A 128,037-nucleotide genomic window follows, 5' to 3' on the forward strand; every position below is an offset into this window, starting at 1 on the left:
GGAAACACAAGGAATTAATACAAATGGTCTGGGAGTGGGGGCAGATTGGAAGTAAGATTTTACACAGCATACGTTTGTTTTTTAAAAGCTTCTTCGCTATTCATTTGAAAAATAATTTCAAACAGAAAAAAATTGACAAGTATAAGGACCACATCAACAGCACCTCCAAACTCTTCTCACAAATTCACTTATTATTAACATTTACCACACAGGCAGTATCATGTGCACTCGGTCCAACTCTCCTGAGCTATTTGAAAGTAAACTGTAGAACTCATTACTCCTACATATTTCAGTGTGCGCTTCCAAAGAATGGGAACATTCTCTTATGTAAACTACGTAACTGCACTGTAGTTATCAACATCAGTAGGCTCAGTGTTGACCTAGCACTTGTATCTAATCTGCTTATGGGTGTCCCAGCTTAGTCGGTTGATGCGATCATGTTCTGCATCAACACTTTTGCCTCTAGCACAGGATCCAATCTAGGGCCATGCACTGCACTCCTGTCCCTTTACCTCCTTGAATCAGAAACTTTCCTCAGCCTTTTTCACCTTTCTTGACATTGACATTTTTGAGGAATAGAGCTCCCTGCTTTTTAACAGGACATTCCTCACTTGAGTCTGTCTGATGATGATTCACCATCTTCAGATTCAGGTCATGCATCCCTGTCTGGAATATTATGTGAGCCATATTGTATCCTCCTCAGGACATCACATCTTGAAGCACATGGCATCCACCTGCCCCTTGTTGGGCATGTTGAATTTGATCATTTGGTCAAGGAGTTGTCCAATACCTCTGCTATATAATTACAATTGTTACCTTTGTAACTAATAAGTAGTCTGTGTGGAGACACTTTAGAACCATGAGGATATCCTGCCCCTCCTTAAAAGTTTCCAACCCTAGAGTTAGCAAAGAGGCTCTTGCCCGAACCAACCTTCTCTGTGGACAGTTGCAGTGATCTTCCAACCCTAGCTCCACCTCCACATTTACCTACTAGCTTCTCCTGTAAGCAGAGCCCTCCTCGCTCACCTATTTACTTATCTACTTGTTATTAATTGGAGTTGTGAGTTCTTGTTTTTTTTCAATATGTATCTTTGATTTTGATCTATGATCCGCACTGACTCCTGTGATTCTTTTACCTATTCAATAATAATAATATAATTAATTGTAAAAAAATAACTTTGAAGCCCTATTGCACGGTGACATACTGTGACCTTCATGGAGTTATGTCTGTCTATAATTCTTGAAACTAAGACTGTTTAATTTCCTCCTGTAGATCTAACTCTGCCTTAGACTGGTATAACTAGAGGGACCCCCAAGCTCTTCAGCCTGTTTCAAATAAGATCATGCTAACCTCAAAGCCCAGATTACAGTGGCTCTAGCACACACTCCTCTCCACTGACAGGACCTCAGCACTTGTCCTCCCAACCCCACAATGCCGACTTCAATTAATGATGAGGTACATGAAGTGGTCTCCTGTGTTGTCATCCGCAAATTCCAGTGTTCTTTCCTTCTAACCCTTCCATGAGATCTTTAGCCTCTGTGGCTACTCAAAGTGGCCCTCATCATTTTTGTGACTGAAGATATTCCCTGTGAATGTACCACCCAGTGAGGCCCTTGGAATGTACTTCCAAGGGCTCCCAAAGTTGCAAGACCTCCGATGTACATATGCTTATGCCTGGTCTCCTGTGTGTGGACTCAAACAGAATCATCTATCTTGTATGTGATCCAGTTAGATTATGAGACCCAGGGGATCTAGAGTCAGCAGTTCCTGTTACAGCAATTAATACCTGTCAAGGGTCCCATTTTGATGCTGATGCAAAAGACCTCTGATGCTAGTCTCTGCCCTGAATCCCACTTCTCTACACTTGAGTCCAGACTCTAACTGTGGTGGCCAGGCCCCTATCTATGTTGTGCTGTCTCCAAGACTGGACTTCCCCCTTCTGCGTCTCAAGTTTATATAAGGCTAGAACTCAGTTCCACCTTCATCCAGCCTGAAACCAAATATGAGGAATTGTGAACATCTTAGTTTCAAGTTGTGTCTTCATATTTAGGGAATAAACATTTGTCGAACACTTCCTATATGAGTCCTCTCGATAATTATCTACTTTGGCAAAGAAAAATCACACACACACACACACACACACACACACACACACACACACAATTGGCCAATAAAGCTGTGGGAAAGTATGCCCAACTAAAAATAATATAAAGTTTGAATCAAAACAACATGATACTTCTATACTCCTTTCAGAATGACTAAAACTTTTAAAGTTAGTAACGTCCATTCATGAGAGAAACAGAGAGAGAGGCACAGAGACACAGGCAGAGGGAGAAGCAGGCTCCATGCAGGGAGCCCGACGTGGGACTCTATCCCGGGACTCCAGGATCACGCCCTGAGCCGAAGGCAGGCACTCAACCACTGAGACACCCAGGCGTCCCAGTAATGTCCAATTTTGATCAGGTGCATGGAAATGGGGACACCATCAAAAGATGAATGGATAAAGAAGATGTGGTATATGTATACAATGAAACATTACTCAGCCATTAGAAACGACAAATACCCACCATTTGCTTCAACATGGATAGAACTGGAGGGTATTATGCTGAGTGAAATAAGTCAATCGGAAAAGGACAAACATTTTATGGTCTCATTCATTTGGGTATAAAAATTAGTGAAAGGGAATAAAGGGAAAGGAGAGAAAATGAGTGAAAATATCAGTGAGGGTGACAAAACATGAGAGGCACCTAACTCTGGGAAATGAACAAGGGGTAGTGGAAAGGGAGGTGGGGGGGGTTGGAGTGACTGGGTGATGGGCACTGAGGGGGGCACTTGGCGGGATGAGCACTGGGTGTTATGCTAAATGTTGGCAAATTGAACTCCAATAAAAAAAAAATTTAAAAAGGAAATGGGGACACTTGCACACTATTGTGGAAATGTAAATAAATACAACCATAATAGAGGACAGTCTGGCAATATGCACCAAAGTGTAAAATTCACATATGACCCAGAAATCCATCACTTCTAAAAATCCATCCTATAGAAATATCAATACCAGTGCATTAAAGGTATATAGTCATTGATGTTCTCTATATCATTGTAATTTTAAAACTTGGAAGCAAACTGAGTGTGCATTGACAAGAAAATAAGTAAAATATGACACCTCAATGCAGTGAAATACTTTTCAGCTGCTAAAAAGAATAAAATAGGCTTGGAAAGATGTTCATGCCACTTTGTTTAAAGGAAGAAGGATAAATAAGTGTGCATAATATGATTCCATTTTTGTAGAGAAAATCAACAAAACCAAAGATGGTTCTTTGAAAAATTTAATAAACTTAATAAACTTATATACTCAGACTAAGAAAAAGAGGATTCAAATTTCCAATTCCAGAAATGAAAGAGGAGACATTACTACAAACTCCATCAACATGAAGAGAAAATAGGGGAATATTATGCCCACAAATCTGATAACCTATGGACCAATTCCTTCAAATACATAACCTGTCAAAACATACAAGAAGAAACAGACAATACAAACAGGCTTATAACTATTAAGAAACTGAATCAATAATTAATAACTTTCCAAAACAGAAATCACCCAGACCCAGTGAATTTAAAGAAGAAATTACATCGATTCCCTACATTTTCTTCCAGAAGGTAGAAGCAGAGGGAATACTTCCTAACTCATTCTGTGAGGCCAGCATCACCCTAATATAATTTATCACAGGAATGAAAAACGTATATATAAAATGTATGTATGAATTAAAAGCTTTTGTGTATGAAAGGACACTATCAACAAATTTTAAAATTACTCACAAAATGGGGAAAGCTATTTGCAAATCAGGTATCTGAGAAGACTCTAGTTTCCAGAATATATAAATAATGCTTACAACTTAATAATAAAAAGCCAAATAACCCAAACTTGAAAAAGGCAAAGTGTCTGCATAGATACTTCTCAAGGAAATACCAACTGACCAATAAGCCCATGAAAAGATACTTAACATTGTTATTCATTAAGGAAATGTAAATCAAAATCATGGTGAGCTACCATTTCATACCCTATGATAGAAAGAAAGAAAGAAAGAAAGAAAGAAAGAAAGAAAGAAAGAAAGAAAGAAAGAAAGACACTTAACATATGGAGAAACTGGAACCCTCATGTACTGCTAATGGAAAATTAAAATGGTACAGCTCTATGAAAAGCAGTCTGGCAGTTCCTCAAAAAATTTAAACATAGAGTTACCATATAACCCCGCAATTCCACTTCAGTACATACACAAGAGAAATAAAAATATATGTCCATACAGAAACTTGTACATAAATGTTCAGGGCAGCATTATTCATAATAGCCCCAAAGTGGAAACAACCCAAATGTCCCTCAGCTGATGAATGGGTAAATGAAATGTAGTATAACCATACAGAGGAATAGTATTCAACCATAAAATGGAATGAAGTAGTGATACATGCCGCAATATGGATGAGCTTTCAAAACATTATAGTAAGTGAAAAAGGCCCATCACTGAAGGTCACGTATTGTATGATTCCACTTGATGAAATGTCCAGATTAGGCAAAACCATAAAGACAGCAAGTGGATTAGCAGTTGCTGGAAGATGGAGGGAAACGGGAAAGGGATTGACAGCTAACAAGTATGGGATTTCTCTTAGGGGTGCTGGAAATGTTCTGGAATTGAATAGCAATAATGGTTGTAAATATTGTGAATATGCTAAACACTATAGAATTCCACAACTTAAAATGGACAATTTTTTGTTACATGAATTTTATCTCAATTTAAAATCATCATCATCATACATGACTGATATGCTAATAAAATATAATTTTTGCTAAAATACAAATACAACTTTTAAAAAATTTATCCTTTAAGATTCCTTCCAACTCCAAAATTATCTCACTCTATTCTCAGTGGGACGCAGGGGCTCAGATGACCCTTAAATTGTTGACCCCACCGGCCTTTGGAGACAGGCCAGGTGACCAGTGTTGGGGCCAGGTTCTGACCTGAGATCTTGGATGGGAGTAGGGTTGGGGCGGGTCAAGCCTGGAAGCCAGGAGGGAAGTAGAGGGATCAGTCAAGGTTCCCTGTCTCCCTCTGAAACTGTACACAACAATCTTCCCCTACCTTCCTCTAACTTTCTGGGCAGGGCAGGTGTTTCAGTTTCTTAGAGCACAAATATACAACAGAGAAGCACCATTTCTGCCTCAAGACGCACGTAAAGAGGTGTAGATGTAGGTGAGTTCCTTAACAAATATTTCTGTTTTCCTCTCATGTTAATAGCTTGTACCAGGGGTTCTTAAACTCTAGGTGGGCATTAGACAACTGGAGAGGTAGTAAATATATGGAGTCCTGAGCCCTACATCCAGAGGTTCTGAGTCCCCAAGTCTGGGGATTCCCTCAAATCTGCATTGCTAAAAACCTGGTCTGTGTACTTTGAACAGACCTATCATGTACATGTTTTTCTTTTCCTTCTACTGAAGAAAGTATAGGGGGTTATCTGGTTCCAAGCCTTTAGGTAAGACATTGTTATTATTGGTGGTTGGATAATTTAGACCTGGGTGTCTTGATCCAGAAACATACTGTGGACTGGAAAGCTAAATTTGCTGTCTTGGTGTTGAGGTGGGCGAGCAGAAACAGAGAGGGAGAGCAGTGACAGGTGAAAGGGACCCAGGCTTCTAGAATGTAACTCACAGTGGTTTGGGGTTTGGCACCATTCTCTCTTGTATCCCCAAGACCTCCCAAGCCTAGGCCAGAAGTGCCTGTGACATTTTGCGTAAAGGAACAGAAAAGTGGAATAGCTTTTATAGATGTCCAACACCCCTTTAATTTCTGATTTGCTGAGAGTTTACATCATGAATGGGTATCGGGTTCTGACAAATACTTTTCTGCACGGGTCAAAAAGTGTCAGATAGTTTTTGTCTTTATTCTGTCAGTGTGGTGACTGATTAAATTGCTTGATTTTGCAAATGTTAAGCCATACCCATATTTCTGGGATAAACACCACTTGGTCGTGATATATTATCCTTCTAAAATATATCGCTGGATTTGACGTGCTGATACTTGGTTGAGGAATTTTGTGCCTATGTTCACAAGGGATGTTGGTTTTGTAGTTTCCTTTATTGTGATGTTTTTGTCTGGTTTTGGTATCAAGGTTATGCTGGCCCCATGAAATGATTTGAAGTATTCCATCCCATATCTCAGATTGTTTGTATACGATTGATATTATTTCTTCCTTAAAAGTTTGACAGAATGCACAAGAAAAATCACCTAGTCCTGGGGTTTTTCTCTGTAAGAAGATTAAAAAAAATAGTTAATCAAATTTCTCTAATAAAGGCAGGACTTCACAGATTTGCTGTTTCACCTCATGTCAGCTTTGGTAGGTTGAATTTTTTTTTTTAATTTTTTTTTTAATTTTATTTATTTATGATAGTCACATAGAGAGAGAGAGAGAGAGAGGCAGAGACATAGGCAGAGGGAGAAGCAGGCTCCATGCACCGGGAGCCTGACGTGGGATTCGATCCGGGGTTTCCAGGATCGCGCCCTGGGCCAAAGGCAGGCGCCAAACCGCTGCGCCACCCAGGGATCCCAGTAGGTTGAATTTTTAAAGAAATTTGTCCATTATTTAAGTTGCTGAATCTAATGTAAAATTGATGATAATATTTCTTTGTTAGTCATTTAAAATCAGTAATGCACATTCTTTCATACCTGCTATTCAGAATTTGTGTCCTCTCTTTTTCTGCTCTCAATCTAACTAGAGTTTTAAAAAACTTTAAAAAAAAAACATTTTAAAATACTTTTTCAAACAACTGCTTTTAGTTTTGTACATTTGCTTTCTTTTTGATTCCCTGTTTCTCTATTTCTTCTTTTATATTTATTTCTTTCCTTCTACTTTCTTTGGGCTTAATTTGCTTTTATTTTTCTAGCTTCTGAATCGCTGATTTAGGTAATTAATTTTAGACCTTTCTTCTAATAAAAGCATTTGAAGGTATACATTTCTAAGTATGTTTGGGTTGTGTGCCATGGATTTCGATATGTGCTATTTTCATTATTATTCCATTCCAAATATTTTACAATTCATTTGTGGTTTCTTCTTTGACTCAGATTCTTTAGAAGTATGTTGTTTTACTTCCAAATTGTTTTGGCTTTTCTATATATCTTATTGTTATGGGTTTCTACTTCCTTTTGGGTCTTTCATACGGTTTGTCTTTCTCTGCTAAGATTTATCTTTCCACTTATTAGGGATATATTTTCCTTTAGTCCCTTGAGCACAGTGAAAAGAATTGCATTTCCATGCTTATTTCCAAATTCTAGCATCTAGGTCACCTCAGGATCAGTTTCTTGACCATTTTTTTCTTTTGAGGATGGGCCATGTTCTCCTATTTGTCCACATGCCGAGGGGTGTTGTATTGTAGCCTGATCATTGTGGATGCTATGTTGTGCAGACTGGATTATTTCTTTCTTTTGAAAAGTAATGATTATTTTATATACTGTTCACGTTATCACACAACTAAGATGCCCAGCTCAGACTCTAAACTCTGCCTCCCCTGAAGTGGGCAGCAGCTCAATTTCAATTGAGTGCCTCCAGCATTCACAGGGGCATTCATGATTCAGAGGTCAGCCAAGTATTTGGGCAGAGTAAAAATACAGATTCTGGAGCTCTCACTCTCTAGCCCTTTCCTCCCTGTGATCTCCCCTCTTCCCCTGTCCAGTGGCTGTAGTTACCCTAAACTCAGCCCTCTGGTTTTTCAAGACCAAAAATTTGTGACTTTGCTACTGGAATTTTAGTTGCCCCTCATGATTGGCTCCTGCCCCAAAGCCAAAGACATAAAAATGGGAATCCTACCCATTCCATTCAGCTGCCCTCCTCTTTCAAATGCCTGGTCTCTTCCAGGATTCACCATCTTCTCGTAGCTCAACAGTTCCCAAAAGAAGGTTCTGGGGTTCTGTTTTGGTTTCTGTTCCAGAGTTTATGGGTTTTTTGGGGGGGTGGGGTTTATGGTTTTTATCTGTAGAATGCTTGGTTACATCTGAGCTTACTCAACCGTTACTGAGAAGTGACACCCACTTACATTATCTTCTCCATAGTAAATAATTCAGTATTTGCCAGTCCCTGGCAGAGCAGGAATTAGAAAGTCCTCTTAGCAACTCAGTCAGGCTGCATTATTCAGGACCACAGATCAGAAAAAGACTAGGTAAGGTGGAAGAAATGGAAGTCGAGTAGATTGGTCACTGGCTCCCTGTCATCTCAGACCAGCACAAGGACTTCTTTTATTCTGCAGATATGGGGAGAAAATGTGAACTACACTAAATGTAGAGATGTGTGATTATTCTGTCTTGGCGATGCAACACAAAACATCGGCCAAGGAAGCCAAACCATCTCCCTGTTGTTTTGTTCTGTATTCTTCAGAGATGTTACAACACTGAGAGTATAAACCTACTTGTTTCTAGTAAATTCAAATAAAAGAGGGACAAGATACCTTCTCCGTCAGGAGAAGCCATTTAATTTTGAGAAATTTCCAACCACGCAGCTGAGGTGTTGATGTTAAGAAGATGGGTCAGCCCTACACTGGCTCTGGGTCAGGGGAAGACAAGAGCTACACAGCAGACTTTAGGGATCACCTGTATGATATGAGGGGTTCTTACAAGGCCCTGTCCCCAAATATCTGCATTTCCAACTAGGCACACTACAGGAAATCCCAGACATTTGTACAATTTCTAATTCATTCTAAACTATAAGGCTCTTGCAGATAGAGACTATTTATTAGTTATGTTTCCACCCTAGAATCCAGCATCTGTCACACGGCCTGGCATAGGTCAGAGGTCATCAAGCACAATTGGATTGAGTCAGATGAGCTCCCCTTTAAAATATAAACTCTCACTTTCTAAATGTCAATAAATAAATAAATAAATAAATAAATAAATAAATAAATAAATATGCATGGACAGAATTAAAAGCTAAAAAGCACAACAGGTTGACAAGACTAAAATTTTTCCAAGCAGAAAAATAAACAAAATCCATAAACACTTTCAAAATAAGAAACACAAGTAGACAGTAAACATACAAAAGTATATGTATTCTTTGTTGGGAATCAAAAGAATACAAAAGAGACCAACAATATGTAATAGTTGCAATCATCTCCACTTTGGTCTTTGGAGACATGATTGACTTACTACCCAAAACAGGACTCATCAGAGACCCCCTTATTATTCTTGCCACCCAAAACTAGGTAAGTGAGAAACTCGGGCTATTCTTCTGATTTTCCTCCTCCAAGCACAAGGCAGGAGAGCCTATGTTCGGCTCCTAGCTTGGCTCTCTCTCCTTCCTGCTTACTGTCTTTATTCAGTCAAGAGGGTCACTTCACCAGTCTGAGCCCTGGTTTCCTCTTCTGTAAAATGGGAGCGGCTGTGCCTTACAGACAGAGGACAGAAGGAGCAGGTGTGTAGCCTACGCTAGCACAGTGCCTGGCACGTAGTAGGTGATGAGAAGGCTCTTACGTGGTGAAGACAGCTCCTTCACCCAATCTCCTATCTTTTTTCCCAAGGGCCCTATATCTTCACTCACCTCTTTCGACCAGAGTTCCAGCTTTTCAACCACTTTCCGTCTCCTCCCCCTGGTTTTGTAATCTCACCATTTCCCAAACCTCACTAACTCAGGGGATTGAATCAATGTGACTCATTGTAATATAGTTTTCTTACCTACTCCCCTCCAACTGGATGCTTAGGTTATTGCCATTTGTTTGCCTCTATAGGATGTTCTGTGAACTAAACTCCCAAATAAGACAGCTTTCTGCTCAGAGAGTTAATCCTCTGTGTTAGCGAGTATATGTAGCAGCCTGATGCCATCTTGGACAAATCCATCATGACGACTGCTCTGTGACCTGGAGCCCTCTTGAGCATGGTCCTCCCACCCACCACACACCACCACCACCACCATCATCATCCTTTCTTTTGTCTAACCAGTTGTATAATAAATTACCCTTAAGGGTACACTTGGGGCATAACATCCTTGGTCTGCTCTGGAGATATGGCTATGACACACAACTATTCTCAAACATCTCCTCCCAGTTGTCTCCCATTACACATTCCTTAGCCTCTAGGGCTATAAAATCAGGTCTTATGGGAGGTGGGGTGCAGAGAGCTACTCATTTTGCAGTCACCCAAAACACACCTGTGTCCATAAGCCCCTTTATTAAACCATTCTTGGCAAGCTGGAATTGGTCAGCCTTTTTCTTTGGCCTCATGGTTTCTTTGGCCTTTGGAAGTCACTTGGCATATACTTCCTTTTCAGGGATCATCTGTGTTAGTGACGACTTGGTCTCCCAGAGTAGTCTTGAGATTATTTCATACCTGAGTTTACATGAGAAATGCTTGCTCCTTTCTTTTTCAGACCTGTTCCAAGAGACAGCAAGTTTCCTGCCATCAGGATTTGTAGACTTTATGGAAGGAAGAAAAGGAGGGAGCAGAGGAAGAAAGGAACAGAGGGACAGAGGGAGAGGCAAAGGAAGGGAGGCAGGCAGGCAGATGCTCACGAGATATTTGTTAAATAAATGAAGGAGCAGTTTGGGGATCATTAGTCCTATTCTATAGATGAGGACCTTAGGTTCAGGAAGGGTAGACAGCTTGCCCAGAAATATAGTAAATTTGACTTGAGTTCTCTGAATCCAGTTCCATTGCTCTTTCTTGTACACCTACTGGGAGAACGGTCTAGCTTAGTGCCACTCAAATGCCAGTCCCAAGGGGCATATGACCGAATGTAAATGAATGTGCCACTTCCTTCATCAAAAGAGCTTTGCTAAGAAGAAATGCTCCCCAAACTAAACAGTATGTTTTGTGACTTCGTGTTCTGGCAAATTTCCCAGTCTCATTACATATAATTCATCACTGGTAGCTAGACCACGGACCACACTTTTTTTTCTGATCCTCACCTAACCACATGGTTTGAAATTCTGCATCTCTGTCATTTCAGATGCTCTCCATGTCTATATGGAGCCCTCAGGCACCCCAGAGTCCATCACCATTTATTATGATTATCAGAGCCTTCTGTGTGAGACCAAGTCCTTCACCTTTGCCACCTTCAGCACCACCATCTTGTACTTCCTGGTGTTCCTTCTCAGCCTGGTGGGCAACAGCCTGGTGTTGTGGGTCCTGGTGAAGTATGAGAGCCTGGAATCCCTCACCAATGTCTTCATCCTCAATCTGTGCCTCTCAGACCTGGTGTTCTCCTGCTTGTTACCAGTGTGGGCCATGGGGTACCACTGGGGCTGGGTGCTGGGGGACTTCCTCTGCAAGCTCCTCAACATGATCTTCTCCATCAGCCTCTACAGCAGCATCTTCTTCCTGACCATCATGACTATCCACCGCTACATATCAGTAGTGAGACCCCTCTCATCCCTGCGCGTCCACACCCTCCAGTGCCGTGTGCTGATGACCACATCTGTGTGGGCAACCAGCATCCTGTCCTCCATCCCTGATGCCATCTTCCACAAGGTGTTTCCCGAAGGCTGTCACTACTCAGAAAACAAGTGGTTCCTCACCTCGGTCTACCAGCACAACATCTTCTTCCTGCTATCCATCGGCATTATCCTGTTCTGCTACGTGGAGATTCTCAGGACCCTATTCCGCTCAAGATCCAAACGGCGCCCCCGGACAGTCAGGCTCATCTTCACCATCGTGGTGGCCTACTTCCTCAGCTGGGCTCCCTACAACCTGGTCCTGTTTCTACAGACACTGCTGAAACTCGGGGTCATCCAGAGCTGTGAGCTCAGCCAGCAGATAGATTATGCCCTGCTCATCTGCCGCAATGTTGCCTTTTCCCACTGCTGCTTCAACCCAGTGCTCTACGTTTTTGTCGGGGTCAAGTTCCGCAGGCATCTCAAAAGTCTGCTCCAGCACTTCTGGCTCTGCCAGCAGCAGGCACCCAGCACTCCCCCTCACTCCGCAGGTGCCTTCAACTACGAGGGTGCCTCCTTCTATTGAAAAGGAGTTTGGTGGTGCCAATGGAGGTGGACAGAGCTGCTAGAGTGGGAGCAGGAAGAAGCATCATGGAGGGCACGCTGGGGAATGCCATGGCCATGGCGATGGGGTGAGAGAAATAGCTTCCACCTGCAGAGGTTTCATGTCCCCTCTCCTGCAGACAGTGGCTCCCACCTGGAAACTTTAGATCACCATCCAGAAAAACACTTCTTGGATTCTGAGTTCACCATCCATTCCTTCATGAATTCATTCATTCGGACATTGCTTAGTCCAGAAGACTTCCAAAACTTGGAAGGATTCCCAGAAAGGAGGGTCCTTCAAGACTTTATGAGGTCTGAGACTCAATGTGTGTGCTAATTGTACAAATGCAGGCTGCTGGCAGATGATCTGTCCCCTGCTCCACTGCAGGGTTGTGCCAGCTGACTTTGGAGGGATTGGCTCTGCACTCCTCAGTGACTGCTGGATGAGACTATTCTGCAAGGCCAAGATAAACACATCCTCAAATAACAAGTCAGGACGCAATCAGGATTCTGAAAATCCACAATTAGATGGGAGACATGTCCCATATCATAGCTCCAGTGTCTGCCACATGAACTGGCACCTGCATATTCAGTCTATAAATCTTTTGTGGAAAGAATGAATGCAATAAGTGCCACCTTCCACATGAAGCATTTATCTGCAAGACATAAAGATAATGAGATACTGTTGTAATCCTCCAGGTACCAACAGTCCACCTCTGAAGGTCCAGATAAAGAAGTACCCGCCTTGGCTAAGGCATCCAGGGTAAAGAGTCCTCTAACATCTTATCCTCTCTAGTTGGATATTGAGCTGATGCTTTAGCTTCATCACTGTCCACCTAAAATGTTCTCCACCTGCTTGGTTGATGGCACCAGCTTCCTCCAGCCACTAATGCTCCAAACCTGGGTCATCCCTGAGTCCTCCATTTCCCTTCCCTCTACTCCCACAGCCCAGTCCTGTGGACTCTGCCTTCTCCAAGGCCCTCAGAGATATCCTTGCCTGTGTTCATCACATGCCTGTGGTTCCATCCCCAATGGCCTTACTTCCTCAGCATCGTCCTACTGTTCATCTCTTTTACCACCTAAATGGCCAGTTCCTCAGGAAGCCCTCCTCTATCTGTAAATCAGAAGAGCACTCTCTGGGGTGCTGTGGCACTCTACTTGTCCCCTATAAAATAGCATTTGTCACTCTCCACCATGTGTCATAGTTACACTTGTACATGTCTTATCATCCTGCCCCATTGGACTGCAAACTGTCTGAGGGCAGGAACCTGGTCTTTCTTGCACTCTGCCAAGCACTGGCCCTGGTGTTCTATCACTATATATTGCATGGGAGCGAATAATGACAATTGTTATTATTCTTCTAATTTATGCATTTTGGAGACCCGTGCCTAGGGAATACAGTCTACCTTTCCTGCCCCAGGCTGCTAGTTTATAGATATTTATCTTTCTTCTTTAGTCTATACCCTCAGAGCACCTTGTTTATCCCTCTCAGTGGAAATAGCTATACTTGACCTTGCTTTTTAGTTAGTGGTACACATGCCTGCCTCTTACACTGTCCCATAGTGTCACATCCAAGGACATAGATAAAACTCACCTTCTAAACTTTCCCATATCACACAGACCTGGTCCCAATCTGACTTAGCTCTGGAGTGGAGCCTTTGGAAAATCTCCCCAGGTGATTCTGACCTGCATTCCACTTAGATATATTTGGCTATAGGTCCTTGAAAATGAGAATTCCAAAGTCTTCCATAGGTCCTTGAGCAGGGCTTTACACAGAGTAGGCACTCAATATATGCTTACCAAATAAAGTAGCTACTATTACAGCCCTCAGCTAGAGCCTAGAGAGCACAAAAGCATCCACTCCTTCAGCTCCAGCTTCAATTATGCATTTGCATTTGGGTGGCCAGCCTTGGAGGCATTTTACTTGGCTGGGAAAGACAGAGGTCTAGTTTTAAGAATTAGGCCAGTAGCACTTGCTGGAGAGAACTAGGTGGTAACCAACAAAGGGATAGAGCTCTTATGGACTTGCCAACTAATAGCTGGGGACATCACTTACCACAGATAGAAAACAGCAAAAGGAAGGAGATGTGAGGTAGTAATGGGCTCAGAGCTAAGCCCATAGGCTTCCGATTGGGGTAATCATTCAGTGCCCCTTTCAAACTAATATTATTAAAACTCCATTCAATGTTCATTCAGAAGGTGGGATGAGCCCAGGGATGAGAAGAGCAGAAGACTCTTGCTCACACCCTCCAAAACCAAAGCAGTGTAGCCTTAATCCCACTCTTCCTAGAAGGCAGGTTTGGAGGTCTTACATCACTACAGAGTATGCCTTTTGAGAGGTGTGCTTCATTAGCTCCTCATTCCAACCCATACCTTCACATCCAAAGATGCTTATCTAAGTATTTCTTTCAACACATTTACCCATACCCCCAAGAGCATATCACTAAACACAAGTGTATCCATCTTCTTAAATTTCTAGTGATGTTTTGTCATTCCCTAGAGTAGAGAGTAGAGCATCTTCTCCCAGTCTAGTTCCTTGGGAAGACAAGGGAAGAGGCACAGAGAAGGAAATGTATGAATGGGATGACAGAGGAGCATTTATCAGAGAGGGAACTGTGGGTAAGACTCCTGAAAAAAGCAGCCAGAAAGCTACAGGCTAGTGGCTACTCCCTATATACCTTGACCACACCCTCCATTGGCCACAACCTCTTGCCTTCCCCTCTCTCCACCCACAGAACCATGATTCAACCTCAGCTAGTCTCTTGTGGACCTGTCCCTCCCCTCTAGTCAATAAAAGGTGACCCGACCACAGGGCTACCGACCTCCTGCTGCTTCTGCCGCTCATCTCATTAAAAAACCACAGTGATTCCTAGGGAAGATGTCTTCACAGCATTGCTACCTCCCTTTACTCGGACAAAATCAGGAAAGGAGGAACTTTGCTCGTCTCTGAATAGGAACTCTAAGCTCAGGGCAGCCCCAGACCTCAAATGACCCCAGCCAGAGTAGAAGTTCCTCAAGGGCACAAGTCTCATATTGTAGCTCAAGAGTCTCCTTCTGTGCCCAGCAATGTTTGTGGTTGGTTGAGTCAGTAGATAGGAGACCATCTTTTTGGCTTTTATCTACTTCCATTTTTTCTTTCCACATTTGCTTACATTATATCTTCCACCAGGTAGAACAGTGGGGACTGTGGGCCCCAGTGTGGACGGGGCCTGGGCCCGGGCCCTTCGGAGTTCTCCAAAGCTCAAAGCACCCAACTGTATCCCCGCCCCATCCTGTGTCTTCACTGCGGCCTAATAGGGCTCATTCCCAAATTTTCTCCATCTCCTTCCTGTGTCATCACTAGGACAGCCCCACTGTCCCTCAGGGACTCCAGTGGGGACCCAGTCAACTTTTACCACCTAATGGCTTCCCATGAACTCTTCCCTAGGGCCCATCAGCCCAGACATTGCCCAATTGCTGAACTCCTGACAGCTTTCATTTGTGGAACCTACATGTGACAGGACAAAGAGGCCCACACGTCTAGAAAAGCACAGCAGAATAGATCCCAAAGTAGACTATCTGAGAAGGCTCTCAGGACCTGAGCCCTAGACCCAAACCCCAAAACTCCTTTACTGACTCACTATGATCTTGGGCCTCTCAGACCCTCAGTATCCTCATCTGTAAAGCTATATAAATGCCAATGATGCAAAGACAGACTCTACCCACACTATGGAGATGCACATGAGGTCACATGCATAAAAGTACTTGCTTTGCCAATGATTCAGCCCCAAATAGGAATTACTACTGTAATCATCTCATAAAGACAGAAAGCATCATCGTATCATATGCACAAATTAAAAATTAGCATGTATGGATGCACCTCTGGCTGTATTTTCTTCATTTCTGCCCAACGTCATTATATACAACTCCCAAAAGTTCTCTGCTTATGGGCGATCTGGGTTAGGATTTAGGGTGGAGGGAGGAACACAGGAGGAGGACTGGATATTGACCATGGAGATACAGAGTGGAACAAGGGGCACCTGGGTGGCTCAGTGATTGAGTGTCTGCCTTTGGCTCAGGTAGTGATCCTGGGGTCCTGCAATCAAGTCCCACATCAGTCTCCCTGCGAGGAGCCTGCTTCTCCCTCTGCCTATGTCTCTGCCTCTCTCTATGTCTCTCATGAATAAATAAATAAAATCTTTTTTTAAAAAGTGTGGAACTTATGTGGGTCAGGATGGTAGGAAATTGACTCCTTTTAGGCCTCAGGCAAAATCCAGGAGGCCAAGTGTGTCCTGAGTGCTCCAGGGTTCAGTTTTCTGTCCCCATCTCTCCCTTGGCCTGCCTGGCACCTAAGTTGACTGTCTTCAAGTCCAAGGTTTTTTCCTATTTTGTGATCAACATTGTGTCAGAACAAAGACTTTTCAGAGATCAGCCTTCCAATCAGAAGGAATGGCACACTTCCTGCTGTGAATTTCAGGTATCCTGAAAACTTGGTGGGAAACACTTTACAGGTCTTAGGGAAGTTTGGGAAGGGTTATCCTGAACTCCCCTCTCTACCCTGAGGCCAGCCCAGATTTTAGGTTACAGGGTGGTTGTAACCTCCTCTCCCATACCCGTAATCCCTCCACAAAAGAAAGCGTGGCCAAAGGGACACAAGGAGGACAATAGCAGCTTGGTTCCTTGACTTGGGCCATACCAGAAAATCAGACTTGAGCATCACTCATGGTCAGAGAGAAGATATAGGCAATGGATGGGCATGGAGAACTGGGTAGTTATAAGCATGATATCGGGCCAGAGGGTGAGAGGGGGGCACATAGACCTCAAGGATGTTCCTGGCCACATGTGTAGAGGCCCACTCTGGGAAGCAGTGGAAAGCCCATGCTGGGAGGTGGAAAATCACAAAGACAAATTAGCCCCATTCTCAAGTTGGCCAGCCTCTGGTCATTCCTATTTGGGGATAGATTTCCATAGGACTACTCTAGTCCCAGGGAAGTGCTGATCTTTTTCCCAGGTGATTGGATGAACCTTCTTGACTCAGAGAAAATGATATGGCTCCATTGTCCACACAACTGGAAATGCACACCTTGAATATGTCACCTTAAATGTGTCATGGAAACCATTTCAAAGCATTTTGCAGCAAACTATGGTAGTTTAGGGAAGGAAATACCCATCTGTATCTGTTCCCCCTACTTTGGTTACAATTGGTACAACAATCTGCCTCTAACTTTTTCCAGAAATAAGGATAATGTGACTTTTAAAAAACACTGAACACTACTAATTTTTCAAAGCATCTTCTGTTTAAAGATTAGAGGAAACCCACACATAGTGGTCTTCATAGGAAATCACATTCACCTTTCTGGTTGGGTCCTCAGCAAGCCACTTCCTCTCCTTATTTATTTAACTTAACTAGAGAGGTTTAAACTAGTTATCTCTAAGATCCTTTCCTGTGATTAAGAAAATGAGATGTGTGGGCCTATAATCTCATGAGTTGCATTTCCATGAAGTTCTTTAGGGAACACAAACCTATAGCTTCAGGCATGTTATGGGTTGAACTGGGTCCTCCTCCTCCTCCTTACCAAATTCTTAGGTTTGAGTCCTAATTCTCAGTACTTCTGAACGTGACCTTCTCTGTAAAGAGCATTACTTCGTGTGTAATTACGTAAAGAGAGATCATATGGGTGAGGGCAGGCCCATAACCCAATATGACAGGGGGGAAAGGGGGAATTTGGACACAGATCCGGACAAAGGGAGAAAGCCATGTGAAGATTGGAGTTATGCTATCATAAGTCAAGAACACCAAAGATTGCCAGCACCCACCAGAAGTTAGGAGAGAGGCATGGAACAGGTGTTCCCCCACAGCCTCAGAAGAAGACATCCCTGCAGACACCCTGACCATAGATTTCTGGCCTAGAGATCTATTTAGGCCACCTGGTCTGAGGGACTTTGTTATGGCAGCATGAACAGGTTAATACATGGCACCAATCTCAGTGGGTGTGCAAGGAATTCTAGTGCATCTCAGAGCTCCTCATGAGGCTTCAGTGTCTACCCTGCCCACATAGAAGATTGGAAGCTGACTTTTACTGAGATCTGCTCTGTGCTGGGCCCATACATTTTTACACCTCACGGCCACCCTGGGAAGTTTCTATTTCCACTTTGACCAAGGAGGGTATTGAGGCTTAGAGAAGTCACACTCCCCAAACATGTGGGGTCACTGCCTGAAGCAAGGGGTCATAGCCCCAGTCAAGTGGGGCCTTAGGCCCTAGCACAAGGCTCACGACTTGGAAGACATGGGGTCATGAACCTGAGCATGAAGTATCACAGCCCTGAGGATGTGAACTCATAGCTCCGATAAAGTGGGGACATGGCCTCAAACACATGGGGTCACGACCCCGGGGACATGAGTTCAAGTCCTCTGGCATGTGGGGTCATGACCTATTCACTGGGGCCACAGCTTTGAACATGTGGGGTCATAGCCCCAATCAGGTGGGGGTCACAGTCCTGAGGATGTGAGGTCATAGTCCTGAAAAAAGTGGCACTAAAATCTGACTTTAAGATCTTTCCCATCCTTCGGGCACCTGGGTGGTGCAGTGGTTGAGCGTCTGCCTTTGGCTCAGGTCATAATCCTGGGGTCCTGGGATCGAGCACCGCATCGGGCTCCTTGCAGGGAGCCTGCTTCTCCCTTTGCCTGTGTCTCTGCCTCTCTCTGTGTGTCTCTCATGATTAATAAATAAAATCTTAAAAAAAAAAAAAAACCTCTCCCATCCTTGATATGTCATAAAACCATTCAGACCGTGGTTGGAACAATGACTATTCCTCTGCCATTCTCTCCCTCTTTCCTCTTCCTTTCACAGTTTTTAAGAAGAAGAATAGAAATCACTTTTCATGACCCCCACAAACTGACTAGTCTAATCCATCTAATCACTGACTTATCGATACCTAATAATTTCTAAAAGAGCACTAATGACATGCCATACCCTGAACTTAATGAGGACATCTCTTTCCTTTCCTGCACTATTCCACCCAGGTAATGTTGGGGCCATGGTGCCTGACTGGACAAAACCAGCTAAGTCCTGTGAGATAGAAAGGTATTTCTAGGTTAAACGGTGGGAACAGGGGCAGACAGTAAAAGACGGTGCAGCCGGAGCTAAGGAATGACAAGAGCCCAGGCCTCAAGCCACAGGCCGAAGAGCCCCGTGTGCTTGCTGTCGCTTTTCTGTTAGATGTCACTTGTTTGCTTCTCTTGAGTCCAGCCTCAGAATGCCTTGCAACTCATTAATAGAAAATAGAACTTACAAACAGAAACCGGGCCGAGCGTGGAGCAGAAGGCAGGGGCGGTGCTTCATTCATCAACACATACTTTTTGAGCACTGCATTCAAATAGGTCCCTGCGTTACCGAGAGAGGGGATCAAAAGATGGGAAGCCCCAGCAACACGCAGCGCTTTTCATTTGGCCTGCCCAACGTATCAAAAATATTACCGTTTCAACACGTACTCAATAAAAAAAAAAAATAATAATAATAATAAAAAAGTAGTGATAAGCCGTCTCACATTATGTTTTCATACTCAGGCTTTGGAAGTCAGGTGTGTTTTGCACTCACGGCCCATGTACGATTCAGCTCGAACTAGCCGCATTTCAAGTTCCCCAAAGCCGCCCGGGTGCCACAGGAGCCCGCGGGGACTGCACGGCTGAAGCCGGGGCCGGGGTGACACCGCAGCGCCCCGGGGAGATGCAAACCTGGGCCCCCGCTGGGCGAGCCGGGAGTCGTAGTCCGCGCCCCCGGGCTGTGGGGTCCGACGGGACTTGTAGGCGCCGGCTGTGCGGAGCATGCCGGGAGTGGTAGTCCGCGCCCTCCTGCGGCGGCTCTGCGTGTCATGGCGGGCCGCGCCGCGCTACCGCACTCTTCCGCTGGGCCCCAGAAAGTTTCGCTTCTGCCCAGCGGTGGACCCTCGAGCGCGTAAGTGCGGCGGGGGGCCGGCCGGACCTCGGGGGAGCCTGGGCCGCCGTCCGCCCGGGAGCCGAGAACTTGGCTGCGGGCGCGGCTGGTCACCTGTTGCCCTCCGCGTCCCCGCCCCTATCCCCGGGTCTCCCCCGGACCCCGCCGGAGCCCGGCCGGCCTGGGAGGCACCTGGAGCCGGGGCTGAAACGGACCCTGGGCCCCGGCTGCCTCCGCCGTCAGTGAGGAAGGCAGACCCCCGAAGCACCAGCCCCAGGACCTCCGACGGCCGAGGGGCGCCCCCGGTGGGAGCCTCCCAAGGAGCCTTGGACCCTCCAGGCACCGGAGGTCCTGCTCGCCCTGCCCGGGAGGCCGCTGACCTCCAGGGGCCGGGGCTGCCCCGACCTCCGCATCCCGCGCTGCCGCCCAGCAGGGGACAGTTTGCCCACCCGGGCCGCCTTCAGGCCTTGGCCCATTCTCTTTACCTTGTGTCCCAGATCGCGGGACAGCCTCCCCCACCCCGCCCCGCCCCCGCCCCCGCCCCCGCCCCCGCAGTGATCCTGCCTTGAGACACCTGTGCATTTGGGGTGGAGGCGTGGCCGCCTGGGACGTGGGCCAGATAAGACCCCGGCTGTAGGGGGAGGGCTGGGTTCTGTTGTATTTTTGTGTAAGCATGGGCGGTTGACACATGAACCACGTGGCTCCCCGTGAATGCACCTGTGCCCTCTGATGTCCCTTGTCACTCTTGACAGCTCCCATTGGCTGCTCCCTCCAGAAACCAAGAGAGCGTGGATAGAAAGTGCCTGTGTTGGCCGCAGCCTCTGCCCCCTCTGCTTGTCTGTCTTAAACCGCGGCCCTTCCCTTTCCCACGGAGAAATGGGTCAGGGGCTCTTTGAGGGCAGAGGATCAGGCTGTAATCTGCTCACTGCCGTCCAGGCCCTGCAAGCCCTGTGGTCTCTGTAGCAAGCTTTACTCCCCTGCCATCTGCCTAATGCGGCTTCCCCTGTGTGCCCGTGCCAGGAAAGAGCTGTCTCACTGAGGTTAAATGCTTTCCGGGCGCCCCCCCCCCCCAACTTCTGAAGTGGGCCCGTGTTGATGGGGCTCCACTTGACCGTCCCTTCTGTGACAGTCACTGTTCATCAGTTACGGGATGCCCTGTGCAGTTGTGGGCCACCGTTGTTATCACCCTGGAAATTAGAGTTAATTGTCTCGGTGAAGGGACCTGACCTTCTTGAGATTAGGAGGATCCGCACCAGCTCTTGCTTTGGGAAACAGGTTTTCTGCTTCTGTTAAAAGTGTTCATCCTTGTGTGGTGCTGCATTTAGTTTCTAAGCTGTTTTCCTATTTTGGTAGGAAAATAGTTAAATATAATCATCGAAAGGATTGTCGTGAACTTGTGCCCACCTGTGAGAATCCACAAGTCGTATTCGACTCTGATTATTTTTGGTAGTTGCTTTAGAGTCGATCTTCTAGCGGCCCCTCAGATGGTTTTTGCTCCTTGCACCTGGTTTTGGGGCAATAGCATAGATGGAGGAGCCGTGCTTTTAGCGTGGTCCTTTTGGGCAGATGTTTGTGATGAGAGGAAGCACCCCACACAGACAAGATCAGAGCAGCTAGTGATGTCAGTGTTGACCTGTATCAGTCACCGAGGCTGGGGGCTGCTGCCTCCAGAGCACATAACAGGCACCTGAGAAATGGCAATCCCTCTCTTCCCTGTAGGGGAGAGGTTTGGCTGATGGGTAATCTTTATTTTCAGGTGATTTCGAGAATGACTTTGGTGGCTGAAGACTAGAATGTCTTTAAACACAAAGCGGAAAAAAAAAAAAAAAAAAAAAAAAAAAAAAAAAAAAAACACAAAGCGGAGGAAGCATATTGTCTAGCTGTGATCTCATAATGAAAATCACTGATAGGAACTCCCGAGTTTAGGGCCACATTCACTGTAGTAGCAGCCCCAGAATGCATAGCAGGTCAGGTGCACTAACTGGTCCCTTGTAACCAGCCAGATGCTGCCTGTGAGCAGAGATGAGTGGAGTTTGGCCTCGTCAGCATCTGCTCACCTAGTGCTGAATGTCACTGTGTTGCTCTAAAGATGAACAATATTTTCTATTTGTGATCTCAATGCCAGTTTTTTTTTTTGGGGGGGGGGGGTGTTTGTTCGTTTTTGTTTCTAAAGCTCTTGATTGGTATAAGAGCCTAGCGTGGATACTGAAATGTTTCCATGGGTCTCTATTTATCCTTTTGCTGCTTTTAGACATACTGTTTGTTCATCACTGTACTGCCCCATAATAAGAGCTTCAGCCTCAGAGCACATGGGTTCATGGCTTTTACAAGATGAGCATGGTGGAGCTGTGCTCAGTTGGGTAGGAGGTGTTTTTTCCCCTCTTCCACATGTTGGAGCCAGCCTGATGGTTTTTGTGACCACCAATGATCCTCCCTGTTCACAAAGGTCTTTGTGGCATTTGAAAGACACCGAGCACCTGCATCTAGTTTGGCCGGATCCTGTTTTCCAGGACGAGGACGTGTACATCAGTGTGGTTCTGAGGGGAATCTGTGGTCTGGTTATAGTACTGTCACCCTGCAGTTGATTCCGGGGCCCAAGGGCAGGTCTGGCTAACCACCTCAGGAGCTTGGGGGTACTGCATCTTTTGTCTAGGGTGGAAAACCGAGTTAGGGGACCTTATAGAATCCAGAAAAACCTGAGGTAAAAAAGCAATCCAAACAAACCATTAGTATGCAGGGGGGTATACTGCATAGAGGAGAATCCTGTAGGAGGTCCAGGGTGGACTGGACAGCCGAACCAGAGGTGGTGGTTTCACAAGGAACCAGAGGAATTTCCTCAAGCTGAACCTGTAGTCCCGTGGGCTTCGTCAAGAGTGGGGGGTGGGGGGGGCACTTAGAAGCCTCTGCCAAAGTTAGCCACTGGCAATGTCTGCTCTTCTCCTTCCCTACCTCTTCCTTGAGGAAGATAAAGGGTAACCTCTCCATGTTGTACATGGGGGTAAAGCCAAAACTAAAAAACAGGAAAAAAAAAAAAAAAAAAAGCCCTCACACACAGAAGATAGGAAAAGGTTAAATAACTTCCCCAAGATAAGACAGATTTGCTTAAATTCCCTGAAAAGAGTTTGGTGAGCTAAATATAGCAGTCTCACCCGATCATAGCACAATCTTTATCTCATTACCCACTGAATGCTAGGGAATGGAAATTTCACATGGCTAGTCTGATTCCAAAATCCAAACAGTGTCCTACGTGGCAAGCCTCAGCTACAATTGGTAAAAGAGAAGACAGTTTTCTTGCCCATTGCCAAACTCCAGCGTCAGAGCCGTCCTAGGTCTTGCTCACCCTTCCTGTCTACCAGCATAGCCCCACCCTCTGCCCTGTCTGCTCCCAGGATGCTGCTAATGTCACCCAAGGAGCACAGCAGAGCTCAGGCCCATCAATACCTCCCCCACCAGGAGTGTTCCTGGTTGATGGTGCCGGATCCAAAGTCCCAGGGATGCAGAGAGGGAAGGGCTTTGGGAGGGTTGGGAGCGCAGGAGAGGTGGCCGTGGTTTTCTTTGTCTGCATAGATGGAGGAGGCTTCTGGGTAAGGCTGCCTCAGGCCAGAGCCATGGGGCGCACTTTCTCCCATAGACACACTTAATCCATCCAGTCCCTAAATACATTATTCCATTCCTTCCTAGGATAATAATTCCGTAGCTTTTCTACAATAACGACAGTATAACGCCTGCAATTACAGTGTGATTTTTTTAGTGTGTTATTTTAGTCAACATAAAACTAATTTATGTCCAGTAAAGAGGAAAATTGAAAAATCGAGTTTTTGGAAAATTTACTCACGTTTTCCCCCATTGAAGGATAATGGCATTATTTACATGCTGGTACATTTCCATGCCTTAAAGTTCAGTTCAGTCTGTGGAGCAAGAGTCTATGTGTTTGGTTTTGTCTAACTCATTCATTCATTCAACAAATAGTTTATCTTGGGCTCGCCACAGGTCAGACCTGTCCTAGGTGCTGAGGAAATGGTGAGTAGCAGTGGAGCTTACAGACAGGCGGGAAGAACAGGTTAAATGAGAAACTACCGCACTGGCGAATGGCCACAAACGTGGAAGAAAGGCAGTAGGGGCTTAGCATCTTGTGCCTCCTGTGCTCACCTGCTTTCATCAGAGCCCATTTCAGGCCTCAAGTGATCTCTTACTCATCTATAAGCTTAGGAGGGTGTATGCTGTCTCTTCTCCCTTCTGGAGCATGGGTTCCTTGGAGACTAGGGCCCACCGTGGCCTGCCTGGCTCACAGCTGTAGTCCCAGCTCCTGGGTCAGGTCTGCGTCTCACTAGTGGTGCCCAGCAGCCCCCTCTTGCCGGCAGACAGTCTGTTAACACAGATGGGTTACACACGGGCTTCCTCAAGGCCCTGTTTAGTGCCTAGAGCATATTCTAGCAGAGACTCAGTTGGTAATTCATCATTGGCTGGACTGACATTCCTCCCCCCACCCCCCCAAAATACTCTGATCAGGAGAGTCCCCCTGAGCATTTGGTTTTGGAACTCTGCAATTTTCTCCATCTGGGTGGGGAGCAGGAATAAATAGGTGCCCCAGCTGGGTTCTCAAGTGTTTGCCCAGCTGTTCTGGAGACTGCCCAGAGTTTCATGCATGCACTCACCGCCTCCTGGTTCTTTTGTCTGGGCTTCAGTGGCAAGACCTCAGCCCCACAGCCCCAGGTATGGATATGTTGCTCCTTCTAGAGCAGCTGCCCCCCTTCCAAAAAAAGACAGTCAGCTTCCCACAGGCTCCCAGAGGCAACACCTCCTATCCACAGGTCTCTCAACCCTGCCTTCCTGGGGCAGCTGGAACTGGAGCCAGTTTTGTGTGTGTTCCAGAGGCAGTGACCGAGGAGCCTGGAATAGTTGGTGCGAGAAGGAGGCCCAAGGGAAGTTTCAAAAAGCGATGGCAAAAGCTCAAGTCTCCATTCCCTTTAAGAAAGAAGATCACAAGCAAGGAGTGTGGGAAAGATGACCCAGGCATGCAGTTGGTCAACACTTTAATTAGGTCTGAGGGGTTGGGTCGCCTCATGAGCCTCTGCTCACATGTGCTGAAATGTCTGCCTCTGACAAACTCCTGAGCACTCTCCTCGGCACCCTCTTGAGGCCCTGGTGAGGGCAGCCTGCCTACCCACCGCTGCAGTACTGAGCCAGCAGGACCGCCGGGCCTTCAGAGCTGCAGGTACAAGGCAAGTGCCCCCCTCTCCAGCGGTGGCAGCTAGATAGATACTGTTGATTGTGCTGAACCAGGCCAAGGCACTGGACTCTTCCAGAAGGGCTTTCTGCCTTTGGCTGATCCACAGTGTCCTTGTTAACATTCTTTCTTGGTCAGAGTAGAGTTGACAACTGGTCTGCTTCCCCTTGTTTGGGAGTGGAGGAGGAGTCCAACTATACGGTGGCCTCTCTGGGTCCCTTCTCAGCTATTGGGTCAAGAACAAGTACAAAACATTCTGAAGACAGGGCGAGCTTGTCTTCCACGCCCCAAACCTCCCCCACTTCTGATCTTTATTTCCTTAATGTGACTAGTCAGCTGCTGTACTGCTCCTGCCAGAGCCAGTTTCTGGGCAACATTATGAATATGAGTCATTAACACCAGAGTGTAAATAAGTTTACAGGAGTCAGTTGGTGTCTTTGTATCTTAATTCGGGACTAAACTGCTATCGCTATTGTTAGGGCATCTGGACAGGTATAGGAGGAATTTGGAGTTTGGGGAAGAGTCTTTACCTCTAATATACCTCCTAAGCTGTGATTAGGAAGTCAGACAATCATCCCGGGTAATAAATAAGAATTTTTTTAAGAACGCACTTAGCCCCTTTTGCACTTTATCAGAATATTGGATGCTTTTAGACATGCTGGATAAGCTTAAACACAGTGTTGAGTTGTTAGCAAGAGAATTCAATGTTCCCCCCAAATTTTAAATAAAGTGAATTTCTCTGGTATTTGAAAGAGCTTGCCAGAGACACGCGATGGAGGTTTTTACATGTCCTGCAGCAAGGACCCTGGGTTCAGGGAGGTTGATTGGCGCTTCCGGGGTTTTGTGAGGCGTGGGAATCCTGGCATCCTTCCCCCAGTGCTGAAGCAGCTGTGGCTGCTGATGTGAATAAAAGCTCTAAGTGTCCCCGGAGTTATGAGAGCAGTTTGCTAATCGGTTGTCAGGATCAGGCTGCTTCGGGCCTGAAGTCTGTGATCTCTGTGATCCAATAAGAAATACTTGTTTGCTGTTTGTCTCAGGATCCTGCCGCAGAGCTTCAGGAACCCTAGGAATTTCCTGAGTAATGGGAGCGTCCTTTGTTATTCATAACAAGCCTCTGAGTTTATGCTAATATGCTAATATGGTGACTCACTGGACAGCTTCGGGATGGGGCTGGTTGCCAGAGAAACTAGCCACGTGATTGGAGATTTGCCCTTTCAGCCCCACCCCAGACCTCTGGGACTGGAGAGAGGCTGAAGATGGAGTTCATCGCCAATGGCCCGTGTTGAATCAGCCGTGCCTCTACAATGAAACCTCCTTTCAAAACCCCTAAGTGACAGGGTTCTGAGAACTTCTGGGTCCGTGAACACCTGACGTGCTGGAGGGTGGGGGGAACTCTGAGGGCATGGAAGCCAGTCCCAAATTGTGTTCTTTAAAACAAACCGGTCACCGCAGTGTTTTTCCAAGTTTGTGACCTCTTCTAGCAAATTATCGAAGCTGAAGAGAAGGATCCTGGGGACCCTTGGTTTATAGCCAGTTGGTCAGGAGTACAGATAGCAGCAGCCTGGGCCTTGGGACCAGGTCTGAAGCCAGGGCAGTGTGTGGACAGAGCCCTGCACCTCTGGCGCACTAACTCCAGGTAATTAGTGTCAGAATTGAATTAGAGAACAGCCACTTGGTGTCAGAACAGGTTACTGGTGTGGAAAAAGTCCACAGTGTTGGTGTCAGGAGCGTTGTGAATAAAAAATAAGGCATCCCTCAACCACAGGGCAGGTTTATCTGGAGACACAGGGAAGTTAACCAAGGCGTGGAGAGGGACAGTGAGTGCCTCATCCCTCACCCTCTGGTGGTTAATAGTTGCCTCAGACCCGGGAAGAATGGGGACAAAATGCCAAGAGCCATCCTTCCCAAGTCCAGGAAGGTAGCTTCCCAGTGGTAACCCTGATCTTCCAAGGAATCTGATTAACTTCCAGAACCCCAGTGAGGTGGGACCCACCCCCACAGCGGGACCTGCAGCCCTGGCCTCCCATTTCCTCGGGCACATTACCTGGGTGGTGACTCAGGCTTTTTGGAAAACCAGCTTGTGTAATCAGCAGCTGGGCCCAGCTCACCCCGTGACCCAGGAGCTTGGCATCAGGCGAGCACGCCCTGAGGGCCAGGCAGAGGAGGCCTCCCGCGCATGCGGGCCCAGGCCAGCTTTCCCCAGAGCACCAGCGAGTCTTGAGGAGCACCTTTGTGTCTGTTGAGACCCGTCATGCCAGGGTGCCCGTTCGGCCCGCAGACCTTGTCCTCCTGCTGGGTCTCAGAGAGGACTGCCTTCCACTGTTCATGCATCGGCCGCTGCCAGAGCCTAGGGGAGGGCACTCAGGACCAATTGCTGCTGTTGCATCCTGCCTTCTTCCGTCTGCGAGGCTCTCACCCTAGTTTGAAGCATGCACTCAGACCCGGGGGACTGCTTTTGAGGACTTGGGGGGCCGTGGGCTGTTTATCTCTCCCAGAGACAACCAGGCCCTCTCCTGGCAGCAGATGAGAGAACTTGGGGAGGGAAGCAGCCTCTGTGCTTGCCACACACCCTCCCCCCGACTCCATCCTGGACCCGTCCCTCTTGGATCTCTTCAGAGACTTCATCCTCACTTTGCAGGCCTGGCACAGCTCGGTTGCCACCATCTCTCACCCTCTCCCGCCCCAGGCAGAATTAATCTTCCCTTCCTGAGGTCCCATGGCATCTTTCTGAATCCATCACACTACTGCCTTTTTTGTTGAGACACCATTGACGATCTGTGAGTTTTGACAAATACGTGCTTGTCAAACACATGCTATCACATAACCACCACCATAATAAGCAAGGTGCGGAACAGAACTGCCTCTCCAAACTTCTGAAGGCTCTTTGAGCCTAACCCTCCCTTCACCCTCAGGCCCTGGAAACCGCTGTGGGGAATCTCTCCCCGGAGCTCTGCCTTGGCAAGAATAGCACCCGAGGGGATCCCTGGGTGGCTCAGTCGTTTAGAACCTGCCTTCGGCCCAGGGTGTGATATAGCACCCGAGGGGATCCCTGGGTGGCTCAGTCGTTTAGAACCTGCCTTCGGCCCAGGGTGTGATCTTGGAGTCCCGGGATCGAGTCCCACGTCGGGCTCCCTGCATGAAGCCTGCTTTCTCCCTCTGCCTGTGTCTCTGCCCCTCTCTCAGTCTCTGTGTCTCTCATGAATAAATAAATAAAATCTTTTAAAAAAAGAATAGCACCTGGATGGAATCATCAAGTCTGTACAGAGCCTTTTAGGCTGGCTGTTTTCACTGCAGAAAAGCATTGGTTGTACATATCCAGGGCTCAGCCCTTTTCGTAGCTGTGCACCCATCACCTTTTATTCATATCTCTGCATGGACTGCTTCTGTCATGTCCACATATCTGGATATTTTTTCCGTCTTTCTGCTCAGTGCGCAGCCGAGCTCTCTTCCAGGGATGGACTGTGTCTTGCATGCCTTTGTGTCCCCAGCCTGCACATAGTAGGCACCTAACAGAGCGTGGTGCCGGGGCTGCTGTGTGTCAAGGGAGAACCCTCGACTCTCTACCTCCCCGGGAGGGGCAGAATGGCCCCTGCACCCCTACCCCCGACCCCGCCCCGGGTAGCAGAGCCCCTGCAGATGTGAGTGAGCAGGCCTGGATTGCGGCTCTAGGCCCTTGGCTGGTCCCTGCTCAGGCTCTGTGCTCAGCAGGTGACCTGGAGAGAGATGGGCAGGCTAGCTTCTCGAAAGCCCCTCCCAGCCTCAGTTTGGTGTCTGTGGTGGGCAGGGTGCTATCACTTGTAAGGGGGCTTCGGAGGGCTCTTTGTGGATCCCCAGCATCTCTTGGGCTCTGGGTCAGGAATTACTGGGAGCCTGGTGTGTCTGTATGTGCCTGTTTCATTCCTCCTAGGCCAGAGAAGCCCTCTTCGGGCCTTGTGTGCACTGGGTCACTGCTGCACTAGTTTTGTTAAAAATAGGCCTTGGCATATCCACCCCATGACCAGCCCTTCTTGCTTCAGGCCCACGCTGGAATGCTTATGTAAATATTTGGAGGAACTTGAAACCTGGGACCATTTCTATTCCAGAGTCTTCTCTCCTGGACTCTTGGAGCAGGGAGGGTAATATTGGTATGAGAAGGTGAGGGCCAGCACATGTTAAAAACACTCAGAGGGGCAGCACATTATTTGGGAGATGCTAGAGAGAGGGTGGTTTCTAAAAGCCAGTGGAAGCAGTTGGTTATTGGCAGTAACGATGGCTATAAATCCACAGGGTTTAAATCTGACTGACCAGGGTTCAAGCCACAATTATTCTCCTTACTGACCCATGGCCTTAGACAACTTACAAGACTTTTCAAACACCAGGTTCTCCTTTGCCTGTTATCTACCCCACTGGAGTGATTGTGAGATTAAAATGATCATGTGTCAAGCACCTAATAGGACCCAGCACACAGCACACAGTAGGCCCTCGTTTAGTGCTGGCTGCTCCTACGGCCACTTTAGTCTTGCTGTCAACTTTTGCCCACAAGCATTGCACAACCTTGCGTTCAATACCTACGGAGAGAATTGGAGGTCCTAAAGGAGGAACACAAGAGTGTCCCAGTGCTTCTCTTCAGTGCCCCTCCTGCCTCCTCACCTCCATTGGTCTTCAGCCACTCCTATGTCCTGAGATCACTTCAGCAGCTGCCTGAGCAGGGCTGGTAACTCAGGACTCATCAGCTGCAAGAGGACTGTAACCAAGCTTAAAATAGACACACGTCCCTTGACTGGACCGAGGGCTACGCAGGCTCCCAATGCAGGCCAGACGGTGTCTGCACTCCAGGTTGAGCTGGACTCTAGGCAGCTGGAGCTGCTGGGCCCCCAGGAGGGAGCTGCTTCCCCCACCAGGCAAGCTGGGCTCCCCTCTCAGCCTCTTGCCTCCACTGCCACCTGGCCAGAGGTTACTGACCGATCCCGATCTTCGGAGGACACGAGCCTGGAGAGGACACAGGGGGGCTGGGCATGGGGGAGACAGGGATCTGGTGGTGGCCAGCACTTGTCGGCTCAGCAGGCCATCTGAGTGTGGGTTGGGCTGGTTCTGGCCTTGGTGTAAGGGGGTGAGGGGAGCCACCGGGAGGCATTTCTTCTTCTTTTTTATTCATAGAGATGCAGAGAGAGAGAGAGGCAGAGACACAGGCAGGGAGAAGCAGGCTCCATGCAGAGAGCCTGACGTGGGACTCGATCCCAGGACTCCAGGATCATGCCCTGGGCTGCAGGCGGCACTAAGCCACTGCGCCACCTGGGCTGCCCCTGGGAGGCATTTCTAAAGGTGGAAGGAGACTAAGGCTGTCCTGCCTAAGGGTTGGAAGAGGAGAGAAGCTCAGGGTGAATGAGTCATGCTGTTTGGTTGAACTTGCTGCTTTTTAAGCCCCAACCCAGGTCATTGTGTCTGAATAGAAGTACGTCAGAAGCCAGCCAGATGATGCCCACTGAGCCAGGCCCACAAAGAAAGATCAAACCCTTCCTCTTGAGGAAAGATGCCCCAGTGGGGTAACTTGTGCCCAGAGCAGCGCCCCTCTCCTGCTGTCTTCACGTTGTGTCTGTGACTGCTTCCTCCAAGGTCTCCCTCTTCCCCTCCTGTAGGTGCCAACATGGAGTCTGACCTCTGCTGACCGGACCCAGGCAGGAGGCGTGCCACCAAGAAAGGCGGCCTGTAACCCGTCCCCATGGCTTCCCCCATGGCAGAGAGCCAGCTCCAGAGAATCATCCGTGATTTGCAAGGTACAGTTTGGGGGGTGGAGAGGCACATGGGGCTTGCTTGTGGGGGAGCTGGGGCTGTGTTCTCATCCTGTCACACAGGGAGTAATTGGAGCCCTTGGGACACATTGTGTAGAAGCACTTGGTGCTCAGTTGTCTGCCCTGTGTCAGGCAGGGAAAGCTGGCCTGGCTTCCTCTCAGGGCTCTGTGAAGCCAGTCTGTAAACAAAATCTAATCCCCTTTTCTGGGTCTGGGTCTGCCTTCTGTTGGTGAGTGTATGTGTGTTTTCCAGCCACCTGTTAAATCTGTGGCTGAATCATGAGCCTTTGGGCCATAATGGAGTTGGCTCATCTGAGGAGGCATGTTCGCCTTCCCTTTGAGCAGGATGACCAGGCACCCGTCTTTCTTATTTTGCTGTCCTACCTAAGCCTGTCTCCTGTGACACACTGTAATTCTGGGCCTGCTGCATCCCTGATTTACCTAAGCTCAGCAAACTACCATTTCCCCCCCTCCATCCAAGACTTGTAGCTCTTATCTCCCTGGAGAAGGGCAGGGCCGGGGAAGGTGCAAGTACAGTGAAGTAGACTCAGGAGGAATAGGCTTTCTCCACTGGCTGCAGAGTCCAGGGCCTGAGTTCACCCTTTCAGATGATGCCCCAAAAGTCAGAATTTTGGCAAGTTTCCCACCCCCTGCAGACCACCGGGGCTGGCCTGTAAGCCTCTTTGGAGCTCCAGCACTTTGGCTACAACACAATCTGAAGCCGCCACTTCCTGCATGTCGCAGGGATTACAGTGATACTTTCCTGACAGGCTGAAGATCCAGGTTCCTACCTGCTCAGGCACAGTGATGACCCAGGGCAAGTGGCAGCCACCATACACTTTTCATTCTGCAGGCAAAAGTTGATGTGGTGAAAATCACTCTCAGGCTTATCTCCCACTTATATAGCATTTTGGGCCTTGAATAGCTAGATAATCACATGGCATTTCGCACGTGCTGGGCACTGTCCTACACATGCCTTATAAATGATAACTCATCGAGTCCTCACATTTGGTCTGTGAGGCAGGAACCATTACTCTAATTCTGCAGATGCAGAAACAGGCACAGAGAGGTTAAGCAACTTGCCTAAGGTCACACATCCAGACGGGCGGAGCCTGGGTTTGCACACACACCCGGTGCCAGTCTCCACTCTTAACCACAGCAGCCTACCTCCAGCTAAAACACTAGATGTTTGCTTGTTTTTTAAATTTTATTTATTTATTCATGAAAGACACAGAGAGGCAGAGGCAGAGACATAGGCAGAGGGAGAAGGCTCCCTGCAGGAACCAGATGGGGTTCCATCCCAGGACCCTGGGATCATGACCTGAGCCAAAGGCAGAGGCTCAACCACTGAGCCACCCAGGTGTCCACTGGTTTGGTTTTTTTTCTTAAGTCTACACACACACACACACACACACACACGGAGGAAGTCAAATGACAATCTCTGCAAATCTGAGTTCACCACTGGTCTTGAGAAGCAGCCACAAAGGAGACCATTTTTTTTGTGCATGTCGGCCTTTGGTTCTCCAGAATGACTTTGGGACCCAGATGTCTTTATTGGGAGGGAAGAGAGAGGACCCCCTGCTAGCACTTCTGATCCAGGGAGGAGGACAGGCATTGGCATTTGTTCAGATGGACCTTCCACCCTTTGTCCTGGCTGGTCTGGTCATCCTCGACTTCCCAGGGCCATCTCAGTGTCCTATACTCAGCCTGCAGAGTGCTTTGAGACACCACTTTCTCAAGACCCTTCCCTTGCAGCTGTTGGTAATTGTCTTCAACGGCACATAATAATCTCCACCATGTAGCATGGGAGTGGTGTATCCCTAACTGAGGTACCTCGGGCAGTACATAGCCTTCATGCCTCTGCAGAATAGCCCACTCATCCTCCTGTGACAGCAGTGATGAAGGCTTTGGGGTCAGCTCCTGGCCCTGCCTTTTAACTCTGGAAGATGTTGGACAAGTTTCATCACCTTTCTAAGGTCCCGTTGCTTCCTTCATGTGCTAGATCAGCTTGATGATGACACCCACTTCCCAAGATTGTTGGCAGACATAAATATATAATTCACATAATGTATAATTCATATAAATATACATGCAAATGTAGAATTCACATAAAACTAAGATTATTCATAAGTAATGCATTTGGATTACCAGAGATTGAAACTTAGAACTTCATATTTCATACCCAAGGCTCCTCCTTTCAAAATTTCAGGAATTCTCAGATCAGGTTGTGAGCATTAACCCTGCCTGAGAGTGGGGGAGGAAGGCCGTGTGTCTTCCCTTGTGCCTGGCCCCCCAGCTCTCAATGCCAGCTGTAGCAGATGCTTCTAGAGTATCAGTGTCGATTAAATTTTAGCAGCTCAGGCTCAGCTTCAGTGCTGGACAGGTCTGCTTTCCAGGCATGGTTCTAAAGAGCAGGGGCTGTGGGCTTCTCTTCGTTATGAGCCATCAGAGAGGAAGATGATTTTTGTCCAGCCTGCCCCAACCATCTCAACGGGGGTACTTTTCCCAGTATCTACACCAAATACTGCCATTCCTCTGTGCCACAGCAGAGGCTGCGAGTGAAAGTAAAGGTGGTTTTCCCTCTTTTCTGCAATAGGAGGTCAATTGTCTTAGAAGTGGAGAGGTGGGCGCTGGAGTCAGAAAGCCCTGGAGAAACCAGGCTTCTCATTCCAGCTCTGCTGTATGTAGCCCATGGTCTTTGGCCAAATGCTCCAACCTCTCTGGGAATTCCTTATCTGCCAAAGGGGATGGTAATATCAGCCCCCATCATTCTCAAGTTGTACAACCCCACCCCTGCCCCATTTTAACAGTACTGAAATTGAGATCATCTTAAAACCTTTTGCGTGTTGAATTGTTGAAATAAAACAATTCAGGTCTCTCTTTGCTGTTGAATGAGAAAGACATGCAAAGGCCTGCCCCCTGGATGGGCACCCAGCTCACAGAAGCAGGTGTCACTGTTGTCATTCTTGGGATTGTTCTCATTACTCTTATTTGCATATTCTGGGTCTTCCTGAAGCTGAGACAACCTGTACTGAGTAGTCAGGTTATAATGAAAGAACGACAAGAAACAGCCAGCATGAAGGATAAAGCTCTCTGGATGTCACTATGAGGGGCCTGCTGAGTGATTCAGGCACGTAGCAAACCTTCGTTGACCAAATACTGCATGCATATTATAAGGCCTTCATGGTGGGCCTTCAGGGAGGACCAAGGAATGTGCCCGGTCAGGGAGCGCTTGTAGAGTACCTGTGGGCCCTGTGGACTGCCTTCAGAGTTAGCATTCCTCCTTCCAGGGTTACACACCATTTTCTGCTTCCCAGGGGCTCTGCCATCATTGACTGCTTACTCCTCGTGCTTCCCAGGATGATTCTGCTTCTCTCTCTGAGGCCAGTTACGTGTTCCTGTTTGTTGTCTTAAAGATGCTGTGACAGAGCTGAGCAAAGAATTCAAAGAAGCAGGGGAGCCCATTACGGACGACAGCACCAGCCTGCATAAATTTTCTTACAAACTTGAGTATCTCCTGCAAGTAAGTGACTCTTGTACTGCATTGATTACTGCTCTGTTCTCTTGTTTTCCTCTCGGTGATTCATCAGCATTCAGGATGTGGTTCAGACAGCTCCGAGGAGCCATTAGGCCCTCCTGCTTTAGACAGAAGGTCGGAGCAGTCCCCCATTGCTTGGAGCTTGAGCCTCCAAGTGTGAGCCTTTGGAGAATCAGAGCATTGCCCCTTAGGAAGGCTGTGCGCATCAAGAACATTCTTTAGAGATTTAGGTCATCCTAAGGCAGTTCACAGGTCACTGGATAGCGGGGATCTTAACTTTGGGGCAGCCACATATCCCTCTGAGAGTCTTGTAGCAACTGTGAGTGAGATCTCTCCCCAAACAGACACGCATATGCATGCACCCATTCTCCAGGAATGTGTGGACCCTCTGAAGATTATCCAGAAGCCCCAGTTTTAGAGCCTTGCTGCTCAAAGTGGAGTCTGCAGACCAGTAGCAAAAGCATCACCTGGGAGCAGGTGAAAAATGTATTCTCGGTGTCTATCGTGACCTGCTGAATCAGGATCTCTTGAGATCAGCCCAGGAAGTTTTTTTTTCAGCATGCGCACAGTGTAATGCTTATGTATGTTAGGTTCGAGAAGCACAGATCTACAGAATTCTACAGATGTGGAAGAATACAATCACAGGAGGCAGGGAGGAAACAGACTAAAATGTTAACAGAAGTTATCTTAGAGAGCAGGTATTAGGCATTAGCATTTTTTCCATCTTTCATTTTATCCACATTTTCTCACAGTGTATGTATCCGACTTCCATAACCAGAAAAAACACTATAAAATATTACATAGTAGAAAGACACACATTTATCCTTCTGAACACCTTCAGTTTGCAACGTCACATCCCAGCAAGGTCCAGCTAGAGAATGAGCACCTGCTGGAGACAATGCCCCAATGTGTTGAGAGACTCATCTTTCACACACCTTTCCGGTTACTTCTGTTTTACACTAGGAAATGATTTGTGGACTTTTTTTTGTTTTTAGTCAGCCCATTTTGGTTTTGGATTTGAAATGACTCATGGTTGGCATTAATTTGAATTTATTACATAGATATTAAACAAGTGTTGAAACTTGAGTTGAGTAGCCAGGGTAGGACGTCACAAACTCATTTTGCTAAGTTGAGACCAAGTTAACAGTCTTTGTGGTGCTCTCAAGACTTTTCTCTTGGTTGTCTCCATCCTGTGTGAACAGCCCCTTTGGTGATCTTCCACCCAGTTCAATGCACAGAGATCCTTTCAAGGGATAGTCTTTCCAGGGGCTGTTACTCCTGAATTCTACTAGCTGTGTGACCCCAAGCCAGCTATGTAATCCCTCCCAGCCTCAGTCCCCTCATCTGTAAATTAGGGGTTGAAACACCCACATTTGCCAGTCAGTAAAAATGGTGCCAATAAAGGGCCTTGTCCAGGACTGGGTAACTAGGAAGCTGTTGCTGTTATTGATCATTTAAATGGCAGGATGAACAGCTGCAAGTCTGGTCCTCTTCTCTCTGTCCCTTTCTCTCCGCAGTTCGATCAGAAGGAGAAGGCTACCCTTCTGGGCAATAGGAAGGACTACTGGGATTACTTCTGTGCCTGCCTGGCCAAGGTGAAAGGAGCCAATGATGGGATCCGATTTGTCAAGTCGATTCCTGAGGTAAGCAGAGCAGCCAAGGACCTCACACCTTCCTCTCACTGCCTTAAGCATCTCTTGCCCGGACCTCTGCTTCAGACAGCCCCATGAGGAGGTGGGGGTGGAAGGCTGATGAAGCCTCTCCCTTCCCCGCCTCCTTCCCTACTCCAGCCTAGTACCTCTGGCAGTGAAGAACCATGCACACTTAGGAGTGAGTAAACCCCTAGATTTGAGGTGGGAAGCCTAAAGGGGTTCTACATTTCATCTTTCTTCTCGGTATCTCATCAGTATATCTAGAGTCATTTTAAAGCCAGCAGCCATGCTCCTTGGCCGGCCTCCCACAGAGGCCACAGAGTCAGGTGCTCTGAGATCTCTTCCCAATCCCTACCAGCTGGAGCCAGATGGGTTTCTTCTTACAGAGAATGACAGCATTTGATGTACTGGCAGTAAGGGCCAAGCATTTTCCACCCTCTGACATCTGAGAAATTGAGGAAAGACCTTGGCTGTGAAGAGTTTGCTGCTTGGATTTCTTTAACGTCCAAGCAGCACCACAGTCTTACGAGATCTTGCCTGGTGGGATGGTTGGGTCCCTGGTATAAAGCATTTTGATGTGTCAGAAACCTGGAGAAGGAGCAGCCCGGGTGGCTCAGCAGTATAGCGCCGCCTTCAGCCCAGGGCATGGTCCTTGAGACCCGGGATCGAGTTCCACGTCGGGCTCCCTGCATGGAGCCTGCTTCTCCCTCTGCCTGTGTCTCTGCCTCTCTCTCTCTGTGTGTGTGTGTGTGTGTGTCTCATGAATAAATAAATAGAATCTTGAAAAAAAAAATAGAAGAAACCTGGAGAGGGATCTTATTGTCTCCTCTCCAAAAGCCTGGAAGAAGTTCTTGGTGTCACTGTGCTGTCTTCCACTCCTGAAAGCAACAAAGGCCTTTGACCTTATGGCTTCAGACAACTGAAGTCTGGAAATAAGTTTAACTTAGTCCTCATGGCCCAGGGTTACAAAATGCTTAAATCTACTTTTTGGGTAATGGGCAAACCTTTAGACAGTCCAAGGCCAGGGAAACTGACTTCTCAAAGCAGAAAGCATCCTCTGCTTGCACAGATATTGCTGGTTTCCCAGTGGATACATGGGCTCTGCTTTCCAAGGGCTCCAGTTGTCTCTTCCCTTTTGAAGGCTCTGCTCTCTGGGGCGCCCTTGGGTGGAATGGCTTAGAGTGGCATTGGGCCATAGAGCTGCTGGCTTAACTGTAATGATCAAGTGTTGTCCAGGCTGCCAAGCCAGAAAGCAAAAGTTAATGGATAAGAAACATTGCTGGGCCCCTCAGGCCCTCTTGGGGTGGGAGGCAACCTTTTGGGCTAAAATAGTCTAAAGCCATAATCAGCCACTTATAGAGGTTCAGAATAAGCTCAGCCAAAGCTGCGCGTCTTCCCCTCCAGATCCTCAACAGGGTCTGAACCAGGGTGCAGCTTGGCGTCGGGCTGTCGGCACAGTGGCCTGGCTGGAAGCAGAATCCACTCTCGTGCAGCCTGCAGACTTCCTGCCCTTTGCTGCCATTGGATAGCTTCCTGGAGTAGTGCAGATGAGTTTGGGCCAGATGCTAAACATTTAAGGAGTTAGGTCACGAACCTAGACCCATGATCTCAGAACATAAAAAATTAAAAAGCTGGGCAGTGTTTTCACTCACAGTACAAGAGAACTATTGTTTGTCTCCCTAAAGGATGTTTCAAGATACCTCTTAAAATAAATAGCTCCATTTATATATACATAAATAAAATCAAGTTGATTAATAGGGCTAATTAAAAATATAGCTTCAAATATTTGTCACTGAAAAAGTCTTAATGTTCAAAATGCTGTTACAGTGGCCATTTTGCTCATAAGGATATGCTCATCCCTTGGGAGCTCATGGACATGGGCTGTCTTGTGAGGTTCTTATTACATTCTGCAGGGCCTATTTGTGGATGTGTCCATCTGACCAACACACTTGGCTTCACAATGCCTTGCTCAGCTGTTCTGGGCTGCCCTGAGTTTTCTGGGTGTCATCACTGACTACCCCGTTTGCCCTCACTTATCAATGGAAAAACTTTTTGGATTTGGGGCTGTCATCACGATCCTCCCCTGGGCATCTGTCAGATGTCAGATCTCAGACATGCTACGGTGGTTTTTATAAAGCCAGTTTGTCAGGCTGCCACCCACCTTCACTTCTAGGTATCCTGACCATGCCCTGGACTCAGAAAGCACACACAGAGACGGCTTATAACCATTCTACGTCATGACATTTCACACCTTTTTATTTTTTAGAGCGACCTCCTGCTGTAGTATCATTTCCTTGAGTCAGCAGTAGGAAGACCTACAGCTCTGAGCTGAAAGGTGCTATATGCTGGGATGTTTACACCTTCACTAATAGGTCAATGCTTGAGGCTGTACCACACGTTTCCTGTCTCAGTCCAGTGCCATGATTGGTTTCTCGATAATACGGGGTGTTAGGACCATCTGTCCCCGGGGCCCCACTACCAACTTAAAACATTTCTAACCTTTGAAGGGCTGAGAAGAGTATGGGTCTTTAACTCATCTGACCCAGACTCTGAACCTGACAGAGCTGGTAGGTTGAGAGGTTTTGAATTCCTGCCCCCTGATCTTGACCCTCTGGGGCTGAAAAATTGAGAATGAATCCTGTTTGGCAAGCTGGTTGTGTGTGCCCCTAGCCAGCAGAGCCCTGCTTTGGCAGTCTCAGGGGGGTGTCTCTGGCCAGTACATCCCGCCTCCCTCCCAAGAAGCATCCAGAAATCTCTTTAGAAGCCATGTTTTGGCACAGTGGGGGTGAGGTTTCAATGGCAGGCCTGCACCTAGACCCTCCTGTGTTGTCCAGCTCAGACTTCCTGAAACAGAACCACCCCCATTTTTTCTCTACCCTGGTGTGACCAGGCCATCTAGCGACACCCTGCTCTCTCTCACCACCTAGGTACTATCTAACTAGGCACAGTGAGCTGGTATATCTTAAATCCAACCAGGAAAGGATGGACACATAACAGGTTTTATGAGAATACTGAGAAGGCCCTCATACATCATCCATCAGAACTTCTTAAAAGTCCCCCTGATTGCATCCCTGCCTTTTGGTTCCCTCACACCCCTCTCGCACAGGGGGTCCAGCCAAGCCCCTGGCCTCTTCCCCTGTGCCTCTTCTCCCAGCACCTCAGACACAAGCCCAGACATTAGCCAGACTGAGACCATCTCTTGCTCAAGCTCACTTCTGGTGTGAGGAGCCCTTCTTTTACCTGCCAAGTTTTACTCTAAATATTCCAAATTAAATCAGTTTCACATGTGACTCAAAATCCAGCGCTTCTGATGGAGCAGGGGAAGGAGGGTGACATTCCTGGAGCACCCACAGATGTGTCAGAGCCTCTTGTGAACAGATCTGCCCTGACCTGTTCACTAGAGTCTACAGACTATTCTCAAATGGCGGACTGCAAGAAGTCAGCCTGCTTTAGGCCTCACCCTGTGAGCCGACATGAGGCCAGGGCTATACTTGGAGTTAGGCCAACAGGTCTTTGCTCCAATATCATCTACTTTTTCTAGCTCCGAACATCTTTGGGAAAAGGAAGGGCATTCATTCGCTACTCCTTGATGCACCAGAGGTTGGCAGACACCTTACAGCAGTGCTTCATGAACACCAAGGTGACCAGGTAAATGCATGGCAATGCTGGAGTTTCCCCTGTGAACTCGGGTGCCCACATCAGTACCAGGGAGCACCCCACAGGGGAGCCCCATAGCAGTCCCTGGTGCACGTGGGGCGGTGGCACTGCATGTTCACAGGTAAAGAGATGAAGCTCAGAGGGGCCGAGTGCCTTTCTTGAGGCCCCACTGATGCTTGGTCACAAAGCAGGAGCTTGGATCCAGGTCTCTGAGATCTGCTGCCTACTGGTTTTCCCTAGCAGGTGGCATGCCCTTGATGCCAGCCCTCATGTGTGGATAGGCCCCCCCCGGCCACCTGGAGCCAATGGCTGCAGAGCCTTGGCCTCCTCAGCAGAATCAGCTGTGGGGTTTTTAACATCTCTAAGGCCAGGGCCTCACCTGAGACCCCGAGTCGATGCCTGTTGGGTGTGTCTGGGCTTGGTGGACATTGTGGCAGGCAGCCAGATTGGAGCCCAGGTCATCGGTGGGGTCAGCCTTTGTGGGGCTGGTGCTAATGTCTGGGCAGGGAAAGGGACCGAGCATGGAAACAGGGTGTCCCAAGAGGAGCTGCAGCTCAGGCCCCTATCAGCTGAACCTCTTTGGGTCCCCCAGCCCCCTTTTCCAGTGCTGCCTCCCCTCTCCCTAGAAGAGTCTTCCAGTTAAATAAAGAATCACTTGTGGAGTTAAAAAACAAAAAACAAACAAACAAAAAAAAAAACTGTTTGGGGGAGAAAATACCGTGTTTCATTTTGTCACCTGTAAAATTGATTTGCATAAAGACCTATTCCTCTTACGTGTGACAGACTCTGGATTCTTGTGAGTTGAGAACTTTCACACATTTGATCTGAAGGTTATTTTATTCTAGATGTATAGTGAGAACTGTCACAAGCAGCTTGACTTCCAGCATGCCGCATTTCACAGGCCAGCCAAGTAGCTCTTTATACTTAGCAGTGTTACCTCGCTTAATTCTTGCTGCTTCATGTGGAGTGCAACAACTGGCACCTCGTAGTGCAGCTGTTTTGCTTCTTGGCTTTAAAATTGGTGTCTGAAAAAAAAAAATAAAATAAAATAAAATAAAATTGGTGTCTGGACAGAACTTAGCCACGAGCTCAGCATCCTGTATTGAATCCTCTAGAAAGAACAGAAGGGGTGCTGGCCCCTATAACTGCCCCTTTCCTGGCAAATAATTGAGACTTAAGTTTTCTTGTCTCCTTTTTGGGGACTAGATATGATGTAAACAAGAGATGAATGAGCATTTAGTTCATTTCAGTGATTTCCTTGAAGAAGAGCAAATTTATTTGAGAGTTGAGTGCTCTTCCAGTGAAAATCAAATTGGGGTGGGTGGGTGTGTGCTCACCTGCCTGTCTGTCTGAATTTTAACTCATTGGTAACCGGAGTTAGAATTTGATAAAGCAGAGCCATATCAAATTTACTCTTTCCGTATCTTTATTATGTTTGTCATCAATCCCTTTCCTGCAGTGACTGGTACTATGCGAGAAGCCCCTTCCTGAAACCAAAGCTGAGCTCCGACATTGTGGGCCAGCTCTATGAGTTGACCGAGGTTCAGTTTGACCTAGCATCGAGAGGCTATGACTTGGACGCCGCCTGGCCCACCTTTGCCAGGTATTTTGAGGAATTGCTTGGGGGAAAAGACGGGAAAGAAATGTTTGAAGTTCTGAAGGTTGAAGTTCAGTCACTCAGTAAATTACATAAAGCCTTGCAGCTCTTCTGCCTGCTAATTTTCTAGACACTGGTGAGTCCTGACCAACGATAACATCTGAAGTCTCCAACCCGAAACTCTCTAACTCTCCTAATCAGCCAGCTGGTATGAGTCAGTGGAGATGCATATGCAAAACCTGAGGTTTTTGAGTGTGTTAAGGGACTTAACTGGGTGGCCAGCCAGGGAGCTGGTGGGCTTTTTCCTGGTTGTGTTCTTGCAGGGTTACCATAGAGGCCTTGCAGGCAATAGAGAGGGAACTACAGCTCACCCACGGAAGGGTTGCTGGGAAAGCACGCTCACCTGCCACCAAGAGGGAAGTGAGAGGGGACAGGCTCAGACAATGGGGGACTTCCCACAGCCACCCAGCACAGCCAAGGTGCCAGACTCAAGTTTAACTCCAGTCCAGCATTTTTTTTTTTTTTTTGAGAGAGAGAGGGAGAGACGGGGAGAGGGCTTGCATATGCGCACGTGGGTACTGTGTACTTCCTAAAGTCAAGGACACCCTCTTGTGTATAATCGCAGGGCAATTTTTAAGATCAGGAAATTAACATGGATACAATGCCACTGTCGTACAGCCCTATTCAGATTTTAAGAAGTATCCCAATAACGTCTTTTATAATCCAGGAGCCAGCCTAGGAACATATGCTGTAGTTAATGCCATGTCTTTCTGGTCTCCTTGAATTTGGAACAGTTTCTCATTCTTTGTCTTTCACAGTGTACATATTTTTTAAAAGCATTGGCCAGTTACTTTGTAAAATGTTCCTTCATGGGAGTTTGTCTAACATCTCCCCATTGTTATATTCAGGATAAACATTTCTGGGGGGAGTACCCAGATGTTGTGTCATCCTCAGCACATTATGTCCGGAGACACTTGATGTTGATTTGTTTCATTACCAGGGTTATTGACCATGACCATTAGGTTAAGGTGGCATTTGCCAGATTTCTATAAAGTTATTGTCTCTTGCTTTGTAATCAGTATGTTTCTTATGGGAAGACACGTTAAGATTAGGTTGTTACCTCATTTTTTCCTTATTATGTATGTATGTATTTTTGTGAGCTCTGTGCCCAATGTGAGGCTTGAATTCACAACCCCGAGATCAAGAGTTGCATGCTCTGCTAAATGAGCCAGCGAGGGCCCTTATGTATTTATTTCTTTACTTATTCATTATAGCAGAGTTGACTCATGGGTTCTTATTTTGGTCAGTGGGTTATAATCTGTCACTGTAATAATTTCTTTTGAGGCCTAAACTGTTCATATTTGGCCAGCAGAAGCCCCTTCAAGCTGGTTCTTTTGGGTTGGTGTTTTGTTTCGTTTTTGGCTGTTGTTATGTCTGATACCATTTGTTTAGGAAATAAAAGATTACAGATCCAAATAAGGCCCCACGCTACTCTCATGCTATTTAGTTCCCATCTAGAAGTAATCACAGCCTTATAGTTGACACCGCTCATTTCCAAATATTTTTGTGTTTTACTATGTGCGTATCCATAAATATGTCATAGATGTATAGTTTTGTTTTATGTATTTATAAGTTTGGCATATATTGAATCATAAGTAGCTATCCTTTTGTAACTTGCTTTTGTCGTTTCATGTTTTAGAGATTTTTACCCTTGTTTGTCCATGGATTTCTATAGCTGTAGAGTGTGGGTTGACCAGCCATAGCCCACAGGGCGAGGGAGGGAAGGGGTCACATGGCTTTGCCCATTCATTTACATTTGTCTCCAGCTGCTCTCATGCTGCCACTGTAGTATGAGTTGTTGTGACAGAGACCATAAGGCTGGCAAAAATAAGATGTGTCCTGTCTGGCCTTTCATCAAAAAAAGATTGCTGCCGCGTGGTGCGGGGCATTCCGTTGTACAACTAAACCCCATTTTATCTGCTTCCCTGTGGTGCACTACTTCCTTCGCTGCCACAGTGCTGTACTCAAGCACAGTGCCACCTTCACATATCAGACTGATGGCTACTTTTCCCTCACTAGCAGACAGACCGTGACAGGCACCAAAGGTTGAAGGAAAATTTAAACCCCAAATTGGGAAATAATATGTCCGCTCAGTTCTTCTTTGGCAGCAGGTGGAAAGGCCTTACATGTAAACTTGGCAGTGGAGCCCGTCAGCTGCAAACAGGTGTACAAGTACCCATTGGTTATGAGCCTTTTTATGCTCTCTCTGAGACGGCCATGCCCCCTGTCACCACCCAGGTGACCTGTGATAACCAAGCCCTTGGTGCGTGTGAATGTGGTTGTGTGTGTGTGTGTGTGTGTGTGTGTGTGTGTGTGTGTGTGTGTTTCCTGCTCTGAGACAGGTTTGTCTGTTCTGTGGCCCCGCAGGAGGACGCTGGCCACTGGCTCTTCTGCTTATCTGTGGAAAGCCCCCAGCCGAAGCTCCAGCATGAGCAGTTTGGTGAGCAGCTACCTGCAGGTAATGCCAGAAAGCCCCAGGACATCGCCACTACAGTGTCAACCAGGGTGTGCCCTTGCCTCTTGCAGCTCAGATGTTCTCAGACACCTTTTGTTCTAACTAGAGTCATATAAATCCTCTGTTATACCCATTTATTTCCTAGAGTCCAGGTGTTTATAATGCAATAGAATTTAAATCTTTTAAAAATTAAATTCCGTTTGAAGCTTTTCAAGTATTTTGAAGGAAGCAAGTTGTCACTTGGGTTAAAAGCAGTAGAGTCAAAAGCTGACTATCACCCACCAGTTGTGTGACCCTGGGCAGACCACTCACCCTCTCAGAACTTCGACTCTCTCATCCAGAAAATGGGGCTCATAAAAGTCATTCTAGCTCAGAAGGTGATGGTGCAGATTGAGTGAAGAAGCACTTGAGGGCTTGATATCAGCAAGTAAGTGCTCCATAAATGTTCATGGGTGGGGTTAATTTTCTTAATTGTGTTATAAACGTGAGTGTATCATAGCTGCATATAGTTTTATAGGAAAGAACAGTGCAGCTAATCAAGACAAAATAAAAATAAGACAACATAAAAACAAATAGAAGCATTAAGAGTGGAGGATAAATTGAGCTTGATCCCTTTTTTGTGGTCACACCGCAATAGGAATTGTAGGTGCGGTGCAGTGGTGAACAGTGGTTTAAATTTAACTTCATGAATCTAAGCACCAATGTCCATTATGCTCCCAAAGCTGTAGGAGGCTGGATGGGACATGCAGGTTCTGAGAGCCTGGGAGAGCTCATGTGTATGGCATCATGGTTCTGGGATGTGCTCTGACCTCCTTTGGCAGATGCTTCCAGCAAAGTGCTTCTAGCCTTTTAAGTAGCTCAGGAGACTAGTCTCAGGCCCTCTCCTTACTATATTCTGACTTCTCTCTGACTCTAAAGCTTCTCCCGGTGGCCATGCAGCTTCTATCCAAGAGCCACTTTGTGTTTTGTTTCTCCTCCCCAGACTCAGGAGATGGCCTCTGGGTTTGACGTGAGCAGCCCCTTAAACAACGAGGCACTGGAGGGCTTTGATGAGATGCGGCTGGAGCTGGATCAGCTGGAAGTACGGGAAAAGCAGCTGCAGGAGCAAATGCAACAGCTGGACAGAGAGAACCAGGAGCTGAGGGCGGCTGTTAGCCTGCAGGAAGAGAAGCTGCAGATGGAGAGGGAGCGGGGGCGCACCGCTGCTGAGGACAACGCCCGCCTCACTCACATGATGGCCGAGCTCCAGAAGCAGTGGGAGATCACCCAGGCGACCCAGAGCACCGTGAAGGAGCTCCAGAAGTGTCTGCAAGCCCTGGAGCTGGGGGCAGCAGAGAAGGAGGAGGATTACCACTCGGCCCTGCGGCGGCTGGAGTCCATGCTGCAGCCTCTAGCGCAGGAGCTTGAGGCCACACGGGACTCGCTGGGCGGGAGGAGCCAGCATTCAGCTAATGTCCCCAAGCAGCCAGGCATGGCTGAGCAGAAGGCAGATATGGCACTGGACACACAGGGGCAGCAAGAGCTCCTCCCCAAGGACTCGGCCCTGGCAGTCCAGGAGCTGCAGGAGAAGCTTGGAGCCCTGGAAAGAGAGAGCACTGAGGTCCAGGAGCTCAACAGGCAGCAGAGTGCCCAGCTGGAGCAGCTGGCCAAGCAGCTGCAGCTGAAGGAGGAGGCCCGAGCCAGCCTGGAGCACCTGCTGAAAGAAATGGCCCCGCTCCGGGAGGAGCTGTCTGGGAAGGGGCAGGAGGCAGCCCAGCTCCAGCGACAGCTGCAGGATTCTCTCGCCCACTTGAGTTCCCTGGAGAAGGAGCTGGCAGAGGTAAGGCAGGAGGAGCGGCAGTGGCGGGAGGAGAAGGAGCTGCTGGAGCAGGAGGCCAGGTCCCTGGCACGGCAGCTCCAGCTCCAAGAGACCCAGCTGGCACAGCTGAGCCAGCATGTGAGTGACCTAGAGGAGCAGAGGAAGCAGCTCATCCGTGACAAAGACCACCTCAGCCAGAAGGTGGGGATGCTGGAGCAGCTTGCCGGGCAGCCAGGCACAGGTCTGCCCCCGGCTGGTGAGAAGTTTGAGGCCCCGGGCCTCCCAGATCCCACCCCACAGCCAGAGGAGGAGCCGAGAAGCCCACAGGAGGGACAGACAGGTGATACCCAGATGCGAGGCAGTGGTCGGGAGAAGGAGCTCCAGCAGGCCAACAAGGAGCTGGAGAAGGAGCTGCAGAATGTGCGTGAGACCAACAGGCTGCTTGAGGGCAAGCTGCAGGCCCTGCAGGCTGATTACCAGGCCCTGCAGCAGCGGGAGACAGCCATCCGGGGCTCCCTGGCCTCCCTGGAGTCCGAGCAGGCCAACATCCGGCACATGGGTGACCAGATGGAGGCAAGCCTCCTGGCTGTGAGGAAGGCCAAGGAGACCATGAGGGCCCACGTGGCAGAGAAGCAGGCCGCCCTGCAAAGCAAGGAGGCTGAGTGCTTGCAGCTGCAGGAGGAGGTGGAGAGGTGCCGGCAGCTAGCAGAGGCCCGGGAGAGGGAGCTCAGAGCTCTTGAGAGCCAGTGCCACCAGCAGACTCAGCTGATTGAAAGCCTCACGACAGAGAAAGGCCCACAGGGGCTCGGCCCACCCAAAGACAGTGCACCCCAGGAGCCAGCAGCCCAGCTGGCCCTGTGTCAGGCCCCAGCAGAGACCCAGCAGGGGGAGGCTGGGTACCTGCAGGCTGGGGTGATGGACCTTCAGGCTAAGCTCCAGGCAGCCCTGAATGACCAGGAGAGGGTTCAGAGCCAGTTGAGCATGGCTGAGGCCGCTCTGAGGGAGCACAGGGCCCTCGTGCAGCAGCTGAAGGAGCAGAACGAAGTCCTCAGGAGAGCCCATGGTCCAGAGCCCCTGCAGTGCTTGGAGTGTGAAGGGGCACCGCGGGAGGAGAGGGATGAGGAGGAGCAGTCCCAGGCAGAACACGGCACCCTGGAGGCTCAGCTAGAACATGCCGAGCCGCAGGAACAGCTGTCCAGGGCCAGCACGGGTGTGGACGAGCCAGGCGTCCGTATCTGCTCTCAGCTTGTGGAAAAACAGACAGAGGTGGCCCTGGCCCGTGCCGTCCAGGAGCTCCATGACACCAAAGAGGTGGCTTCGAGGGAGCGAGAGGGCCTGGAACAGCAAGTGGCAGGACTGCAGCGAGAGAGGGACAGCTTGCAGGAGAGGCTGAAGGTGGCGGAGGAGGTGGCCCGCTCCCTGCCCAGCCTCCAGGCCCAGCTGGCTCAGGCCGAGCAGCAGGCCCAGAGCCTCCAGGAGACCGCGCACGAGGAGTTCAATGCTCTCAAGTTCCAGCTGAGCACCGAGATCATGGACCACCAGAGCAGACTGAAGGTAGTCCTTGCCTTGACCCCCTCGGGCTGCGGGGATCCCCTGTGGTAGGGCCCAATGGGTCCAGAGAGGATAGGATGTGCCCTCAGCCACGTGGCATGTGAGAACCTAAGAATGTACAGCACCCTTCCCCCTACAGGGACACATTAGGGGCTCATGTCAGGAGCAATGCCATACTCAGAAGTCTAAACTCAGGGTGGTTGCAGACAGGTTTCGCTCATACAGAGTGGCTTTTTTTTTGTTTTGTTTTAAAGATTTTTATCTATTCATTCATGAGAGACAGAGAGAGAGAGACAGACAGAGACAGAGGTAGAAGCAGGCTCCCTACAGGGAGCCTGATGTGGGACTCAATCACGGGTCCCCAGGATCACACCTTGGGCCAAAGGTCCCCAGGATCACACCTTGGGCCAAAGGCAGGCGTTAAACTGCTGAGCCACCCAGGATCCCCAAGAGTGGCTTTTTAAAATCAGTAGCCAGCACCTTAAAGAGCAAGATGTTTACAAATTCATTTTGGGGGCTTCCTTTGAAACCTCAGGAGATCGTAAAGACTATACCCTCATTCCCACCCTACAGAAGTCACCAGGAGCTGGGCAGTGGCTGCCCCCTTTAAAGGAGGCACGGGTCACCTGGTTCTTTCATGTACATGCCCAGCCCCTCTAGGCCTGTGGGTTTGAGGCTCTGGCCCTGGCTTGTAGAACCTACTGCAGATACCAACAGCTCCTGCCTACAAGTCCCATCTGTAGGTTTTCTATCCCTTCAGGTGCCATCCTGAGGGCAGGCACTGTTGCGGAAAGTGGCCTGGTGTGTTTTTGCAAAGCTCTTGAGGTAGACGGGCTTATGAGAACAGTGGGTACCATGTGCCTTTGGTACCTGCCGCACAAAGGAAAAGGGTTAAGGGTGGCTAAGGCGGAGAACACAAGCAGGATGGCCATGGGGCTTTGGTTTCTAGAGCTTATCACTTGCCCACTTGCACTGTAGTCTGTGTGCACTCACAGACACCATTACTGCATTTCTGCAGAGGAGGCTCCTGCACTGTGGCCCCCATCCTGTGCTACTCCACATGGCTTATAGGGCACTTGTCTCCTTGCAGAGATTAAATCCTAGGTTTGGGGACCAAACTAAGTTTCTTAGTAAACTTGAAAAGATGTCACCAGTGAAGCCCAAAGCTCATTGAATTTGGTGAAAAAGAGAGGGGTAGCTTGTTTTTACCCATATGGGGGGAATGGGGCTGGTGGGGGGGTCTCAACGCAACAACCCTACTTTCATGAGCCCTCTCTCATCATCTCCAGACTGCAAATGAAGAGTGCAGGAGCCTCCGGGACCAGCTGGAGGAGCGAGGCCGGCAGCTGCAGGCCTCTGAGGAGGCGGTGGAGGAGTTGAAGGTAGGCCCCAGGGAGTGTGCTGGTCTGCAGCCAGCCCCACCTGGCTAGAGGGGACTGGCATGTCCACCTCTGCCCAGTCATCCCCACCCCTGGTGCACAGGCCTATCAGGGAGAAGGGTCTGCTTTGGTTTTCACTGGACCCTTTAGGAGGGCTGCGTGCAAGACTCCTAATTCCCAAGCCAAAGCTCCTATCCAATCACCTCTGTGGGCATCCTGAGTGTACACATCTCAGCCCCTTCTGTTTCCTGGACACCCGGCTGGAGCCGCCAGATATGTTTCTCAGCCAGCTGTGTGGAAAGGAAACTGAGTTGTCCTTCTTAGCTGCTTCTGTAGGCATCCCTGAGTTGGTGGTCCAGAACCGAGGGGGTGCAAGGTGGGTGCTGCAATCACCATCTCCAGGGAACCCCACTCCCTGCCACCTGACCTCCACCCCTGCCCCAAGATTCTGATCCCCTCTGCCCCTTCAACCTCCACAGCCAGTTGCAATTAATACTTGAGCAATAGGATTACAGACAGGAGTGGCATCACATTCCACAAATACAGAACAAAGGTTCTCAGGCTCTTGAACTTAAAACAAAACCCCCTCCAGCGAGAAGTGACCTAGCCGGGTAGGGCAACCAGTCATTTTATGGCCTGCGGCACGGGCTCTCATCGCCTGAGTGTGTTCTCCCTGCTGTCCTGTGCCAGGCTGCCCAGGCCGATCTGGGAGAGCAGCTGAGCAGCACCAGCAAGCGCCTTTCCGAGTGCCAGGCTGCCATGCAGAAGAAGGATGAGGAGGGGGCCGCCCTGCGTGAGAGTTTGGACAGGTTAGTGATGTGATCTGCCCAAACGGTGGGCAGCCGAGGTTTCGGGGAAGGGGGTGTTTGGTGCAGTCATTTAAAAACTCAGCCACCATTGCAGATTACAGTCCTTTTGCAAGAAAAGCTACGGACTTGGAAGGCACTTTGCCAGAAGCATGCCACAGGCGGGGGAGGTGCATTGCCTTTCAGCCCCCTGCGGGCAGCTGCTCAGCCTTTCTTTTTTTTTTTTTTTTTTTTTTTTTAATAAATTTATTTTTTACTGGTGTTCAATTTACCAACATACAGAATAACACCCAGTACTCATCCTGTCAAGTGCCCCCCTCAGTGCCCGTCACCCATTCACCCCCACCCCCCGCCCTCCTCCCCTTCCACCACCCCTAGTTCATTTCAAATACCCACCATTTGCTTCAACGTGGATGGAACTGGAGGGTATTATGCTGAGTGAAGTAAGTCAATCGGAGAAGGACAAATATTATATGTGCTCAGCCTTTCTTGATGCTGGTTTCCTATGTCTGGCAGGGCATGTTTCTGCTTTAGAAGAGCTGACATGAAATAGAAGTTGGAATATAATACTGCTAATGATAACAGCAAACACTTAAATAATGCCCCAAATGAGCCAGGCACTGTTTTAAACACTTCACATCTATTTGTCCCTTTTATCCTCCTGACTGTCCTTTGAGGATGGAGTTATTACCTGTCCCCATTTTATAGACAAGGAAAGTGAACCTCAGAGGAGCTAAGCCGTGTTCCCAGTGTCAGCACACAGGTGATGGCGGGAGGAGTGTGACCCCAGCCACTTGGCTCCAGAGTCTGTTTCCTCAACAGTAACCCTCAGAAGTACACGGACAGATAGTTCTGTGTCTGGTCTCCTGTCAGGTCCTGGGGTTTGTGTGTGTTTCCCTGCTGTGAGTTGTGACTCGCGCTCTCCCTGGTTTCCTTTGTGAAATGAGAAGCCGCAGGCCTGGGAATGATGGGGTCTCCCAGGTGCATGCCAAGGGTGAGCAAGTGTGTCCAGCACCAGGCCAGCTTGTCTTCCTGCAGACTCTGCTGCTGTGTCTGTGAAAAAAGAGCACATCGTGCCATCACCCTTCATCATGATTGTCCCAACTTTGGAGTATGTGCAGCCCGAAGACTTCCTGAAACCCCTTGTCTTCAGGCTGGAGGGCCACCTGGAGTTATGAGCATGAGCTCACCATTTGGTGCTGAGGTCAAGACAGTCCTGCCAGGGATATTGGAACCCAGTTACCTGTGCCCCCTGGCAAAGATTGGCACACTAAATTGTCCCAGGCCTTTACCTTTTCTGCCCATCCCTTATTGCCTCCTACCACCTGGCTTCTAGGGTGGGCCTAGGCTCAGCGGGAGATCCAGAGCATGTTGGGTATTCGGCAACCCAGATGAACATTTCTTCTCATCTGACTTCCAGAGTTCAAACACCATAGGGCTCTGGCTGCCCAGGTCATATTCATGTGACAATGTAAATAGCAAGAACGTCCTAAGTTGGTGGCATTTTTTTAAAAAAAATACTACAGCAGAACTTATTTGTAAGATCTCAGAGCAATTGTTTGAGCTGCTCAGTGTTGCATAATCTGTTGCCCTGGATTGGATTTTACTTTATTTATTGTGTGTGTGTGTGCGTGCATGCACATGCCTGTGTACACCCATAAGATCATTTAGGTGGACAATGTCTAGTAAACTACCTTCCAACAGCTGTAGACTGGATGTGGGAAGGCTGGATTGGAGCAAATTAATTAGTCTCTGCAGAGCCCTCTGTTTGTAATGGAGTTTTTATGAATGCCTTGCTGGACCTTGGGGTTTGTAGAGCATCCTTGGAACACAACTGTCCTTGGGGACAGGCGAGCAGCAAGGGGAGCAGGCAAAGGCAGGACCGTGCTTTGGCCAGCCCCTCGGCCGTAAACTCAGATGAGGGAACAGAGCTCCTTACGCCTCTGGGCTGTCAGGTCAGTGGCTGGCAGTGCACGTTGAGTGCCTGCTGCATTCCAAGGACCTAGACCTATGCTTTCTGTCCCGACTCTGTTTTCCTCTGGCAAACCCCTGTCGCCAGGCCATGCATTGCACCCTTGGGCTCCTCCCCTAACCTCAGCCCCTGTCCCAAAACCAGTGGTGCAGAGTTCAACTCACCTGGGGTGCTCCTAGCAGCCTGAGGTCACCTGTTCTCCCAGAACACCTATTGTATTTGGTGTAGGGGGCAGTGTGTGAAGAGTTTGGGTGCATGAGGGGTGTTTTGAAGGCCAGGGGAATGAGCAACCTGTAAGTTGGTAGTGCTGAGGGGCGCTACCACTGGGAGTGGGGGGTAGGGAAAGGCTCAGATGGCAGCAGACCCTTCGTTAGCCCAGAGGCATGGGAGAAGCTGGAAGTAAACTTCTCACCTCTCCACCAGGACCCAGAAGGAACTTGAAAAAGCCACAACAAAAATCCAGGAGTATTACAACAAACTCTGCCAGGAGGTGACAAACCGGGAGAAGAATGACCAGAAGATGCTCGCGGACCTGGATGATCTGAACAGAACCAAGCAGTACCTGGAAGAACGTCTGATTGAACTGCTCAGGTGAGAGTTGGGACCCTCCCAACCCTCCCCACCTCCCGGGCTGGGGTTTCTCTTTAAAGAAAGCAGCTGGTCTTGAAAGGCCTCTCAAGAGCAAGTGTCTGCTTGTGTTCTGTTGTTGTGCACACTCCCCTATCCCCTCCCAGGCCCTGGGCAGCCTGGCACCAGTGGCTTTCATAGCTCCTACCAGTGCTCAACTGGGCTTGTGTTTTTGTACTGCTGTGTCACTGTTGTCAAAACCTGTGTGCTTAGCCACAGGTATGACAGTAAGTGATGTCTCGTATCTTCAGGAATCTCTCTGTTCCCTTATCCCTCTTTCATGAGTTCTTTTCCCTTCCTCCATCCCGCTTTCCCCATTAACAGGCCTCCCAAACTCCAGTGCCTGCAGGTAGCAAACCACCAATGCAAGTGTGTGAGTGGGGCCAGGAGGGCGCTCAGGAACTCGCAGGCATGCGCGCTCCGCTCCTGCCACTGGCTGCCACACAGGCAAAGGGCCCAACTTGCCAGGTTACCTCACCTCTGAAGAGAAGGTGGAAATCTACATTTTTATGTGAAATCGGCTTGCCTTTTCAGTGTTAGCAAGTTTTTTTAACTTTTTCTTATGGAAATTTTGAAATACACAAAAATAGGCTAGCATGGGGCACCCTGTGTACCTGCCACCCTCGTCAGTGACATTCACTTTGAAGCCAGTCTTGTCTCTTCCAGAGTCCCATCTCCCTCACCTCCCCAGATTATTTTCAAGCAAATTCCAGTGATTATCATTTCATCGACCAGTATTTCAGTATGTACCTCCCTAGGACAAGGACTCTCCATTTTGCACCACCACGGGATCATCATCATGCTTAAAAATTTACTTATTAAAAAAAAATTACTTATAGTTCATGATATCATCAAGCATCTGGTCGTTTCGGATTTTTCCATTTGCCTTATAATTTTTCTAATGAGGATCTAGATTAGATCCATACATTGTACAATGATATGTTAGATCTCTATTACTTAGTCTGCAATTTGACCATGATCTCTCTAATGTGTTTTTTTTCTTTGCAATTTACTTTTAAGGATGCTAGGTCATGCAGCTGGTGGAGTTTCCCACAGCCTGGGTTTTGTTGATTGCATCCCCAACGTGCCATTTAATGTGTTCTTCCAAACTTTGTATTTCCTATAAATTGTTAGTTAAAACCAGACCAGTGGTTCTACACTGTAACCGTACATGAGAATCATGATACCTGTGTCCAGACCCTACCTGGACCAACCCATTTAGAATTTCTGGGACTGGGGTCCAGGCATCAGTGAGCCAGAGTTGAAAACCACTGCTCTACTAAAGGCTTACTCAGACCCAGTTTCAAAATTTTCTCAAGAATGCTTCATAGAATTGGTTTATAGTTTGGGTCTTTTCTTTCCTTCAAGAGCCACATAGGATCTGATTTGCCCATTCTTTGTAATATTAGCGGCCATGGATGAGCAGTGCCTAAAGCTACTAATTCATTTGGGGTTGCAAAATGATAGTACTTGGAAGAGTAAAACCTCTGCCCATGTTTCATCAATTTGCAGACTTGGAATTCAGGACTTTTATGACCTCTGAACTCAGACCTCTTCCTGAGGTGTGTGATGGAAAAGTCCTGGTCCTCACAGCTCCCACATTCCAGGGTGTGAGTGCCTGGCCTTCTGGGGACAGAAGAGATGGACTGTGGACCAGCTGGTAGGACAGTGCTGGTCCAGGGCATGAGACATCCTGCTTCCTGACAACTTTGAGCATCCTTGAAGGGCCATCAATTCCTGGCTTTTGAAAATTTATTTACTTGAGAAAAAGAAATAACAGGGAGGAGGGGCAGAGGGGGAGGGAGAAGAGAGAAAGAATTCTAAGCAGACACAGCACTGAACACAGAGCCCAACATGGGGCTCGATCTCACGACCCTGGGATCATGACCTGAGCCGAAGCCAAGAGTTGGATGCTCAACCCACTGAGCACCCCAGGCACCCCTGTCCTGGCTTTTGTCTTTAAATGAAGAGTTTTATGGATTTGGAGTCCCTGATTCCTACTGGTGTCAATTTCTCTCAGGATCTTAGTGGCTCTGGTGTTGGTCTTCGGGACTGAGGTGTGGCCAGGGCTCCATCTAGGAAGGAATGAAACCTTCCCAAGTCAAAAGACATAAGCCTCGAAAATGACCATGGGCAGCAATACAGAAGCCTCTGTGCCCGTCCGCGCTGGTGCATCAGGTGTGTTCTGACACTGCCTGGCCTTTCTGAGAAGCCTTCGTCCTCCTTCAGTCTTGCTTCCTGGAGTGCATCCTGTCTCTCTGAGGAGAAAGGGAAACTGATGTCCCACCAGACTTTCAGGCAGGATGTCTTTGGTCTTCTCCAATGATCACTTGTTACTTAAATCGTTAAACGTAAAGGTTCCTGAACACTTGTAAGATTTGTGTGGGCAATACATTTGTGGTCATTGGGCTCTCAGCACGCAGGCTGTCATGTCATTGTGACAGCCTGTTACAGCTTAAATTCCAGGTGACCATGTGCACTGTCATTTGGACATCGGAGTGGTGTTGTGACCCTTGTGGGTGTATGTACCTCATGGGCCTCCTCTGCCTTCACCCGCATGCCATCAGCTGAGTCTGGGACTGACTTGGGGGGCAGATGAGTAAAGCAAATTTTCTGCCCATGTCTTCGGAAATTTGGAATCCGGCTTTGGAAATGAATCAGGGATGATCCTATTGTTTTCCTGGAATCTTCTCTTTTTCTAATTGGTTTTGTCTCAGGGACAAGGATGCTCTCTGGCAGAAGTCAGATGCCCTGGAATTCCAACAGAAGCTCAGTGCTGAGGAGAAGTGGCTCGGGGACACAGAGGCGAGCCACTGTCACGACTGCAAGCGAGAGTTCAGCTGGATGGTGCGGCGGCACCACTGCAGGTTAGCGGGTGGGACCCAGCACCAGAGCAGAGGCTCTGAAGCAGGCATTGCTGGCAGGCACGGGCCCCGCACTGTCTGTCTGAGAAGAGCACATTGCCATGTCTTAAGGAAACCAGGCGAGACGGTTTTATTAGGCAGGGTCCCGGCAGGACTTGGGGATCCCTGAAGAGGAAGAGAGTTTGATACAGGGTTTGATACAGGGGTATGCGCAGAGTCAAGGGGACCCACTGGGCTGTGAAGTACCCAGAGACCAGCAACCTTTGGCTTCCTTTAGCCCACAGGGACCGGAGGGCAAGTGGCATTACTGGAGCCCAGGGAGAGCAGCAGCTGAGGCTTGGCTGGGGGTGAACACAGACAGCAGAGACCCTACTAGGGCCCAAAGAAGGATGGGCAAAAATAAATCTCAGCTGGGGCCAAGGCATATGGAATATCATCAGCACAGGCCCATGTAGGTCTGTGGTCCATTAGAGCCTTAGCCCCTGAGGCATGGAATGTACCCCTGTGTTGCTGTGGCAGAGAAAGTGGGCTCAGCCACATACTTTATTCCCCTGCCTCCCAGAACCTTAGGAAATAAAACATTTTCTTCCACTGGCCTTATCAAGATGGCTCTATTGTAATCTTATCAGATTGGCAATAAGGCCTCACTCCTAAGTGGGGGTAGAGCCAGGTCTAGTAAGAGCTGTGTGGCATCTAGAGTCCGGTGCAGGTGTGGAGCAGATCACAGGACCTGAGGTGCATTGTCCTCATGACCCATGCTCATTTCACCCCAGGATCTGTGGCCGCGTCTTCTGTTACTACTGTTGCAACAACTACATACTGACCAAGCACAGTGGCAAGAAGGAGCGCTGCTGCCGAGCCTGCTTCCAGAAGTTCAGTGACGGCCCTGGCTCCCCTGATAGCGCCAGCTCGGGCACCAGCCAGGGGGAGCCCAGCCCTGCACTGTCACCAGCCCATGCTGGATCCCAGGCTGCCAGAGGCCAAGGTCAGGCTCCTGCCCTCTGTGTTCTTAGGTGCCACCCCCACCCCCACCACTACCCCAGTGTGGATAGTTAGTTGTAATGGGCTTAATTCAGGGTTTTCCAAACTTAGGCATTAAAGAGGTCTTAAAAATGTTTGTACTTATTTGAGACTTTCTTTTTTACGTAATTAAGTTTGAAAGAGAATTGAAAAAGGAATAACTTTCTCTTGATATGATTCAATATTATGTATTTAATGCAAGGTCTGTGTACCTCTTAACTCACAGGCTACCAGTGAAATGTACCCCACACCTTGTCTCCAGAGCCTCAGCCCTGATATACCCAACCCTACTACCAGAGTAACCAAAGACCAAGAGTTGTGTGTGTAAATGATCACATCCTTCACCTTCTACCACTAGCTCATGCTGTCTCTCAGTGACCATGGAGGATGTATTCTCCTTCATGTCCTTTCACTCTGCTCAGTAAGAGGAAGTGGGATCTGGTTCCTGCTGCACCTGCTCTGAGCAAAGTCCTGCAAAGCAGGCCAGACTGTCCTCTCATGGACTAGACTTGAATGTAGAATACCAAGGAGGCAAAGCCAAGATGGCAGGAGCAGGAGCAAGTCTTGTCTTTGCTCAGCCACCTCCTGTAGCTGGTCCCTATGGACTCCTGCTTGGCCTCTGCTTGGATGCAGATCAGCCATCCTTCAGAAATACTCTTAGTTTGTCTTTTGTTTAACTGGATCATCAAGGAGGTTGACTGGCCCCATTATTAATATTTGGTATGAAGAACTGCTCAGGGATGGTGGAATGTACAGCATTCCTGTATCTTCTTCAAACCTATTTTTAATTCTTTTTTTTTTTTTTTTTAGGTTTTGAGAGTTCTTTATACATTCTGGATAGAAGTTATTTTTCACATATGTGTTTTATAAATACCTTTTTCCCAACCAAAAAGCTCTTTTTACTTTCTTTCAAAGAGCAGAACTGTTCTTCAGAATGCAAAAGGTTGTCATTTTGATGAAGTACATTCCATTTTTTTCATCCATAAGGGTATGGATCAACTTTTTTCTTTTGGTATCCTATCTAGCTTTACTTAGCCCAAAGACCCAAAAATCTTCTCCTGTTTTCTTCTAGAAATTTCATAGTTTTAGGTCCGTGATCCATTTTCAGTTAAATTTTTATATATGCTACAAGCTTTGCATAGAGATTCACTTTTTTGCATATGGTTGTCCCAGTTCTAATACCATTGGTTGAAAAATCTGTTCTTGTCTCATAGAACTGCCTTTGCACCTTTGTCAAAAATCAATTGCCTTTACGTATGTGGGTCTGTATCTGAACTTTCTGTCTTATTCCATTAAATCAATGTGCCTTTTCTCTCATAAATACCACACCATTGAGATGATCACCATGGTTTTCTAATGAGTCTTTAAATCAGGTAGAGCAGGTCATCTAATTTTGTTCTTTATCAAAGTGTTGGCTATTCTAGGTTTTTTGCTTATCCATATAAATTTTTAGAATTGTCAATTTCTGTAAGAAATCCTGGTGAAATTTTGATTGGGATCACACTGAGTCTCTAGATCAAGTTGGGGAGAATTGACATGGTAACAAAATTGCATCTTCTGATCCATGAGCATGGTATAGCTCTCCATTTAAGTCTTCTTTGATTTCTCTCCTAATGTTCATTGTCCCTTCCTTTCTTGTCCTCCTTCCTCCCCTCTGCCAGCCTCAGAAGGCAGATTCAGAATTGTGACTGGATCTATAGAAAGAAAGCAGTCCCTGGTCCCCTTTGTCAGCCTGTGTCCCAAACCCTCCATTATGTAGAGCTCAGACAAGAGGAAGGATGCTTCTCCTAAAGCATGGCCTGTCCAAGTAGCCCTGCGGTGGGGCCAGCTGGGAATTGTAGCTTGTATGAACTGTTCTTGCTAACTCGTCCAGGAACCTAACCACCTGCCCTGACTCACTGGCAGCAAAGACAGAGCGTGGCACTGTGCCAGAGTACTGAAGTCACTTGTTTTGATTTCTGACATTTCCTGTCTCCTTGTCTGTCTATATTTCTTTCTGTCTTTCCTTCTCTCTGCCTTTCTTTCGCCTCACGCCTACCATCACATTTTCCAGGATATAGGCAGGAGAGTATTTGCAGGTTGGTAACTGACGCAGTAGTGTCCATACAACCTCCTTTCTACTGAGTGGCCTGCAAAGTCAGGCACAAGGCCCCTGGCTGGAAGCCCAGTGGTTGCTACCACCTTGAACAGAGGGAGGTTCTTGTCTACCCCCAGTGGATGGAGGTAAAAATGTAGGTCCTATAGAATCTTGCATTCAAAGAAGTGTGAATGAGTCGTGTCTGTGCCTTAGGGAGCAAGGAGACAGTGGCATAGAAGTGTGTTTACTTTTTTGTTAGGTTCTTACCTTATAAGGTTTTAACAGGGGTTTTTTTTTTTTTTTTTTTTTTTCTTTTCTTCTAAATAAGAGGTCTTGGAGAATATGTAAGAGGTTAGAATTTCTTTAGGGCCCAACTGGGAAGCTTAAGATAAATTATGTAGGTTGTGTGTGCAGTTCCACCTATCGTCCCTGCTGCTTTCTGGAATGCCCCAGCAGCCAGTTCTCTCACACCCAGACAGCATAGCTGTGGGTCGAGTGGGCCCTGAGGGCATGTCCTGGTGGCTCCTCCCACACAGCTACAGCCCCTCACTTCCCAGCATGCTTCCCCACTGTGCATCACTATATGTGTCTCTTCTCTCCCCTTCTGCCTCTACGGCCCAGGTGTAGACACAGACTACAGGCCGCCCGACGATGCTGTGTTTGACATCATCACAGATGAGGAGTTGTGCCAGATCCAGGAGTCTGGCTCCTCCTTGCCTGAGACACCCACTGAAACCGACTCCATCGACCCAAACCTGCCCGAACAGTGAGTAGACCTCGCCTTTATTTCCTGCATGCTCACTGAGTGCTGGGCCCGTATGCCTGCTGATTTAAAGGACCAGGAAAGTGAGACCTTGGAAGCAGGATCGGCCGTTTGTGCTTAAGGGAAAGTGCCTCAGAACAGTGCTCAGGGTGATTCTGGAGACCAGAAGGCCAAGATCAGGGTGTCGGCAGGGCGCCTCTCTCCTTGGCTCTTGGACAGCCACCTGCTAGCTGCCTCTTTACACCACTGCCCTGCTGTGCGTGTGCCACAGCCACTCACTCGCCATCTCATCTGCTTTCCAACAAGGTTTGTGAGGAGAGGTTTGCAAAGGCCAATTTTTAAGTACATGAAATAACCACACAAAGTGCCACTACATTGGAACATCGAGAGTTTGTGCCCGGAAACCCGTAGGGAAAGGCCAAGCCTGCCCCTCTGCCCCCCACAGCAGCCTTGTGGCTGGTATCTTTCAGACCCTGGTATCAGGCTTAAATGCAGTTTCTACAGCAAAGAAAAGCCAAGAAGCACTTACCCACTTTCCCTCTAGTTATGGAGTTTCATGATGCTCTTGCCAACACCCACATTGAGATCCCTGTCCCTCTCTTCTTGCCCAGAATTCAGGAGAGCTAAGATTAATCATCGGGATTTCTGCTATGTGGAAGGAGATGTATTTAATCCTCATGAAGCTCTCAAGGCAGGGAGTTTAGGCTTAAGTATATCCCTCCACACTCCCTGTTCCCTGGCTAGAGGGGTGACTGAACTCCCATGTCATGGCCTCTGGGGAGCATCGACACAATCACCCAGCCCGTCAGCCCCTTCGCACTGGCTACCATGACTTTGGACCTTGCCTTCTCCTTCCTGGAACCCCCTGCCTCCCCTTCTGAAGCCCCCTGCCCACACAGCCTTTGGTATTCTCCCGAGGACATGTTCCATTCCAGCAGCACTGAGCCAGTCTGCCACCATAACCTGGCCACCGTGCTCCTCGCCAGGTGGTTAGGTGGTGAAGGGAGCAGGACTGTAGCCTCAGTGACTCCTGCAGCTCCCTCTTTCCCTCACTTCTCACCTTCCCCTTTCCCAGTAAGAACAAAAACAGAAGGCACTGTGATCGCTGACAGTTAGGTATGTTTTGGTGCTGGGAAATCAGGAAGTGTTCCAGGGAAAGGGAACTACCAGCATGCTGGCTGTGGCCCCCAGGGTGGATCGGGGCCTGGGGGACAGGAGCTGCAGCCCCTGCACTCCGTCTCTTGGGGGAAGAGCCTGCCCTCACCATCAGCTAAGGTCAGCTAAGCTAACTGTTTCCATGCATCAAAGAAGACTCCGGTGTCCCTGTTCCTTCCTAGGCTTAAGACCAATCAGAAACACCAGGACTCTGAGAAAATGTGAGCAATCTAGAGCCCTGGATACGTGTCACCCTCCCTGACAGGAACCTTAGAGAAAGAAATCAGCAAGTCCAAAGTAACAAGTGGTCCAGGAGATATTAAACACCGAGTGTGTCCAAATCCTGGAAGGAAGGGAGGCTGCTTGGGAGCAGTGTTGTTGAAAGTGACTCTGCCAGACACCTGCCCGGTGCCAGCCACGTCTACGTGTGGCCTCACTCAGCCCTTGCCCAACCCTCCAGTGTGTAGGGATTAGGATCCCCATGTCACAGATAAAGCTGCTGAAGCCTCAGGAAGCCAGAGAAGCCGCTCCAGGTCACGTGGCTGTAGGTGTCAGCACTAGGCCTTGAGCCCAGGGGTTCCCTCCCTCCATCCACAGGCTGAAGGTTCATTCTGCAGAATTCCTCCAGGTTCCACTTCCCCGTTTGCACATCAGAAAAACCTGCCCACCCTCCACTGACCCATGACCACCCCTCCCCACGTGTACCCATGCTCAGGCAAATGAGGCTGTCTGCCTTGCCCCTCCTGGCAGTGATGGGACAGGGAGAGGTCCCCACACCTCAGAGCAACTGCCCGCTGGCCCCCGCACTGGTTCAGAGCCAGGATGGTGGCAAGAAGCAGAAACACAGCCCTTCACCTTGGAAGAAAAGATGGCATACTTTAAAGCCCTCCAGACATACCTATTCACACTTGCTCCCCACACCCCTCCAGGCCCACCCTCCACCTCCTCCGTGGCCCAGTGTACATCCATGCTCTGGACAGAGGTGGTGAGCAGAGACAGAAGGAGAGCTCCTATCAGCCAGTAGCAGGGCTAGCTAGGCCTTGGGTCCCTTGGCCTCTGCTCAGCTTCCACCCAGGCCTGGCCTCCCCCCTTGCTACCAGACAAGCATACTGCCCATGAGGAGCTTGAGCCCTGGAATCAGACACCAGATCAGAGTCTGAGCAACCACCACCAGGTTCCATGGCTTTGGGTGCTGCAGCCTCCTGAACGCAGGTCCTGCCCTGGACAAAGAGATGGGGACCACCCACCTCATAGGAATAGTAGGAGGATTTGATGAGAAGGATGTGTGTCAAGCACCGAGCCCAGTGCCTGGTGCCTGGGAAGCCATCCACGGAGGCACATTGTTTCTGTGATGCTCCACATGCAGTGTGTCAGAGGCTGAGTTGTGCCTGTCTCTCCTGTTGTGCACTGTACCTAGTTCCCCATCCCTTCTCCAAGGCAAACTATTCAGGTGCCCAGTGATACTGAGCCAAACTCAGTCACTGACCCTGAGCCTCAGAGCACCTTTGCCAGTAATTGCTTTATGACTGGGGCTTCCTGGGGGGGGTGCTATGGTGAGTTTGTCACCAGCCAGGAGATGTGATGCCTGCATCTCAGAAACAACATGAAAACAGGATATGGTAGTGATGGTTGAGGTTAGAAAGCTATCTTGTGTGTGGGTTAACCCACCATCTCCACCCTTGATAATGAATATAGAGCTGGTGGGTACCTAAGTCCATCAGCTGGAGGACACCTCTGTTGGCCAGCAGAGAAGAAGGCTACTCATTGGAGTCCTAGCCTTCTCTCTGCTGTGATGAGCTTCAGCAGGTATTTGTCTCTCAGAACTATTTTCCTCACCTAAAAAATGTGGGTGATGGTGCCAGGCCTCCCCCTTAAAGGCATTAGGAATTACCCCAGACTGTGGAGGACCAGGCCCCCCAGAACAGGCACTGCCTGGAGGGGTACTTGGTAGAGATGGTCAGAGCAAGCACTCCCTCCACTCCTGGACCCTGTGCTCCCTGCCCTGCCTCCACCCCTCCTACAGGGGCAGCTCTAGCTCTTCCTGCATCACTAATGCCTCAGTCCAAAATGCCTACTGCAATCAGCAGGGCTTCTGGCTCCCAGGCAGCCCCTGGAATCGGGGTCACCCCCTGCTCACCACGTCTCAATTCAGTGCAGCCGTCCAGGACCTCTAATCCTTCCCACCCCCTGAAGTGTTGGGAACATGGGTGGGAGGGGCAGCGGGGGAGAGACTTAACCCTCAGACCCTGAAGCAACACTCAAGGCAGCCCAGCCCCCTTCCGCAGTCCCCCCACCTTTACCCCATCATGTCTGGTACTTGGGAGCAGCAGAGTCAGGGGTAGGAGCAGAGCAGGGTTGAGGCTGAGAACTTGCACCTCCTGGGGCTGTTATGTGGACAGAACAAAGTCAAGACGTAGAAGTCCTCTGTAACTTATGTGGGCTGTGGCAGCCTCTGTTGCTGGTGATGCTGTATGTCCAGGGGAGGGCTTGGGGAAAGATCTGCTCTCAGGTGTAGCAGATAAGGGCCCAGAGATACAGGGACGATGAGTGACAGAAGACACAGGAAGGTAAAGAAGGTTCCATGGCTGTGCTGTCCTGGGTTTTCCTAAGGTGCACAAGGAAGGGCACAGCCTTTGTGTAGGGAGCCTGGAGAGAGGGCATATAACATAGGCCTGGGGTGGGGCATGGCCTGATGGGTGCCTGGTCCTGTTTGGCTCAGCCTGGCAGGCACCTGGTTAGAGAGAAGCCAGCAGCCCCAGCAGCTGCCCCTCTAAGGTCTTGGTCAGGCAGGCCCCAACCTGGCCCACATAGTGTACTATCCAGGCCTCATGAGTGCTCCTGGAGGGAGGGTGTGATGTGGTGTGGATGGAGAACCGGGCTTGAGGAGGTGGAGTGGCTTGCCCAAGGATGCACAGAGCTGGAGCAATCACCGAGCTAGTGTCCAAGTGCCCCCAGAGCCCTGCTTTGCCCATCACACCACACTGCTTCCCTTGTGGGCATGTGTAGAGGTGCCGCAGGGCCCCTGGCTCCCCACCTCTTCACATCCTCCTTTCCAGGTAGGGACTCTGTCTCATTCCATGGAAGCCAGGGGCTGGCGGCTCCTCTATCAGAAGTGCTAAACTTTTAAGATGAACGCGCAAAGGAGGGTGATGGAAACTCCTAGTTAGAGACCAATTTCTTTTTTTTCTCCCGTTGCTCTTATTTATTTTTTATTTTTTTTGATATTTGAAGCCAATTTAAAGATGATAAAAGTCAGTCTTGTCACCATAGAAAGGGTAGATTTTGTTGAGCAAGGAAGGTCTCGGTCCACGTGGCCTGTATACAGTGGAAGTAGCTGTCCTCATGAGTGCATTTAAGCATGAGTGCAAGACCGTAGGGAGGGTCACATAGACACTGCCAGGCCTGACCTGTGCTCATTTGGACTGGGGTGCGTGTGCCACGCTCCCGCACCTTGCCAACTCACAAAGGACAACTTGCAGTCTCCGTGTGTCACTGGTTCTTGTCCCACTACTGCCATCTTTGGAGCCCCACCCCCAAATGTACCCTGTGCTAAGTGTAGGCATTATCTGAAGTTCTCCCCACGCCTTCCCCAGAGGCAGGTGCCAGTTATGATCCATGTTTCACCAAAACAAAATCAGTTAAAGACATTACCAACTGGTCTCGCCAACTAGTGAGAGCCAGAGCTAGGATGCCACTCTTGTCAATCCAGGCCCCAGAGCCAAACTGTTAAGCCAGGTCTGGCCCACCACCCTGTGCAGTCTCTTTCACTGTTGGTGATTGGTTCTCTCCATTTTGATGAGTGGTTCTGGTGAAACATGAGCCAAAAAGACGACTTGACTTGTCAAGCAGATTGCTAGGATCTAATAAACATACGCAGGTGTCTGACATTTAGAATCACCTCATCCTGTGACCATATTACTGAGGTTACACAAATGTACTTCACATTTTGGTTAGAAGGTTGAAAGCCACAGTGAAGGGGTGATCACTGGTATATTTCATTTCCTTCATAGAGCAGCACCTAGAAGATTACAACTTTAACTTGTTTCCTATGCTCTGAGCCTATAAGTAATCACTTTCAGTATATTCCAAACATACCACATTAAAGTAGAATGTGCCTAAGGATAAACTAGGTTAGAGACTTTAAAAAGCTTTTATTTCTTAGTCACAAAAATCATATGCTCTTTGGTACGTGCGTGTTGGTATTCTATATACAAGGATACATGATTTATATGTGCTTGAGTGTGTCAGGCATTGGACAACTTAGTTCTTAAATGAGCAAACCCACCAAAGAATCCATTTCAGAAATGCCGCTTCGATTCATGATAGTCTTTAACTCTGCACGTTTTCCTAATATTCCGTAGACCCCTGGACTCCTCAGCTGACTAATTTGTTTGGGCCCTCTCATGTTCTTTGGTGTTCCTTCTTCCAGGATTAATCAAAGAGAACAGAAACATCTCTCTCTATAAAGGCCCAACCCCAAGGCAAGACAGAGCCTCATCTCATTTCTATCAGGTGCCTGGTGATTGAGGTCTGAGCCATGCAGCCCAGCACTTACTTTCATGGCTGCTCTAATTTCTCTGCTTCCCAGTGGCCAGAGGAGTCTTCTGAACTGGGGAGCCTGGAGTATCACCTGCCCTCAGGAACTGTGTGGACACGCCCTCCCCCCCACCCCTTTGGCATCCGGTTCCAACCCTGTGAAGGAGAACCTGAGGTCTTAAGGGCCACACATCATTCCCTTGGAGCCAGCATTCTTGGGGATAGAGGAAGGAAAGCCCTTCTAGTTTTTAGAGCTTCCCTGCTGCCACGCCCCCCTCCACCCCCACTGAGCTTTAGGCCTAGGGGTTCAAGAGCAGAGCAGAATGTGTTCATGCCCGAGAAGCAGCGTCCCACACCAGCTACAGCATTCGGTGACTTCTCCATGAGAATGTGCAAGCCATAAACAAAGCCCTCCTCCTCCTTTCCAGAGCACACAGCCGTGCTCCCATAAGTTCCTGAGCAGTTCTCCAAGCCCAGGTAAGGCCTACAGCTGGAACATGTTGGTGGCCTCCACGTTGTGAGAGGCAGAATAGGTCTTAGAAGCATCCTCAGAAGACTTCCATTGACCCAAGACCCCCAGGTAAGGGAGGCAGCCAATATCCTTCATAAGTTTCCAGAAATTCCTCCGAAACTTCAAGCCAACGAAGGCATAGAGCACAGGATTGAGGCAGGCCCGCAGGTAGGCGATGGCCTCTGTGATTATGATGGCATAGTGGAAGCTGGTCATGGTGTAGTGCTCCCATCTTGTGCTACGGATGAGCTTCACAAGGTTGAAGGGTGTCTGTGTCAGCAGGAACACAGCCACCACCAGGAAGATGATCTTTAGAGACTTGTGCTTCTGGAAGCCTCGGGCATGTAGCAGGGTCTTGATTATGACTGAGTAGCATACAATCATGGCCAGCAGTGGCAGAAAGAACCCCAGTGTCATCTGGGTGGCAAGAACTACAGTGGATATGTCCTCGTCGTGATAACCACAGATGAGCTTGTCGAGATAACAGACTTTGCCATAGATGATCTGTGGCAGGGAAACCAGCAGGGAGATCACCCAGATGAGCAAGCAGATGGCCTTGCCCCAGGCCATGCGCTTGGCCTGCTGGTTGTAGGCCTTGGTGGCCTGAACCACGGCAATGAAGCGGTCCATGGTGATGCAGGTGAGAATGAGCATGGACGTGTAGAAGTTCAAAGTGTAGATGCCCAGTAGGGTTTTACACATGACCTTGCCAAAGACCCACTCGTGAATGCTGGCATAGGCCCAAAAGGGCAAAGTACAGACAAACACCAGGTCAGCTAGGGGCAGGTTCATCAGGAACACATCTGTCAGGCTCTTCAGCTTCTGGTAGAAGAGATATATGACAAGCACCAGGGAGTTCCCCAGCAGGCCACAGATGAACACCACCACGTACACGCAGGGCAGAAAGAACTTGTGGAACTCCAGGAAGTGTTTGTGCCCCTCGCTGCTGTCACTGGACGTGTTGAAGAACTCGGAATCGATGTAGTCATCGTCAGCCATGGCATGCGTTCACGTGAACACCTGGGAGGCAAACACAGGGATTATGGTCAGGGCTGAGGGTGATGCCTTCTGCCCTCCTGCAAACCTGTTGCCCCCCTTTAGGGGGCAAACAGGCATCTCTTGAACCTACTTATGTTGTGCCCAGCAACAGCGTGGTCCAGTAGCCTGGAGACAGCCAGTGCCGAGGGGTAACTGCTCAGGCAGGATGAAGAACCCATAATTAGCCCCCTGAATCCTAAGGATCTCACCCACCTGGGAGATAACACATAACTGACCCTGCACATGATCTAGAAAACCAACTGGTCTTGAAACAAAGGTGACCATGTACTAGAGTGGGGGCAGTGCCCTTCTGGAAGTGCAGAACTGCTCCATGGTGGGCAGGCCTGCCTTCCCTACCCATCCTGTGCTTCATTTACTGTGAAATTCGACCCCTGAACTGCTCTTTGTGGAAGCTAAGGCATTATCCCCTTCCAGGGGGCTCCACTGAGGAGACTTATGGAGACCAGAAGGGGCTTGGGGGATGACCAGGACTTTTCCACCTGGGGAGATAGTCCCACCTCTCTTTTCTTGCCCTCCACTGCCTAGATTTAGATGCAAGAGAAGCCAGGCACAGGAAGTGCATGGCTGCCCAGCACTGTGACTGAGCCAGTGGTGGCCAGGGGGTCAGGCAGCTCTGCTCACAGCCCAGCCCAGCTTGCTCTCCATCACCTGGCATGCCACGTTCCACCACCAGGGTCTGGTTTCCTGAAGATTTCCTCATCTTCAGGAATCTTTTAAGATCCCCGGAAGAGACCATTACTTTAGCTTTTGTGACTAGCAGCTTAGATCCAAAGGGTCTCCCTTAACAAATGAAAGATCTGGTTGAAATGGGATGCCAGATGGGTGGGCCACTTGCAGGGGGGCCAGGGCCAGCCTTGCAGAGAGGCTTGTAGCAAAAACCAAACAGCTGCCTTTCTTGCCTGGGGCTCCCAGCCTTTCAAGACCGTCACTTCCCTCTGGCATGGGAGCAGGGTTGGCTGTGGCAGCATGGGCCTTGGGGCTCCAAGCCAGTGACGTGCAGATACCAAGAACCCAGAGGCTCATTTCTGGTGACCCAGTGCCATATCCCACTGGCACCTCAAGGCTTCTCAAGAAAAACAGGCATTTGGTTTAGCAAAGTCAGAATACCAACTGGCCAGATAAGAGCGTATATAAGGAGACATCATGTCTCCTTTTTAATCTAATGGAAGACTTGTCCTGACTGGAGATGTTATCAGCCCTGACGCTACCACCTTGGTCCTCCTGGGGACAGAGCGCCCTTTCTCTCCAAGGAAGGACCTTGCCTTTGGGATTAGATTACTCAGCGAAAGGTCCCTACTCAGACCGCAGAATGTAAGATGTGTAAGGGTGATAGGCTAGCTGTAGTCCTCATGCCCCACCAGCTCTGTGGGCTGCTAGGTTAGGTAGGTCAGATGATGATGTTTATGTTCCTGCTTCACGCAGGGACAAAAACATTTGTTTCACCATTTAGAATATGAAACAGGTGGCTTCACTTTGCTTGAAAGTCATATCAAATCTCCATTATTGCCTGACTTACTCTTGCCACAATTAGCATTGGCTGTTACTATCACAATGAATAGATGACCAAAAGAATGTGAAGTTGATCATGATTCTTAACTTTCTTTGATCATAAACCCTTTGAGAGTCTCATAAAAGCTGCACAAATTTTCCTCGGAGTTAACATGTACCCGCCTGTAGTTCTGAGAGCTTGTGAGCCCTTTGAGTCCCTCCGCCACATAGTCTGTGGAACCTTGAATCCACGATGATGGTGCGCATGGGTGGCTCAGTTAGTTAAGCATCAAACTCTTGGTTTAGGCTCAGGTCATGATCTCAGGGTCGTGAGGGTGTGGAGCCTGTTTGGGATTCTCTCTCTCCTTCTCTCTCTGCCCCTCCCCACCAAAGGAAAAAAAAAGAATCCATAATGAGCTGTGTGATTTTGATTATATATATTTTATAGTATATATTTTAAATACATATATTTCTAAAATATATTTATAATTTGTGTATATACACACGTGTGTGTGTGTGTGTGTGTGTGTGTGTGTGTATCTTAAAGTAGGCTCCATACCCAACATGGGGATTGAACCCATGATCAAGAGTCGAATGCTATACTGGCTGAGCTAGTCAGGCACCCCAATTTTGACTGTATTTTTTAAAACATTGAAAAAAATGCACAGTTGAGCAGCAGTTTGCCTTTAGCTGTGAAATTCATAATGACTTATTTCCCTTCTCCCTTTACATTTTTCTGTCTGAAGTTTTTGCTGTGACATATTGGCTTAACATTGAGAAAAGAAAGTAAACAGCTATCTGAGAACCTTTTATAATGCAAAAGAAACAAAAAACAAGAATCAGATTATTCACTGAGCAGATATGGCCAGTGGCTAGACTCTCCCCATCTCCTTGGAAGGCACTACCAGCACCATTAGCTTACAAGCACTTGCAGTGCTAGAACCTCGTTCAGTCGCTTTTACAATTCTCTAATTGTGGTGCGGTTGTGGAATTCGAACCGAGAGCATCGGCCAAGCTCTAAAGCATGGGCATTTTACCCCGTACTTCACTGCAGGCAGGGATCAGAGGACCCCAGCAACCTGAGGTTAGTACCTGCCTTTTAACTCTAAAAATCAGAAGACTCACCAGCAGAGAGGCTCTGTCACTTTGTCCCAGAAATGAGCTTGTTTGAAGTAGTAAAGTCTGCCTCTCTCTCTCTGTGATGTGGTCCGTGTTTCCGTTGACTATCTTCTGAGAGCCCTTGGTTGGTGATCGTAAGATACCCAGCCATCCCCACCCCTACCTTGTACATCAGAATCCACATGACCAGCCTGTACCCATGTAACTTGGGGGAAGATAGGAAGCAGTGGCTCTGATGTTCTGCACTCCCTGCTACCTGGCTGTGGATGTAATCATCTGTCAGGACCTAAGAGGGTTTTTATTTGTAAACTGAAGAGGAGCAACAAGTTGGTCTGGTTCAGGCAGCCCACTGAGGACGGTGGCATTTGTACCCTAACATTATTTCATTCACTAGTCTTGTCTCTTTGGAGCCATTTGGGTCTGGACTGACACAAAGTTCATGCTGTGGCCTGAGTTCTGGGTATGCATGCAGCCCTAACAGGATAGCCACTGCAGCCCCATAAAGTAGGTAATATCCCCATTTTATAGACAGCAACACTGAGGACCCTGGCCAAAATAACAGCCCCATGGGCACACAGCTAAAAACTGGCACATCCAGGAAACAAACCCAGGTCTCTGTCGTTGCCAGAGCACCAGAGGGCTTCTAGGAGATGGGTCAGCCATCTCCTAGAAGCCAGACAGTTTGACGCAGCTTTGCCACCTAAACCCACGTGACTCAGAGTCCTCTGGTTCCCTGACCCAGAAACACTGATGCTTCTGGGGAAGAACACCTGGAAGATAGGAGTCAGAGGAATGCCTGCTGGGGTCTATTCCTCAGCACCTCCCCCAAGCAGAAAAGGCTGCTAAGTAGAGGAGCAGACTCCACTTCTTTCCCAGAAGCAGCTGCCCTTGTGCTGAGTCACTGGGCCTCTGTCCCCTGACTCTGCACCCCATTCAGCCACTTCCTGTCATGGCTGGTGCAAGTCTGCTGGGCATACTGGCTCCTACGGCTCTTCCTAAGGGCAAGGTGTCAGGCACTGGGTGGGCAGCACCCAGCTGTCCAGCCCTCATCCTTTATAGATGAGTAAGCAGAGGGGTCAAGAGATGAGCACACTTGCCCAAGAACATTCATGCCCCTGGAGTCACCCAGCAGCTGTCTGGCTGCAGAGCCAGTGTTCCCTGCACTGCGTGCTGAGTATGGACCTATCCCAGGGGCTCTAGTAGAAACTTTAAAGGCTGCTAGTGGATCTTCAAGGCTTTTTTGAACGAACTAGTTCAAATCCTTCCACCACACTGATACAAACAAATGAGATGTTCCCTGAGGGCAGGAGCCGTGAGGCTATGTAGCGTGTGTGCCTCTGGACATAAGGCAGGTACACACAGGGGCTAACGGATGATGAACAAGTGGATGGGCCAATCCAAATACTGAGGGAGGTAAGCCAAAGCACCCATCCTCTGAAAGAGACTTTTTAAGGCAAGACATCCCTTCGGGGTGAGCCAGCCTTTCATTTGGGAATCTTTTGGGCTTTGAGAGATGAGCTTTTCCCAGGGACAAGCCACCTGTGTCATTTGGGACCCATTCACAGAACAGAGTTAGAACATCCTGAGCCTTATCAAACGCTCATGCGGCCATGCCCTCTGATCTGGGAAGTACAAGCACTCATCCTCCGTGGGAAGAAACAGGCCTCGCCCTGGCCCCTCCACAACTGTGTGCAGCCTTGCAGGGAGGGCGGGGACGCGCATCTGAGAAAGCACAGCTGCGTGGTCATCGTGGTCATCGTGGTCATCGCCACTCTCCAGCAGGAAGCTCTCCAGTCAAAGACTTGCAGCTCAGTTGGAGGAGGGAGCCACCGCCCATTCTGGAGGCCAGAATCTTATTTCAGTCACTTTACAAAATGCCAGCTTGTCTTTTTTTTTTTTTTTTTTTTTAATCTGCCCATTTGTAGCACTCAGCATTTTCAAGGGCATTACGACATTACTTTTCTTTGAAACAAAACTCAAAACTTAACGACAACCACCCAATCATATGTTTTAGATTGCCTCTGGAATACTTAACACATTTTCTAAATAGAACTAGGGGAAGAATAGACAGGAAGCAGCGGCCCTGCCCACTACAGGTTTATCTTGCAAGTCAGAGTGCATCAACCTGCTTGCTTTTCCAGAACACCCAACGTTCCAGAACCAGAGCCCTAGATGGACCTTCAGCCCCAGGACCCAGGAATGAGGCAGTCCCTGCCGCTGGCAGAAGCCTAACTGCAAAGCACTGGTGGATGATGGGGGGCCGTGGAGGTTGAATTAGGACCCGAAAGCCTCAGAGAAACAGCCCGACCAGCAGGCGGCTCCGACTAGAGCTGGAGAGGCCTGCACAGTGCCGCCTGGCTGTCGGCTCTGAGGTTGGGCATGCAGGTTTGGGTGTTGTGGTCGGACCATGGTTACTAAGAAATCAGAAATCAAAATACCAGAGGTGCTCTTCATCTCTCGGTTTTTAGGCAAAAAAGGAAGCCCGTGACTGAAAGAACTACCAGGAATTAACTTTTAATAGTAAAATGGGAAAATGCCCCCCAGATGCCACGGGGAGTGTGGTCCGTGGCATGGCTCAGCGCTGCGTTCCAAGCCCGAGCGGCTCACTAGCACCATCTACGGGACGGACCTGTCCCACGTCTACGCTGTCCCATACAGTGGCTGTTGAGCACCTGAGGTGTGGCTGGTGCAACCAAGGAGCCAAATTGTTGGCTTTTTAAAAATTGTGGTGAAGTTAGAGTCCAGGTGACCCCATGAGGCTGGTGGCGGCTGTACTGAGCAGTGACTTGTAAACAGAGCCATCCTCTGACCACGGGTAGAAGCTGGCCTGGGGACTCTGGACCCTGGGTAACTGGGCGAAGCAGCGCTTCTCACCGTGCTCTTAGTGAGGCCAAGAAACAGCCTGAGGAAGGCAGTCTGTCAGCAAGACATTTGGACCTGAGGGGCTTTTTAGGCATCCTTTCTTCTTCAGCCAAACCCAAAAGCCAGAGGATCTGTCCCCCCGGCATTCTGCAGGACTGAAGTTGTACAGTAATTCCATGAAAAAGCAGCTGAGGCATTTTGATTTGAGAGAGGAAGCTATTAAAGAGACCAGGCCAGAGGGGACACCCCACCCCATGACCCCTCATCCAGGCAGGCATGGGCCCCTGGACTGTATGGCTGGGGACTTCCCCACCGTCTGCCTTGTCCCTGGCCACCACTTTATTCTCACTTGGTTCTAAAGTGGACCCTTGGTCATGTGCTCTGTTGGGGGCACGTGGGAAGAAAGCCAGCTCAGCCAGAGCACGTAATCTGGACATTGATTGAGCGTAGACAGCGTGCAGGGTGGGATCCCCAGGGATGCCAAGGTGACCAACCCCAGAGGGACGGGAAGGAGTTGGCCAAACAGACGTGTGCCTTGAGACAAGTTCAGCTCTCCTGACCACAGACAGGCTCAGGGACGGAAACTCAGCAGGAAAGGGTGACATGCCATCAGCGGTCACCATCGCCAGCAGGAGGCTCCAAGGCCCGAGCAAGGGGAGGAGGAAGGGCCCGCCTTGTGCAGTGCATTCGTCTCCACTGCTCAAAAAACGCCCCAATGGCAACAAAAGGAAACGGTTCTGGCAGGAGAGAGGGTGCCCCCTCGTGGCCGTAATTTTGTTCCGTGTCATCCTCAAGCTTGTTTTTTTTTTTAAATAAATTTATTTTTTATTGGTGTTCAATTTACCAACATACAGAATAACACCCAGTGCTCATCCCGTCAAGTGTCCCCCTCAGTGCCCGTCACCCATTCACCCCCACCCCCCGCCCTCCTCCCCTTCCACCACCCCTAGTTCGTTTCCCAGAGTTAGGAGTCTTTATGTTCTGTCTCCCTTTCTGATATTCCCTACCCATTTCTTCTCCCTTCCCTTCTATTCCCTTTCACTATTATTTATATTCCCCAGATGAATGAGAACATATAATGTTTGTCCTTCTCCGATTGACTCATTTCACTCAGCATAATACCCTCCAGGTCCATCCACGTTGAAGCAAATGGTGGGTATTTGTCATTTCTAATAGCTGAGTAATATTCCATTGTATACATAAACCATATCTTCTTTATCCATTCATCTTTCGTTGGACACCGAGGCTCCTTCCACAGTTTGGCTATTGTGGCCATTGCTGCTATAAACATCGGGGTGCAGGTGTCCCGGCGTTTCATTGCATCTGTATCTTTGGGGTAAATCCCCAACAGTGCAATTGCTGGGTCGTAGGGCAGGTCTATTTTTAACTCTTTGAGGAGCCTCCACACAGTTTTCCAGAGTGGCTGCACCAGTTCACATTCCCACCCACAGTGCAGGAGGGTTCCCCTTTCTCCACATCCTCTCCAACATTTGTGGTTTCCTGCCTTGTTAATTTTCCCCATTCTCACTGGTGTGAGGTGGTATCTCATTGTGGTTTTGATGTGTATTTCCCTGATGGCAAGTGATGCAGAACATTTTCTCATGTGCTTGTTGGCCATGTCTATGTCTTCCTCTGTGAGATTTCTTTTCATGTCTTTTGCCCATTTCATGATTGGATTGTTTGTTTCCTTGGTGTTGAGTTTAAGAAGTTCTTTATAGATCTTGGAAACTAGCCCTTTATCTGATACGTCATTTGCAAATATCTTCTCCCATCTGTAGGTTGTCTTTTAGTTTTGTTGCCTTTTTTTTTTTTTTTTTTTTGGCTGTGCAGAAGTTTCTTATCTTGATGAAGTCCCAATAGTTCATTTTTGCCCTTGTTTCTCTTGCCTTTATGGATGTATCTTGCAAGAAGTTGCTGTGGCCTGTGTTCTCCTCTAGGATTTTGATGGAATCTTGTCTCACATTTAGATCTTTCATCCATTTTGAGTTTATTTTTGTGTATGGTGCAAGAGAGTGGTCTAGTTTCATTCTTCTGCATATGGATGTCCAATTTTCCCAGCACTATTTATTGAAGAGACTGTCTTTCTTCCAATGGATGGTCTTTCCTCCTTTATACTTTCAGGGATCATTTCTATAGTTTGTTACTCAAGCTTGTTTCTCATCCTTTGACGGCTGGAAGCAGTTGCTCTTACGCTGCATCCCATGGTAAGGTACCCGTTTTACCCAACTACACAGGGTGCGCACGTCCATGTAGCACGAAGGCAGAGCAAGAGCCCCGCGAAGCGGTACTGCCCTGACCACATGCAGTATGCTACTGCTTCGGCATTTTCCATTCGATTTCTTCTAATGTGAGTCACAACTTATGAAGCTGATTCACAAACCCCACAATGGGCCACAACCCACAGTTTGAAAAGCCATCAAGAAGAAACCTCTGTGCCCTTCATCCTTAAACTAGGGACAGCATCACCGACCCCTGCCCACCCTGCTTCCCACCCCACCCTCCTTCCTGTGCAGGACCTCAGCCTAGGCCTGCAAGGGCTGAGGACCTATCCTTGGAAGCACGTACTGGCTGGTCATCAGGGCTTGTCTGTCATCGTCGTCGTGGCCAGAGAGGGGGAGCTGTAGGAGGACAAGGAGTGACAGGTTAGGACATCGCTGGAAAAGCAAGAGGCTTCAGAGTTTGTTTTGTTCTATCGGATGTCATTTCTCTTTCTCTCAGTCGGTATTTGCACTTGGCACAAGGATGAAGACAAATGGCCTGAGGCAGGCCCAAGTGGCCTGGGGCCTGCCCCGGCTCCTCAGGACCCCACATCCATGGCCACCAAATGGGGGGTTGTGTGGTTGATCCCCTGAACAGCCTCTCACATTGACGTTCTGTGATTCTCTTTCTCCCAGGAGAAGGATGGGGGATGTAGAAGCCAGTGGTCTCAAGAGCCATGGAAGGAGGTGGGCAAGGAAGACGTCAGGGGGTGAAGGGGCTGGGCCAGGGAGGAAGAGGGGCAGTGAGGGACTAGGCTTCCCCTCCATGGCAGCAGGCGAGTCAGGCATGTTCTTGCTGTACCTTCCCTGGGAAGAGCGGAAAAGGCCGAGGGAGGAACCTTTTCCAGCCGAGCCTGTAGTTCGGAGTGGAGCCTGGAATCCACCTGGTTCCGTCTCCTCCTCCCATGTGGAAGAGAGAGAACAGGCCTCAGAGGAGGGAAGGGCATGCAGAGTCACAATTAGTCATAAAGCCAAGACTGGAACCACCTTGGGGTGGCAACCCCACCAAGAGCCACACCGCCTCTCCTGCCCTCTGGAGCCCCGAGGAGCTCCAGCTAGACACGTGGAGCCCCCACCGCTCAGCCCCTGGAGGGCTGGATGTTCATGAAGACGACAGGCTCTCCTGTTTATCTTGGACTGAGGGGGACTGTGCACAGAATGTGCACACCCAGTGCCGGCTGGGCAGCTGGGTGCCAGTGAGCAACTGGTTATCTAGGCAGCCTTGCTGGCTCCCCGTGCCGGCCTCCACCCCCACCCCCTCACAGCGGCGCCCTGAGAACAGTCTCACCCCCAGTGGCCTCAGCCCTGCAGCAGACAGGGACGAGGCCAGGACAGGGAGCTAAATGGCAGGAGGGCTGCGGGCCTGCTGGTCAGTGGGCGTGATGTGACGTCTGTGCCACTCCAGTGAAGCCCCGTCTTGCACTCAGAGGTTTCCCCAGAGGACAGAGGCCTCTCCCTGGGCGGTACCTGTCCTCCTCTGGGCAGAGAGGCCTTAGAAGTTAGCGGTGGCTGTGCTGCTAAGCCAGCATCTGCTGCTCCACGCTCCATGCGTGACTCCAAGTCTTCATCCTCCAGGGATCCAGCCTCGGTTCTATCCTCGACTTTGTCAACATGCCTCTGCCCCTTCCTGAATTTCCACACTAACGTTTTACACCCCCACGTATACCACTTAGCAAGTAGCACATACGTTGTTTGGCTCCTGCAAATGACACCGGCCAGCCCGCAGCATGCCGGTCCTGTGAGGTAGGGACACCTCAGCTACAGCCCCTGCTTCCAAAGGGCACTCAGTCTAGGAGAGAGAGGACTCAAAAAGAGATAAGTAAGGCCCTGCGTGACCAAGGCTGTGACAGGAGTGGGAGGAGCATGCAGGGTGGGAGCAGGCCGCAGATGCCTGTGCATGAGCGAGCCTCTGGTGAAGCTGCCTGTCCCAGACTCAGGGTGCAGGACCATTCATGCAGGTGCACTCCCGAGTCCTTGCAGATGTTCCCATCCCCACAGTTGAGTGACGGCCAGGACAGGCTTGGGGGAGACTCGCTGAATTTTGCCACCTCTGAACTACCCGTGGGTGCTCAGCCGGTGGACCTTCAGGTCCTGTGAGGTCCTACCAACGGAGTGTGGAGCCTTGGCCTGAGACACAGGACGTAGACTGGTAGACTATCTGCAGCCCCTCCCGTGGGCAGGTTGTACATCCCTACCCCTTGGTGTCCGTACCTCTCCCTATGGAAGGAGGAGCCCCCATGGCAGCGGGCTTGGCCATGGGACGCTCTGGCAGTGAAATGAGCAGCAGTGTGCTGGGAATCACTTCCAGGCAGAGGTGGTAGTTGCCGCCTCCAGCAGAAGTTCTGTGAGCCTTAGGGTGCAGCTGCTGAGCAGTCTTGAATTTCTGATGTCCCAGAGATGGTACGAGGGTAGGTCCTGAGCTCACCTGAGTGCAGGAATTGGCTGGGAATCCTGCAGAGCCCATCCCAGGCGCGGCTCTGGGTGGCACGCCATGCAGTCCAGACATGCTGTCATTTGCGGGCACAAGTCAAGGCCGCACTCCGGGTGGAGCTGTGAGCTTGGTGCCCGAGTGGGTGCGAAGGCGGTGGAGGGGGAGCCGTGCGAGCACGAGATCCGGATGCCTGCTGCCGGCCTCTGACCTTGCCTGGGCCGCTCTGTGTGCCAAGAGCACCTTCTTCCAGCTGTGTGTGCGTGTGCTGCTGACTCAGACGGAGGGCGTTTGCGGGGTGGGGCTCGTGCCCGCATCGGTGTCCTGCCCAGCCCCCACTCCAGTGTGGACCTGGGCCGACATCGCCGGGCACTTCACCGGTGGGTGGGGTGGAGCAGGACTGAGTACGCTCCGTTCCCTCAGGGCCTCAGGCGTCGAATGAGTGTCCCCAGGGCCAAGCTGGTGAGAGCCCAGGGGTACCTGTCGCAGGTGGGAGGGGGACAGTTTGGGGCACGTTGATCTCACCCCAGAGACGTCTGGGAAGGGGGTTATTGTGACATTTTAGGAAGAAGCTGTGCTAGGTGGGAGATGTTCTTTATTCACACTTAGACCCTGGGGCAGATAATTCTTCCTTTCTGGACTAAGCTTCCTCTGAGCAGAGCACCTCGAGCTGGTTCAGCTTGACGCCCCAGAGATGACAGACGCTGAGCCAGACATGTGGGGCTCTGGCAGGATGCGCAGTGAGCTGGAGTCGGGGTGTGGGGCTCTGGCCTCCATCTCAGGAGCCGCCTGGGCCCCCGTGTCCCTGTCCTTGAAGGGGACCTGCCGTCTCTGTTCCCAGAGTAAGCAGTTCAGTAGGAGTTTAAAATGTTCCGTGATCAAATAAATACAGGAGCGCTAGGGTTCAAGTCCAGTAGATGTCCTTGCTGCCTTCCTAGAGCCTCGACCTTCCTGTCTAGTGTGCAGGGGCTCCGTGAGGGGGAGCGTGTGGGGCCCTCCGCCCCGGCCCTGGTGTTCCATGGAGCGCCGTGGGAAGCACGCTGTGTCCGCGCTGACTGGGTCATGAGTGAAAGACGACGTGTGGCGTAGGCCCACTCTCTGTCCATGGCTTTGTCCCACTGCTCCCCCTTGGCCCATGCTGTTTCCTGGGGGTCTGTCCTTGTCCCCCAGAGATGAGCCAGAGCAGGCTTGGCTGGCCAGGCAGGACCCCAGGGTGCTGCTGACCGTACTCCACTGGCGTGGGGTAGGAGGGTGGCCTGAGTTGTGTGCAGCCCCTCCCCACACCCACGGGAAAGACGCTGGGGAAGTCACGGCAGCCCCATTGACTTTTCCCTGTCCTGCCTGCTTGGGCCGGGCCCCTGTGCCAGTCCCTGGAGAGCCTGCCAGATGCCCTCTTGTGGCCTCTGTGACCAAAGGATCCCATGCATTCTGCGGTTGGCTACTTGACCCGGAGGCTGCGGACCCCAGGGTGTGGGACCCTGCATGCTGATGACCAAATGGCTGTGCCTTCTTGTGTATGACATTTCAGGGATACCATGTCAACCTCGCTCACCCCTGAGGACACTGAAGACATGCCGCTGGGACAGGATGCCGAGATCTGCTTGCTGAAGTCCGGAGAACTGATGTAAGTGACAGGTGTCGTCCCCACCCCCCCCCCCCCCCCCCCGCCTCCTGCCCCTGAGCTGGACGCCCTAGGGCATCACTTCTGGGGAAGAGCTGGAAGCCCTCAGAGGCTCTGACGTGGCACTGATAGTGGCTTTCAGTCTGTGCTTAAAAAAAAAAAAAAGTACAATTTATATACAGTAAATTCCCCCTCTATGTGTACGATGCTTAGATTCTGACAAATAATACAGTATAATCACCAGTCATCCTGCTGAGCCCCACGCCAGATTCAGCCAGGGGCTTCTATGATCTCAGGGGCCTCAGAGCCCAGCTGGCTCCACGCCCCAGTGTGACCCAGAGTGGGGACACAGGTCTAGGATAGGTCAGTGTCACCCCCGTGTGACCACAGTGATGCCAGAGAACAGTTCCCTCACCTTCAGAAGCTCCCCGTGCCCCCTAAGCCATCCCTTTCTCAGGCCTGTGCCCTGTGTTCTTCTTTTTTTTAAATAACTTTGTTTTGTTTTCTTACTGTAAGAGCAGTCCATTTTCATTGTATAAAATAGGAAAAGACAAGCAAACCACTTCAGTGTATATAGCCTTCCAGTTTTTAAAAATACATATCTACATAATTTTCAACACAAAATATTCTACATCTCATTTCATAGTTTATTTATTTATTTGAGAGAGAGAAAGAGAGCATGAGTAGGGGAGAGGGGTAGAGGGAGAGGCAGACTCCCCGATGTGCAGAGCACCCGACGCAGGACTTGTTCCCAGGACCCTGAGATCGTGACCTGAGCCAAAGGCAGACACTTAACTGAGTGAGCCACCCAGGCACCCCCACCCCCATAGTTTTTAAAACTTACCACTGCATGAGTATTTTCATGTATCCTATTCTTTTTCTCCTGTGGTGTGTCTAATACCTGCATAATGGCTTAATAGTCACTGACTAGATTCACTCAATCACTCACAGATACTCAGCACCTAGCAGGCGCCAGGTATGTTCTGGGTCCTTGGAGTATGTCAGTTAGCAAAACAAAGATCCCTGCCTTCATGTTTAGTTTATATCCCAGCAGGGGTGGACAGACAATAAACATAAGTAAACAAGTGAATCACATAATGTGCAACAAGGTGTGCTTGCTGTGGGAAAGAAACAAAGGAGGATGGAGAGGGTGGAATTTGTAATTTTAAATAAAGTGGCACTAAGAAAGTAAAGACTGGAGGGAGTTGCTGTGCAGCTCTGTGAGGGAACAGCACTGAGGCAGAGGGAACAGGCAGTACAAAGGCCCTGGGGCAGAATGGCAGCTGGCATGTTCAAAGAACAGGGAAAGGGCCAGTGTGACTGAAGCAGAGAGATTGAGAGAAACTGAGTCAGAGAGGGAAGGGGGCCCTTGTCACATCAGGGCCCCGTTGTTTGCTATTGACAGGACTTTGGCTTTTAATCTGAGGGAAATGGGAGCCCCAAAATGAGGTTTGGAACAGAATGACTTAATCTGATTTACATTTGAAAAAAGATCGTTCTAGTTGCCATGTGGAGAATGACTAGGGAGTGACAAGGACAGAATTGGGGAAACCAGGAGAATTTACATTAATGATGTGGGTCCTGTAGATAGTGGGCTCCTTTTATTTAAAGTTATATTTGAGGGGTGCCTGGGTGGTTCAGTCATTAAGTGTCCAACTCTTGACTTCAGCTCAGGTCACAATCTCAAGGTCATGGGATCGAGCCCGACATTGGGCTCCATACTGGGCATGGATCCTGCTTAAGATTGTCTCCCTCTGCCCCTCCCTCAATTTGTGTTTTCTCTCTCTGTCTCTGTCTCTCTCTCTCTCTTAAAAAGAAAAAAAGATTTGAGCAGAGATGGCAAGGTGTTGATTTGTTTTTATTAACCTCTCCTTTGGGAAGACTGAGTATCATCCTTTCAGTGAACAGATGAGGTCTAGAAAGGTAAAAAAAAAAAAAAAAGAAAGAAAAGAAAAGACTAAAAGTACAATCTAAATGACTGGATGTGAGGGAATGTAAAATTATAAAATGGCACGGCATTGGTAGGGTGTTCTATCAGGGTGACTGCGCATAGGGTCGTGCAGTAAGATTCACTCCTTACAAGAAAATAGACCCTTTGACTAACTCTCAGATTCTTGAAAATTGTGAATGTTGGACAAGGCTTTTTGTACATACTTAGAAATAAAACCTAAATCAACACATGGGAAAATGTTAGGTTGAATTAAGGCTTCACAAAAGTGGAATGACTTTGCCAGGGCTGCTCTGTAGGGCATTTTGGATTTTTTCGTCCTTGATTACTCTTCTTACTAGCACAGCTTTGGGGGATATTTCCATCCATCTCCACAGCTTTGAAGGCCGACGGAACTCGGCCCCGTAACCTACTTGCTGTGCAGTCATGGGCTAGTTACCTAACCTCTCTGAGCTTTAGCTTCCGCTGCTGCCTTTAGGGGAGCAGTAATAGATTTTGACCACAAGAGGCAGTTTGGTGTAGCAGACAGGTGATGGCTTCTTATCAGCGCCCCGGGGACCTGGACCAGGTTTCTTTTCTTTCTTTTCTTTTCTTTTTTAAGATTTTATTTATTTATTCATGAGAGACACAGAGACAGAGAGGCAGAGACACAGGCAGAGGGAGAAGCAGGCTCCTTGCAGGGAGCCCGACGTGGGACTCGATCCTGAGTCCCCAGGATCAGGCCCCGGCTGAAGGCGGCGCTAAACCGCTGAGCCACCCAGGGCTGCCCTGCACCAGGTTTCTTAACCTGTTTGAATCTTGGCTTCCTTGTGTGTAAAATGGGAGTGTCATGCTCCCTCCCGTAGCCGTGGTGCTAGCACAGGAAGCCTGCGAGCAGAGGGCCCTGGCGTAGTGGCTGCCACCTTCCCGGTTCACAGTTGAGGGGAAGAGACTCGCCCAAGGCCTCTCCCTGCTGAGGTGGCACCCTCCCCTGAGGCTGTCCTGGTGACCCGCGCCAGCGTGCTCTGTACAGGAGGGGGCGCTGCTCGGTCAGGAACCAGCCGCAGCAGCTCTGCTCCCATCCAGCTCATCCTCGGGCCCTCCCCACACCTGTCAGCGGATGGGCAGGGTTGGCCCTGTTTGCAGGGGAGGAACCTCAGGCTTCCCGGGGGTGAGACTCCGCAGCAGACAGGTTCCAGGGCAGGTCCTGGAACCCGTTTAAGAAAAATCAGGGTGCCCCTTTGGAATCTACCAGCAGGCCCTAGATATCCACTGAAAAGAGGGACAGCCGGGAGGGCTGGAAGTTTCTAATGATGGCTGTGCTTCCCACCCCTGGGCGCGTGGAGCACCTCGGGCCGGCCTTCACCTCCAACAGCCCTATGGGTACGTGCCAGCCCCACACAGGCAGGGATTGTCATCCCTGTGGTTTACTTCTGTGTCCCCGGGGCCAAGAACCATGCTAGGCACACAGTCAGGGCTCATACTGTGTGAGCTGCACATCCAGGTTTCCACCACAATTAAGCCTGTCTGTCAAGGTAACCCAGGGGTTGGCCTCCCAGGAGCCTCCAGGGCTTCTGGCCACCTCTGAGGCACAGATGACCTGGCCAGCGGACTCAGGGCCCTCTCTGCATTTGGATCTTAGGATAAAATTACCCCTCACGGTAGAAGAGATCGCCAACTTTGGGGAGAGCAACAGGGAGCTGTTTGTGCGGTCCAGTACCTACAGCCTCATCCCTATCACCGTGGCTGAGGCAGGCCTCACCATCAGCTGGGTCTTCTCCTCCGACCCTAAGAGTATCTCCTTCAGTGTGGTCTTCCAGGAGGCAGAGGACACACCGTTGGATCAGTGTAAGGTAAGGACGGCTCCTATGCTTGCTCATACAGCAGGGTGCTCGGGCGGACCTCTCCTACTGCGGGGCTGTAGCCACCCCACCTTCTGCTGGGCAGGACTCACCTGGAATGTTTGGGCTGCAGCTGTGACAGGGACACAGAGGAAGGCAGGTGGGAAAGCCCTCTGGGCTGCATCCCATGCAGCAGCCGAAGCACCTGGTCTTGGCCAGCTTGGGGAGGGAGGGACCTGCAGGCTAGAGAGGTCTGAAGGTGCCTGAAGGTTGCTCCTGGGTCAGACAGCTTCCCTCTGACCTTGGGACAGATCACTAGAGAATACAGATTTGGGATCCCTTTTTTAACAGCCTTGGAGAACCCGAACAGGAGAGCCCGAACAGGTCACCATTAGAAGGGTTATGAGCTTGGGGTGTTTGGCGTCTCACCTCAGAGACCTCAGTAGACATACCTAGACATTGTGTCACTTGGGTGGTGGGGCTTGAAGTCTTGGTGGCATATCTCAGTTCATAAGCGTGGGATGCTGATGATGGCCTGGACCATGGGTCCCAATCTTGGCTACACATTAGAAATGCCCACCTCCGAGGCCATGCCACACTGCTCAATCAGAAGCCCTGGGGCTGGGACACAGGCATCCCAGGTAAGTCCAGTGAGTGACTAAGGTTGAGAGCCATGGGCCTGGCTCATGGGGTTGGAAACCAGAGAAGATAAGATGGGGTGGGATCCAGAGCCCGGGAGAGAAAGTCGAGCAGGATTCAGTGGGAGGCTGACTCAGCATGAGGGAAGGGGGAGCTGGTTTGGGTAGAAACTCAAGCCCCATTTGAATCATTGTGGGTGGGGGGACTGGAAAGGATAGACAGGAGCTTAGAGTGGACCTCAGGCTGCTGCCCCATGCAGAAACCTTCATGCTCCAGAGATGGCAGGAAGCAAGGTGGGGGAGAGCAATTTGAAGTCACGTAGAAGGAGAGTCTTGTGTGGTCTGTGTGCAAATATCCCTGAGTCCCTCCTGCATGTGGGCTGCTGGCTGCAGGGGGCTCTCAGTGAGGGCCGGGATGGATGGCGGGGAGCTGGCTAGCTCTCCTGCCATCTCTGCCCCATTGGTACTGCTCACTGCTATAGAGACTGCTTTGTCATTTTTGTCCTCTTCAAATTCACTCCTAAAATTGAATTCTAACCTCCTTGAGGTGGCCTTGTTTTGTGGAGTTTCGTGTTTATTCTTATTTAGAAATCACTCCACCCCCCCTTCCCTTTGGGGGCGGAGCTCATGGCCACACCACATACCCAGCTTGGAGCCCTTCCTTCCTGAGGTTCCAACTCTGCCCCCAGGAGGTCCTGGGCTTGCGGTGTGGGAGCAGGTGCAGACACAGCCCCCGCCAGCTGCATGCAGGGAGGGTGACGTGGGCCAGGCCTCAGTCCTCCTTTGCAGATGAGGTAACCGTAACCTGTGTGCTTGTCAGCCCCACACTGACCAGGACCTTGCCGCCAGCCCCCTGGCTGTTCATCCTCATAGGCCCAAGGCCTTCCAAGTAACAGCACCACTTCCTCCCACATTAGACACCAGTGGGTGTCGGTGGCAGGGAGGGGGAACTAAATCCCGTGTCCAGGCCTTTGCCGTGCCTGCTGCCCACATGTGGCCAAGCCGTGGGCCTCGCCTTTCTCGGTCACTCACCCACCAAATCCTCACAGCCCTGGGTTCTCCTCCATGTGGTTCCTCCCAGGATTCAGGGCTCTAGCTTGGAGACCTGGAGGAGGAGCCTTCCTCATCTGCAGCTTCCAGGTGGTCTCTGGGGCTCAGAACTACCAGTGTGTTTCTCAGAGGGGACGCCAGGGGGCAGAAAGAGCCCATTTGCGGGGGGCAAGCAAGAAGGGGGATCAGGTGCCCTCAGCCTTCATAAGCCCAGCATCACCAGCCACCATGGAGTGGGTGTTATTTCTGCCAGAATGTCTCCTGGACAGACATCAGCCTAGGAACCTATTCCCAGATGCGCATCCTCCGCATCTGTCTGGGGGCCTTCCCTGTGGGATCCCCTGACCTGCCTGAGCCTTACAGGAAACCATGTACAGAACTGATTGAAGCACTCGGGTGTGATTATGGAGGTGTAGATACAAGGGACTTAGAGTCTGCTCACAGCCATCTGCTGAGCCTCTGCTAAACCCTGGGCTCTGTTGTTTGCATCAGAGCTAGAGAGAGAAGGGACAACGTGGGATCCACCCTTGAGGAGATCCACCCTCTAGTGAACAGATAACCACGATTCCAGATAGAGAGTGTCGTGCTGGGGGAGGGGAGGCACCTGGGGGACAGCCATCAGGGGAGGAGCCTTGGGCCAAACCAGGAGACACCCCGGGTAGAGGAGCCACACTGAAAAGGCCAGCCCCATTTCTGGAGGCACCCAGCAGATATTTCCCCGCCCCCGGTGCTGCCTCCTCTCCAGAGGGCTTCCTTCCAGAGGTCAAGGTTGTGTCTCAACACTGAGATTAGAGATTGTGACTTTGGGAAGATGCTTGACTGAAGAAACTGTCCATCAGAGTCTTGAGGCTGCCCATGGGCGTCTGCTGTCCTGAAGCCTGGGGATGGAGCAGGGAACAGGACCCAGGCCCTGCCCTCTCTCTGGGCAACGGACCCCTGTTTGGCCAGAGAAACTGGACAGCCTGCCTGGGGCCATTGGGAATCAGAGGAAGAACCAGGACTGGGAGCAAGAACCCTTGACTCGGTGTTTGTTAGACAGCGTTATTGAGATATAATTCATATGCCAGATAATCGACCCACTTAAGATACACAGTGCATTCACAGCGTTGTGTAACTGTTGCCACTCTAATTTGAGATCATTTTCATCATCCCCAAAAGAAACTGTACCCACTAGCAGTCACTTTCCAACCTTCACCCCCAGCAACCACCAACCTGTTTGTCTATGTAGCCTTTTATGACTCACTTCTTCCACTGAGCCTAGAACCCTTGCTTTGTACAGAGCCCAGGGCCATGGGAGCCCATCTGAATATCAATAAAACCATTTTGGACTGTCTTGCTGACACATGACATGAATCAGGGCACCGCCATACGGGCACTGGAGGCTGGGGGGAGGAGCTCCCAGAGCCCACCCAGCAGAGACCTGCCTCAGGTTTATTCCAGAGACCCCCATCATCTTCCCACCACCTCATCTGTGTGAGCTTTGGCACCTGAGAAAAATCTCATAGATTTTGACCCTGGTGGGAAAAGCAGAGCTGAGATGAATGAAAGGTCTGTGGTGCAGAATGTTTTAAGGAAATGAAGCATATTGTTTTAAACGTACTTTCCTCAGAAGACACCCTAACAAGCTCTCTGTTGTTGCTCTGCAATCAAGGTAGTAAATGCTGAGGTTGAGGTGTGGGGTGCCCAGACACCCTTGTATAAACAGCCAGCCTTCCTATCTAGTGGCTCCTTAGAGTGCTAGCTGGAGTGTCCAGGGTCAGAATTCTTAGGTTACAGATCATGGAAGCAAACCCAAACTCTCAACCTCCCAGAATTCCCAGTCCCCGGTGGAATTTGAACACACTAGAACATTAGTGGAATTTAATGAGACCACCTGCAGAAGTGGCTACCCCAAGTCCTACCCACAGTAAGCTCCCCATGCATTTTTTCCCCTCCAAGCTTGTTTTGGGCTCTACTCCCTCACCACCACCAGCTCCCAACAAGAGCACATGTACGGTGGTGTCAGGAACGTGCTGTGCATGCTCTCTCCCATGCCTGTGGGGTCTCGGTCTGATTTTTTATTTCTCTTTGATCCATGTGCTATTTAAAACTGTTACTTAGTTTACAAATATCTTTATTTTCCAGAGACCAATTATTTCTAATTTCATTCCCTTGTAGTCAGAAAACAGACTGTGTAACTTGAATCCTTTTAAATATGAGGTGGGCTTTTTTTTTTTTCTTTTCCAATGGCCTAGAAGGTGGCCTACCCAGGTGTCCCCAGTACACTCAAAAAGAAGGTGTGTCCTGCTGTAGTCAGGTGGAGTATTCCATAAATGTCAGTTGGATTGAGTCCATTGATACTATTCTTCAAGTCTTCCATCTCCTTATTGAGCTCCTGTCTGTTATTCCATCAGTCATTGAGGGGTATTGAAATATCCAACTGTTAATTATGAATTTACCGATTTCTCCTTGTAGTTCTACTATTTCTTGCTTTGTGTGTTTGAAGCTCTCATTAGGGACATAAATGTGAAGGACTGGTCCATCCATCTTGATCCATTAACATCCCTGTCATTATGAAGTTATCCCTGGCCACATCCTTTGGTACCAAATCTATTTTGTCTGATATTAATATAGTCAATCCAGCTCTCTTTTGATTAGTGCTACCCCAACATATCTTTTTATGTGCTTTGACTTTTAACCTATTTGTATCTTTATATTTAAATTGTTGTTTCTTATGGGGTTGGGTTGGGTCAACCTGATAATCTTTGCCTTTTACTTGGGATGTTTAGACTATTTATATTTAATGTACTTAGTAATCAGCTTCGGCTTGAGTCTGTCATCGTACTGTTTGTTTTCTGTTGATCCCATCTATCTGTTGCTCCTTTCTCCTTTCAAAGTGGTGAGCTGGGGCAGCTGCAGGCCTCACCTTGTTCTCTCAAAGATCACTGTCCTCCATTGCCTGATGTCCAGTGTCTTGTGTATTTTGTCTATTCTTGGTTATCTCTTGAGAGATCAAATCTTAGCTCTTCTCCCATGTCTTTGAATATGTTTTCCCTTCTCCCTGGGACAGCCAGAGCTCCCTCCAACTACCTAACTTGTCCAGGCTCAGCGTAGCCTCCTCCAGGATGCCCCCCCACCCCCACTACCGCACAGCTGCAATGGGCAGCCCTCCTGGTTCTCCCCTCATGACATGCTCACTGTTATAACTGAATGTTTCCTTATCTGCTGTCTCTGTTAAACCACAAGATCTTTGAGGGCAGAACGTTGTGGAAACTTACTTTACTTTGGGAACTCTGGCCAACACGTAGGGTTTCAAGAAATGTGCCTTGGTATTCAAGTGTAAGTTGAAAAACCCATCACATTTTTATGAGCATTTTGGATTCAGTCCTTTTGTACAGGGCAAAAAATGTTTCAAGGGAATGAACAACTGAATTTCACAAAGCTATATTTCTGAGAGTGGAGCTAGCACTTAATTTTGCAAAGAATAAAAATGCTCACTTGTGGGGAAGCTTGCCACATTAGGAGCTTGAATCAACGAGGTGTTAACTGTGGTCTCTAAAGTCTCTGGTCTGTGTGACCACTTATGTGTAGTCAGTCCTGCGTGAATGGCCTAAGGGTGCTTTCTGAGACAAAACCCACTGGGGTGTTTATCACCTCTAAAATCTTTTAAAATCTTGGTTGGCTCTGTCTTATTTTCCTATGTCCTCATTTCCTATCATATGCTCTACTGACTGAGTCAGCCAGGTACCCCTCCATATCTTTGGTTTTAAACTTTCCCTCATGGGAAAGGTTGGCCATCCAAAGACCCTTCCCCCAAACACCTCCTGGCACTGTTCAGCACTCACCTGTCCTCAGATTTACCCCCAACACTGAGGCCCTTAGAACCTGCCCTGGAGAAAGCAAATATTTCCTGGGGCTCATTTCTCATTCCTGGGGAAAGCAGAAGGTAAATAGGAGGCTGAGGATTAGGCCCAGAAAGTTGAGAGGGTCCTGGGGCCATGGAGACATATGGGGTGCAGTAGGACAGGCAGCCTGCTAGGGCCAAGTGAGAAGCGATTGGAGGAGCTGGGCCTGTTCAAGCCAGAGGGCAAAGCTCAGCAGCTCCACAAAGTGCTTGAGGGATGGGAGTGAGCAGGGGCTTGGGGCTTGGCCTATCCCGTGAAACACCCCTCACCCAGGACAGCACTAGGTCCCACAGGAGCCCGCCAAACACAAAGATTTCACCTAGAATAAGCCCCCGCTTCCAGACCAGAAAAAGGCCTGCTCCTCCAGATGGTGGAACATTTCAGCTATGGTCAGAGGAAGCTGGGGACCACTCCTTTGGGGCCTGACTGGCTCATGATTCTGGATAAAATGCATGTCCACAGCCTCCTCCCGAACCACAGGTTATCAACAAATGCAGGGCATGTGGAAGACTCCCCCCAACTCCTGGGGCTGATCCCAGACACACACATCTCACAGCCTTGCTCAACTGTCACCTCAGACAGGGCACCTAGCCTCCCTGGGCCTAGTTCCCTCCCCAGAATAAAAGGTCTGCTTGGAGGCACCATAGGGCATCTCGGCTTCTGTGACACTTTTTCTGATCTTCTCTTCCTCCTAGGTCCTTATCCCCACAACCCGATGCAGCTCCCACAAGGAGAACATTCAGGGCCAGCTCAAGGTCCGCACACCAGGCATCTACATGCTCATCTTCGACAACACCTTTTCCAGGTAGGTGTTTCCACCTCACTCATCAGCATCTTGGAGAATTCACCTGCCACCTGGCTGTAAGAACAGAAGTGAACATTTAAAAGAGACTATTTAATCATCAGTAATTGATTATTAATAGTTTTTTTTAATCTTAGACTCCTGTACTGTGGTGGTCTAGTGTCTATTATAGATTTTATAAAATACAGGCTAGTACTTAACAGAGACTTAGCATATGTCAGGTGAGTTCTCTGCCCTCCACTCTTACTGATTCATTTAAGCCCCATGGCACACCCATGTCATAGGAACTGCCTTTCTCCTCGTGGCACTGCTAAAGGACTGAGGACTGGGGTGGGGTAGGAGAGGAGGTGGGTAACACACTCCCAGGTCACACAGCTGGTGGTGGTAGAGCTAGGTTGGAACCCAGGGGGCCTGCCTCCAGGCTCCAGGCAGAGCCCTCCTGCCTCTCAGATGTCCAGGCTCCCACTGTCTGGCCCAAAGGAGGGCCTCAGTAGAAACAGAGGAAGGAAGGGAAGAAGGGAGGAAGGGAGGGAAGGAGGGAAGAAGGGGGGGAGGGAGGGGGAAATGAAGGCAAGGACCAGCTGTTGAGGGGGAGCCCTGGGGCCTTCTTGTCATGGCAGTGGGAACAGTGTGGTCTTGGGAAGCACTGCATCACAGCACCAGATGTAGATCCAGGAGTGAAGGGCTAGGGAAGCAGGAAGTTCGAAGTGTAGGGAGACAAGCTGGAAGGCAGCCGGTGAAGGAGCTGGGGAGAGGAACACATCGGTTGAGATCTGCCATGAACCAGGGCCCTCATTTCTTGAAGGCACAGAACAGGGGTGGTTAAGGTTGCTGGGACCCATCCCTTTTGTGTCTTCTGGCTTCAGCATAAGCCCTTTGTTGGGGCCACCTTTTTTAGGAGACCTGCCTGACCAGCACCCAACTACATCCTCTGTGAGTGGGGCCCTGAGCTAGGGGCCACATACATCCCCCCACACAGGGACCCTTCCCAGCCCACTTGGCTTTTAGCAGAATAACTAGAAAGCTGTGCCATCCCCGCCCCTCACCATATCCAGGCCTTCAACCCCCAGGGACTGTGACCAAAGACATCCACCAAAGGAGGAGCTAAGAGAAGGAACTTCCCACCTCTCCTCGTCTCCTGCCCCTCCCCTACACGCCCTCATGAGCACAAATATACCTTGAATTAGCAGGACTCATGGGCACAGGCCCAGCATGTCCAAAGATCTGCCTTCAGAGCTCCAAGTGGCTGTGAGCCCCGTATCCTCTGCAGAAGCAGTGAGCCTTATCACCACCTCATTGAGATTCCCTACAAGTTTTCGGAGGGGCCAAGGAGACGCCATTGAGGACAGAAGGCAGTCCCCATGCCCCGACCAGACTCCTAGTTCTCACTGAAGGCAGCCAGAGTCCTGTGACCAACCCCAGCCTTATTCTGTGCCAGAGATTTCTAAACTGTGGGTGGCAGAATGGATTTCAGTGCTCCAGTGGGAGCCTCCCCAGAAACCTCTCCTCACAGTCTACTCCCTGCACTGCCCCCCTGAAGCCCCCACATCCCCCAGCAGCTTCAGAGCAGCAGGGGCCGGGGTGTTGGTGTATCAAGCCCCAGGGAAGTCGGTGCTGACATCCCAGGACCCCTGTACCCTTGCCTGGGTAGAGCTCTGCTGGACAGGCAGGAAACAAGGTGAGGGACCTAGGCCTCTGCCCTCCCAGAGGCCCCCCCCTCCGCCAGCCCACATGCATGCAGCCCCCACGGAAGCCCCAGCAGGCACCGCTGCCCTGCCTTTGGGCTTTGGGCGCTCTGAGTGATACCCTCCTTTCCCACTTCTGTTTCCTCAGGTTTGTCTCCAAGAAAGTGTTTTATCACTTGACAGTTGACAGGCCTGTGATCTACGATGGAAGTGATTTCCCGTAGCCTCAAGCACCTGGATTCTAGATTCTAATAGTTTCACTTTATGCACAGGAAACACTACTCTTGCTCACCTGTCACATAAAGCACTAAAAAAAAAAAAAAAAAAGGCGGGGGCCAACCGCTCCAAATCTAACCAGTGTGTGACTCTGGGAGACAGGCCTCCGGCCGCCCCTCAGAGCTGCATTGTCTGGAGCGCTGTGTACTTAGCACTACGCACGGTCACTCTTAGCCTCCATGGCTTTTAAGGGCTCAAGCAATGTTTCCAGTGATTAGGGATCCACCTGTCCTCACATCCAAAGGGACATTCTGCCAAAGGTTTAAACACTCAGGAGACCTTCAGCCTCTCCTGGAGCCACAGCTGGCTCCCTGCCTCCCGAGGAGAGTTGCCCAGGCCAGATCAGGGATCCCAACTTCTGCTCCCGGAGAGAAGCGCCCCACTCTGCCCAGCGGGGGACAGGCATCCTACGTGACCATGAGCCGGGATGTCCCGGCCAGACCCTGTGAGTCCTCAGGCTGCGAGGCCTCTCACAGGGCCATCGTGACAGTCAGGGCACCCTGGGGTGGACTGGGGAGCCTCCTGAAGCCCCAGTCAGCCTCTTGCCATTAGGCCTCTGTCCCTTCCTGCCCCCATTAATTTGGGGCTGCTCCAAAACTCGGCAGTTTTGGAGGGGCCACTAGCTGCACTTTCTTCCTGGCCCTTCTGGGAAGGTCTGCCCTCATGCAAAGCCCTTCACTCAGGCAGGCCCCTCAGTAGTTCAAAACATGGCCCTAGAAATCAGAACTAAAGACTGCCGGGGAAACCAACGCCACACACAGAGGACGTGTCCTGCAGTGGCTGTCTCCACACTGAGGCTGAAGCCCCCGCTGGCTCGCGGCGCCGCCCTCAGCACAGGCAGTGCTGTGCGCTGGCCCTTAGGACTCACTCCTCAGCTGATGGGCTGTCTCTGTATAAGAGCCTCTGCCTCATCCGCAGATGTGTTTACTAATGATCATAATCAGGGTAAGAACCACTTTCAGAAACTTCAGCCTTCTTATCAAAAGTCTTTGGTAACTCAGGTGCAACAGGCATAATTCATGAATCTGTTTTGAGTTCCCTCCTCGGCCCTACTGCCCATTGGTCTGTTCCCCAGCACCCCATGTGCCCACTTCCTGTGGCTCAGCCCACCCCTAAGAACCAGGAGCCATCTCCCCTTGAGGGCCGATGAATCCCGCTTCCCTTTGCTGGCCTCTTTGGGCCTTGTTCACGGAGGCCGGAGCCTGAAGTCAGGGCTTAGACACTTTCACAGGCAAGCAGGCCATCTGACAACGCAGACCGCTTTGGCCAGGTGAGACGCACCAGGCAGAGTGTCTGGGGATCTGAGTGCTGGGCCCAGCCTGTCCCCCAGCTGGTCTGGTGACCAGTCAAGTCACACCACACGGACACTTCATCCTGTCACCCGCAGGCTTGGTCAGGCTGGTACTGAGAGCCTGAGCACAGGTCAGGGCACCCAGGCCAGGTCCAGTGCAGACCCCTCCGGCCACCACCCAGCAGAGGGGACTCGTGCAGCAGGGGGAGGGGGAAATAACCTCCCTGATGGACTCAGAACTTTCACTCAGATAGGGGACTTGGCCACTTGCAGTTCATTTTAGGCAGGGCAGCGGGCAGAGTGGTGAATTTTCCCAAGAGATTAACCCAGAGAGAAGCCGAACCTGTCCTGCTCTTTCCTTGGAGCAGCCGCTGCCTCTAGCAGAAAGCCACCAGGCGCCCTAGCATCTCCCAGTGGCCAAGGCCTTGACCGTGCTCAGCAGCCAGACTCCCAGAGACTCTCCCTAGCCTCACACTTGTCCTCACAGGTGTGCTACAGGGCAGCGGATTGTTCCAGAGCAAGTTGTCCTGCCTTTGAACCCACCCTCTCCCCTGGAAAGGGTCATCGGAATTAGTGGTCTGCCACAAGAAAGAAACTAACAAAAGAACCCAAAGCAGTCTGGAGTCTTGTTTCGAGTACTTTCCCAGGATGCTATGGAGACTGGCCAGCTGATGGTGTCGCCACCATCCTGTGCAGCTAACAGCTCCTGTGTTTCCTGTGAAAGGCCTGGAACATTCCATCCAAGCCCCCCCCCCCCCCTTGTGAACCTCTGTCACTCAGCCGGCAGGGGACCAACTACACCTTAAAGACGACATGGTTCTCACGAAGCCAGCCCTGCTGTAGGAGAGCAGGGGCCCCTTGTGGTGTGCACCCTCTGGGGCATTGACCATAGTAGTTCAGAGGACCTGCTCTCCCCCAGCGGCCATGTCCTGATGCCGTCGCCTATTTATTTTCATGCTGGACAAACTTTTCCTTCATTATTTTGCCGTGTGAGCTCGAGTTTGCTGTGCATTATGCAACTAGAGAACATGGTGGCGTATTTCAGTGTGGCTTGTATGAATAGCTTTATTCCTATTTTAAAGAGGTTCCCGACTTTACTGAGGTTTTGGGGGTTGAGATACTTTTAAAAAATGCAGATGACAATGAAGAGCAACTATTGAAAGTGGTAGCCCCAGCCAGTAGACTGACACTAGAAATCATCAATGGGACCCCAGATCACTATTCAGCACAAAACAAAACAAGACGAAAACCCGGCAGCCCCTGGATGGCCCAGCTCTCTGAATAACAGCCACTTGCTCTGTAGTACCGATCCCGCTACCTTGTTCGTCTCTGCCTCAGAAGCCACTAAGCAACCTTGCCGAGAATTCAGCCTCTCAGACATGCTCACTTGCAGCAAGGAAGGGCGTCAGGATAAATCGTGGCATCCACGGTGCACTTGTGGCCGGAGTCCGCTGGACTCCAGGTCAACCAGACCAAGAAGGAATCTGGAACTGAAAAACCCCACCGGGTCTGTAAAGTAGAAAAAAACCACATAATATAACTGAAAAATCAAGGGAATGGTTTTTCTGAAATTTTTCAGTTATCCACTCCCTGTTCCTCCCCCCAAGGTGGTTAAGCCATTCTAGACTCAAATGAAAGGAAATCCCCATTTGGAGGTGAAATCCCAGAATTTGTGCTTTACAGGCCACTGGTTAGATGTCTGCCCATTTTTAAAGTTTTTTCGGAGTTTCATTTTTTAAAGTTCGCCTTTATAACTACATGTAAGACCCCCATTCCTGGCTCCAAGGGACTGAGAGTGAAAGCAGAGAGAAGCTGTCTGTGATTCCGAGAACCAGCGGTCACCCTTACAGAGACCAGTGAGCCAGCCAGCCGTGTTTACAAAACACAGAGCGAAAGGCATTGCTTAGAGGAAACCTGGAGTTTTTCTCATTGCGTTGTGATTCTTCCAAGGAGATAGGGAATGCTTAATTAATAATGCCTTTTCCCCCATAATTGCTTTTTAAAGATAATAAAGTCTATCTTTAGATTTCAGTAGACATCGCCAATGAACAGGCTTCCTTAGAACCTCATAATGAGTGTTATCCAGAGATGCTTCTGCCTCTGGGGGCTGCAGAGCAACATCCATGCCTCCGTTGAGCAGCTCCAAATCAGAATTGCATTTTGATTGACAAATCCTCAATTCTCGAGGCCTTATGGGGTAGTGGGTCTGGGAACCCATTGCATTCTTACCTGCCAAAGAATTACCCAGAAGCACATCCAATGCCAACACCCCACCTGCGCAGTAGGGGTGAGAAACTTTTATATCTCAAATGTATCCCTTTATAGCATCTGCTGCACCATTGGGAATGGTTTTATTTTTAACCTCAGGATTTAAATAAAGCAAACACTATGACATGGGGGGAGTAGCCTTGTCTTTCATTCTCCTGGGACATAAGGCCCATTGATGAAGTTACCCAGATCAGACTCATAGTTGAGTTGCCCTACCAGGAGACGGCCTCAACTGGTACACTCCGGATTTTCAAAAGGGTTCACACCAGCAGATACCCTGAGAGGTTGCCATGTGGCCTGGTATCCAGACACTTTCCCATCTACCCTGAGGTCAGTACTCAGACCTGCTGGAGCCAAGGTATCATTCCAAGCTACCCCCTCTACCACATGAGCTGCCTGGCTCTCTTGGGCTACTCGGAGACACTGCAAGGAAAGAGAACACCTGCTGACCTACCAGAACAGCAGGGTCAGGGGGGACGGTCATGGATGCCCTGAAACCGTGATCAGTGGAGCTGTGGTACAAAGCTGGGCAAGACCATCAGGCCAAGGCAGCTGGCAGAGGAAGAAGTCGCATTCCACTGCTATTTAGCTGCTGGCACTGGGTCAGCAATGACCGGACATGGACCTGGAGGGGATGTGACCCAGACACTCCTGGACCGCTCAGATCGAGCTCGGGCTGGACGGTCCATCCACACTCGCCCCACACCCCACATGACAAGGGCTCCTACCTTCGGGTGCCTCGAACCTCACAGAACACCCCGAGCCCCCCTTCCCTCCATCTCCCTTCCTTCCTCCTCCAACTGTCCCCCTGTTCCCAAATTCTCATGCGGCCTCTTCTTGAATATGTTATAGGGGAATAAGTTGTACTTTCTGTAACCATAGCCATGCTCTCCCTCAAGGTCAAGGACTGTATTTCCTTCTTCATCTCCCTCTTTTCCCTCAACCGCACTGTGTCAAGCACCATGGCAGATGCAAAAGTGCTCAACACATATGAGATCAAAGAGGATACTGGTCAGTCCCCATGCCTGGTCAGCTAGAAGGCCATCAACAATCCCATTGGCCAGCTTGGCCAGGGGCAGAAGCTCCTGAGATTCCTTTTTTTTTTTTTAAGTTTTTTTTTTAATTTATTTATTTATGATAGTCATAGAGAGAGAGAGAGGCAGAGACACAGGCAGAGGGAGAAGCAGGCTCCATGCACTGGGAGCCCGACATGGGATTCGATCCCAGGTCTCCAGGATCGCGCCCGGGGCCAAAGGCAGGCGCCAAACTGCTGCGCCACCCAGGGATCCCCAGCTCCTGAGATTCCTATGGCAGAGAAGAGCAAAGAGCAACCCTGCAGGAGGAGGTGTGGGGAGCATGGAAGTGAGCTGGTCTCGATCCTGCTCCCCTTGCATCCCCATCTTGTACTAATGATGCCCTCAAGTCAAGCCTCTTACTGTCCAGTTGAAGTTATGGAAGATCGGTTTCTCCAAGTGCCCAAAGCAATGCAGCAGGAGCTCTTTGGTAAGAGAACAGTCCTTCCAGAGACTTGGTGGCCACATGGGCTGGGAGCTGGAATAAGAACCAACTGAGACACAGAGCTGTGTATGTGACACTGGAGGCTGGGATCTAGGGGCCTTCATGTCAAAATCCCCATTGCACCCCCACCCTACTCGCTAAAGCACGGAGTAACTCAAGGTGACCAAAGTCTGGTCCAGGTTCTCCAAGCCCTACATTCAATTCCAAGAACCCGAGCCCAGCTTGGTGTCTGCAGGTTCTGTGGCACTTGGAGGTGCCCTGCCTCTCCTGGCCATGTTCCCCGGAGGTGCTGGAGGATGTAGAGGTTCCCCCAGGGGACTCAGAAGGAAACTCTCGGCAGGTCAGCCCTTTCGGTTTGAAGATGCGTGGGAAAAATCTGGTGAGAGGATCTTGCCACCCACACCCCTCTGAAAAGCAAATAGATTGGTGAAACCTGTCACCCAAGATGAGCAAATGGACTTTTTTTGAGAGAGCAGTTGACGCTTAAGCCATCAGAAACCAGGGGGAGAGCATAGCTATTATGAAAGCCATTCAAAGTGGGTTAGGGTTGACAGAAAGGTCAGCCTTCTACATTTCCCACACCTGTGGTTTCTAGAGGATGGTGAAGGCGAGCACAAGTGTGATCGCCAACCTCTGGTCTTTGATGTCTGTCCCCCGTCCCTCCCCCATCCTCCGCCCTCTGGGGGAGGAGGGGACCTGGTGTGGCTTCCTCACACTTTCTGGCACGGATGGACTATGGTTGTCTCCAACGAGGCTCCCCCACCTGAAACCTGGAATGAACAGTCTTCTTAGCTAAAAAAATGAACAAAGTGAGACAGGTATCGCCAAACCTGACACACGTGAGTGTCCCTGCCAAAAGGAAGGCCTCAGTGCCAGGCCAGGGTTGGCTTTGGGCCTGGGACTCCCTAGAATTGTCAAAGAGAAGGCAATGTTTGGTCATGGGGTAGGGAGCCTCCCCAGCTTTCCACTCCCAAGGAGCCCTCCGAGCCTCAAGGAGAGAAGGAACCTTCCCAGAGAGGCCGGAACACCTGTGAGCCAGGTCAGTGGGGCAGGCACTATCTTTTCCCAGGAAGGCAGGAAGGAAGGGGGTGAGGGGGCTGGGCAGAGCATAGGAGAGCAAACAGACACAGAAGGTGGTGGCTGCAAACATGGAAGAAGGTAATTGGGTTTGTAGCTCTGGCTCTGAGTTGGCTTCAGGGCTTCCCGTGCTCTCAGAGAAAGGCCCTGGGGCGGGGCAGCAGCCACCGTCCCACCACCACCGCCACCACAACTGAGGCCTCTGCACAAGAGGTCCATGTGTGGGGCCAAGATCTTTGCCGAGACGTCCCTTCTGCAGCAGCTAGGACCGCCACAGAACTGTGGGGTGTTCTCAGAGAGAGCATCACCCATCCACAGCCATGACAAGTCTGGTTTGTCAGGCTGCTTCCCTCACAAATCCACCAGTTGTGGTGCTGGTGACGGTGAGCCACGCCGAGCAGGCCCTTGAGGGTCACTGCTGCGTCACCACCTTGCTTAGAACTTGAAGGGTTAAACGAGTTCGTGGATCCGTCCCCCAATTTAACTCCACCAGCGACCCTTAAATCTTGGAAGCAGGACCTCTCCCTCAGCCCGCTGGCCCGAGCACAGGGGAATCACCTGGAAGGAAACTGTTCTGCAGGTAAAATCTTTTCATGCCCATGGTTTCGTTTATGGCTTGCATTTGTCTTCGAGGACATGTTGCTCACTGGCAGATCATTTCTAGATGGAAAAACATTCCCTTCCTCCAACCCAAAGTGGCTCCACTCATGTCCAAAACTTAAGGATTACAGGAAGAAATGGGAGTTTGGTAGTGATGGATACTGTTGGGGGAGGTTGGGTTGAACGTGGACTCCTCACCTGGTCCACCTCCAGAAGTCAGAAGGCCCGTGAATATGGGGGGGGGGATGCAGAATGGCATCTTTCCCCTGACTGTGAACTAAACCTTCGGTCTTCGCTCCATCATGAATATAAAGAACATGTCACACTAGTGTTTGTCAGCAAGACCTGTGGCTTTGTCACCAATGGAAAGGACAGATATTTTCACATGACACGACAGCTATCACAGACTCTCAAAATGTCATCGCCGCTCTGAAGTGAAGGCTGTCATTAGACCTGCTGGTAGAAAAAAAAAAAAAAAAAAAAGACCTGCTGGTAGATTCTATTTAATGCATTAATAATGAAAAGGCACATATATTAGTAGTTCATACATTTGTTCTGATTTTTAGAGAATTGTATCACAACAGAGGTTTTCTTTCTAATCCTATGTATTTTATCTTATTCATTTTACAACATTCTGAGAAGGGGCCAGTAGGCTTTACCGGATGCCAAAGTACATAAGGCCAAAAAAAAAAAAAAAAAAAAAAAGAGGAATCTAAGGAACTTTGGGTTCTGGTAGGTCTTTATGAAAAAAAGGAGGCAGATCAGCTCATCACAGCACCGGTTTATTAATAACAGTAGGTGGTAAATATCGATCTCACAAGCTCTCACCATACGTCAGCCCAAGACCCAGGGGAGCTGGTAAGTCTGAACCATTTATAGAGCTTGTTACTACGCCTGCACCAAGCTGAGACAGCTGTGGGAGTGGTTTTCTCTAAACTGTTTTCATTTCAAAACAAGAAAACAAAAAAACACCTCTCTCATAAAGCCGGATTTGCTATGGCAGCCCTTGACCTTGGTGTGTGCATCATCCACACAAAGGGCTGCGTGGGTTATTTATTGTCACTATAATACTGCATAACAAGCAACTCAAAACCAGCGGCCTCAACCCGAAGCATTTATTTAGCTCCCAGGTCTGCAGGTTGACGCAGGCATCGCCGGGAACTGACGCACGTCCTGGTCAGCAGCACATCACCCGAGCTCTCCCGTGTCCAGCAGGTGGCTGGCGGGCGGCGGGTCGCGGCCGGCTCCCTCTTGCGTCTGTGGCCAGCTGCTTGGTCAAGGGGGGCAGGGGGCGGCTGGCCTACGACGACCTCGGCCAGGTGACCGTGCCCTGCCCCTCATGGTCTCACACCCCCAGCAGGATGGCCGGGCCTGTTCGGGGAAGTGCTGGGCAGGTTTCCAGAACCGCAAGTGTGCATGCCCAGCCTCGAGCCCTCTCCAAACAGGCACAACATCACCTCGACCGTGTTCTGTGGGCCCGAGCAAGCACCGAGGCCCGCCCAGACTTGGGGGGTGGGAAGAGAGACCTCTTGCTGGGAGAACTGCCAGGTGGCTCTGCAAACAGGGACACGGGGCAGAGGCCACCTCAGAGTCTGACCATCGGACCTTCCCTTTCGCCCTGGTCCCAGCTCCCTGGGGAAAACGCTTCTCCTCCAGACACGCCCACCCGTGTAACACCACGGCACGCACGCGACTCTCCATGGACACCTCGTCTATGAGAGCAGCAGCGAGGAAGACGGTGTCGTGTGGGGTGGGGGCGGCTGGAAGGAGCACACCCCGCACACCACACTAGGCAGCGGGGCTCCGTCCCGCGTGTCTCTGCATGAGGACGTTAGAAACTTAGCAGTGGCCGTCCCTGGAAACACGGCCTGGGGGTCTGTCCAGGATTTGGAGGTGGTGCCAGGGGATACCCTTCTGTGCCATAGAATTACATTTATTACACGCCAGATTAACTTTTAAAATCTGAAAACGGGAGCCTGGGTGGCTCAGTTGGTTAAGCGTCTGCCTTTGGCTCAGGTCACGATCCCAGGGTCCCTGCTCAACAAGGAGCCTGCTTCTCCCTCTCCCTCTCCCTCTGCTAGTTCCCTCTCTCTCTCTCTCTCTCTCTCTCAAATAAATATAATCTTTAAAAATAAAATAAAATTTGAAAACAAATTCACATCAGCTCATGGCTGTCTCCGTTTCACAATAAACAACCAAACGCTCAGTTCCGACGAGCTCAAGTCACAACAAAGTTGTTACTATCTCTCGACATTCACCCAAAGGATCAACTACTCAACAGTAAGCATGACCGCATGAAGCCAGGAGGCGAGGAAGCCGGAGCCTGGGCAGGGCTCCTGCTCCCCTCCCCAGGGGCCGGCCCGGCCCACAGCCACCCCACCTCCTGACTTGGCCTATGTGGGACGAGAGCCACACACCTGGATTCCAAGGTGTGAACGGACCAGTGGGACCAGAGTGCCTGCACTCCAGTGGGGGAGAAAGTATAACAGAGCATCTAGGACATCAGATTCTAGGGATTCTAGGGTCAGAAAAACCTGTATGGATTCCTCCTAGCTATGGCTGGAGGCAAGGGACTGACCTGCTCTGTGCCTCAGTTTCTCCACCTGTTAAGTGGGAGACATAACAGTAGGTACTTTATAAGGATGCTGTAAAGACCATAAGATCAAAGAAAGGCCTTGCTGGGGCACCTGGCTGGCTCAGGCGGTGGAACAGGTGACTCTCAATCTTGAGGTTGTGAGTTCGAGCCCCATGTCGGATGTAGACATTACTTACCAAAAAAGAGCCTCACATAGTGGCTCCCATAAAGAATCACTCAAAAACATGAGCATTTCTTACTAAGAAAGTCATCTACATGCACTTTTTCCTCTCTTCGGCTCTCCTCTCTCTGGGTGCTAGTCAGCAAGACGGTTGGGGCATTGAGTGATCCGGGTCATTGAAAGACAAGTTAACTTACAGAGCAGCAGCTTGTGGTGGCTTTAACACCTGACCCCAAGGTTAGATGACACCGTTAACAGAAGAGGTGGGGCCTGCGGCTGCTCCCCAGGATTCTAAGCCAGACTGGCACTGTTCCAACCAGGGGAAAACAGCCCCAGGGATGCTCTGTGACCTCAGAAAAAGACCTGCCACTTCCTCCTGGTTCTCTCAGACCCTTGCTCAGGGGAGCCAAGTGCCATAAGTAAGCCCCCTGCAAGCTGAAGAGGCCATGTGTTGGTGCCCTGCATGGCAGCCAGCATCAAGTGTCAGCCACGTGGCCTGACCTCCCGTCAAGCTTTCAGGGGACTGCAATCCCAGCCAGTGTCTGACAACAACCACGTGGCAGACCTTGAACCAGCCATTTCCAAATCCATGACCCTCAGAACAGTAAGCACAATAAAGCAGCTACTGCTATATGCCGCCGGGTTCTGTGGCAACAGTAACAAGAACACAACTGGATGGAATACAAGCAAGCTTGTAAAATCACTTCTTTCATCAAAAAAAAAAAGCAAAGGTCCAAGGAAATTGTGAATGAGCCAAAAAGAATGCTATGTCAAAAATAACAAAATTACAAAGTCAATCACCCCAAACCCCAGTGGCTTAAGACAATAACGATTTTAGTACATCTCATGATTTTCAGGGTGAGGAGTTTGAGCAGGGCTTGGCTGGGTGAGTCTTCTGTTCCACATGGTCTCCATGGAGGCCACTTAGTGGTATTCAGGGGGCGGATTGGCAGGTCTGTGGGGAAGTGACCAGGAAAGATGGACAAGGGCCAGGGGTGAGGAAGTGGCCACCACCAGGTGTGCTGTGGCCCAGGAGTCTGCCCGGGCAGGGTGCACTGCTCTCGCACCTGCATACACACCTGCAGCTGACTTTGAAGCCTCACAGCTGTGTGTGTTTGGGGAGGAGCCCCAGGAGAGGGAGCAAGTAGGAACCTTCTCCATTCTGTGAGGATAACATCATCCTTTGTTGGCTCACCCTCCCAGCCCACCTTTGAAGGAGGTGTCAGCAAAGCCCAGGCTGTCACCCAGCATCGTTTAGAGCTTGCATGCAGTGATGTCTGTCCATCTGTCCTTGCATCCCCTGCTACTCAGCCTGGTATTTGGCAAATCGTTGGTCAGCTCTCCAAAGCAATGGCTGGTTTGTCTGACCATGGCAGGCCAGGCGGGATAGCATCACAGGCAGAAGCCAAGGCTGTAGGGCCCGGCATACCCTGTCTGTGCACCAGCCTTACTAACTGCATGACCTTGGGTGACTTAACATGAGGCTCAGCCCCTCTGTCTGTAAAACGGGGTTGATCCCAGTACCCACCTGGCATGGAGTAAACTAGCCGGACACGGTGGCTGAAAGGTCTTGGCAGGGAGGCTGTCTGTCCTGCACACCAAGGCCCTGACCTGCCGTCAGTGCCCAAGATCTCCGCCCGTGAATTAAGATCGGACACAGCCCGGGCTCCCCAGCCTTCTGAGATGTGTTCTGGGAAGATGCTCACCACAGTATGTGGCTCGTGGACACCTGGTGCTCTGTACCCGTCTGGTCTTAAATGGGCTCTTAGAATTGGCAACCCCTGGTGGAAAGATAGTCACAGGCTGACTTCTCTCAAAGCAGACACTGAGCTGGAGTTTGGGGTGCAGGATGTTTATCAGGGATCGACACTCATGAAGGGAAGTGGGAGGAAGCAGGATCGAGCAGAGGGAGACTCTGTGAAGCAAGCTGGGCGAAGCGTGGCCAGCCTGGCAGGGAGCGCTGCAGCTGATGCCACCTACCAGACGGCCTCCATCCCCCACTTCTTGGGCACTGGATGCAGTGGCCTTGGGTGACATGGCTCTGGCCCGGGCTGCTACCTGCAGTACAGGCGGACCCTAGAGGAACTGGCAGCTGGAGATTGTGTGCTGCCCACAATGCCTACAAGCTCGTTCTGGAGGGGAAATCCAGTCGGTGCACCTCCATCTGACCACAGAGATTTCTCACTTAGCCTGTGGTACCAGGATTGAGTGTGACAAAGAAGTATGTTGAGAGCGGAGGGAACTCATAGAGTCAAATGTTGGAGAGACACATTTGCCTGTCTTTTGTAGGTTTTTATGATAGAAAAAGCCAGGACAACCCCAGTGGCCCAGCGGTTTAGTGCCGCCTTCAGCCCAGGGCCTGATCCTGGGGTCCCGGGATCGAGTCCCACATCGGGCTCCCTGCATGGAGCCTGCTTCTCCCTCTGCCTGTGTCTCTGCCTCTCTCTCTCTCTCTCTGTGTGTGTGTGTGTGTGTGTGTGTGTGTCTCGTGAATAAATAAATAAAATCTTAAAAAAAAAAAAGCCAAAGGAAGATATTGAGTGGGACATTCTCTGTTGGGGTATCTGTACCAACAAAATAGAAATGATTAGAGAAAAACTCCCGCTCCCAGGAGGATGCAGGCACAGACCTGAACTGCAAAAAGAGGGGCAGATGGGACGGGGGAGAAAGAGACTTCCCTGCAGAAGTACCGTGGCATCTTGGTTGTGATGATGACCACACTTTACAGCCCGGTACTCACTGATCATGCACAGTAAACGGTTTGTCAAATAAAGAAGGAGATTTCTTTTGAGCATCTAAAATGTGGAAGGTGAGGGTGCTAGAGGCTGTATTACCTCCCCTTTTTCCAAGCTGTGTAGAGCGCAGAGCACTGACCAGAGTGTAGGAGAAGGAGGAGCAGCTCCGGTGGAGAGAGGTCCACTCCAGTGCGGAACAAACACCTCTGAACACCAAAACCAGGGGTAGGGGGAGGCTGGGGATGCTTTGCTCACCTGGACCTGGGCCCCATAGGAAGCTTCAACTTATAAGGCCAAATCAGAGTTGGGAAATCAAACTACCGCTCAAAGATTACAAACACAAAAGACCCGTCTGGACATGTGTGACAGATTTTCATTTGTTTGGAGTAGGAAGTCGGTGTCCAGAGGTGTCATGCTTCATGACAGCCTTCACTGGGTATTAAAGCCCATCATGGACCTATTTCCCATCACCACCACATGACAGCAGTGATGGCCTCCAGCGAAGGGCCACCAGATCAGTGGGGCTGGTTGCTTCCTCATGCAGGACTATTTGCAATGACTGCTATGGCCAAAGGGAAGACGTTATGACCACACACCTCTCTCACAGGAGCCAACAGGCAGCAAACTGAGCTACTCTCCAGGCCAGGGGAAGGTACTGTGTCTGCCCTGCTCTAGCCAGCCCTCCCTCGACCACAGGTTCTTCTCAGGCAGCCCATAGGTCACAGGACACCATTATTACCCTCAGCACACACCATCTCATGACTCCAGGCTGCCAGTCTTCTGGGTTTGTTTTGTTTTGTTTTGTTTTTCTTTGCTTTGCTTTGATTTGTTTTGTGGCAGCTGAGTTCTGATATGGGAAATACACACTTGAGAAATGACCAGTTTTAAATTTTAACAAGTTTATTTGTTCACTGTAGTGTATCTACTCCATAGAAGGCATTACGTGTGGAGTGAGGGTGTTTGGCACATACCCCAGGTCAGAAACTCACCCAAAGATGCTTGTTCAGAGGTTCACCCAAAGAGGCTATCATGTGCATTTTGTGCCGGGAACTATCTCCATACCCATCTTTAAGCCATACAAAGGCCTCCTCATGCTTTTCAGCCAAGGGATATCACCTGACAGAGGCTTCCATACCACCCTCCATACCTGAGTCCACATGGCGCTTGGCTTTTCCATATTGTCAGAACATAAACATCTTAGAGAAAGGATTATTGTAAACCTGTTACAGCCTCAAAGAGTTAGAGATGGTCCGGCTCATAGTACGTACACAAATGTTTGCTGAATGAATGAATGCTTTGCTGTCCTGAAAGACAGCCCCCAAAGAACAAATCCCCAGCCATCCAAACTGACTACTTCAAAACAACTCCACTTGAGTGTACATGTTGTGATGTGTTGACTTAAAATCAGTTTTTGAAAAAATTTTGGTCAGAAAAGGCGATCTCTTTTTTTGATAATGAAAACACATCATATTTCATTCTGTGTCTTGATTTTTCTCATTTATGGAATTCTAGTAAAATGTAATTAGATATGATAACCCTTTTATCTGTATTTCAAAAAGTACTCAACACAGCATATTTCCTAGAAATGTTGAGTGAGTCACAGCTCCTCATGGGTTTCCCCATGTTGGTTCTTCCAACACTTTTATCTTAGGATAAATCTGCTACCAAAACCTAGATTCGTTTGAATGTGAAATGGTCCTATGTATGCAATCATTTAAAAAGTAAGGCAATTTGCCATAAAACATACTTAAAATCTTTATCATATAATTCAATTGCAGTCTATCTAATCCAATGTTGGAGCTGTGTTAGGTCTGGGACAGTGCGGTAGTGACAGTCATATCCCAATGGAAGCCGTTGGAACTAGGCATGAGTATTGCTCATCGGGTATGATCCAGGCTTTGTCATTCTCAGGGCATCCCTCATCCCCCTTCTTACAAATCCTAAAGGGAGGAAAGGTGGAGTCCCTGGTGTTCCATTTTGTTTCTTCCAACTAACATGCATTGATCAAAAGTACATTACCTCTCAACTCCTACTAAATCTCCATCACAGTGTATCTTTTTTTTTTAAGGTATTTATTTATTTATGAGAGACACAGAGAGACAGGTAGAGACACAGACAGAGGGAGAAGCAGGCTCCCTGTGGGCAACCTGATGCTGGACTCGGTCCCAGGACCCCGTGATCAACCCTGAGCCAAAGGCAAACGCTCAACCACTAAGCCACCCAGGCGTCCTTCCATTACGGTGTGTCTTAAGTAACTCTAGACCAAGTGTAGACCCAGCAAGCACAATGGTGGCTCACCCCCTTCTTCCTCCATCCCTCCCCACTTCCTCAGCTCCACGGGGTCCCCATGACACACAGTATCAGAAGCACAGTATCAAAAGAGCCAAACTCAGTCATGTTCGTTTCACCTAACTGCACAATGTTATTTAGATTTGGCCCAAGCTTGTTACTTACTCTCCCAAGTTCCTTAAAAGCCACCCAGGGTCTCCTGGAAATGGTAGCCAAGCAATGGCTGTGTCCATACACTGCCCTTAGGGACCTCACCTCCCCTCAGCTGTAAGTGGTGTTTGTTGCACTGGGGCCCATGTTGCTGTGCTGGTCCCAGACCGATGCTGGTTCATCCCCACCTGCCCACACACAGGATGAGTTAGCAAAGCCTTTGTATCACTGCTCATCTCGTGCTCCCTTATTGTTCACTAATATGTACGTTAGACGTGGACAGGGAGGAGGAGGATTATGTGGCCAAGTCCACTGCTTCTGGGCCCCTTTTGGAAGCCACAGTCTTGGGACTGAAACCATGGTAATTCACAGCACACTGAGAAAATCAGATGCCTCCTCTAGAGCAAGTGGCAAAGCTGGGGGGTCTGTGTACTGCTCGAATCACTGCCCCGCCCCCAGCCCTGTCTTGGAAATTCCACTGGACTAGTTGGGACAAACCTGAGAAATAAGCTTGACCAGAGGAGAGATAAAAACCAGGCAGCCAAGGGGAGATGGGGTGGGGTACCTAGGTGATGGGCATTGAGGAGAGCATTTGTTGTGATGAACACTGGGTATTGTATGCAACTGATAAATATCTGGATTCTACCCCAGAAACTAATAGTACACTATGTTAACTAACCTGAGTTTTTTTTTAAATATTTATTTATTTATTTATTTATTTATTTATTTATGGAGGGTGCAGAGGGAGAGGGAGAAAGAGAATCTCAAGCGGACTCCTTGCCAAGCAGGGAGCCCCATGTGGGGCTCAGTCTCATGACCCTGAGATCACTACCTGAGCCAGAATCAAAAGTCGGATGCTTAACTGACTAAGGTGCCCAGATACCTCTAACTAACTTGAATTTAAATAAAATCTAAAACCAAAAAACAATGGGCAGTCAAGATGGCTTTAAGGTATTTGAAGATTTTTATTTCCTTATTCCAGTCTTACTCTTCACACTCTAATGCGACTATTGGATCTTTAATTGGACACTTGTAAAATACAAAGACGATGAAGAAAGTGACAAATAATGGGTATTTTACACAGTCATCAAAAAGCACTTTTTTAGCCTAATCTCTAAATTGGAAGCCTTTGAACATGCTAGCACTCTACAGTAAGAAAAGGAGAAGCATGGAGCCAAATCCCCTCCAGCAAGCTCAGAAGCAAGAGGGTCAATGAAACAATCCTTTTTATAGGGAGCAGACGAAGGAGACCATCACAAAAGCCACTCGGCAGAGTGAGCCCATGACAGAGCCAGGGACAGTTCTACCAACTAGGACTCTCAGAATCCCTACACGGGCTGACAACGCCTGCAGCATGAGTGGACAAGCGGAGTCCTTGTGCAGGTCAAAGCTGCAGCCAGCTGTGGAAGCTCTGGCAGGGCACAGAAATGGACACAAGAAGCGTGGAGAATCGGGATGACATGCTGGTATAGTCATCTATACTATCCAGGGGCTCACTGACCAGTCATGCAGAAAGTTTCAGAAGAGTCACAAGGTTCCTCACTGGCCCAGAACAGATCAAGGAGACCAGAGGAGAAAATCTGAAGTTTTTTTTTTAAAAAAGATTCTAGATCAAGAATTTCTAAAAAAAAAAAAAAAAAAAAAAGAATCTCTAAAACTTGGGATGGGCACCAGGCCCCAAAGCCAGGGGTAGAAATTCCCCCAAACTGGAAGTTTTCATGAAACCTTGTGGCTTTGTGGACTTTTTGGTGGCAGTGGCCAATGCTTCTGCATCCCCTTTTGGAAGGCGTGGCATCAGAACTGAAGCTACAGCAATTCATAGCACCCTGGGGGATGTCAAATGCCTCCTCTAGAGGTCAGCTGCATTAATGCTAAAGCAAGTGGCAAAGCCAGTGTGGTCCACAGGACCGTGTGTTGGTCCTCCTTTGAAAATTGCAGCCATTGCAGCCAAGACCAATCAACAGTCTCGTGGGACAGCCAGTCAATTTGGAAAACTCTGGCTTGGAAATTCTAAATGAAGTAATTGTCCAAATTCATTCCTTTCTGGCTTTTTCTTTTTCCCCCACTTCTTTTTACTTCTTCATTGGTTTCCCTCTGGTAGCATCGGTGCAGATGCCATAGCTGTATTTCTCATGACTTCTGAAAGGCCCGTCCATGTCGGAGCAAAGACCCTTCAGTAGGAGAGAGCTCCCGAGGTTGTCTCCAGCAACATAGATGACAGCTTCACGCTCCCCTCTCTCCTTGTGAATGAGACCCACTGCTCCTGGCTGATGCAACCCAAGCTCTTCAGGGTCTTCACGAGATCCCGGCGGAATCTCTCGCCCACAAAGACATAGAGAACGGGGTTCAGACAACTGTGGAAGAAGGCGATGGTTTGAGTGACCTGGAAGCAGATGTCAACGTTGGTGGAAATGGCACAGTTGGAGAGGAACACAGTGTAGGCATCGATGGTCTGCACCAACAGAATGCAGTTGTAGGGGAACTGAGATAGGACAAAGACGGTAAGGACAGTGATGGTCACCTTCAGGGCCTTGTGCTTGGATGACTTCCTGGCTTGCAACAGAGTGTAAATGATGATGGTGTAGCAGCAAGCCATGACCACAAAAGGGAGGAAGAAGCCCAGGATGACCTTCAGGGTCAGGACAACCGACTTGACTTTGCTGTTCTGGTCACTAGGGTAAACCATGGTGCAGATGGTGATGTCAGATTCCTCCTTGAGTTGACTGTACAGGAGTTCCGGGATGCAGAGTGTGGCTGCCACCACCCAGACAGTGAAGCAAACCATTTTGCTGTACACAAGTCTCTTCTGCCTCCAGGTCTGTGCTTTCGTGGCCTGAGCAATGGCAATGTACCTGTCCACACTGATGCACATGATCAGCAGCACACAGCTGTAGAAATTCATCTTGTACATACTGTTGACCACTTTGCACAGGGGGGTCTGGAACTTCCACTGGTCGGCGGCAGCGATGGCCCAGAAGGGAAGCGTGAAGAGAAAAAGAAGGTCGGCAATTGCCAAATTCAAAAGGAACATATCAGTCATGGTCTTGACTCTGGTGCAGTAGCAGTAGACGAGGATGACCAGACTGTTGCCCAAGGTGCCCACGATGAACACAAGCCAGTACAAGGGTGGGAGGAAGTGGCTCGCGAACTGCCGGACGTGGCCTTTCTGACAGAATAAATCAGGGAAGTTCATGTAGTCATCCACGGGAGACGTGGAGTGGTAGCTGTAGTCATCAGATATGTTAGAGATGAGGTTCTGCAAGGAGACACCAGATACCATTAGGTCAAGGACTATCCTTTGGAGGATTGCAGGATGGCAGAGGCATGGACCACGTGACCCTCCCCCACCCCAAAAGTCTATGACAAGACAGAGAAATGTATGCATGGAAAGTAGGAATTTCTGAGAGTATCTGCTTGGATCACACGATAGATACTTGTATTCAAAGAATCTTTCTTGCACACATAGGCTACGTCAGGTACTGTGTTTGTGCTAAAAATGCACGGATAAGTCAGACGTGGTTCCCACTCTTGTGGAACCCACCTCCTAGTGGAGGGCACACAGAGGCAAAGGAACGTTTACAGGACATGTAACAAGTGCTCAGATGGGGTAGGACCCCTTTGGGACCGATGATGGGCAAGACTTTTATCAAACTCTGAATGATTCTAATTTCTCCTCTTTATTCCACACTCTCAGAAAGGTCCTCAGAGGCTCCTAAACTTTTCTGGGTCCAGATTTCTCTGGGTCATCTGAAAGCTGTGTATCCTCTGCTCATGAAGCACCAACACACATAAACGCACGCACACACGCACACACACATTCATACCCTCTCAACGTGCATGTGCATGCACAAGCACTGGGGCAGGCTACATAGTTTTCAGGATCCCTTGTTCAAAATGTGTTAAGAATTTCAAGACAGCAGAGCATTAAATTAAGCAGGTGGCCCCTCTAAGGACCAGGGCCCTGTGCAGCTGTACCGGTTGAACGCCTCTATACCATTATGTGGTTTTCGTAAAGCCTCTGGCATGTTATGCAAGAAGCACTACTGATGGGCTTACCAAGGTTTTTTTTTTTTTTTTTTTCAAAATGAATTATGGATTGACCTTTACCCTTGTTTGTCTCGATTTCAGAACAGACACATAAAATCATTTTAAAAAACACTTACTGTTAATAAGATCTAAACTAGCAGTTTCCTCTTGCTTCACCACATACCCCAAAGCTCTTCTGGTCTCTCATGTTTGTAAAGCCCTCTGTGCTGGAATCGACTGCCCATACGGGGCAGAGATCTCACCCCGAGAAACCCTCTCCAAAGCGGGTTTCTTCCCACTCCCCCCAAAACAGGCAAGATGAGAGTGAGTTTTGAGGAGCCTGAGGGGCATGGCTGTACTCACTGTGAATTCTGTGGGCACCATGATGGACCAGATGCAAGCCTGCTTCTAGAAAGAGAGGGCAAAAATCAAAAAGAGGTGTCTTACAAAAGAACAGTAATACACACTTAAAGGTGGAAATTGAATGTTAAATTTGTTTGTTTATACGAAAAGAAAGGATCTCAAGCAGGAGTTAGAGGCCATGTTACACTGATGTCAAACAGAATATTCTAGATTTCAAAACAATTTTGGTTGTGAACATAAAATGAGAGAAACCTCTCCCCTGAGAGCCCTTTGGGGCCCTCATGCTTTCCCAGCACATCCTTTTTTACATAAGCTCATTTTCTCTTGACTCAACTTCTCAATCATACTCTGGTTTAGTAAATGCCCCCAGCCCTATTTCATCAACCGGGGGGGAGGGGGCTCCTGAAGATCACAGGACAGAGCCTGACTTGAGAGCCCTCTGGGTCCAGACTCTGCAGGGGAAGGGCCTCTGCATAACCAGGTGGCAAGGCCGGGTGCAGGGGGCGGAACAAAAGGAGGAGACATCTGCCAGCATCGGGGCCCCTCTCCCAGAGGGGCCAGAACCCCAGCACCTACCTACAGGCTCCATTTTCAAGCCCAGGATAGGAAAATGGGCCCTATCTTCTCTGTCCCCTGACTCCAGCAGGAAAAGGAAGTCCCAGGATTTGTTTAGCAAAGAAAAGATAGTTGGTTCCCTGATGCAAAGGGCCTCCACGCTGACTTCAATTTTTTAAATTAATTAATTTATTTATTTATGATAGTCACAGAGAGAGAGAGAGAGAGAGGCAGAGACACAGGCAGAGGGAGAAGCAGGCTCCATGCACCGGGAGCCCGATGTGGGATTCGATCCTGGGTCTCCAGGATCGCTCCCCAGGCCAAAGGCAGGCGCTAAACCGCTGCGCCACCCAGGGATCCCCACACTGACTTCAATCAATCAATCAATCAATCAATCAATCTCTGCTATTGTTCATATGTGTTTTGATGTTTTGAATCTCTGTAAACCCACCTCAATATAACTCAGGGAACCACAGCTCACCTCCCTTCAAGGAAGGGTCCGTGCCTGAGCAGGGCATTTCTTTTTATTTTTATTTTTTATTTTTTATTTTTTAAATTTTTATTTATTATGATAGTCTCACAGAGAGAGAGAGAGAGAGAGAGGCAGAGACACAGGCAGAGGGAGAAGCAGGCTCCATGCACCGGGAGCCCGACGTGGGATTCGGTCCCGGGTCTCCAGGATCGCGCCCTGGGCCAAAGGCAGGTGCCAAACCGCTGCGCCACCCAGGGATCCCGGGCATTTCTTTTTATACTTTTAGCGAGAATATTCCAAAGAACCATGTCCAGCACCACACCCCAAGTTTCTAGAAGAAAACAATTCTCCTTCATAGATCCTCCCCTAACCTATTGGTTTCCTTTCCATAACACAACATCATGACTCAACCTCTTTTTCTGAAAGTACAGTGTTTTCCAGGACCCGGCATGTGGTACAACCACTTTGGAAAACCATTTTGTCGGGTTTGTAACAAGTTACATACCCACTCTCCATGTGATCTAACCATCCTACTCCTAGGTACTTACCTAAGAAAAATGCAAGCATGTGTCCACACAAAGACTGCTTTATGAGTGTTCACAGCAGCTTTATTTGTAGCAGAAGTTACTGGAAACAACCCAAATGTCTGTCAAGTATCGGGAAGGGATACGTGAACCATGGAATGACCACCCAATGAAATCGGGATGAACAACGTGTACACACAGCAACACGGATGAGTCTCAAAATATTTATGCGAAGTAAAGAAGCCAGACCAAGGCATACATACTCTGCGACTCCACTCACATAAAATTGTAGAAAATGCAAACTAATCTATCCTGAGAGAACACAGACCAGTGATTTCCTGGTAAGAGAGAGAAGCAGCAGGGAGGGTGTGGGGGTGGGGAGGATGAGGTGCAAAAGTGCACAAGGAAGCCTTTGGAGGTGATAAATATGCTCACTGGGCTGATGGTGTGGAGATTTTATGGGCATATACGTACTTATCAGAACTTATATTCCGCATTTTAAATATGATCTTTGCACATGGACCTCAACAAAGTGGTTCAACTGAAGAAAGGAAAAACAACTGAAATCTAATGAAAAGTGATTTTCTTTCCTCCTCAGTCTTATCTAGCCTTTAGGAGGTGAGGAAGAAGACAATACAGCTGTTCCTTGCAACCTTCTTGCCAGCACTTCTCAAAAATGCCTTGGAGTCCCTCGTGCTATTTATTTGGAATTGAGGATTCAAGGTTAACTCATATTTTTAAAAAGTTAACTCCTTTAAAGATGAGATAGATAGATGATAGATAGATAGATAGATAGATAGATAGATAGATAGATAGTTAGATAGATGATTAATAGATAATAGAGAGATAGATGATAGATAATTTGTGCTTCACACACACATTTCCTGGCACTGTTTCCTAAGATGACCCAAAAGCAATGACACAGCAGAATAAGCACTGAGTGCCCAGATCTTAGTTTCTAAATACCTTCTTCCACCAAAAGGAAGCAGCACTGTGGAGAAATATCTAACTCCAAAGTGGGGCAGGGAACTTGCAAGATGAACCTGGAACTGATTTTTTTTTTTTTTCATTAGGAAGCAGGTGTTTGAAGGACCATGAGGACTTGTCAAAAGACATAGGTGTCAACCTCCTGGGGCTCTCACTGGCCAAATCAGAGGTGATTTGGGCTCTAAGTTAAGTAATGATGGCAATCATTCTAGCATATCCAGCTACGTGAGGCTGCAGGAGTCCATAGTGATGAAAATAAAGAAGGGCACCTGGATGGCTCAGCGGTTGAGTGTCTGCCTTTGACTCAAGTCATGATCCCCAGGTCCCGGGATCGAGTCCTGCATCAGGCTCCCCTCAGGGAGCCTGCTTCTTCCACTGCCTATGTCTCTACCTCTTTCTGTGTCTTTCATAAATAAATAAATAAAATCTGTTTTTTAAAAAAAGAAATGAAGAAATGTACAAAGAGATGAGAAAGCTCTTCTTATGGCGCCACCCACTAAATACAGAAGGAATCCTGGGATTGGAAAATCGCCAATGGAAGCTGAAATTAGTGGGTGGACGTTTGATGGGGAGCAGGGGTGTTGACCTCATCTCAGAGGATCCCCTCTCCAAATTCCATATTGTCCCATTGACTTTATCATCCTCTATTTTGCTTCTTAATTATGGGCTTAAAAAATAAAATCTTTTTTTTTTTTAATAAGGCCCAGTTAAATGTGGAACTTCCCAACTTAGCTCATGTAATTCTAATACAGCGTGGGGAGCAGGGAAATTGGTTTTTGAGACACTAGCCAAAAAACAGTTCATATATTTTTAGTATCCGTGGCTTCCTTTCTACCTACATAAAAAGACTAAATATTAATTAGATAATAACAAAGAAAACAAACTCCCAAGGAAAGAAGCCACATAAAGAAGAAAGAATGGCTTTGGTCATGGTTAGTTATAACTAGTTAGCAGAGAGTGTAAACTACCTGTCCCCATGCTCTCCAGCCTTTAAGGGCAAGCAAAAAAAAAAAAAAAAAAGTCCTCAGTGAAGCCCTCCTAGGCTTCCCCAGTGCCAGTGACAGGATGGTTGATCCTCAGTGAAGCCCTCCTAGGCTTCCCCAGTGCCAGTGACAGGATGGTTGATATTTGCACCGCTCCTGCCCTCTTGCCTTGCCCTGTGCAACCTTTTCAGAGGATGAAACTATATCTGTCAAAATTTACAAAGCACAATAGCTCTGACTCATCACTCGATCTGCTGGAAACATGTACTATTGCTATTCTCACAAAAGAACATAAAACTACATACAGAGATGCATGAGGCAGCTTTTTTTTTTTTTTTCAGAACAAAAAAACTAGAAACAACCTAAATACCCAGCAATTGGTAATATTTCGATACATTTTTCAATAAAACACAAGAAGTCCATAAATGGAATTAAAACAGACCTCACACGGAAATAAAGAGGTCACCAGGAGGATTTGGTAGAAATGCAAAGTAGAAGACTATGTTGCGTGATCGTTTTAAAAAAAAATGTAAAAGTTATACACTTCACTGCTTATCAGTACTGAAACATTTTCTGGAAGAAGATTGAACAATTATGACCAGTGGAAAGTGAGACTTTCATTTTTTTCCTTTAGGTTTTGTAAACTATTTAAATATTTTACTTTGTGCATGAAATTTATTTTAAGAACTATAGTAAAAATAACTGCACTTTTTTTTTTTTTAAAGCCTCAATGCTCTTCCGTTTTGTATACCATACATCTGTTTGCAAAAGCTCCTCCCCAGGAGGCACTCTCAGCCTGCTGCTGCTGGCCTGGAAACGCAGCCCAGGACTAGGAATTAAATTATCTGTGGCTACTTTTTGCAACCTTGAGATCCTGCATTGGCTTTTTATGAAGGCTTATCTTGCTGCTGTTACACATGTGTTTCTGACCCACGGAAAATTTAGAGAGAAGCCAAAGAGTGAAATCAAAACATATTCCTCCCAAGACCCACCATCAAAAGACACTGTAGAGGGCCCTCCATCCAGCTCCCCTCTCCTCTATCAGAATACTCTTGGAAGATTTTATTGCACCAATTGCAAAGTCTCCAAGCTTGCTTTCATTTTCCTCTCGCCCCCGAGTCGGAGGCAAACACCCACATATAACAAAACATACTGAAAGCAGGGCCCCCTGTGTCTGCTGGGAGCGCTCGGGCACCGGGCTCAGGGGTGCCCCAATCTCTCCTCGCCACCACGCTCAGGCTGCTTTCATTACGGGGCCGTGACTGTTCCCATCTAAAAAGTCTGCCCGTGTCCTGCAGCATAATGGACGGGGCGGGGGGAAACACAATGGACCTCCATCTGTCCCTTGGTCCAGCCCTTCCTGCCTGTGGGACCTTAGCAAGAAGTGACATGCCCTCGCCAAGCCTAGATTTCCTTGGCTGTAAAATGGAAGCAAGAGCCCACCCTGCTGCGAGGGCTGGTGGCAAGGGTCAAGTGCAATGCCCTTTGCAGAATGCAGAGGGCTGGGTGAGAAGGAGGGAACATTCTTCATCCCCCAGCTACTCATTCAGAGTGTCTTGACACCGGTACACCTGCTTGGCTTAAACACGGTATGAGACATGATCCATGTCCTCAAGAAGCTCACATTCAAACATCATCACTGCAAATACCAACCGTGGTAAATACTACCAGTCGCTTTGGGAATTAGTAGGAGGAAGTCCTGACTCCAGTGCTGGGGAAACCCAGGAAGGCCTCATTGAGGTAGTGACTTTTTTTTTTTTTTTTTTTTTTTTTTTGTGGTTGGAGAGGATGGGGACATGTAATGAGGGGAGAAAACCTTGCTCGAGGGCAGGGAAACATATGCACAAAGGCAGGAAAACTGGAAAGCAGGAGATGTGTACAGGGGCCTGGGTGGTGGTAGAAGGCAGAGCTGCTAATTCACAGAAGAAAGAAAGAAGAAAGAAGAGAAAAGAAAGAAGAAAGAAAGAAAGAAGAGAGAGAGAGAGAGAGAAGAAAGAAAGAAAGAAAGAAAGAAAGAAAGAAAGAAAGAAAGAAAGAAAAAGAAAACCTACATGTGAGAAAAGTTAGGCTGACAACCATTACTATACAACAATTATTTTTCTTTTTTCCATTGTCTTTAAGTAATCGACAGGAGAATCATCACGGAAGGGCAGCAGGCTGGCTAAGTCAGTGGAACACTGGAACTCTTGATCTCGGGGCCCCCGCAATGGGTGTAGTGTTTACTTAAAAAAAACAAAAACAAAAACACCTCATCATGCAACCCCAGCCTCCCTGCCCACTGCAGCCGTGCAGCCGTGAGTTGGAGACAGATACTAATGTGAGTCAGGAAAGTGGGTGTTGCTTTGATTTTTGTCCAATTCGCTATACTGAGATTGAATCATTTCTTGCATTTTTTGGTAGCTCTGCTTTCTCTCACCATCCTGAAAGCAGGGTCTCCGAGCGGTCTACACGGCCGTCTGCGGGCCAAGCCTGGTCAGGGCCTCACCCCCTGCCCCACATTGGGGAGTCCTGGGGTGGGTGGGGAGCTTCGGGGCAGATAGATATGGAGACAAAGAAGCGTCCAGCGTCAGGGGCTGAAATGGCAGATTGACTTTGGCTCATTCTGCAAGGGATGGAGAAGACGGGCTCCAGCTTCTGTAGGCTGGTGGCCTCCCCCCAAGTCCAACTCCGGGTGCTGTGACAGCCCGCCTGCGGGGCCGACCCGCTACAGAGCTACTACGGCTCATGGTGATAGAGAACTGGAGAGGTACGTGTGTTTGAAAGGACAAAGCCACAGTCACTGAGGAGTCATCGAAAATAGAAGAGCTGTGCTTTTTCCGATTATAAAGGAGATTTGAGGGACCCCTGGGTGGCTCAGCGGTTGAGCATCTGCCTTCGGCTCAGGGCGAGATCCCTGGGTCCCAGGATCAAGTCCCGCATCGGGGTCCCTGCCGGGAGCATGCTTCTCCCTCCGTCTGTGTCTCTGCCTCTCTCTGTGTGTGTCTCTCATGAATAAACAAATAAAATCTTTAAAAAATTTAAAGGAGATTTTGTACATTTCATAATGTACAAAAGCAAACCAACAACCCCAGAGCAAATCGATATGATGAAGACAATTAAAAGTGCTCAAACAGCCCTTTCCTGGGCTGGCTATTTATTGTTCACTTTCTGAGGTGCATCCTTTTAGACGGTTTCTCTGTGACAGAGCCTCTCACACACACATACACACACACACTTAATGGGAAGGGAATCGGGCAGCCCCAGTGGCTCAGCGGTTTAGCGCTGCCTTCAGTCCAGGGCCTGGTCCTGGAGACCCGGGGTCGAGTCCCACGTCGGGCTCCTGCATGGAGCCTGCTTCTCCCTCTGCCTATGTCTCTGCCTCTCCCTCTCTGTGTCTCGAATAATAAATATCTTTTTAAAAAATGGGAAGGGAATCGGACCGCACAAACCGCTATCAATCTGGCTTTCTAGTTAACACTCTTTCCCGGCCTACTTTTGCCCGTTAACGTGGAGCTGTCGTAACTGGAGGGCTGTCGGGTGTTCTGTTTTGTCTGTTGTCACAGTTCACTTAACCATCACCTCTTGGTGCAAAGTTTGCTTGTTTCCATATTCTCACTGCTACAGAGAGAGTGCTGCCCAGCATCCTTTCCATGGGGCAGTCTCTCGACCCAAGGACCTCATGGGGGCTTCACTGTCCTAGTCCTGACCACCTTCTTGTCACCTGTCCCAAGCACCTGCTTCTCCCTCCTGTAAGGTACAAATCACAGACTGCCTTGAACTTTTATTTCACATATGTAGGTGGGAAGGAGTCTTATTACTCATCCTAGAAGACTGGGCAAGCCACCACCTGATTCACCGTTGCCTCGCTGGAGGCACCTAGCAAAGTGCCTGGTGCTCAGGACCACTGCACAGATGAGCAAAAGCCTGAGTTTTAGAAGCCATAGAAGCAATGCACATGTGAGGGCACAGGAGATACTGGGCCGGGCAGAGGAGGAGGGTGAGTGATACTCACTGCGGAGGGCAGCCGAGAGACTCCAGGAGAAGGTGGCCCCACCAGCTCCGTCTAGGGGAGGGGAGGAGGAGGGCTGGCCGGCTCTCTGCCTGGGATGAGGGGCAAGGCTTCTATGTGTTATGTGCAGGCAACCTCGGTAAAAACACTATAAAGGAAGTCAGGCCACCCCTGCCTGTGTTGTCATAGGCAGGGTGGCCCCGGAGGGTGGGGAGTGGGGAGTCACCAGCTGCACCTCCAGCAATCAGCAGAATCGATGATTTGCAACCAGAAGCGAAAAACCAAGAACTGCTGCTAAGGGAAACCATCTTTTCTGAAGACTGGTCTACAGACCAAGAGTCTAAGAACAATGTCTTTTCCTAGACAGCACAGCTACTTGCAGGCAGAGGGGGAGAGAGGCTGCCGAGAGGGGTCAGCTTTGCCAGGCTTGCTATGGGTGTGCGTGTGTTAGGTCTCCCTGGGGTGGGGGGTCTGGCTGGTATGGGACCAGCACCCCCCAGCTCGGTCTGTCACCATGCAACCCTTTCTGGCCTCAACAGCTGTACCTAAGGGCATAGAACCATGCTCCCCATACAGTAGCTACTGCCCACATGGGCCTTTTCAAATTCAAACATAACTAGATCCTTAGTCACACCAACTGCATCACAAGTGCTAGCTAGCTAGCCACCCGAAGCTGGTGGCGTCCACGGGAGACAGCACAGATTCTGAAAGTCCTATTGAATGGTGCTACTTTAGAAGGGCATGTATGTGCTGCATGTCTAGGAACCCCGGGAGTGTTGGAGAGTCAAGGATGCCTTAAAATTAGGGTCAGCTACAGTCAGATCTTATTCTGGCGTGACCACTATATATTAGATGCATGGATGCAGATAAAGCATCTCACCTGATATATTACAGGTGTTTCAATGACATTTTTATAAAAGCCTAAACATGCAAAATATTATATTTTTTTAAGATGTATTTATTCATGAGAGACACAGAGAGAGAGGCAGAGACATAGGCAGAGGGAGAAGCAGGCTCCCGGTGTGGGACTCGATCCCAGGACCCCAGGATCACAACCTGAGCCAAAGGCAGAAACTCAATCACTGAGCCACCCAGGTGTCCCAAAATATTATATTCTTAATGAAGTTCACAGATGTTTTTTTAGCCCCCACGGCTATGGGAAGGCCATCGACCGTGACACGATTGCACCCCCACCCCCACCCCTGGGCCCCAGGGTCAGGTGCTGCGCCTGGCAACTGAGAGGCCTTGACAGGGAGAATCATGGAATAGAAGCCGCAGCCCATGACCTCTGCCGCCTGTAGCAGAGAAAAGACCCAAGTGAGTTCCTTGTTGTCATTACAATACAGACCTCTCTTTTATCTTTCTGGGGGGAAATCACAGCTGTACTCTAGGGGAGGCCAGTTTCCTCTTTCTGGTACATTTGTCGTCCCCTGGACTCACCAGAGCGGCAGAGTGACCCTCCCCAGTCACCGTCCATTCGTGCAGAGCACGGTGATGCATCACATGCAGTCGGATTCATTATCTAAGTGGGAAAGGCCAACGAACGGCCATGTACGAAAGTTACAGACAGAGCGGGAGCAGTAAGAATGAAAGCAGCAGTTGATTCAGCAGCCTGGAGGGAGCTGTGAATTCCCTCGCTCTCGGCCCATAGCTGCTGAGCATCACGTCTAAAACGGTACGCCGGCCAGGGGCTCTGGCCTTTCACTTCTCCCTCGACCTTGCAATTATCGAAAGAAAAAGAGGGGCAATCGAATGGAGAAATGCTCCCCGAACTGATTTTTGGCCATTTTCGGGCGGGGGGAGCAGTGCACTCGCTTCTCATCGGGGGGGGGGGGGGGGGGGGGGGGGGGGGCTGGCCCGGGACCCCGGAGCGCTTCCAGGAGCCTCAGACACGTGCTATGCTGCAGGAGCCCCGGTGTCTGAGCAAGAGGCTGTGCTTTCACCTTCTTGTGACTTCAGCTGTTTCTTCGCCAGGTAAGGGCATCCCACATAGATGCCGGAGGGTTGGGGTGAGGCTGGCAGGCGGAAGGGAAGTCGGGAAGGGGGTCAGGGAAGAAGAGGAGGACAAATGAGCTGTCGTGGGGGAGATTGCCTCCACCATGTGATCCCCCGTGGTCCAGGCGAGGCAGGGATGCTCAGGCCGCACCAAGTTCTAGAAGGGCTGCTTTAGAATAACACCCATGCTCCCTCTCCAAGGATGCAGAGAGGGTGCTGGAGGCTGGGGTGGTAGGGAGATATGAGAAAGAAGAAGAAGAAGAAGGAGAAGGAGAAGGAGAAGGAGAAGAAGAAGAAGAAGAAGAAGAAGAAGAAGAAGAAGAAGAAGGAGGAAATTGATCTCTCAAAGGAGCCAAGACCAACATGGTCCTTTTTGGTGTCATCCAGTGTAGGGTCATTGCTTGCGGGGAGAACCCCGACATCTGTCCCCTCACCGTGTCTCTCCGTGTGCCGATGGAATTCGGAGCTGGGTGTCTAGGAGGCTGCAGGTGTCCTTTTACAGAGGTCATTTCTCTCTTGGTGTTCTCACCCCTGCAAGGGAGAGTTCTAAAGGCCCACAAGCCTAGCTGTGGGGGCCAACGGGAGCGCCACGTCTGGGTTCCCGCTTGCCCGTCCCTCTCAGTCCACGTGTCTGACACAGTCTCTGGCAGAGACCAAATGGGTTTTTGCTTGAATCCTGTGCTCTCCCGGTTCTCCATATCGTAGCTCGAGTGGTAATCCTGGCTCCTTCCCAAGCCTTCCAGACCTATCGGGACAGTCATATCCCGAAAGCTTGGTGGGGTCTTTGGAAGAAGCCATGCTCCATCTCTACTCTTCATCGATTAAGGCCTTACTAATTTTGGAAAGCCCAAAGTGCCTTAAAGGGCTTTACAGCAGTTTGGGGATAAGGATCTGATCATTGCAGGTACAAGGAGCCACAGGGCAAACTTCCGAGGAACAAAATTCAGGAGGACCCCTCTTGTCCGCTAACTCCACGAGGACACAGACCGTGGGGCCTTGGCCATGGCTGCAGCCCAGCAGCACATTCTAGCAGCTTACTAATCGTCTTCTGACTGCACTAATGGAAAAGACAAACCTCCCATAAGTGCTGGGCATCCAGGACAGGGCCATCCATAGAGCTTTCTAAAGTGGTAGAAATGTTCTAGATCTGTGCAGTTCAACCGGGCAGCCACCAACCGCAGCTGATGAGGCCCTAAACCATAGTTAGAGTGAGAGACTGATTAGTTGAATGTATTTATTTTATTGCAATTGGTTTCAACATACATGTAAATAACTACATATGGCTAGTGGCCACCACAGGTCTACACTGCAGCTAGTATATGTCCCTTAGGACAGCTCAGTTGGCTACAAGCCGGGGTGGGGGAAGGGGGGGCAGCTGGCCGGGGACAGAGCCACTCTCCTCTCCGCTTGGGGGCGGAGGGTGGGTGGGGAGTCGGGGGCAGGGTGCCTCCTGCCTCAGCAGGCTTAAAGCCAGCACAGGCTTTTGATCCACTGGCTTTCCAGCATACTTGTAGATTCTTTACTTTGCCCATATTTGGAGAGAAGGAACGAGAGGGATGGGAGAGCCGTGGGACCCCCGGGAGCCAGCAAATGATGGGATGTTGCCGGAGCCAGAGAGCAAGATCATTCAGAGGCTCTGGAAACACTCGGGTGCCTTCGGTAGAGAGGGCGAGGGAGAGGAAATGTCGGCTGCAGCAGTTAGGGATGCACGTGGCTTCAGGTATAAAATGGCAGAAGTACAGAGGCTCAGGGCAGGTCATGGGTTCACTGTGCAGCTGCAAGCTCTTGCAGGACACAAGCTACTTAGAAGAAAAATAAATGTCATCCACAGCTCCTGAGATTTGGAGCTGTAGCACGTGAAGCATGAGACCAGCCGCAGGATCTGCGATTTTATCCCATCTGTTAATGATAAAGGTCACCCCTCCCGCCCTGCCCCGCTCTGTCTCATTGGGAGATCTGGTTTCAATCCCCATGCAGCGCGGAGTTGTCGGGTTCCTACCACATGCCAGCACTGATCTCAGAGGTGGCGATGGAGCAGGGACCGAGACAAAGGATATTAAATAAGACTTTGGAGAAGTAAAGCAGAAGACATGACCGAGTGGCTGAGAGACCCCTTCATACCGGGTGGTTAGGAAGGGCTGGCCAAGGAGGCGACATTTACGACGCTCCCCCAGAAGGTGAAGATTGGGTTGACCATGCCTAGCAGCGGGAACAGGTGGCAGGAAGAGCCTGGTGCGTCTGAGGATGAGAAGACCAACTGGCCAAGACAAGAGAGGTGTGAGGGGCAGCCAGAGAAACAGGAAGGGCCCAATCATGTGGGGACCCGAGGCCAGAGGCTGTAGTTTTGATCTGATGCCAGGTGTGATGGAAAGTCCCCGAAGGGATTCATGTAGGCAATGACCTGACCCAGGTTCCACTGCTAATAGATCATGGGCTGCTGCGTGGGGATTTCAGGAGAAACAGAGAAACCAGGTTCCCGTGCAGCCTTTGGGCGTGAGTTCCCACCACCAGCCCGAAGCATTAGAGCTTCCCCTTTGCCGGGGCGGCCGCGGGAGCAGACCTCCTCTCAGCTCCGCCACCACTGTCCCTTCTCCCACTTCCCCCTCTGGGAGGCAAGGGGTGCATTCAGAGGGCCCACCTCCTCCCTCCCTCCTCACACCCCAGGTGGAGGGAGGGCCCCTGCTAACTGCTGGGGAAGCTTCGTAGTAAATGATGACAACTATACATGCAGATGTGCTGACAGGCGTTTTTTGTCCTTGTTGTTTTTTAAATAAAAAGACAGCACTTTTAGGTTCACAGAAAAATTGAACAGAAGGTACAGGGACTTCCCACATATCCCCTGTTGCCACACAGGAGCAACCTCTCCACAATCAGTATCTTGCACCAGAGGGTACATTTGCTATAAGCAACAAACCTCATGGACATGTCATTATCCCCCAAAGTCTGTAGTTTACCTTAGGGTTCACTCCTGGTGTTGTACGTTCTGTGGGTTTGGACAAATGCAGACTGTAACGACGGGTAAGCACCAGCCCAGCGTCATCCAGAATAGTTTCACTGCCCTAAAAATCCTCTCTGCTCCGCCTGCTCATCCCTCCTTCCCCCCTCCCCACCCCTGCCAACAGGGATCTTTCTCAGTTTCCATAGTTTGCCCTTTCCACAATGTCATGGTTGGAAACCTACTGGGTGTAGACTTTTCAGATTGGCTTCTTTCGCTTAGTAAAATACATTTACGTTTCCTTCCTGTCTTTTCATGGCCTGTTAGCTCCTTTCTTTTTAGCACTGAAAAATATTCAACCATTTGGGTGCACCACAGCTTATTTAATCATTCAGCTACTAAAGGATTTCTTGGTTGCTTCCAAGTTTGGGCAATTATGAATAAAGCTGTTATAAACAATCCATGTGCAGGCTTTTATGGGGACGTAAGTTCTCAGCTCTCCTGGGTAAATACCAAGGAACCCGATTGTTGCATCAGTGGTAAGAATATGTTTAATTTTTTAAAGAAAGCCCCCAATTCTCTTTCCAGAGCACCGAATGGGTCTTCCTATCGCCCCACATGCTCACCAGCATTTGGTGTCAACAGTGTCCCAGATCTTGGCCGTTCTCATACATGTGTAGTGATACCTTATTGTTTGAATTCGCATTTCCCTGATGCCATATGATGTAGAGCATCTTCCCGAATGATTATTTGCCACCTGTAAGTCTTCTTTAGTGAGATGTCTGTTGAAGCCTGTGGTCCATTTTAAAAGCAAGTCATTTTCTTATTGGTGGGTCACAGTCCTTTTACGAGATGTGTCCTTGGCAAATCTTTTCTTCCAGTCTGTGGCTTATTTTCTTTCTCTTGACATTGTCTTCTGCAGAGCAGAAGTTTGTAATTTTAGTGGTGTGCAGCTCTTCGATTCTTTCTTTCATGGGTTGTGCCTTTGTCATTGTATCTAAAAAATCATCACCACGCCCAAGGTCACCTGGGCTTACTCTCATGTTGTCTTCTAAGAGTTTTATAGTTTTGCACTTTACGTTTAGACCTGTGATCCATTTTGAGTTAATTTTTGTAAAAAGTGGAAGATCTGTGTCCAGATTCATTTACTTTTTTTTTTTTTTGCATATGGATATCCAATTGTTCTAGGACCATTTGTAGAAAAGACTGCCTCTGCTCCATTGTACCTCCTTTGCCAAAGATCAGTTGACTGTATTGGGGGGGGGGTTCTATCACCAGGCTCTCTTTTCGGTTCCATTTATCTATTTGTGTATTCTTTCCACCAATATCACACTGTCTTGATTATTGATGGGCTTTATAAACTTGGGTGCTTTTTGGTGACCCTAAAAATCAGACCATTAAACTTTTCACTCTTTTTTTTCCAACAAGAAATGTAAATAAAAATAGACCCCCATTCCATGCTTCATCCTGTTCCTCCTTCTCCCCACCATGTTGAGCTTTGCCCTGTCCTTGACCCCATGCCTCACCAATACATAATAATTTGTTCAAAAGCAAAATATTTAAAATAGCCGGTGTTTTTAAAAAGTCAGAAAATTTCCACAGCATTAAAATAGCTGTGTCAAAATGTCCTCAGTTTCAAAATGGCCACATCAACACAACCACATCAAAAGATCAGGTCCCTACAATGGAGCCCAAAGTAGAGCTTCTTGGGGGGTGAGGGTGGGGGCAGTTGACCTGAGGTGTCCAGGCTCCTATTTCCTTCTTAGCTACGTACCTCCCAAGCACACAGCCGCTTATTGAGCTTCTACCTGACAGATGCAGAGAATCACGAATGATGACGCCTGGGCCCCAGACTGCTCACCATGGGGTTCTGTCTAAGAAATACAGTCATCCAGTTTCCAATATTAACCACATTTAGAAAAACATGCCCCAAAACAAAATAGTTAAGTCTCATGGCACAAGGTGAAACTGTTTGCAAAACAGGCAAAGCAGGATATTGAAGATTCTGAGAGGTCCTACAGGAGAGAAGGTCCTGAGGAGCCCTGAAATAGAGAAGGTTCTAAGAGGTCTTGCAGGAGAGAAGGTTCTGAGGAGTCCTGCAGGAGAGAAATCTACCTGATATTTTTTAAACTTGGAATATGTTTTTCAATGGTGTTGAGCATTTTATTCAATATATCTCAGGCTGCAAGACTTTGAGAACCCTCTTCATGTCCCCTTCTCTGACATGTATTGATGAAGCCTTTTCTCCCTATATTCCAAATGACATAAGAGGGAGACATCTGCTGTCCTGCATCCAGGAAGCTCTGAGGAGAGGTTGGGGGGATAGGTCCCCCCTCACCTCTGAGATGACCCGTTCGTTCTTCCTTCCTGTTGCCTTCAAAGACTTCACTCATTTCTCTCTTCTTCTTTTTGAGGCTCCTACTACCCACCCAATTTCTCGAGCCTTCCCCCCACCTCTGGGGAGAGCCAAGAAAGAGAGTCAAAGGTCCATACTCAGCAGAACAGTGATGGGGTGACAGCTGCTGTGTGCCCCAGGCAAGTACTTTCCTTATCTGTACAATATAGCAATAGGATCCCCTCAGAAGGTTGCTGTCAAGGCAGAAAGAGCTAACACGGGCAAGAGCCACACCGCAGCCTGGCACCTGGCCCATGCTCGTGAGCAGTACTTGCTGTTGGAAGGTGTCATCACAGAGTTATGGTTATATCTGGGTCGGTCTGATGCTACACTTACTGCATGGTGTTCATCCCAAAGCTTCAGTTTACTCTTTTATAAAAGAGAACATTAATATCTATGTCCTACCATTACCTGGTACCAAAGCAATAGTGCTCATCCTTTTTCTATTAAAAGCCTCATTTCTCAACACTACAGAGAGATCTGGTCAATGGTAATGCAAGGGATCACTGGGTGGCGCAGCGGTTTGGCGCCTGCCTTTGGCCCAGGGCGCGATCCTGGAGACCCAGGATTGAATCCCATATCGGGCTCCCGGTGCATGGAGCCTGCTTCTCCCTCTGTGTCTCTGCCTCTCTCTCTCTCACTGTGTGCCTATCATAAATAAATTTAAAAAAAAATTTTTTTTAATTTAAAAAAAATGGTAATGCAAGAACATCACTCCCATTCAATGGAATTAGCAGGCTTGCTTTGTTCTCTCAGCCTGGGTTCCCTTTCCCTCCACCACTCCCTTTCATCCATTGTGCCCCACCGCTGCCCCTTCCCCTCTGGCAACAATCGATTTGTTATCTGTATATATGGGTCTCCTTCTGCTTTTTGTTTGTCTGGCTTTCCCTTTCCAACAACCTTTCTTCCTATGGTTCCAAAGTCTTTCTGGGCTTTCTTGGGGATTTCTGGTTCCTGAGGGAGAAGAGCTCAGGCTTCCTCGCAACTGTGATCCTCACTCTTCTCTAAGGAAAGAGAAAATAAATAAATGTCCTGAACACCCTATTTGTACAGCAGCTTTATGAACATCATCCCATTAAGTACCATAATAATTCTACAAGATAGAGTGTATCCTTTTTAAAGATGAAGAAGTGGAGCCTTTGAGCAGCTAGCTGAATTTCATGAGAAGTGGTCTAAAGAAAATAAAGTGTATCGGTCAGCTATTGCTGCCTAACAAACCACTCCACAATTGCGGGGCTTAGCACAATGGTTATTATTTAGCTTCTGATTCTCTAAGTTTCAATTTAAACTTTAAGGGCTCGCTGAGCAGTTATGGTCTCAATCAACCTCAGCTGACCTCAGCAGGGCCTGCTCATGTGTCCGTGTCCACTAACAAGGTGACGGGGGCTGGCTGTGCATGACAGCCTTCACTCTTCACCCCTGTGGTCCCCAACCTCTGGCTGGCTAGCTTGGGTTTGTACACATGCTGATGGTGAGGTCCTAAGAGAGAAAGTAGACATGCACAAGGCCTCTCAAGGTCTGGGTTTGGAAGTGGCCACAGCCACATCTGTCATAGCCTAATGGTCAAAGCAAGTCATAGGTTTAGCCCAGATTCAAGCAATGGAGAAACAGACTCCACTTCTCAATGGGGAGACCTGCAAAGTCCATTTCAAAGGGTATGGATAGAGGGAACCTGGGTTTCTCAGTGGTTGAGCGTCTGCCTTCAGCTCAGGGCGTGATCCTGGGGTCCTGGGATCGAGTCCCACAACAGGCTCCCCATTGGGACCCTGCTTCTCCCTCTTCCTGTGCCTCTGCCTCTCTCTGTGTGTCTCTCATGAATAAATAAAATAAATGTTTTTTTAAAAAACTACAAACGGTATGGATAGAGGGACATCAATGAAATTAACCTTCTATACAGGGTGATATAATAGAGGGCGACTGGCTGGTGGGGAAAAAAAGATAGGCCTACTTTGGGGAAGGGGGGTAGGACAAGGAAAGTCATTTTAAGGAGGTGACATTAATACTGAAGTATGAAAAGAAGAGCCATTCCAAGACACAGGAAAGAGCTTCCTCTAAGAAGTTATTATAAAAGATACAATCCCTATAACCAAATATCCATATCCTGCACATCAATCTATTTGGATATACATTAAATACGAGCACACAGGTGAGCAGCACAGCATAAACACAGCATCAACATGCTCACCCCTTCACCTCCCTCCAGCACCACACAGCTACAGGAAGCCCAAAGGTTTATCCAGTGGCTGTCATTTTCACTAGTTAGTTTTGGTTCTATAAAGAAATATATTATTAAAATAGGGACATGGGAGAGAAGAGGAAGCAAAAGATGCCTTCATGAAGAATGAAGACAGAGGAGAATGAGAACAAGAAAGGGGGAGGAGCCAGAAGAAGGATCAGAAACAACCCTGACGAGCAGGGTTGCAAATCCTTGTAAAGGTCACTGTCCACTGCATGAGATAAAGCATATATCAAATAATTAACATAAGACAGAATAAGAAAACATCATGAGGTATAAACACACACACATACACACACATGTTATATAATATGTTATAAGGGAGAAATAAGGGAGATCAAGAAAAGCAGTGAGAGACATTTCTAATGATGGGGGTAAAGAAGCTAAATGGCTTTGGAAAGTTATATTATAATTGAGCATTGATCCTCATGTAGGAAAATGTGGGAGAGGGGATGATTTTCTAGAAGAGGTGAATGGTTTGAGGCCCACTCAGGGGCAGAAAGGGTTTGTTTATGAATTTGGGGAAGAATTAAAGTGTGTGGAGGTAGGGAAGTCTTCCAGAGAAAAGAGAATTACATAGAATATCTGTTATGGTGAGCTTTTGGAGGAGAAACAGAGGATTATTATGAGCAAGACGTAAGAAGAAAAGAATAACAATTCAAAACTCTGGATAAAACAAAAAGCTTTATAAGAAATTAAATGCAGTAACAGTTCACTACTTGGCTTTTTATAACTTTACAGTATCGCTATACTATAAATGTGGTCTATTAATATTGATAAAACTACTGAATAAAACTAAATGTAAAGGTGGGAAAATAAATGAGGCTCTAGGTATAGGAAGGCAATCCTCATCTATTATAGCAAGAAGCATATGAATAATGTCTAAAATTGATTACCAAAACACAGAATTAAAAGAATGATTTTAAACCTTCCAATACAAAGTGTCGTCCATAGACCAACAGCAGCATAACCTGGGAAACAGATATGTAGGATCTCAGGCCCTGCCCCAGACCCACTGAGTCAAATTGGCACTTAAAAGCTCCCCATGGGATCTGTGCACTCAGTAAAGTTTGAGAAGCACAGAGATTTTGGTTTGGGGGGAGAGGACTGGAAGCCAGGATAAAAAGAACGAGGAATAGGAGTCTCTGGTCTTTAAGTAATTCTAAAGAATTCCTTGACCTTTATTTAGCCACGTGCATGTTATTTATTATTTTCATTTTGCAGGATTTTAATGATTAAAATCATAAATGCCTGGCTAGGATGTGGTGTCTTTCTCATTAATATTTTATTCTCCATCCCGGCTTAATCTAACCCTGGCCCTGGCTCTCTGTTTTGACCAGGGTAATCCTTCTAAGACATCACAGCTCCACCGCTGGTACCACTGAGGCCTCGAGCCTCACTTGCTTTTAGAAGCTCATCAAGAAGACGTGGTCCCTCATCTGCCATCTGCAGACTTTGCCACAGAGCATTTGTGGCAGCTCCTTTTCCTCTGACTACCTTTCCCCAGCAGCCTATGGTGAGATCACAGGCACAACTGTCCAAAACACCTCCTGGGGTCTGTTTTCTCCTTGATTACACGTTTCTCTGGCAACTTCTCTCTAGCCCAGTGGTGGTCAGAGTGTGACCCCAGACCAGCAGCAGCAGCCCCCAGATAGTTGTTAAAGTTGTGGGGTCCATCACACCCACTGAACCAGCAACTGTGGGGAGGCTTCCACAGGCTGTCCAGGAGGCCCTGCCACTTGCCAAGCTGTCCCCTGTCCCATCATGGGTCTGTTTGCGGCAAACCTCGCCTGGGCTTCCTTTGGTCTAGCTAGCCACTTTCACAAAGGCTGGAAGCGCTACATCTCCCAAGCTTGTTTTTAAAAAGGGCTCCCCCCTCGAGAGTCTTTTTGAACGATTTATAAAACAGAATGCTAAAGGCATTATGTCACACATACCCAGCTCTCTACTCCACACCACACCCATCTTTGGTGATGATCTTTTAATTTGCTCCTTTGGCCTCATCCACACACACCTCGGAACCGTCTG

At 49.2% G+C, this 128,037-nt stretch overlaps 4 protein-coding genes across 8 annotated transcripts; 2 read left to right on the plus strand and 2 right to left on the minus strand.

Moving 5' to 3' along the window:
• Positions 1-5,105: 5,105 nt before the first annotated feature.
• XCR1 (X-C motif chemokine receptor 1) lies at positions 5,106-16,192 on the plus strand. The gene is made up of 2 exons (XM_025458260.3): positions 5,106-5,244; positions 10,976-16,192. The coding sequence occupies exon 2, from the start codon at positions 10,993-10,995 to the stop codon at positions 11,983-11,985; it is 993 nt and encodes a 330-aa protein (XP_025314045.1). The 5' UTR covers positions 5,106-5,244; positions 10,976-10,992; the 3' UTR covers positions 11,986-16,192.
• A 3,609-nt stretch (positions 16,193-19,801) lies between these two features.
• Positions 19,802-93,554, plus strand: FYCO1 (FYVE and coiled-coil domain autophagy adaptor 1). Of its 5 annotated transcripts, none has more exons than XM_025458255.3 (18): positions 19,802-19,936; positions 30,758-30,895; positions 34,327-34,433; positions 35,966-36,091; positions 39,642-39,748; positions 41,217-41,360; positions 43,782-43,872; positions 44,852-47,221; positions 48,508-48,600; positions 49,288-49,406; positions 51,799-51,966; positions 54,720-54,869; positions 55,640-55,851; positions 58,585-58,729; positions 77,671-77,766; positions 81,333-81,543; positions 87,799-87,908; positions 89,739-93,554. In XM_025458255.3, the coding sequence occupies exons 2-18, from the start codon at positions 30,841-30,843 to the stop codon at positions 89,812-89,814; spliced, it is 4,380 nt and encodes a 1,459-aa protein (XP_025314040.1). In that variant the 5' UTR covers positions 19,802-19,936; positions 30,758-30,840; the 3' UTR covers positions 89,815-93,554. The 5 variants fall into 5 exon arrangements, with proteins under 5 accessions (XP_025314040.1, XP_035558407.1, XP_048954597.1 ...); XM_035702514.2 differs by lacking the exon at positions 19,802-19,936 and adding an exon at positions 24,745-25,137; XM_035702515.2 differs by lacking the exon at positions 19,802-19,936 and adding an exon at positions 24,993-25,130.
• Positions 64,013-65,927, minus strand: CXCR6 (C-X-C motif chemokine receptor 6). The gene has a single exon (XM_025458259.3). The coding sequence runs from the start codon at positions 65,925-65,927 to the stop codon at positions 64,902-64,904; it is 1,026 nt and encodes a 341-aa protein (XP_025314044.1). The 3' UTR covers positions 64,013-64,901.
• Positions 93,555-105,565: 12,011 nt separating the features above from the next.
• CCR9 (C-C motif chemokine receptor 9) lies at positions 105,566-116,576 on the minus strand. Its single transcript, XM_025458253.3, has 3 exons — positions 116,452-116,576; positions 108,940-108,984; positions 105,566-107,806 (listed from the first exon to the last, which is right to left on the minus strand). Exons 2-3 carry the CDS (start codon positions 108,958-108,960, stop codon positions 106,724-106,726), a joined length of 1,104 nt encoding a protein of 367 aa, XP_025314038.1. The 5' UTR covers positions 108,961-108,984; positions 116,452-116,576; the 3' UTR covers positions 105,566-106,723.
• Positions 116,577-128,037: the final 11,461 nt, after the last annotated feature.

The sequence above is a fragment of the Canis lupus genome, chromosome 20 (assembly GCF_003254725.2).
Source record: "Canis lupus dingo isolate Sandy chromosome 20, ASM325472v2, whole genome shotgun sequence".
Taxonomy (NCBI): domain Eukaryota; kingdom Metazoa; phylum Chordata; class Mammalia; order Carnivora; family Canidae; genus Canis; species Canis lupus.

Excerpts from the sequence above, each read along its gene's own strand:
- XCR1 (XM_025458260.3), top strand. The coding sequence starts at position 10,993 with ATGGAGCCCTCAGGCACCCCAGAGTCCATCACCATTTATTATGATTAT.
- FYCO1 (XM_025458255.3), top strand. The coding sequence starts at position 30,841 with ATGGCTTCCCCCATGGCAGAGAGCCAGCTCCAGAGAATCATCCGTGAT. Across the intron at positions 49,407-51,798 it reads CTGCGTGAGAGTTTGGACAG|GACCCAGAAGGAACTTGAAA; the intron begins GTTAGTGATGTG and ends CCTCTCCACCAG. Across the intron at positions 51,967-54,719 it reads CGTCTGATTGAACTGCTCAG|GGACAAGGATGCTCTCTGGC; the intron begins GTGAGAGTTGGG and ends GTTTTGTCTCAG.
- CXCR6 (XM_025458259.3), bottom strand. The coding sequence starts at position 65,927 with ATGGCTGACGATGACTACATCGATTCCGAGTTCTTCAACACGTCCAGT.
- CCR9 (XM_025458253.3), bottom strand. The coding sequence starts at position 108,960 with ATGGTGCCCACAGAATTCACA. Across the intron at positions 107,807-108,939 it reads TGGTGCCCACAGAATTCACA|AACCTCATCTCTAACATATC; the intron begins GTGAGTACAGCC and ends GTCTCCTTGCAG.